Genomic DNA, 144,179 nt, shown 5'->3' on the forward strand with positions numbered 1-144,179 from the left:
CCATTTTTTAAGGAAATGGAAGCCACAGCTTTCACAGTAGATACCATAATTTGCTTAATTGGGGTGGCATAGTTATCCAGGCAATGTGTTCCTCTCATCAAGCCTGCTTTATAAATACAAAATGTGCTTTTGGCTGGAATGATGGCAAGTAAAGTCAAATGACACCAATATCTTATTATACATTGATGCTTGGAAGACTTCATGAATTTCAGAAGGGGCCAGGTGTTTTAGCAAGTTTATAGTACTGCTCTCAAAATAAAAGAAGACAATTTTTAATCTTTCCACATGAGAAATTGTTCCAAGTGGTCTGCTGTACCATTTACTTTACTTTACTTTACTTTTATTTGATTTGTATACCGCCCTACTCCCCTACTCCCAAAGGACTCAGGGCGGTGAACAGCCAACAATAAAATATATACATACAAAATTTAAAAAGCAGAAATAAAATCGAATTAAATAGTTTGGCCCAGACAGATAAGCAACCAGAACACTTTATGATATAAGATAATATTCTTCTACATACCACATGTATAATGCAACCAATTTCCATATTGTACATAAGCAAATATTTACAAGTTACACATAAGGGAATATGCTAATAAATCTCTATTTAAGTTTCTCTAGAAGAAAGAAGAAATACATAAGAATTTAAACCAAAATAGCAAAACAGTTAACCTGAATTGAAGTAATTTCTATTTATTTTATTGAGTCTTCTTAGGTTTTACTCCATTAGATGGAGTAAAAATTGCATTATTGACCCATCATAAAGGTAGATGATGCCATTCCCATTTCCATTCCTTGGATCCTTTAAATATCTACTTCATAAAATAATTTTTATTAAGTATTTTACATTTTAAAACCAAACACACAATAGCAAAAGAAATCAAGAAACAAAAACAAAAAACAAAAACACACGTATACCAGACGTTAAAATACAATACTAACAACAGATATATACAATTTTACAACTTTCTGCATCGACTTTTGTCTTTACTCTTAGCTTTTATCCTCCCGCTCCTTCTCTTTATTTTTAAATATTCATAATTAGCTCTTTTGTTAGCATGGTCATTATTTACATTTATATCCTGTATGTTAATATCTAATTTCACTTCATATTCTTATTTCTTAATTTGATTTCTGTTTTCCAACCATGTATAAAACCTATTCCACATTTTATAATAATCCGAGTCTTCTCTTTCTTTGATCTCCATTGTTAATTTATCCATTTCGGCGCATTCGAGGATTTTCTTTATTATTGTTTCTTCCAATGGTGTATTGGTCGACTTCCACATTTGCACTAGAATAATTCTGGCCGCCATTAGAATATTCAATATAATATAATAGAGACTTTTTTCCATTTTTCTATCAATCATTCCTAGGAGGAACTCTCTGGTTTAAAATCTATCTTTTGGAATGTAATCTCTTCCAACCACCCTTTAATTTTATACCAAAATTTCCTCACCTTAGGGCACATCCGCCACATGTGGTAGTATTTATTTATTTATTTATTGGTTCGATTTATATGCCGCCCTTTTCCGGAGACTCAGGGCGGCTTACAATGCGTTAAGCAATAGCCTTCATACTTTTATATATACCTGCTTAGTAGGGCTTTCGGGACCCCCTAAGCAGTGTTCTTTTTTATACAAAGTCAGCTTATTGCCCCCACAAACTGGGTCCTCATTTTACCTACCTTCAAAAGGATGGAAGGCTGAGTCAACCTTGAGCCTGGTGAGATTTGAACTTGCAATAATTGCAGGCAGCTGGTGTTATCTTAACAGTGCTTTAGTCTGCTGTGCCACCAAGGCTCTTTCTAGTATGTCCCTAGTTTGTGACCACATCTCCAACATTGGGTTAATAAATTGGGGTACATTTTTGCCAGTCTCGCTGGTGCTAAATGCCACCTATAAAACATTTTATAGCTGTTTTCTTTGTATGATAGTGCTATGGTCAATTTGTAACTTTTCTCCCACAATTTTTCCCATTTATCCAATTCTATGTTACTGTCAGCCTCCGCTTACTTGCTCATTGCTTACTTGCTCGGCTGCCATGAAACAGGGGGAGGGGAGAGCTATTGGAATTCTTGGGAGGGGGGAAGTGAGCTGGAGGAGAAATGAAAGTAAAACTTTGCTGCAGCAGTTTTCTTTGAAGCTGGCTGATAACGTCTCCAGGTCAACGTTCGTGGCATAGCAAGAGGATGACATTGCCAGACGTTTGCTCCCACATGACCCCTGGAGAACCTGTGGATTGGATGATTTACGATGGACAGTTGGGGGGGATGCTTTCTATATGCGATTTTCGCACCTTTGCTTCAGACCTTGCTTTTCTTTGACTCCATTCTGTTCTTATCCAGTAAAAGTTACCTTTCTCTATGAAAATGGAGTCGGGGTTTTTCTTTCTTGGATAATGAAAGGAGGCCATCCTGACAGTTACATCCGAATTTCCTAGCCCAATTTATCATCATTTCCTTTACTATTTCTTCTTCCAATTTGTATCCTAATAAATAATTATAGATATTTGTAATCATTTTTCTTCCCGATCCCAATATTAATTTATCTATTTCCAATTGTTTCCTGTTTATGCCAAATTGTTCCTTATCTTTTTTTAAATCTAGTTTTGATTTGTAAATATGGCCACCATTCCAAATTTATTCCTTGTTTTTTCAAATCTTGTATTGATTTTAATTCTCCTTTTGTGTCTAATAAATCTGCGTATCTTACCATTTTATCTAGGTCTGTGGTATTTGGATGTATCATTGCTTCTATTGTAGACAACCAAACTGGGACTTTCATATAATTATTCTTTTTAATCTTTCCCCATACTTTCAGTAGTGCATCCTTACCTTATGATGTTGAAAATAAGTGTGTGATTTATTTTTCCCATCCCATAAAAAGCCATGCCAACCGAATTGAAGGTCATGGCCTTCTATCGTTAATATCTGCTTATTTTTAAGTTGTATCCAATCTTTGAGCCATGTTAGGGATGCCGCTTGATAGTAAAGTTCCCATTCTGGTAAACTGAAACCTCCTTTTTTCCTACTATCTTGTAATAATTTGAATTGCGTGGTTTTTTCCCTGACCGTATGAATTTCGATGTCAATTTATTCAGTTGTTCAAAAAAATTTTTTCCTAATGTTATTGGTACTGTTTGGAATAAGTATAGTAACTCGGGCAATATGTTCATTTTTATTGTTGAAATTCTGCCAATTAATGATATTGGTAATTTAGTCCAGTTATCCAAATTTTTTTTGTATTTGTAATAGGAATGTATCGTAATTGTCCCTCTTTATGGTAGTACACTTTTCTGATAGCCAAATTCCCAAATATTTAATTTTCTTTGTTCTCGAGATTCCCAGTTCCTACTCTAGCTGTTCACTCTGTCTGTCGTTTAAATTCTTACTCAATATTTTAGTTTTGTCTTTATTCATTTTAAATCCTGCTACTGTGCCAAATTGGATTATATCTTGTAGTAAAATAGGTCCAGATTCTAAAGATTCCTCAATAATAAATGCCAGATCATCTGCGAATGCTTGGACCTTATATTCTTGTGACTTAATTTTTAATCCCTTTATTTCCGAATTATCTCTAATTTGGGACATTAATGTCTCCACAGACAGAATGAACAACAGAGAAGACAGTGGGCAGCCCTGTCTTACTCCTTTAGTTATTTCAAAACTTTCTGTTTGTTCCCCATTGATTATTATCTTTGCCCTTTGTATAGTGCCATGATGGCGAATCTGTGGCACACGTGCCACAGGTGGCATGCATAGCCATATCAGTGGGCACGCCAGCTCAGCTTCTGGCGTGCATGTGCGCGCCGGCCAGCTGATTTTTGGGCCTTCTGGGCCCACCAGAAGTAGGGAATCAGGCTGTTTCCTGCCTCCGGAGGGCCTGGGCAGGGGGGGGGAGGCCCATTTTTCTTTCTTACCTGGCTCCAGATCCTCTCTATTTATCTGGGAATGGTGAAAACAGCCTTTCCCACTCCCTGAAACGGTCCATTTCCCAACTCCTGGGAAGTGACTTTTTTGCTGTCCCCAGCCTCCAGAGACTCCTAGAGAGGCTCCTAGAGACTTCTAGAGGGGCTCCTAGAAACTCCTAGAGAGGCTCCGGAGGCTGGGGACAGCAAAAAACATCACTTCCTGTCCCACTGGGAGTTGGGAAATGAGCCATTTCAGGCCTTTGGAGGGCCTCTGAGGGAGTGAGAAAGGCTGTTTTCACCCTTCCCAGATAAATAGAGAGGATCTGGAGCCAGGTAAAAAAGAAAAACGGACTTACCAGGCCATCGCGTGCCAGGAGTGGGGGGAAAGGGGTTGCGCACTCATGCGCATAGCAGGGCGCATAGAATTATTGGTGTGGGCATGCGTGGACACGCCCCTCCCCCACCCCCCCCTCTCCTGGCACGCGATGGCAAAAGGGTTAGCCATCACTGTTATAGTGTATATGTAATTGTGTCTATAATTTTTTTCTCCAAAATTCATTCTTATTAATTGATTTATCATAAAGTCCCAGTTTAAGTTGTCAAAAGCTTTTTGTGCATCCAAGAAAACCACAGCTATCTGTTTTTTGGGGTGAGCTTCGTAATATTCTAATTCATTGATGATAATTCTTATATTGTTTTTTATATATCTGTTGGGTAGGAATCCATTTTGCTCCGAATGTATAATTTCGTTCAATATATTTTTAATTCTATCCGCTATTATGGCCATAAATATTTTATAGTCAGCATTTAACAACGAGACTGGCCGATAATTCTGTATCTTCTGTTGTTCACTATTGTTTTTGGGGATGAGAGTTATTAATGATTTCTCTTGGACTATTCTTTTGTGAGTGTAACTAATTCTTTGTCCCTTTTTACCTCAGCAACCAGCGTTGCTGGGTTGCTGGGGGGTGGGGGTGAAAAGGAATTCCCTCTTTCCCTTCTATATTAATTTTAAAAACCTTCCCCTGACTGAAGGGATCGTGGAGCTTTGCGCCCCCTTCCTTATTTGGTTAATCCCTTACCTCACCTTAAATATATTGTGGTAGCTGGAGGAGTGTTTGCGCTCCCTACATTGTGTCCCTCTAGTCACAGAGCTCCACATTATAGCCTGGAAGCCATTTTGTCTCATTTACTGCCATTGAATTGTAAAGGAGATTTACCATCTCCAGACTGTGTCTTGGCTTGCCTTATTATCTGATTGCCCTTTTCGCAGCGTTTTCACTTACTTAATTGATTTGAAGGCTCTGAGGCAGTTTCGTTCTTGCGGAGCTTCGCGCCCCCTTTTTTTGATTGACAGGTGGCCATTTTGAGTAGGCATTCACCCGAAATTGCTGCGGAGCCTCGCGCTCCCTTTTTGATTGACAGGCAGCCATTTTGAACGAACATCCACTCAAAATCGCTGCGGAGCCTCGCGCCCCCTTATTTGATTGACAGGCGGCCATTTTGGATAGCAATTTACTCGGAATCGCTGCTGAGCCCCTGTTACCAGGGGATTTCAGCGTTAGAGTGTATTTTATTCATATCTGATTATTCGGTTTTGACCATTGGACTTCGTATTGGACTACTCTTCTTCTTACGGTAAGATTTGAACAAAAAATTTTACTTCAACTTCGATTAACAGCAGAGGCACATTGAAACTGGTCAGTTTCAAAGGTTAGTGGAGCTTTCCGCTCCTGGGGGTGATCCAAAGTCACCGGCTTAGCCGGTGAGATCCTAACAATTAAATAATGTTATTTAATTTAATAATAATGGAGCTTTGCGCTTCCATATCGATTCTCCCAACAATAATAGCCATAAACTTTTCCATTTGAGGAGTTGTCTCACTTCTTGCCGCTTGTTGGCAGTTTTAACAAAGCGCAGAGTTTTCCCTGCTATTTTAAACTGCCTCACAGCTGATTGAAGCTAATTAACATTTTCGCTACGAGGCTTGACTCTCTCTGGCTATCTCCATTTATCAGAGCTTTTAGCGGAAGCTACTTTCCCCCTAATAGGCTGTTAAAGCGCTACTGCTGCTTAGCCTAACTGCCTCTCAGCTGATTGAATTTGGTGCTGGCTGTGAAGTGGAGTTTCGCACTCCCAAAGGCTTGCCGCTTGTTGGCGTTTTTTACAAACAGGCTTACTGCTTATTAACTGACTGAGACTAATTGTGTGTAATCTCTTTACTCTGACAGTGCTTTGATTATTTGGCCAAATTAGACTGTTTAGGACAGATCTACCTTCATTTGAGACTGAGCAGTGCTTCAGTTTTTGACAGTTACGCCAGCTTGAGCTCTTAGGTGACTGCTCGGCCGCCATTTTGTTTAAGGGCAAGGGCACTGTTTTTTTTCTATCAAGCCTCCAATCCTTAGTTCTATGCCGGCTATAAGCATATTCTGCCCTTATAAACTAAGACTGTCACATCTGGCTACTGGAAATTGAGTTGGATATATAATTTACATCTATAACACATTTATATTAATTTAAACTACTTTTAAATTTACATTACCCTATTACAGGGCTGATAGAATTTTAGGGGTGTCCTTTCAACCCTATTGATTAATTACAGCCAGACATGCCTAAGGCTCTGGCCAAGTCAAAACATGGCCATAGTGCCGTAGTGCCACAGTGCGTGAGCAGTCAGTGGCTTCTAAGATGGAAGCTTCCAAGCATCCATAAGGGGAAGGAGTAGCAATTAAGCCTCGTTCTGAGGCTCTTCCTAAGCGCAAGGAGAAGCTACTAAGAAAACTATTGTCAAAGACAAAGGCACTGGTTCTGCCCCATTGGCTATAACCGTTGGGTCTCTAGGAGAATGTAGACATGCCTCCTCTCTGACCCTGGATCAGATGTCATTGCAAGATTTCCCACTATTAGTTGAGTCATCTGATTTATGGGGATCTCCTCCTCCTGTTCGGAGTAACAATAATATGGAGTCTAGCGCTCCCACCCTTACGGTGGCACAGTTTGTGGATAGCTAGCTCTGACAGCTTTCAGAGTTAGAGTGTTTTCTTTCATACCTGATTCTTCGGATTTGACCTTGGATGTCGTACTTGGCTATTCTTTTGTTTGCTGGACATTCTGTGAACCTTTTTACCTCAGGAAGCCTCAGATTACAATTTTGAGGTCTCGTTCTGCCATTCCATCCTTTCATCAAACTGGTAAGTTTCTGTTCCACGTTGGTGGAGCTTTCTGCTCCCATGAGTGGCTCAAAATCACCGGCTTTGCCGGTGGAGCCCTGTGTTTTAAACAGTGGCTTCTCTTTGCGGAGTCTTGCACTCCCCATGGTCTTTGGGCAGCCATTTTGTCACTGCCAGCCGCATAACTGTTAGTGGAGTTTTTCGTGCTCCCTGCCTCTCGCCGCTTTTCGGCCTTTCACCCAGGCGCGGCTTTTCTCCAGCAGACTCAATAGAGCCACTTCTCAGCTGTTTGAGACTAGCTGCCGGGTTCTGAGTGGAGTCTTTGCGCTCCCTGACTATCACCGCTTGTCGGTTCTTTTCCTCCAGGCTCTGATTCTTTCCTGCGGAAATGAACAGAGCTCTGCCCGCTGTCACTATTAATCGCTTCTCATCTGATTGACCTTGCCGCCGGCTTCGAAGTGGAGTTTTCGCGCTCCCTGTGGTTTGCCACTTGTGGTCACATCACAAGGGCTTGGTGAACTATAAAATCGCCCTGATTTATTCCTGCTCAGCTCTTTGACTTCTCTTACCGGTCCGCATCTCAGCTGTTTGACACTGCTGATCTGCTCAGTAACGGACCTTGGTGATCCCTGAGTTGGCAGCTTTGGCTGCCATTTTGTTTAGGGGTGAGGCGACACGTTGAGCTTCTCTCAGGCCTCCAGTCTTTCTGGCTGTGCCTGCTACCCTGGCCTAACCTTGCCTTCAGCCCTTTTGGCAAACATTGCTGCACCTTACAGGCTTGGGGTTAATTGCCTTCTCCTTTCTCTGTTGGTGCCTCGCATATTTATCACAGGCTGCATCTAGAATTTGACATTCCCCTGATACAGGCATAAAGATGCCAAGCACGGGCAAGGGGATGGAGTATCCATTAAACCTCAGTCTAAGTTTTCTGCTAGATGCAAGGAAAAGCTTCTACAGAAGCCTGTAGTCAAGGCCAAGGACAGTGGTTCTATATCATCTACAACAGCCAGGGTTTCTCCAGGGAAACGTAGACGTGACCCCTCTCCGACCCCAGATCAGTTCCGAGCCTCTATGGAGGCCAGCCCAGCCTGAGACCATTATTCTACCCCTTTACATCCAGAGGACATTCAATGTATGATTGCAGCAATGGTGCAACGATCCCTGTTGGCTCATCCTTTTTCGACTGCCAGACCGATTACAGTGTATTCAGTCCATTCGGACCATTCGGCTTCGCACAGATGGTGGCGGTCTCCAGCCATTTCTAGGGGCTGCCTTTTCTTTGAACCGCAGTGGCTGGTTGAGTCATCATTAAACATCAACTAGCTTGAGTTACATGCAGTTTATTTAGCCCTTCAAGCCTTTCAACATCTAGTATCCGGATCTACATCTTAGTTCTTACAGATAATGTGACGGCAAAGGCGCACATTAATCGCCAAGGGAGCACCAGGTCCAGAGCCTTTATGCGGGAGGCCAAGAGATTGGGTCTCTGGGCGGAGTGACAGCTGGCTTCTTTGAGGGCAGAACACATATCAGGGGAATCGAATGTACGCGCAGACTGGTTAAGCTGACAACTAATTGATCACGCAGAGTGGCGTCTGAATCCTCATTTGTTCCAGGTCCTGTCATCCCAGTTCGGCACTCCAGTGGTCGATTTGTTCGCATCGCCAATGAACTCCCAACTTCCACGATTTTTCACGAGATTTCCAGCACACCAGGCGGAGGCTGTGGATGCTCTGCACTCCCGTTGGCCCCACGGGTTGCTTTATGCATTCCCCCCGATTCCCCTCATCCCAAGGGTTCTGCAGAAACTCATACAGGAACAAGTGGAGTTGTTCCTTCTAGCTCCACACTGGCTGCGAAGGTCGTGGTTCGCCGACCTTCTGCAGTTGTCGGTGTCTCCCCCCCGGAGACTTCCCTGCCCCGTGGACTGCCTATCTCAAGGGGCGATACTGCACTTGGATCCCCAGTGGTTGCAACTGACCATTTGGAGATTGAGTGGGATGCGCTGCTGCGGGACAATCTCCCTGCCACGGTCATAAAGACCATCCAGGCATCTAGGCACCCATCCACAGACCGTATTTACTCAGCCATTTGGCGGGCATTTTTTACTTGGTGTATCCTACACGGCGTTGCTCCCATCTGGGCCTCGATAGTTCATGTTGTCATGTTTTTGCAGGATGGCCTAGATGAGGGTCTCTCTCCCAATACTCTCCAACGACAGGTGGCGGCTCTCGCTTCGGTCCTAACCTACAGCTCCCTTCCTTCGTTGTCACAGGATCCTTTGATTCGCCGCTTCCTCAGAGGAGCCTCTAATTTATGCCCGCCGGTGTTACATAGGTACCCCACTTGGGACCTTTCTATTGTTTTGACTTCTCTCACAGGTGCACTGTACGAGCCGAAGTCTACCAGCCTGTGGCTTCTGTCTTGCAAAGTGGCCTTCCTAGTGGTGATTATGACAGCTAGGAGGATTTCGGAAATCGCAGCGCTATCGATGAGAAGCGACTTATGTGTCTTCCATGCAGACCGTGTGGTCCTAAGGCTAGATCCTACCTTTGTCCCACCGTTTTTGTTTCACCATTCACAGGAACTTATCCTTCCAGACTTTTGTCCTCACCCAACCACTTTGTCAGACAAGAAGTGGCACACATTGGATGTCCAGAGGGCTCTCCGGATATACCTCAACAGAACAGCAGCGATCCGTCATTCGGAGTCCTTGTTTGTCTCCTTCCTTCCTGTCTCCTTAGGTTCTAAGGTATCCTCTTCTACCATCGGTCGCTGGATTCGCCAGATGATTGCTACAGCCTACGAGCTTCGCTCTTCTCCTGTACCGGCAAGGTTGATGGCGCGCTCGACACGCAGCGTGGCAACATCCGCGGCCTGGGCCACGCAAGCTTCCTTAGTGGACATTTGCAGAGTGGCAACCTGGACTTCTCCTTCCCCTTTTCTAAAGCATTATAAATTGGACAGGTTTGCCTCACAGGAGGCATCTTTTGGACGTAGTGTGTTACAAGGGGTTCTTGCGGGAGGAGAGTCGTTGGCCCAGACTGAGCCCTCCCTTGCCTAACACTGTGAACTTGGGTATGTCCCAAGCATGACTGCTGTCTCCACCCTCAATGGAGAAGGGGCGTTGGTCCTACCTGACACGCTCTTTCTCGTTGGGTGGAGACAGCAGCCATCCCCACCTGTTTTCAGTCTGGGTCTTTGGGGTATTGTTTTTTTCTCTTTCTGGTACTCTTCATGAATGTTTCTGCCACACAATGAGCCTGTTTCCTTCCGTCTTCACCAAAAGCTGGGATCCCTGGCAACAGAGGCGGGACTTGCCAAATTTTACAGGCTCAGTCCTCCAATCTGATCGTATGAGTCACTACCCAAGCATGGCTGCTGTCTCCACCCAACGAGAAGGAGTGTGTCAGGTAGGACCAACGCCCCTTTCAAAATATCTTCAAATCGTTTTTCCATGTCCAATTTAAGCTCTTTGAGGTGGCTACTGAATCTGTTAATATCCTCTGGAGTTACATCATCTTTTATAGATGATAATTCAGGAAACTGATGAAATTCTCTCTTCAATAGATTATAATGAAGTAGTTCAAGTTTGTCAATAAATAATGACACAATACTTTGGCAACCTATAAGAGTTTTATTAGCTCCTTGAAGCTGCAAATTGACATCATTAAATCTCTTGAAAATATCTGCCAAATAAAAGGCATCATTCTTTACTGTTTTTAACTGTTGACACAGATTGGTCTCATTATTACTTTCAAAAAAAATGTATGACACTATCATATAATGCTACAAAACGAGCCAAAGATGTACCCTTTGACAGCCACTGAACTTCTGTGTGCAAAAGTAATGTAATAAAATTTTCATTATTGTCCTGGCAAAGCTGTCAAAACATTCTATCATTTTTTGCATTGGATTTGATTTTGTTTATGGCTCAAATTATTATAGTTAATGATGAATGGAGACTTGTACTTAGATGTTTTCCTACAAGATATTGTCTGTGCACCACACAATGAATACATAAAACATTTGGCACTTCATCCTTCAAATAAGCAACAAATCCACGATAGCAACCTACCATTGTTGGGTGCTCCATCAGTAGCGCATGCAACAATATTATTCAAAGGAATATTATTTTTTGTAAAGTATGATTTCACAATATTAAATATAGATAATCCTCTTGTATCTGTAATGAGATTTATTGCAAATAGCATTTCTTCTCGTAATGTATTGTTTTCATCAAAATAACATACATATGCCATCAATAAAGCATTATTATCTGCAATGGTAGACTCATCCAATTGCATGGAAAATGAAGAGTTTTGGAGAATACTTATAAGTTTTTTTTCAACATTAACTGCCATTTCTTCAATTCATCGCTTTACTGTGCTATCGCTTAGGGGCAACTTTTTTAAAATTTCAGGTATATCCTGATGCATTACTGTTGAGATAAATTCTTTTATAGAGGGTATTATTACAGTTTCTCCAATATTAAAGCTTTTACCACTTTTTGCAATTAATTGTGAAATGTGATAAGTGGCAATTAATCCATCTTCATTCGCAGCATGTTGTTTCTTAAATGATGCAACGATTGTTGAACAATTTTGAAATTTTTTATATATTTCCTGAAAATATTCAATCGGCTTGTCCTTATCATTTGGATGCTTTGTAGAAAGATGTTCTCGGAATCGACTTGGCTTCATTGCCTTACTGGATAATGCTTTATGACACAATAAACACATTGGATGTTGTTTATTTACAACAGATTCTATGAAACCCATCTTCAGATATTCTGGCAAATAGCCACGAGCGTATTTCTTTTTTTGAGACATGGGCTCACAATATTTCACAATATTTTGTTTGAAGCTGTAGGTACATGCTCACTCTTACAAATCTAACTGCGTACTGACCAGTGTGACCACAAACAAAAGAGCCTGCGCCATGTATCATCGTCTGCACATGTCTCTCGCGCATTGTGGATTGGGTTTGCGGGGGGCGCCGGCTACCAGCTCTGCTTGTCTGTTACAGCTAGGTGGTGTGGGGGGAGATACACGAGCTATTCTGGGACGAGGCTTTTTTGTTTGCGGTTGCATTATAGCGCCATTTAGTTTCACTTACGTAACGTGAACTAAATTTATGCACGGGCAATACAAATAGTATATTTTCAGAAATTTAAATTGTCATGGGGAACTTTATGAAAACCTAATGAAAATGTTTTTAAATAATGCTATGAAAATTTTTTTAAAAGTCAATTACATTTTTTTAAAAAAGGAAAATGCTTCAGTATCGAACAAAACCCCTACTACCCACCATGAAAGCTGGAACTCCCACTAGTGGGCGGTAGGGACCAGATTGACTACCACTGCTATAGACAGTGAATCTAACTTTATGATGCAGCAAGATTAGATAATTTTAATTATTTACTTACATGTACACGCAATTAAGAGTTAACTAACTTCACAAGACTCTGAGCAACTCAAACTTTAAAAGCAAGAAAACACTAAAATAGGAAAATAAATTGTTTGCATCTGGAAGAAAACACCCAATAAATAAAGTTTAAAGGATCCTGTTCATAGGGTCATAGTCCCTGGCACATACCACTTCAACTGAATTTGCCCAGATTTGTCCTGTCCTGTCCTGTCCTGTCCTGTCCTATCCTATCCTATCCTAACCTAACCTAACCTATCCTATCCTATCCTATCCTATCCTATCCTATCCTATCCAACCCAGGGGTCGGCATACTTAAGTACTCAAAGAGCCACTTGGACCCATTTCCCACAGAAAAAAAACACACCGGAGCCACAAAACCTGGGTGGGCATGGCCAACTCGATGTCACTCACTCACCCAGTCACATGACCCCCCCCCCCAGCCATGCCTACCCAGCCAGGGGATCCGTGCAGCTACTATCCCACCCCTCCTCAGCCGCAGTCACGCCACGAGGCTCCAACTCAAGGAGGAGAAGACGGAGGAAGAGGGGGGTGGGGGAAGTGTAAACAGCAGCTACCTTGAGCAAGCTGCAGCACTATTACGCAGGGCTCCAAGTGGTTGGAGAAGCGGCAGAAACAGCGGCCAGGGCTGCGCTTTCAGCAGGTAAGCAATGCTGCCTCTGCCGCGAGGAACTTTGGAGAGAGAGGGCGGGGAAGGCTGTGGCCACTCTCGCCAGCTAAGAGACAGGCTGCTCCCACAGCCTGCCCCACCCTCTCTCCAAAGTTCCTCATGGCATAGGCAGCTTTGTTTACCCGCTGAAAGCACAGCCCTGGCTGCTCTTTCTGCCACTTCTCCAATCACTCGGAGCCCTGCGTAATAGCGCTGCAGCTTGCTCAAGGTAGCTGCCATTTACACTTTCCCCGCCCAGGCTGGAAACTCCAGCCTGAAGAGGCAGGAAGCAAAGGCTGCCTTACGTGCAAATGTGGCGTGAAGGTAGGTACAGGGCAGCTTCTCTCCTGCACTCTTCTCCTCCTCCCACTCTTGTGATGCCTGGCCGGCTGTGGCTGAGCCAGGAGCATGTGCATACGTGGGGAGACCCTCCTTAAGCAAGCCGCTGCCCACCCTGCACGCACCTTTCCTGAGCTTCCGTGCTCACTTGAGGAGGGTTTCCCTGCACGTGTGCATGCTCGCAGCTTAGCCACAGCCGGCCAGGGCATCACAAATGTGGAAGATCCACACTCAAGGGGCCAAAGAGCCGCATGTGGCTTGTGAGCCTGGTTTGCCGACCACTGTCCTATCCTATCCTATCCTATCCTATTTTCATTCCACCCCACCCCACCCCACCCTCCTATTCTTGATTTATAAGGCTGCCCAATTCCAACAATATAAATGTGGGTTTGCTGTGCTGTTTGCACAGCATCAAAAAAGAAAAAAAAAACAATAAACCAACATAATATATTATTAGAAAACATGTATAAAATGATGACCAATGCAAAACAGAACAACCAAACACAGTTCTCACTCAGGCAGCCTTCTGGAAAGAGCCAGGCTTTTCTAAAAGAGACTGTTGTATATCAGTCCTAATACTCTGGTGTTCCTGTGACAACTTGGATAGCAGCAAGCCACAGTAGCTGCAGACTCCATTGATTTAAATTCTCGCTAACTTGATCCATTGCTCCAGCTCCCTCCTGCCCCACTTCAGAACAATTCAAGTTTTATTTGTTTGTTTGTTTGTTTGTTTGTTTGTTTGTTTGTTTGTCAAATGTGTATAAGATTGCATGTATGAATATGAACATGGATATGAACGAAGGAAATTAATACAAATAAATGGGGACAGTAGGACAGGGACGGAAGGCACGCTGGTGCGCTTATGCATGCCTCCTTTATGGACCTCTTAGGAATGGGGTGAGGTCCATGGTAGACAATTTAAGGTTGAAGCTGTGAGGGTTTGAGGATGTAACAATAGAGTCAGGTAGAGCAGTCCAGGCATTGACCAATCTGTTGCTGAAGTCGTATTTTCTGCAATTGAGTTTGGAATGGTTTACCTTGAGTTTGTATCGATTGTTTGCCTGTATATTATTTAGGTTGAAGCTGAAGAAGTCATTGACAGGTAAGATGTTGTAGCAGACAATTTTGTGTACTATCCTTAGATCAGACCGCAGGCGGCGCAGTTCCAGATTGTCCAAGCCCAAAATTTCAAGCCTGGTGGCATAAGCCGGATTGAGTCCCTCCTTGTGAAGTGTGGTCGGGGGATTCAGATGGGCCTACTGATTGCGTACCTGGCTCCCTGCCACATAACAGCGGTCCTGCCTGAGCTGCTCGACATTATAGCCGGGGTGGCGGTGGAAACCCCCAGACTTATTGTTATGGGGGATTTTAAACTGCTATCCGCTGGTGAGATGTCGGAGATGGCTCGGGAGTTCATGGCTTCCATGACGGCCATGGACCTGACCCAGGTAGTTCAAGGCCCCACCCACTTGGGGAATCACACTCTGGATTTGATTTTTGTCTCTGATCAGTAGCTGAATGATCTAAGAATAGGGGATATAGACATCAAGCCCTTGTCATGGTCTGATCATTCTCTCCTTCACATGGAATTTCAAGTCACTTCCACCCACCACAGGGAGACGGAACCAACCAAATGGTTCCGTCCCAGGCGCCTGATGGACCCCGAAAGGTTCCTGATGGAGCTTGGGCCATTTCCTGAGACTCTGGCTCACAACTCGTCTGAGGACCTGGTGGTCGCCTGGGACAGGGCGGCTACTGGGGCCTTGGACCACGTTGTGCCTTTGCGGCCTCTGACCCAATGCTGATCTCGTCTAGCTCCTTGGTTTTCCGAGGAGCTGAGAGAGATGAAGCGTCGGAAAAGACACCTGGAGAGCGATTGGAGGACAAGCCGATCTGAATCTGACCGAACACAGGTGAGATCTTATATTAAGACCTACCTAGTGGCGATAAGAGCGGCGAAGTCTAGTTACTTCTCCGCTCTTATTGCATCTGCAGAGAACCGCCCAGCTGCGCTGTTTAGGGTGACCCACTCCCTACTTCAGGTGGGGGTACGGGAAGATCCCTTAAAGGGTCGAGCTGAGGATTTGTACAATTCCTGCATGATAAAGTCGCTCAGATTCGGGAAGGCCTGGACTCCAATTGGGTAGATCCAGGGGAGGAGACGGGGGCAGGTCTTGAGAGCATTATCTGGGAAGAGTTTGACTCTGTGGCTCCTGAGGACGTGGACAGGATTCTGGGCAAGCTTAACGCTGCCACATGTTTATTGGACCCGTGTCCCTCCTGGTTGGTACTGGCCTCCCAGGAGGTTACACGAGGCTGGCTCCAGGGGATTATAAATGCTTCTCTGAGTGAGGGTGTCTTTCCCGCCGCCTTGAAAGAGGCGGTTGTGAAGCCCCTCCTCAAGAAGCCTTCCCTGGACCCGGCTATATTATCAAATTATCGTCCAGTCTCCAATCTTCGCTTTGTTGCGAAGGTTGTTGAGAGTGTGGTGGCCCGACAACTACCCCGATACCTGGATGAAGTTGTCTATCTGGATCCGTTCCAGTCGGGCTTCAGGTCACGATACAGCACGGAAACGGCATTGGTCGCATTGGTGGATGATCTCTGGAGGGCTCGGGACAGAGGTTGCTCCTCTATCCTGGTCCTATTAGATCTCTCAGAGGCTTTTGATACCATCGACCATGGTATCTTACTGCACCAGCTGGAGGGGTTAGGAATAGGGGGCACCGTGCTTCGGTGGTTCTCCTCCTTCCTCTCTGACCGTTCACAGTTTGTGTTGGCAGGGGGGCAGAGGTCGACCTCAAGGCACCTTATTTGTGGGGTGCCGCAAGGGTCAGTCCTCTCACCCCTTCTGTTCAACATTTATGTAAAACCGCTAGGCGAGATCATCCGTGGTTTCGGGGTGAGTGTTCATCAGTATGCTGATGACACACAGCTATACATCTCCACCCCAGACCACCCCAATGATGCCCTTGCTGTGATGTCCCATTGCCTGGAGGCCGTACGGATCTGGATGGGGCGAAACAAGCTCAGACTCAACCCCTCCAAGACCGAGTGGCTGTGGCTTCTGGCGCCCCGGTATAGTCAGCTGGTACCATCACTGACAATAGGGGATGAGATCTTGCTCCCCACAGAGAGGGCCCGCAACTTGGGTGTCCTCCTGGATTCACGGTTATCTTTAGAAGATCATTTGACGGCCGTGGCCAGGGGTGCCTTTTATCAGGTTTGCCTGATCCGCCAGTTGTGTCCCTTTCTGGATCGGGACGCCTTGCGCACGGTCACTCATGCCCTAGTTACCTCCCGTATGGACTACTGTAATGCTCTCTACATGGGGCTCCCCTTGAAAAGCACCCGGAGGCTCCAACTGGTCCAGAACGTAGCCGCGCGGATGATTATGAGTGCAGCTCGTTATGCCCATGTCACTCAAGAACTCATCACTTCCCATCTGGACTACTGCAATGCTCTCTACATGGGGCTCCCCTTGGGGTACACCCAGAGGCTCCAGTTGGTCCAGAATGCAGCCATGTGGGGGATTATGGGAGTGATGGGGTGCTCCCATGTGACACCTCTCCTACGCGAGCTGCACTGGCTCCCGGTGGTCTTCCGGGTGCGATTCAAGGTGTTAGTTATCACCTTTAAAGCGCTCCATGGCTTAGGACCTGGGTACCTCCGAGACCGTCTTTTGCCACCAATAGCCTCCCACCGACCAGTTCGTTCTCACAGGGAGGGACTACTCAGGGTACCGTCAGTCAAATTATGTCAACTGGCGACTCCCAGGGGGAGGGCCTTCTCTGTGGGGGCTCCAACCCTTTGGAATGAACTGCCCCCGGAGATACGGAATATTCCTGATCTCCGTGCTTTCCGCCGTGCCCTCAAGACCCTGGTGTTCCAACAGGCAGGGCTAAACATATGAACATGTGAATGATTTTTTAAATGTTATCTAATTCTGGGTTTTATTTAATTGACCAAACTAAGTAATAATTTTAATTAGCAATTTTATGATGTTTGTGTGTCTATATTTTTCTTGACTGTACACCGCCTTGAGTCCTACGGGAGAAAGGCGGTATAGAAATATAATAAATAAATAAATAAATAAATAAATAAATAAATAAATAAATAAGGGATTCTATTGTGAATAGAGGAGTGGAGTACTCTTCTCGTGAAATACCTCTGGATCCGCTCAATCGTATTAATGTCTGATATAGAGTGTGGATTCCAGGCAGATGAGCTGTATTCAAGAATTGGTCTGGCAAAGGTTTTGTATGCCCTAGTTAGCAATACAATGTTACTGGAGAAGAAGCTTCACAAAATTAGATTAACTTAATGCCTTTTTGGCAATGCTGTTACAGTGAGCTCGGGGGCTTAGATTATTTGAGATGAGTACGCCTAGGTCCTTGACAGAATGAGGGTCGTCTACGAGGTCATTTCCATCCAACTTGTATTTGGTGTTCTGATTTTTATTGCCAATGTGTAGGACAGAGCATTTATTAATTGAGATTTGGAGTTGCCAATGTGTGACACATGGTCAAGGTTGCTTTGTAGGGCAGCAGCATTGTCAGTGGTGTTAAATAATTTTACATCATCAGCAAAGAGGACACAGCTGCTTTTAATAAGATCACATAGGTCGTTGATGTAAAGCAGAAAGAGTGTGGGTCCTAGAATGCTGCCTTGGGGGACACCACTGTTAACTGGTGCCGGATTTGATAGGGCTCTCCCTATTTTGACTACTTGTTGCCTGTTTGACAGGAATGCAGCTATCCATTTGTGCAGGGATCCGGAAATGCCATAAGATCTTAGTTTTAACAGTAGTTTGTCGTGCACCACTGAATGAAAGGCTTTGCAGAAGTCTATGTAAATTGCAACTATTGCTTTACCCTGGTCAAGATGTGTGGTCCAAATGTTTCTGCAGTGTAATCCACAGTGCAGATTACAGGACAAATTTTTCCTGAAGCCAAACTGCTTGTTAGAAAGCAGGTTGTTTGTCTCTAAGTGGAGGGTGATGGATTGGTTTATAATTGATTCCATGACTTTACAGGTGATTCAACACAATAAGATTGGTCTGTAAATTTCTACTAGACTGGGGTCTCCCTTTTTAAAGATAGGTATGACTGTGGATAATGACCATAGGTCGGGAAAGGTCCTGGTTCTGAAAGATACCTCATAGATTGTGCATAGAGGCTCAGCTATGGCAGTGGCAAGCTTTTTGAAGAAGTAGGCACATAATCCATCAGGGTCAAGAGATAGAGATGGCTTTAGGTTATGTAGTGCCATTTCAATGTTATCTACTGTAAAATCAATATGTAGTAAATCGTTACAATTATGGTACAGCAGCAGCCATTGCTGTCAACAAAGACTGAACTGAAGAACGTATTGAGGAGGTTTGCCTTTACAGCTTCATTGTTACAGTCTTCCCCATTAGGCCCTTTTATGGGTGGGATAGTTTTCAAGTCTTTAAGTTTGGCATTGACAAAATTATAGAAGGTCGGGTAGATTTCAAGTGTAACAGCTCTTCCTCCTGTTTGCAATGGTGATTGGTACATTCTGCCTTTATCTGGCAGCATAAGGCTTTATAACTCCTTTATAAAACTTTATAAAACTTGATAGAACTTTATAGTTCCTCCCCACTTCACAATAAATATGCCAGAAGCCATGAATGTATAAGCAGCATGTTAACAGTTCTCACTGATATGCAGACAACTAATATCTTCTACTCAGAGTCACCTCAAGCCTGAAATGGGTGGCATATACATTTAACAAAATAAAACAAATAAAATATTACAGTATGACCCTTGGATCCATAGACAACATATATAATGTGAACTGACAGAAATATATATGCCTATTCTAAAGGGATTGGTTTGAAGGCTTTAAATGTCCTGCAAACTCTATCAGAGTGACTCTTAACATACTTATACTTATAATATATATTAACAAAATATTAGACTGTAATCCTACAGAAATGGCATGATGAACACATTAGAATCCCATTTTTCTCTGGCTGGAGCAAAAGTAACCAGATTCAATCCCTTATACTTGAGGGGGTCCCTCAGTTACCATTAAAGATATTTAAATAATGATCTGCCTACCCTTCTTCATGAAGGCAAAAAAATTGAAACAAATATTTAATGATTATTTATTCATGCTCAGGCTTGTTTTCTTGTGATACCTTCTGGACAGCTGTAAAATAATATAGCATTGTATTGTAATGCCTCATATAAGTGGGCATCAAGATGAAGAAGTGGGGATGGGGGGGAAGAACACTTCCTGAAGCAGAGAAAATTGCAACATTCTGCACAGTCATCCCATTCTACTGCAGTGCACTGTAGGTTGTATACTTCTGGACTAAGCCAACTGGAGCCAGGCACCTCACTTAGCATTGCTAAAAGTATTTTCTTCAGTGCCAGCTACTCCACAGCTGTTGAGCTTTTTGATTTCCATGTTTAATTGCTCAGCTGGTCTCATTTGCAGTTGCTCTTCTTTTCCTGTTCAGCAGGATCAAAAGCCAAGTAGTCATGACAGTTTACAATTCCAGCTGTCAGAGTAAATCAATCAACCCAGGTTGTGGGCCACTTTCTTTATTTTCTGCCTCCCACGTTGATTGGAGCAATCCCCAGGCTTTATTTTTGGTTGCATTAGTCTACTTCAGACACATTATGTGAAGACCCAGCTCTCTGAAAAAGAAAGGTCTGAGAAAGGTCTAAGTCAGAGCTGTCAAACTCGCGGCCTGCAGGCTGAATGCTTCATGTTCTGGCCCTGCCTATACCTGGTTTAGCGAAGGGGGAAAAAGTCCAATACATCACATGATGCCACTGTGACGACACGAGTTTGACACCCGTATTCTAAGAAGACTGGAATGACAAGCAGCACCAAGGTGGATAGGCTCTGTTACAAGATTTGAAAGACCAGAAAAGGAACAAATTGTCACGGGGAAAATCTATCCATGGGATCACTAGAAGTTGAAAAAACTTGATAGCACATAATCAATTAATCAATCAATTTTCATTAAGGCTGAAAGCCTAGTCTGTGTGAGGATTTGCAAGGCCACATTGGCTGAATATATTCCCTTTGGATTTTATATTTTCTTATCAAATATATTATGCAAATGTCTGAATTTGAATTTTTGTTTTGAATTTCATATCAAATCTCTTGATTCATCTGGGACAGAGTGGATTGCAAATAGTCAAAACAACAAACATTTATGAGTCTTGACTGAATTCCACAAAACTGGAGGAAGAAAACATGTGGAATAGGTCTTGCATCCAGTTCAGGTCACCATGATGCAAAAAAGAGGCTCTAGAAAGTATGAGAGAAGAGCGACAAAGTCAATAAAGGGTCTGGAGACTAAATCATATGATGAACAGTTGAGGGAGCTAGGTATGTCTAGAAGGATTAGGGGGGTATGATTCCTGTCTTGAGAGGCTGTCACAGAGAAGAGGGGACTTATTCTCCAAAGCACTAGAAGGCAGGACAAGAAGTAATGGATGGAAGCTTCTTAGAGAGATCCAACCTCTCTAAGGAGAAATTTTCTGACAATGAGAACAATTAATCAACAATTAATCTCCAGCTTGACTCCTGGAGTTCTGGATGCTCCATCACTGGAAATTTTCAAAAATAGACTGGACAATCATTTGACCAGGATGGTTTAAGGTCTACTGTCTTGAGCAGGGGATTGGACTAGATGACTTCTGAGGTCCCTTCGAGCCTTCTGATTCTATGTTCTCAGACTTAGAATATGTGAATGAGCTATAAACAGTTTTACTTTCCTAGTAAAGAATAATTCCTAATTCCTAAAGGAAAAACCTAATAAATCTCCTCCCAAGATGGCAGCAGTGGAGGAAGCAGCAGCAGATCGCAGGGAGAAAAGTTACTAAATTAAATAGGAAAGTAGAAGAAGAGTGGAAAGGGGGGGAGGAGAAGAAAGATAGATAAGGAAGGTAGAAAGGAAAATGGAAAACAAGAAGTTGGTTGGGGGGGGGAGGAGGAAAACACCAGCAAAATAGTGGTGCTACAAATGAATGGCTGCATGCTGAGAGTTGGAGGCAGCCAGACACAGAGAACAATAAATCCAACTCAGGATCGTGTTGTGGCTCCGTTACCGGAGCCTGTGTCATTGTCAGGAGAGGACTCCAAGAGTGAAGGGGAGGAGTTGGCAAGGCCTCCCTCTCCAGGACCCTCCTCTCTGGCAATGCCTTCGGTGTCCACCGAAGGGCAAGAGATAGGGCCAGGGCCAAGCATGTCCATGTAGCCACAGATGGACAGTGATGAGGGTAATGAGTCTTGGCTGGACCCACGCCAGCGTCGCAGAGATAAGCGCGCGCAACAGAAGAAAGGGCGTGCCCGAGATTAGGCTGAGTCACTGGACCACACCCCACAGGATATAAAAGGGAGCGTGGTGGTCAGTCAAATCTTGTGATGAACAAAGCTGAAAGTTTCCACGCCATTCTGCATTGCCAGACTTTTGCTTTAAGACTTTGCTGGAGTACCTCTGGACTTGATTTAATTCCGTAATTATTGAGCTGCTTTCCTTTGATGTATCAGAAGTGGGGAGAAGTTATCTCTCCTCTTTGTAAATAATAAATTCTTGGCAGGCAGCCACTAGGTTGTTGCCAAGTTCCATTATCATAAGGAAAAGGATTTTGCCGGCTGGTTTGGTCTTTAACTCCTGAACGTCTGTTGGTGTGTGTGCGTGGGGTTGGGGACAGAACAGATCCCAGCTAAGCAGCCCAACACTGGAAAAGAGGCAGCTGAGAGCAGCAAACTGGCAGTGGACAAGAAAAGAAGTTGGTGGAGGTAGCAAACCGGTGGGTCACAATATATTTACTAATTACCTAAATCCAGATTCTAGCCAAACAGCCCAGCTCAAAGAGGCAGCCAAGCAGCCTGACCCAGAGCCCAGCAACATAGAGGTAGCCCAACTACCATAGTGCTCCCCCTCCCAGCATCCTTCCTGCCTGGTAGCCCTCCCCAGTGACCTGTTCCAGGTGGAGGATTTGTGGAGGACTTGACCAGCATCCTTCCCCAGTGAGATCAGCCTCCTGCTAGTCTGGCAGCCCTCCCCAGCAACCTGCCTGAGGTGAAGGACAAAGGACCTAGAGGAATCCATCCAACAAAGTGAGCCAATGGCTGTGAGAAATTGATGGTGGCAAAATCAGTGGAGGGGAGAATTTCAGCAACGGGGGGGGGGGCATTGCAGCAGTAAAGACAGGCAGCATAGCAGCAGTTTGTTTGGGTTCTTAGGGAAACTAGTAAAGAAAACAGCTTCACACTTGTGTATTGGCTAAAATCTGCATTCTAGCTAAAGGGAGGGGTCTCTACTGCTTTAATCCTACTTGTCTTGCCTAAGAGTATTCAGGCATTGAATCCATTGCTGACACTTTTGCTTAATAAAAGGTTCCTTGGGAAAATCAAGAGATTTTACTTTCTTAAGTTCGAAGGAGAGGCAGTCCTTTCACACAGGGTCATTCAAAATGGACTCAAATGTCTATACACCAATGCACAGAGTATGAGGAATAAACAGGGTGAATTAGAAATTCAAGTAAATGAGGGCAGATATGATATTGTTGCCATTACGGAAACTTGGTGGGATGAAACCCACAACATACAGCTAGAGGGATTTACATTATTTAAAAGAAATAGACCAAATAAAAGAGGAGGTGGAGCTGCACTATATGTAACTAAATCTCTACAGAAATAGAGCACAACAATGATGAAAATTATCTTGAATGCATTTGGGTCAATATTAAAGGAGGGGAAATGACCTTGCCATAGGTCAATACTATAAACCACCCAACGAAACAGAGGAAATAGATGAACTTTTTGCTAGTCAGATAACTAAGGCATTTAGGAAGCACATCACAATAGTAATTAGGTATTTTAACTACCCTGACATCAACTGGGAGACAAACTCTGCACCAGGTGGAAGATCCAACAGGTTCCTAACAAACCTAGCAGACAACTTTGTTTCCCAAAAAGTAGAGAAGGGAACAAGGGGATTGGCCATATTAATTCTCACTAACAGAGATGAAATGAAAGAAGGTGTTGAAGCTACACCTTGGGGGCATGTGATCATGCAATATTGGAATTATGCAAGCACAAGTAGTAGAACAAAGTCAAACTAGAGTCTTGGATTTTAAGAGAGCTAATTTCAATAAACTTAGAGAGAGCTTGGGAAGGATTCCATGGATGAGAATCCTCAAGGAGAAAACAACTGAAAAAGCTTGGGAATTTTGAAAAGTGAGATTATAAAAACCCATTCTAGCACAACACCAATGAAGAAAAAAAATAACAGCTCTCAAAAGAAACCAGCATAGCTGCATAAAGAACTCTCTGACAAATTGAAAGACAAAAAGGACAAGTATAAAAAGTGGAAAGAGGGGCAAATAACTAAGACAGAATATCAGCAAATAGCCCGAACCTGAAAAGATGAAGTGAGGAAAGCTAAAGCTCACAATGAACAAAGGCTTGTGATAAAAGTAAAAAATAACAAAAAAAGCGACTTCCGGCGGTGATGTCATCATGTCTGGAACGAAGAGAATGGGGCTCCATTCTTGAAGTTCCAATATTTCTGACCAGGAAGCCTTTTTAGGTGCTATTGATCCTGGAGAGATCAATAGAAAAAAGAGGAATCTTCGAGGACCTCGGTGAGAAAAGCAATCTCACTGAAGGTTCAGGAGAAACCTCCTAATTCCGGTCAGAAAAAAAACCAGCCATTTTGGCTGGCCTGAAACGCTGACAACCAAACAGTGGGAAGCAAAAATCAAGTGAAGAGAGCACATCGGAAAGAAAACAAGTGAGAGAACGAGATAATCGAAAGCGGTACAACTATAAAGTGGCAAAAGTGAGTGGAGAGAGTGAGACTCCAAGCAAGCGGCGAAACGACACCCAGCCAAGCGGCTATAAAACAGTGAGAGGAGCGGAAGAGCTAAATTGAGATTGACAGTGATGGTGCAGAAAGAGAAAGTGCAGTGGAAACAGAGAAATTCCAGAGAATAACCAGTAAACGAGTTGTGGATTATAAAATTAAAAATTGACTACATAGAGGAAAATACCCAGTACTAGACTACGAGTGTGAAGAAGGAAGTTGGAGATTAGAAGAAACAGCAAGGAACGAGAGGTCCACACAAATTATGCGCGCAGGCACAGGCTGCCTAAGGAGGTACATATTAGATTCACAAAAAAATCCATAAAGGAAGATGTTTATAGGAAGATGAGAGAAGAGGCAATCTTATATAAGGGAAAGGAAATAATAACTCTCAAGTAAATCCCAAGAAGGATAAGAGATCAAAGGAAAAACTACAACTTGTTAACATCACAGCTAAACAAATATAAAATAATGTTCCGCTGGCTGATACCGGAAGGGATACTGATTTCCTGGCAAGAAAAGAAATATAAGATCGACAGTTTGGAAAAAGCGCAAGACTTTTTTGACCAGCATTTTGTGTTAGAAGAGGAACAGGAAATCAGAGAAGAAACAGAAAATAAGAGCCAGGAGGAACATCGAACAGAAGAAGTAGAAAGAGAGCAAGAGGAAAAAAGAAGATTGGAGACAGAAAGAATGGAAAGAGAAGGAGCGAGGAAAAAAACACAAATAATTACAAGAAACACAAGAAGACTAAGAACAACAAACAGATAGAAAATAAGAATGGAGAGGACTTCCGCTGGCACCGCTGGCGCCGCTGCAGCTCCTTTGTGAGCTGCTACTCCCGGGATCTGTAAAACCGCCAAAACAGCGTAAATCAGCTGTTTTGGCGGCTGGAACTTCCCTCTCGGGCAAAGGGGGGGGTGAGTGCTCAGGTGTATAGGGTAGAGCCCCCAGAACCTCCAGGATTAACCCTGGAGGCGCAGAGGGTGAGGGCTCCCCAAACGCCTGGAAAGCAGCTCCAGACTCCGGATTCTGTCTTTGACGGATTAAGATGTCGCGACCATCCCTGTGAAACAAATGATTTCAAGGATTGATTTTCACGCAGGCAGAACAAAACAGGAGAGCTTCTCGCAAGTATTTTTCTTTCTTTAACTCTGATGAATAATGAGTCCTTTCAGATTCGAGTGAAAGCTTTAAAGCAGCGGTTCTCAACCTGGGGGTCGCGACCCCTTTGGGGGTCGAACGGCCATTTCCCAGGGGTCGCCAAAGCCCTCTCTCGCCCCCCCCACGCCTTCACTCACCCTCACCCTCTGCCTCTGCTGGATCGCCCGGTCGCCGTTCGCTTACCCCGCCCACTCCCAATCTATTGCTGCCTCCGGAGTCCCAGCTGATGGCTAGAGGAAAAAAAAACTGTTTAAATTCTTGCCGCGGGGCTTCAAAGAGCTAGCTGCAAAGAGGTAAATTCCTGGAGCAGATTTTTTCCCCTCTACCTATGCTGAAAAAGCGAAATTGAAAGTAAGCAGGCTGCAACGTGACAAAATGAGGCAGAGAGATTTCTTTTTCTTTTTCCTCACCAAAAAAGGTAAGTGCAAAACTGCAAACAATGGGAAATTTAGGGCAAAAGAGGAGGTTCAAGATTTTAAAACACAAAAGAAAAAAAGCTCTATTTAACTAGGGAATTGTAATAATTGAGATACTATTAATTGGTTAAGTTGTGGTTTGGAGGAATATATGGGGGAAATTATTTGGTTTATTATTATTGGTAAATATAATTAATTGATGTGTAAGAAATTGGATTGCATGGAAATAATTGGAATATTCATGTTCATATTGATTAATATACAAAAAAGATAGTTATATAACTAATTGATTTATATTAAAATGTTGAATTTGTATTAAACAACTGTATTACATAATTAACCAATGTGAGGATGGATATAAAAATAGATGACAATGCAAAGGGGTATAGTATAGAATAGAAGGGAAAAATTGAATTTGATTAAGATTAGAGATGAGGATGAAGGGTAATATTGGTTTTTTAAAAAAATAGATGAGGAATAAATATGGTAAAAAGGAAATATAGAAATTGTAAATTTAATTGAAATGACTAAATACTGTGTTGGAAGAAATATCCTTCTGGGTTCTGCTCCAAGTGGGGAAAAAGACACTGGAAAGATGGAGACTGCTTGGAAAGATATTTAATGGTGGACAGGATCACATGACTTGATGGGGCCCATTGTGTTAGTTTCTGTTGCTATTGTGTTACAAATGTCCTTTGACAAAGGATTGACTTTCTGCCTCTGGCCCATTAACAAAGGGTGGGGGGCAGGAAGGTGGGAGCTGATTTGTCTGTAAAATATGCTTCTCCATTTCTCATCCAGGGAAATATAATATTCTGCCTTTTTAATATTTCCCAAAATATTTCATTCTTCTAGGAAAGGGGTGGGTGCTAACCTCCTACAACTGTTTAAATTTGTGAACCGGCCAAATACTCTGTTCAAAGAAAATACGTTGTATGTTTGTATGTGTGTTTCTAATTATTGCTATTTATTGCTATTTGTTCTCTTTTATTCTTTAAAGTTTAACAATTCATTCTTTATCTTAATATCTTTATATTTGTTTGGGGTTGGCTTTCTTCCCTTTCATCTTTTTTATTGTACAGCAATCTTTCTCCTCAAACCTACCACCTCTGTCTTTTCTTTCTTTCTTACTTTCTCTTCCCCCCTCTTCTTCTTCTCCCTACTTCCTCTTTCTTTCTCCTTCTCCTCCTCTCTTCCTCCCTCTCTTACCCTCATTCCTACTCTAATTTCCCTTCCCTTCCTTCATCCCTCTCTATTGCTGTATCCTTTTATGCATATGGACTACTCAGAGGGCTGAAAAAATTATTTTTGACTGGTCCTCGCACTTTTGACCAGTCCTCGAACTTACGACTGTCCTCACAATTTACGTTTTTGCCCTATCTTGTCACCATGGTGAAGAGAAGCAGTTGTGAAATGAGTGACACGGTTGTTAAGAATTGTACAATGGGCATAAATGATGACCAGTCATAACTGCGAAGACCGGTCAAAAGTGCGAGGACCTGTCAGAAATCACATTTTTCAGTCCTCTGGGTAGTCCTTTTGTGCACAGGGACTACTCAGAGGGCTGAAAAAGTTATTTTTGACTGGTCCTCGCACTTTTGACCAGTCCTCAAACTTAAGACTGTCCTCACATTTTACATTTTTTGCCCTATCTTATCCTATCCATGTTGAAGAGAAGCAGTTGTGAAATGAGTGACATGGTTGTTAAGAATGCTGCACAGGCATAAATGTGAGGATGGTCATAAGTGTGAGGACCAGTCAAAAGTGGCCACCCGGTCACATGACCTCCAAGCCATGCCCACAAAATAAGCCACACACACAGAACCGGTAGTAAAAAAATTTAGAACCCACCCCTGGTTGGGGGTCACCACAACATGAGGAACTGTATTAAAGGGTCGCGGCATTAGGAAGGTTGAGAACCACTGCTTTAAAGAGATCCAAAATGGTGCTGATTTAAAACGGAAGCTTAAGAAGAAAGTGATTGTTAAAGCTTGTTTGCGCTTGTTAAGGTTGTTATAGTTGTCAGTACTTTGAAGCTTTGCTGAATGAAGTTTGCAGCATAAGAAAAGATGGCAGAAGTAAAGATTTTTGAAGAGAATGGAGGTTTCTCAGCAGATAATTCAGTGAGTGTACAAATACTGACAATGGATTTTGTGGATGCATGGCAAAAATCATTTATGGAAAGACTGGATGAGATCTTTGAGAAGTTTATTACTCAAAGTGCTAACAAAGTTGCAATGTTGAAAGAGGAGGAAGAACAAAAAGCGCCTGAGGAACATGGAAAGGATGTTTTTCAAACTATGAATAAACTGATGGGCTTGAAGGAGGTTAATCCGGAGATATGAGATATGAGATATGATATGAGATAAGAGCCTTGGTAGTACAGGGGTTTAAGGCACCCTGTTATTAAGCTAGTTATTAAGACCAGCTGCCTGCAATTACTGCAGGGTTCGAATCTCGCCAAGGCTCAAGGTTGACTCAGCCTTCCATCCTTTCTAAGGTAGGTGAAATGAGGACCCAGTTTGTGGGGGCAATAAGCTGACTTTGTATAAATATACAAAAGGATGAAGGCTATTGCTGAGCACATTGTAAGCCGCCCTGAGTCTTCGGAGAAGGGCGGCATATAAATCAAATTAAAAAAAAAAATATGGAGAGAGATCTATCCAGAGGTTTTGACGCAGATGAGAGGAAAAGTGCTGGGAGAAGCTTGGATTTTCAAGATATCAAGAAGGATTAGAAATGGAACATTACAATTTCTTTACAAAAATGGACTTTTAATCCTATTTAAAGAGGTGTGTTGCTTAAAAGGAGTTGCTTTGCAAGTTGCACAGGATTGGAAGATAAAATTACAGTTGAATACACAAAAGCTTGTAAAAATAAAAGATGGTGGAATAAAGCAGAAGAAGAAGGCTCGGAAAAAAAACAGGGGGAAATGGAAGTCGAAGAATTTTTGCTTAACGCATTGTAAGCCACCCTGAGTCTCCGGAGAAGGGCGGCATATAAATCAAATAATAAAAAAAAATTATTCCTCTTTGTTAGGCAGGATAACATGGTGAATGATTGTATTGGTATTTAAGATTCTTATTAAGGATATGATGTTAAATGACTGGATGTTTCAACTGTTATATAAACATGAACAAGGATATGATCTCTTTGGTTCTGATTGGATGGATTATATCTAAAAATTATTTTAAGTAATGGATTAAATGAGAAATTTCCTTTTGGATGTTAAATTCAAGGCTATAGATTTTTCAATATATTTTCAAGGGTTTTAAAATGTTTGTTTATTGTTGAATTCATTGGGATTAACTACCTTTAAGCAAGAAAAGTTATATTTTGTTTTGAACAAGGAGAGTTAAAGTACAAGTGATAGATAAATCTATAGATAGTTAGTTTGTGGGGTTTTTCATTAAGGTTTGTTAAATGTTTTTACCCTGTACTTGTTCTGGGGAGGGGGGTGGGGGTTGGGATGGGAGGGAGGAAGGGAGGGGGGGAATATATATATATATATATATATATATATATATATATATATATATATATGATTGATTTTTTGTTTAAGATGTATGTTGACTATGAAATAAAAGTTTTTTTTTTTAAAGAAAATAAGAATGGAACGGGAATTAAAAATTACCTCAATCAATATAAATGGACTAAATGCACCAACCAAAAGAAAACACACATTCACTAAACTACAAAAATTGGAGATGGACATTATAAATTTGCAAGAAGTTCACATCAAGAAACAAAATCAAAAACTACTAGAAAATCAAAGACTAGGAACACTATACACTTCATTAGCTGATCAAAAAAAGAGAGGAATTGCAGTATACATCAAGAAATATTTGAAAACAAAGCAAATATATACAGATGAAGACGGAAGGGTTTTGATGATAGAAATACAAACAGAATCAAAAATAATATTATTAATATTGACTTCCGGTTTGTTTGCCTCCGGTGAAAGACGGTCCCTTTTTAAGGACCGCCAGCCCCGCTGCCTGTAGAGCCGCTTCGATTTCGGGAAGCGGCTTGAAAACTCCAAAATCTGCAGGATTTGAGGAGAAGAGCAAGCAAGGTGCAGGTCGAGCCCCTGTGAGCCCCCAGAAAATCGCTACTGGGGAGGAAACAGGCGCGGCTCCCTTTCAACTTGCTGAGACTCCGGACGGCGTGGGACGACTCTGCTTTCCGCAGAGCAAGCCAGCTGCAGCAAACATTTAAATTGAATGAAACCAACCTTAACAATTAGCGGAAATATCAACTTGAACCCTCAAATCTGGAAATCGCAAGTATTATTGCTTTGGTGACTTTTGGACTTAAGTAAAAGTACGATCGAGCGGAAGCGGTTTGAAAAAAAAAATGGCGTCCGGCTGCAGAGTTAACAAGCTGAGAGTGAGAGTGGATTTGTGAAGTTATTTCAATCAGCTACAAAGTTGCTCTGCCTGTAATAAGGAGGAACAGGAGAAGGGGGAAAAATTCCTTTTTAAAATCTGAGTTTGCTTCAGTCTAGTTTCTATCCCCAATTTGATTAAACCTGGGGGATTTTTTCAGAGAACTTTGTGGTGGTGGAAAAGGAAAAAGGTCCTCCTTTTTCAGAAAATCTAATATACGTGGCAGGATGGCTTCTAAGAAGCAGGAAGAAAAGGCAGCGGGGGGGATCCCCCCCACACAAACATGAACAGCAGCTTCCTCCTGCTCAACAGAGTCAGAAAAAAGATTTTGATTTTGAAAGTTTAAAAGAATTTATTACTCAGGCTCTGGATGATAAATTTCAAAAATCTCAACAGGAAATAGATGATAAATTTCAAAAATCTCAACAGGAAATTATGCAGGAAATTAATGAAATTAAAAATATGGTGAAGGAGGATTATGGCAAGGTGACTAAAAAAATATCGAATGTGGTGTCTGGCCTGTCAGAAATTATTATTAAAGTGGATTCTAAATTGGAGGAATTTAAATCAGAAGTCAATGTTAAATTTAAGGATACTGACTATAAAATTTCTGATGTTGATGATAAAATGCAGAGAGTTGAAAATGAAATTACAATGATGCAATTCAGGGCCATGGAATTTGCTATAAGGCTTAGAGGTATTAAAGAGAATGACAGACAAGATTTGAGACAGATTTGTGCTGAGGCTTTGGCTGTGTTATTGAAAATCAATCCTGAAGAGGTTTTTTTTACAAAATAGAAAAAATTTACAGAGTGAATTCCTGGGTGGCCAGACAAAGACAATTGCCTAGAGATGTGGTGATATATTTTACGGACAGAACAATAAGAAATGATATTTTGCAAAAATCTTTTCTTTCTTCTGTGCAAGTGGAAGGAGCTCAAATTGGAATTTATAAAGAACTACCACCTAAAATGTTAAAAGATAGAAAAGACTTTGGTTTCTTAGTGAATGAACTGAAAAAACAACAAATACCATTTCGGTGGGACACTCCAACTGGTATAATTTTGAAGTACAATGGAGAAAGACATCGGTTGAACACTGTTGAGAAGGTGGAATATTTTTATTCTACCGTTCTTAAAGAGAGATCACCATCTCCACGTACATCCACAGTGTTGGAGATTAAGGAGAGCGATAAGAAACAACCTCAGCAAGAGAAGGAAGAACAGACTAAGCAGGTGGAGCCATTGGAAACGCAGGGTGCTACAGGAGGTTTTCTGGAGGAGCACCTGTTAGAATCTTCTCCAATTTTGGACCTGGCTCGGATGGTTGAAGTCAAAGACCAGCGTGTAACTCGTGCAAAATCTAAGCAACTTAAAGAAAAGCAACAACAGGAAAGACAATATAAAAAGGGAGCTAAGACTACTACACAAGAAAGTGAAGCCATGGGGGGAGCAAAACCAAAGACTTCGGAAGATATTCAGCTATTGTGCTCGTCGCTTCAAAAAGATGAAGATGACAATTAAGCTTTTATCTTGGAATGTTAATGGGCTGAATTTACCACAGAAAAGGAAGAAGCTATTTACATATTTGAGACAATTTATTATTATTATTATTATTATTATTATTATTATTATTATTATTATTATTATTATTATTTATTAAATTTTTATACCGCCCCCTCTCCCGAAGGACTCGGGGCAGTGAACAGCCAAAATTAAAAACACACAATACAAATATTAAAATACATTAAAACAAAATTAAATTATCTTAGGCTTCTCCAATTTAAAACCCCGTTACCCATAAAATTCACCAATTAAATTTTTTTTTTTTTTTAACCCAGCCCGGCTTGCTGAAATAAAAAAGTCTTCAGGGCCCGGCGGAAGGTCCGGAGGTCCGGGATTAGTCGTATCCCTGGGGGCAGCTCATTCCAGAGGGCGGGTGCCCCCACAGAGAAGGCTCTTCCCCGGGGGGTCGCCAGCCGACATTGCCTGACAGACGGCACCCTGAGGAGACCCTCTCTGTGGGAGCGTGTTGGCCAGTGGGAGGTTATCGGAGGCAGAAGGTGGTCTCGTAAATAACTGGGTCCTAAGCCATGGAGCGCTTTGAAGATGAGAACCAACACCTTGAAGCGCACTCGGAAGACCACTGGAAGCCAATGCAGCTCGCGCAGGAGAGGTGTCACGTGGGAGCGCCATGCCGCCCCCATAAGTACCCGCGCGGCTGCATTCTGCACCAGTTGGAGCCTCCGAGTGCTCCTCAAGGGGAGCCCCATGTAGAGAGCATTACAGTAGTCAAGGCGGGAAGTAACGAGGGCATGAGTGACCGTGCATAGGGAGTCCCGATCCAGAAAGGGGCGCAACTGGCGTATCAGGCGAACCTGATAGAAAGCCCCCCTGGCCATGGCCGTCAAATGCTCTTCTAAGGACAGCCGTGCGTCCAGGAGGACACCCAAGTTACGCGCCCTCTCCGTGGGGGCCAATGTCTCGCCCCCAATAGTCAGCGATGGCACCAGCTGACTATATCGGGACGCCGGCAGCCACAGCCACTCAGTCTTGGAGGGATTGAGTCGGAGCCTGTTCCTCCCCATCCAGACCCGCACCGCCTCCAGGCACCGGGACATCACTTCAAGGGCATCGTTGGGGTGGTCTGGGGTGGAGATGTACAGCTGGGTGTCATCAGCGTACAGATGGCACTGCACCCCAAAACCACGGATGATCTCGCCCAGCGGCTTCACATAAATGTTGAACAGGAGAGGCGAGAGGACCGACTCTTGTGGCACCCCACAAACCAAGTGCCTTGAGGTCGACCTCTGCCCTCCAGCCAACACAGACTGCGACCTGTCGGAGAGATAGGAGGAGAACCACCGTAAAACAGTGCCTCCCACTCCCAACCCCTTCAACCGGCGCAGCATGATACCATGGTCGATGGTATCAAAAGCCGCTGAGAGGTCTAATAGGACCAGAACAGAGGAGCAACCTCTGTCCCGAGCCCTCCAGAGATCATCAACCAACGCGACCAATGCCGTTTCCGTGCTGTACCCAGGCCTGAAGCCGGACTGGAACGGATCTAGATAGACGGTTTCCTCCAGGTACTGCGGGAGCTGTCGCGCAACCACACTCTCAACAACCTTCGCCAGGAAGCGAAGGTTGGAAACTGGACGATAGTTTGCTAAAACAGCTGGGTCCAGAGAGGGCTTCTTGAGGAGGGGCCTCACCACCGCCTCTTTCAAGGTGGGAGGCAAGAACCCCTCACTCAAGGAAGCATTTATAATCCTCTGGAGCCAGCCTCGTGTAACCTCCCGGGTAGCCAGCACCAACCAGGAGGGACACGGGTCCAATAAACATGTGGTTGCGTTCAACCTCCCCAGCATCCTGTCCACGTCCTCGGGAGTCACAGGGTCAAACTCATCCCAGATAACCGTCTCAAGACAGACCTCGGACAACCCGCCTGTACCTACCCAGTCGGAGTCCAAGCCTTCCCGAATTTGAGCGACTTTATCGTGCAGATAATGCGCAAAATCCTCAGCACGACCTTGCAAGGGGTCTTCCCACGCTCCCAGATGGAGAAGGGAGCGAGTCACCCTAAACAAGGCAGCTGGGCGATTTTCTGCCGATGCGATAAGAGCGGAAAAGTAATTACACTTCGCCGCCTTTATCGCCACTAAGTAGGTCTTGATATAAGACCTCACTAGTGTACGGTCAGATTCGGAGCGACTGGCCCTCCAACTACTCTCTAGGCATCTTTTCCGGCGTTTCATCCCCCTCAGCTCCTCGGAGAACCAAGGAGCTGGGCAGATTCGGCGCCGGGTCAGAGGCCGCAAAGGCACGACCCGATCTAAAGCACCAGCGGCCGCCCTATCCCAGGCGGCCACCAGGTCCTCAGTCGAGTCGCGTGCCAGAGTCTCAGGAAATGGCCCAAGCTCCATTCGGAACCTATCAGGATCCATCAGGCGCCTGGGGCGGAACCACCTAATTGGTTCCGCCTCCCTGCGGTGGGGCATAGCGGTCAGGAAGTCAAGTCTAAGGAGAGAATGGTCTGACCATGACAAGGGTTCAATAACTATATCCCCTGTATCTAAGCCATTCAACCACTGACCAGAGACGAAAACCAAGTCCAGCGTGTTTCCTCCTATGTGAGTGGGGCCCTGAATTAACTGGGTCAGGTCCATGGCCGTCATGGAAGCCATGAACTCCCGAGCCACCTCAGATGCTTCACCGATGGACGGCAGGTTGAAATCCCCCATGACTAAAAGCCTGGGGGTATCAACCACCACCCCGGCTATAACATTGAGGAGCTCGGGCAGGGTCGCTGCCACGCAGCAAGGAGCCAGGTACGTGACCAGCAGGCCCATCTGCCTCCCATGGCCCCACTTCACAAGGAGAGACTCACAACTGGCTATCTGAGGTACAGTGGCCTCCCTAGGATCAAGACCTTCCTTTACAATAACCGCCACCCCCCCCACCCCTACCCTGGGCCCTTGGCTGATGGAATGCGCGGAAACCAGGTGGGCACATTTCTACGAGGGGGACCCCCCCCTCCAGGCCCAACCAGGTCTCAGTAATACCCGCCAGGTCCGCTCCCCCCTCCTGAACCAGCTCACAGATGAGGGGGGCTTTATTAGCCACGGACCTGGCATTGCACAGCATCAGCCTAAGACCCAGGCTCTGAGACTCCGGACAACCCAGGGAACGAGAAGAGCACTGGGGGCCGGAGCATGTCACCGCTTGAAGACAGCGGATACGTGCCCCCACAACATGATATGGCCCCCTGCTCCCACTATACCTGCCCCTCCCACCTACGGTCCTGATGACATCGCCCTCCTCCCTACCAGCACCAACCCCCTCCGATCCCCGCTCCGCACCTCCCCTAGCGCGACCCTGTGCCGGGCCTGGTCCCCTCCCCAACAAATCACCCTCCCTATCCTTTGCCAAACAACCCTCCCCCCTCCCAAAACCCCTTAAAAGATTGGCAAATGACAATTTTAAAAAAACCCTCAACCCCCTCTTCGCCGCATGCCACCTCTCGGGATTCCAAAATCCGTCATCGAGGTAGGCCCTTGATAGAGTGGAGGGCCAATCCTGCGAGAGGGGGGAGACTCGCAGAACAAGAAGGTCAGCTGCCGTATACATCTTGCCGTATACAGAGGATAAGTGCCCATGTCCCAAGGGTCAGATGGAAAATAAGAGGTCCAAAAGGGAGCAAATAAAGTGGGGGCATCCAAAATCCGAGGTCCAAAGTCCACTGTCCCCTCACCACAGTGGGAAGGATCTCTTGCCAAGTCGACACAGTTCAAGGGGGATACAATCCAACCACCCTCTCACGGTGATTGGTCTGATGGTCAGTCCCCTCTACTAGTGAGATGGAAGTAGTGAACCTTTGCAATATCAGTTCAGCAGAGGTTAAAGTCCATAGCCACCCTCTCACAGTGGCTGGTCTAATAGTCCGCAACCACCCTCTCACGGTGGTTGGTCTGATGGTCAGTCCCTTCTGCTGGAGAAATGCAGATGATACCATACCGACACCGCTCGAGGGGCACAAAAAACCAAAACCACCCTCTCACGGTGGCTGGTATGATGGACAGTCCCCTCTGCCGATGGGATGGAAGAAGTGAACCGGCTCCCATAAGCTCCCAATACAATTTACGGTCCCCTCCACAGCAGGGGGAAGGGCTCTGATGAATATGAGCTGGATTTCAGTGCCAGCGAGTCCATAGACGGCAACCAGACCGAGACAGGTATAATGCCAAGGGGAACGATGGAAAGTAAAGGGGGAAATCTCCCAGCCCCCAAAAGTCAATGGAGGCCTCCCAACAACGTGAGGGACTAACCCATCAGCTGGGCAGCCCCCCCCCCCGCTGGTCATAACCTGTCCCGGACGGACGATATTATAGTTTGCCGTAAGTCCGTCAAGCACCACAGCAGGGTTGATGGCTGACGCTCTCCTTCCCACCGCCGCCAGACGGCCGCCATTGCAGCCGCAGCCGCCGCTAACGTCGTTTTCACTGCCGCTGCCAAAGAAAAGACTCTGGCAGCGTCCCCGAGCTCACCAGGGAGTCTGACGGCCCCAAGGCAACTGGGGAGATCCCTGGGCCTGGGGCCATCTCCAGGACCACCGACGACCTCCACAGGCCCGTCGCCGCCGCTGCTCCGACTTCCGAGCTGGCTCCGGCCCAGAAAAACGCCGCCGCCGCCCAGCTGGTGTGCCCGAACGCCGGATCTCGCCGACGCCGTCATCCCCCCCAGCCTCGATCTTCCGGGGAGACAAACCCCTCAACCGACTGGTGGGGAGCTCCCATGACAGGGCGGGGGGTCAAAAATTGCTCAGGGACCCCCGAAACGGACCCGTGGGGCAAAAAGCCCCCATCCTCACGCCGCGGCTCACGCAGACACCGCCATCTTGGACATGCGCAAATTAGATTAGATCTAATTTAATAATGATATAATCTGTTTACAAGAAACTCATATTAGAACTCAAGATCAAAAATACTTGATAAACCCAAAATTAGGAACACATTTTATAGCTTCAACTTTGGAAAAAAAAAGAATGGTGTGGTCATTTATGTAAATAAAAGATTGACAGCTAAAATTATAGAAGCAGATGAAGATGGTAGGTTTATAGCAATTGAATTGCATACAGTAAATGGCCAAATTCTTCTGATTGGAATTTATGATCCTAACCAACAACAGGACCATTTTTATAAAACTTTACACACTAAAATACTGCAATGGGATTATTGATCTATTTTAATTATGGGAGATTGGAATGGAGTAATTGATTCCAAATTAGATAAAAAGAGCCTGGCAAAATCAAGGATTAGATTACCACAGACTTTTTTCAACATGAAAGAAGATTTGGAATTAAAAGATATCTGGAGAATACATAATCCAAAAGAATTGGACTATACTTTTTTTTCTGACAGACATAGATCTTTCTCTAGGATTGATTTTATCTTGTTATCAGACGATCGTTAAGACAAAAAGAACAAAGTACTTGTTAAGACAAAAAGAACAAAGATTTTCCCAAGAACCCTGACCGACCATAGCCCAGTATGGATAGAAATTGAGATGGGAAAGACTGAGAGAAGATCATAGAGATTAAATGAAAACTTGTTTAGATATGAAAAAAATATAATAGAATTTAAAAAGCAGTTGAAATAATTTTTTGAAATAAATTTGAATAAGGGTACCCCAAGTGAAATTGTGTGGGATGCGAGTAAAGCGTATATGAGAGGGGTACTTATTCATATGAATTCTAAACATAAACTGAATCGACAAAAGAAAAGATCTGAATTGGAAGTAGAAATAAAGAATAAAGAACAGTTACTTATTAAAAATCCAACAGATGAAAGAATACGTGGTGCTATAAAACTTTTGAAAGATCAATTTCAAATGCTTATGGCGGAACAAGCTGCAACAAATTTACAATATGCGAAGCATAATACCTTTTGTAATGCCAATAAACCGGGCAGATGGTTGGCCTACACATTAAGGAAGAAGCAGAGTATACGGACTATTGATAGTATTTTTTTTTATTGTAAAAGTTTTACAATTACATTTTCACCCCATTTTCACCCCCCTAACCCACCCCAAACTCCCCAACCCACCCTCCCTAACTCCCCCTAACCCTCCCCTCCCCCCCAGACTTCCATAGAATATACCCCATCATTATCCCCTTTATATTAAAAACCTTAAACCCCCCCAACCCCCATATCATTTTTCATCTTCACATAGTTCAAATATTTCTATCTTAATATAATATAATACTATCAATGAAAAGCTATTTGATACTTCCTAGTTTGATATTTGTTCTGCACATAATCTATCCACTTTTTCCATTCACATTCATAAGTCTCTTGTGAGTGATCTTTTAAGTATGCTGAAATCTTCGCCATCTCAGCGAAACTGGCCATCTTCAAAGTCCATTCTTCTACAGTGGGCAAAGCTTCATTTTTCCAATATTTGCCTATCAACAATCTCGCTGCTGTAATCATATACAAAATCAACTTTGTTTCATCCATTGTAAAACCCTTAGCTATACCCAATAGAAACAATTGTGGAGAAAATTGAATTTTTTTCTTTAAAACATTCTGCATGACCACCAGATTTTTATCCAAAAAGCCTTAACTTTCTTACAGGTCCACTATTGATATTGATAGTATTGATATTGGAGGGAAAGAAATTTTTCAACAAAAATTAATTAAAGAAGCTTTTGTAGATTATTACACCAAATTATATGCTAAAGATGATATGCAGAATGGATTTATAGAAAAATATTTAGAAAAAAAAAGAGTCACCAAAATTACTAACCAACAAAAGGAAAGAATGAATTATCCTATAACAGTTGAGGAGATAATCGCAGCAATTAAACAATTAAAAACAGCTAAAGCTCCTGGAACGGATGGCTTGACTACAGTGTATTACAAAACATGGGAAAAAATTTGGGTTCAGAATGTTAAATTTACACAGTTGCAGAATCTGAGGGAAAATTTTTACAAAATGTTTTATAGATGGCATTTAGATCCTAAGAAATTGTCGTGTATGTACCCTAATGTTCAACCAAAATGTTGGAGATGTGATTGTTTAGATGCTACATATTATCATGTTTGGTGGACTTGTAAGAAAGTGAAGGCTTTTTGGATAAAAATTTGGTGGGTTATGCAGAATGTTTTGAAGAAAAAAATTCAATTTTCTCCACAATTGTTCTTACTGGGTATAGTTAAGGGTTTTACATTGGGTGAAACAAAGTTGATATTGTATATGATAACAGCAGCGAGATTATTGATAGGCAAATACTGGAAAAATGAAGCTTTGCCCACTATCGAGGAATGGACTTTAAAGATGGCCAGTTTCGCAGAGATGGCGAAGATCTCAGCATACCTAAAAGATCGTTCACAAGAGACTTATGAATGGGAATGGAAAAAGTGGACAGATTATGTGCAGAACAAATATCAAACTAGGAAGTATCAAATAGCTTTTCATTGATAATATTATATTAAGATACAAATACTTGAATTTTGTGAAGATGAAAAATTATATGGGGGATGGAGGGGTTCATGTTTTATATAAAGGGTTTTTTTGATGGGAGTATATTCTGTGGAAGTCCAGGGGGGAGGGGAGGGTTAGGGGGGGTTAGGGAGGGTTAGGTTGGGGAGGGCTGGGGGGGGAAATGAGGTGAAAATGTAATTGTAAAACTTTTGCAATAAAAAAAAATATTATTAATATTGATTTATGCACCTAACGGAAACCAAAGCGAATTCTTTTAAAAAATACACAATATAGTCAAAGAATTGGAATACGAGAATATCTGTATTGTAGGAGATTTTAACGTGATTATAGACACTGAAAAAGATTTCCAGAGTAATAAAAAGAACAAAACTAGGAAAAAAACACTTCCAGATGGCACATGAATTACAATTATATGATGTATGGAGAGAGGTGAACAAAGAAAAAAAAACAATATACATTCTATTCTAGCCCACATCAATCGTGGTCTAGAATAGATATGGCTTGGATGACTATAGAATTTAGGAAAGAGATAAAAGACACTGAAATATCACCAAATACCTGGGCGGATCACAGTTCAATAATGGTAGTATGGAAAGGATATCGAAAACAAAGAAGGTGGATGATGAACAAAGAAATAATAAAAGATAAAGATTATTCACAAATGATCGAGAAAGAAATGATTACATTTTTCCAGATAAATACGAAAGAGCAAACCTCACTCCAAAATCTATGGGACACAGCCAAAGCCTATATAAGAGGCCTTACTATCGCTTACATGGCAAAGAAAAACAAAGACAAACAACAGATAAGAGACAACTTATTAATAGAACTCAGAACATATGAATCAGAGTTGCAGAAAGAATCCCACAATAAAATAATTAAAGGAAAGCTAAGTCTCATCAAACATAAAATTAATTTAATTACACAAACAGAAATTGCAAGGAAAATTAAATTAGTAAAACAAAACCATTTTGAACACGCAAATAAAACAGGTCGCTGGTTGGCGTATAAATTAAAAAAGGAAAAGAAGAAGAGAACAATACACCAACTGCAAGATGAGATAGGGGAAACACATTACAGAAACGAAGATAAAAAACGAATAGTAAAAAATTTCTTTCAGAACCTATATAAACAAGAGGAAATTCGGGAAGAAGATATTAAAGGATATTTAGGCAAAACAAATGTTCAAAGTCTGGACAGACCAATTACCATGACCGAGCTAATAGAGGCAAGGAAAAAACAATAAAACGATAAAACCCCAGGACCGGATGGTATACCAACAGAATTTTACAAAACATGCCAATATCCAATGGACGAGATATTACTTCAAGTTTTCAATGATGCACTTTTAGAAGCTACTATTCCCAAATCATGGACTGAAACTGTCATTACACTTATTCCAAAAGAAGAAACAGATCCCATACAAATTAAAAATTACAGGCCAATATCACTGCTAAATGCAGATTATAAAATGTTCATGCTAATTATCACACAGAGACTGAAGAGAATCATTCATGAATATATCCATCCAGATCAAAATGGTTTTATTCCAAGAAGACAAATAAAAAATAATATGAGACTAATCATTGACGTTCTCGAATATTATGAAAAAAACTCGGACAAACAATTGGCCTTAACCTTCTTGGATGTGCAGAAGGCTTTTGATAATCTAAATTGGAAATTTCTTATATTACAATTGGAAAGTATGGAATTCGGCGACAAATTTTTAAATATGATTAGGAAGATTTACTCCTCTCAAACTGCAAAGATTATAATAAATGGGGATATGACAGAACAATTTTAAATATCAAAAGGAGTGAGACAGGGATGTCCTCTATCCCCCTTCCTGTTTATAATATCCTTAGAAATGCTATTAAATGAAATCAGGAAAGATAAAGAAATAAAAGGACTGAGGACCAAAAAAGAGGAGTATAAATTACAAGCCTTCGCGGATGATGTGGTGTTTATCTTGGAACAACCAGCAGTAACAGGAATTAAATTGTTAGCAAAAATAGAGGAATATGGAAGAGTTGCCAGTCTTAAAATCAATAAACAAAAAACAAAAGCATTAACGAAGAATCTGACAAATTTGCAGGAAAAAGAATTAGAAGATAAATTAGGAATACAAATGCAAAGAAAGTAAAATACCTAGGAAACTGGCTCACCAACAAAGTATCATCACTCAGATTTATTTATTTATTTAGTGTATTGCTGGTCACATACAATATTAAAACACTTCATTTTTAGAGGTTAAAACAAAACAATTTTTTAAAAAGCAGTAAGAAAACCTAAGAGGAAAACAGAAATAGCATTTCAGAGTTTAATATTGAGTTTGGAGATCCAGTCAGTAGCTGTCGTTGTTACGCGGAGGAAGTCCCTAAAGTCTCCTGGATACCTTCTGTTAGAGCATTCCCTCACTATATGTTGGATAGTCTGTCGAGGGGGGCCTGCAATCACATTGCGCTGAAGGTGTCTTTCCCCATTTATACAAGGAGTCGGCACACACCCCATGAGTCGTTCTAATTCTATTGTATGTCACCCATGTGTGTTGGGGTAGGTTAAATCCTGGAGGTATACTATTAGGATTAATATGCTCAAAAATATCTTGTGGGGAATAGCTACTCCACGCTTCCATCCACTTTTGTGTGGTGTTCTGATCATCAGCCAGCAGCTTAAGCGCTGTCAAGAGTGGTGGATTTCTTGACTTTAATCGGCATCTTAAGAGATCAGGAATGTAGCCATGAATGGGTAGAGAGGAATTTAACAGGATCTTAGTATACTCCTGAATGAGAGCTTCTTGTCATCATAAGTGCGGGGGAAGTATGTGACTAAGAACTGGTAGCCAGTAACTAGGTGTAGATTTTATGCACCCAGATTTTATCACTCAGAGAAGATAATTATAACAAATTGGCAAAACAGATGAAAAAGGATTTGGAAATATGGAGCAAGTTACAATTGTCATTTCTAGGAAAAATTGCATTTATTAAAATGAACATATTACCCAGAATATTATACCTCTTCCAAGTAATCCCGATATGGCCAGGAAAGACTTTTTTAAAGATTTCAATAAAATGATTGCAAATTATATTTGGCAGGGGAAGAAGGCAAGAATTAAATTAAAATGCCTTCAAGATACACGAGAGAAAGGAGGATTAGGTTTACAGGATTGGGAACGGTATTACAAAGCGGCATCTTTGATTTGGATAAGAGATTGGATAGAGCTTAAACACAAAAGAATATTAACATTAGAGGGCTTCGATTTGCCAAGAGGTTGGCACGCTTTTTTGTGGGAGGGGAGAGATAAACACCACGGATACTTCCAATGACATATTATTAGAGAAGCACTATATAAAACATGGCAAGAGATTAGAAAAATACATTACAATAAAATTCCAGGATGGTTATCGACCATGGAGGCGCAGATCTATCCAAATGACATGGATACGGAGAAAATGAAAACCTATAAAGAACTACTGAATAGCAGGGGAGAGCTAAAATTGAGACAAGAACTGAAAGAATAGGATATAGACATTGGCTGGTGGCCATATTTACAGATAGAATCCAGGTACAAGACAGACCTGGTACAATTTGGATTCCAAAAAGAGCCATATGAATTAGACAAAATTTTACAAGGAACGGATGAGAAATTGATAACCAAAATATATAATTACTTATTAAGATATAAATTAGAAGAAGAAGTGGTCAAAGAAAATATGATAATTTGGGTGAAAAATTTTGGATATAACATTGAATTGGACAAATGGGAAAAATTATGGAATGTGAATTATAAACTAACAATATCTATACCCTACAAAGAGAATTTGTATAAAATGTTTTTTCGGTAGCACCTCCCTCCTGCGTGCCTAGCAAAAATGTTTCCAAATACCTCCCCAACCTGTTGGAAGTGCAAATCACAAAAAGAAACCTACTACCATATGTGGTGGTCATGCCAGAAGGCAAAACAATTCTGGCAGGCAATAAGTACACAAATAGAAGAAATCATAAACCAGAAATTGGAAATGAAGCTGGAAATCTTTTTACTAGGAATAATTACAGGTCATTACAAAAAAGAAATAAAATATCTAATTATCCACATACTAACAGCAGCACCGATATTCTTTGGTCAAAATTGGAAACATGAAGACATACCAACGGAAAATAAAATAATCACCAAAATTATGGAATGTGCAGAAATGGACAGACTCATAAAAGAATTACAGGAAAAAGATGAAACAGACTATTATTTAATATGGCAGAAATGGTATAACTGGTTGGAGAAAAAGAAAGGAATATAAAAATAGGGACACAAAAGAGAGGTCATAATTTATAGACAAAAATTGGGTACCAATTAAGGAACATAATTAATTAAATATGGAGTTTATCATATTGCTTTATATGTAAATATATAGATATATAGATAAGAAATATAAATACAGTCTACCAATGTGACAATTTTGAAAAAGAAGTCATAAGACTTTATCCATATTTATATGTTTTGTATGTTGTATTGTCATATTTATGTTTGTTCGTAATTTTTAACCAATAAATTAAAAAAAAAATAACAAGAAAGCTTCTTCCAACATGTTAAAAACAAGAAAAAAGTCAACGAAACAATTGGTCCATTGCTGGGAGAACGTGGCAAGAAGGTGACAAGCAACAGGGAGAAAGTTTAACTCATTTTTGCATCTGTCTTTACACAAAGGAAAAAACAGTCCAACCTATCAAAAACAGCAGCACAAAAAACAGATTAGGAACACAAGTTAAAATAGGGAAGAAAATGAAGAAAAGAAGGATGTGAGAATGATGTCCTTCTAAAGGAGAAGGGGTGCTGACTGCCTTGTCACATTCCTTACACTACTGCATTTATTTCATCTTTATCCATTTTATTTTTCTCTACTTTTTGGCTTATTCTTCAATGATCACATAGCCTGTGAAATTCTTACTTGTCTCACATGGCAGGGTTATGTGGGAAAACATCAGGTAAACACATCCATATGACTGACAGGGAATGGCAGCAGAAATCACTAAGCAGTTACATTAAGACAGAAAGGTGGAGGCACCATGGTGCAAAAAGCTGTCAGATCCCTAATGTGATACTGCCATTCAAATGGAGGGAGGGGGGAGCATGTATTTTATAACCTTTTGTCAGCCTCTGCCTTTACTGCTTTGGCTGCCATGGTAACGGGGGGAGGGGAAGAGGGGAAGCGTGCTGGAGAGACCGAGAAACGAAAGTGATAGTTAAGCTACTGGGCTGCATCTTTGAAGCTGCTATAGGGTCAACGGTCGTGGCATTCCTGATTGATGATGCTGCCAGACGTGCTCCCACCTGACCTCTGGGAGACCCTTGGATTGGATGATTTATGATGGACAATGGGAGGGAATGCTTTCTATCTGTAATTTTTGTGCTTTTGCCTTAGATCCTGCTTTTCTTTGGTTGCGATCACTTCATTTTCCAGTAAAAGTACCTGCTTCTATAAACAATGGAGTTTGGGTCATTCTTTCTTGGACTTTGAAGGAAGCATACCTGACACTAAGCAGGATCTTATTTCTCCAGCCATCCCGGATAACTACCGAGGGGGCTGAACCCAAAATATGTCTGATCAAGAGAGTGATGGAGATCAGATGGGGGCTTCTGGCTCTACGATAACTTCACTTCGGGCAGAAAAGGAAGCTGTGGAGTGGATGGAAAAAATTCGGCTGAGAGAGGAGCCAGAGGAAGCCAGATGGTCGAGGGGAGTAGGAAGGCTGCCGGACCTGGCGAGGACTCCCCAAGGAATAACCAGCTCCAGACCTCGTAAGGGAGAGGCAGTGTGGCAGTGCCTCATGATTGCTCAGGCTATGCAACTCCTCCACGATGCTGAAGAAAGCCGGAAAAACCGTGAGTCTTATGTATTCCCTGGTGGGAAGGGAGAAGACTACCCCAGAGTGGATCTAGAAGAGACTGCTTGTGGGGGAGAGGAAAAGGAAGCTGGGGAAGGAACATCTCAGGCTTCTGGGACCCAAGCGAGGGATGCAGCAGCCCAGGGACGCCCAGCTTTGCAGGCCCCCAAAAAGCCAAATTTCCCCCCCAACTGAAAAATATGGAGGGGCTTTTCCTAACCCAAGTGTGGAACCACATGCAGGACTGGGGGGAGGACTACCTGTCAGATGTGGCAGAAGTGAGATGCGTCACGAATGCCCTAGAGGGAGTGGCAGCTGAATGGATGGTGGTCCTCCACAATAACAACTCCCCCTTGCTGAGAAACTACAACCTATTCATGGGGGCCCTTAGGAGGTGGTTTGAAGACCACCTAGCTGAGCGGAAGGCGAGACTCCGAATGAAGGGTATCCAGCAGGGCCGGAGATCGGTGGCAGAATACACCCAAGAGTTCTGCAAGCTGGCACCTTTTATGACAGGGTAGTCCGAAGCAGCCCTACTGGAGAGCTTTAAGGATGGGTTGAATGAAGACATCTACAAAGACTGTAGAGCACGGGGGCCCCCCGAAGATTTGTAGAGTTGGTACGTAGTAGCTGAGGACATGGAGATCGATCTGGCCCGAAGCCTACTCCGAGGGGGCTGTACAGGAGACCTGTCATTCTCCTATAACCGCAAAGGAGTGCCCAAGAAGGCGGGGGAAGAGCAGAATTCAAACCCAAGTCAAAGCCCTTCATGTGCTTCAAGTGTGGCAAGGTAGGTCATCGGGCCACTGAGTGTTTCTCCAAGCCAGTGCCAAAATCTACTGGCTCGGGGCCAAAGAAGGCTGACAAACTGCCCGCAAAAGTCCGCAAAACTGCCCTGAAAGGGGAAGTCATTGAGTTCGCTCCCCGAAACCAGGGTGAGTTGGTAACTCTGACCACCGCGGACGACAGCAAGATGGACTCTGACTCCGACTCTGATGATCTGGTGAGTCACACTGAGGGCCCCATGCTCGTTCCCATAGAAATAAGGGTGCTGTCCACAGGGGCACATGCACAGATGCTAGCCCTATTAGACTCTCGGTGCACCAGGTGCATAATCATCCCAAAAGTGGTGGAGAAAATGGGCCTGAGGCTAAAAACATTAAGAAGGCCCATTGTGTTCTGTCAGTTGGACGGATCGATAGCAGGAGGGGGCCCAGCCAGCTTTGTGACCAAACCCATTGAAATGCAATTGGGGGATCATGTAGAGACTCTCAGTTTTATTGTGGCCCCTGGCATGGAACGACCCCTCATACTTGGACTGCCCTGGCTCCGTAGGTGGAACCCGCGTGTTAACTGGAAAACAGGGATTTTGTGTATCCACATCAGAAACCCAAGACTAGAAAGGGAAGACCCCCCCCTTGAGGATGGAGTAGAACACGAAGGGGCGGAGGTTGCAATAGGTCATATTGAAGGGGAGGAGAAGATTCCAAAGGAGTATTGGGATCTCCGAGAAGTTTTTAGTGAAAGGGCCTTGGATGTGCTGCCCCCCCACAAAGCTACGGACTGTACCATTGAAATACTCCCTGGGCTAAAGCTCCCTAAGCCAAAGATCTACCCTATGACCCCTCAAGAACTGGGGGAGTTACGAAAGTTCATTGACAAAAATCTAGAACGGGGTTTTATCCAACCAGCCAGACCAAGGGTGGCGGCACTGGTACTGTTCCGGGAAAAGAAAGATGGCTCTTTTCATCTGGTAGTTGATTATAGGAACCTGAACACCATTTGTGTGGAAAATGTCTACCCCCTGCCGCTCATGAAGGACATGCTAGCCCACCTAGGAAAGGGGAAGATTTTCACCAAACTCGACTTATGAGAGGCATACTACAGAGTGCGAATTAAAGAAGGGGATGAATGGAAAACAGCATTTAACTGCCCACTGGGATGTTTTCAGTTTCGAGTGCTCCCTTTTGGACTACAAGGAGCCCCTACTGTGTTCATGCAATTGATCAACAAAATACTGCATGAGCACCTGTATAAGGAGGTGCTGGTCTATTTGGATGACATTCTTATCTACTCTGAGAACATGGACGACCATGTGAAATTGGTATGGACTGTCCTGAAAAAACTCAGGGCTGCTGAACTGTATGCCAAGCTCTCCAAGTGCGAATTCCACCAAAGCAAAATTGACTATCTTGGATATTGCATATTGCATGAAGGAATAGAGATGGATCCTGGAAAAGTCCGGGCTGTATTGGAATGGGCCGCACCACGCACCCACAAACAACTACAGAGTTTCTTGGGATTTGCTAACTTCTATAGACAGTTCATCCCTTCGTTCGCAAAAATTGTGCTACCAATAACAAATCTCCTGAAAATAAAAGGTGAAGTAAAACCAAAGCCCTCCTGGGCCCTTGAGTGGACTATGGACTGTCAGGCGGCATTCAAAAAGCTAAAATGGTTGTTTGCTTCTGAACCAGTCCTTAAACATCCAGACATGGAAGAGCCTTTTGTAGTACAGGCTGACGCGAGCAACGGGCCAGTAGGAGCAGTACTCCTGCAAAAGAATGCAGAAGGGAAATTACAACCCTGTGCCTATACATCCCGTACATTGTCGGAGACCGAAAAGAGATGGGTCATATGGGAGAAGGAAGCTTTTGCAGTACGCTGGGTATTGTTAACATAGAGACAATTCCTTGAAGGAGCTAAGCATCCTTTTGAAGTTTGGACTGACCATAAAAACCTGGAGGCTTTGAAAATACCGCGTATGCTGTCACCAAAGCAAGTTCACTGGGCTCAGCACTTCAACTGTTTTAATTTCACTCTACGCTACCTTCCTGGTGGAAAGAACTTCATGGCTGATGCACTTTCCAGATTGCCTCAATACAACAGTACCAAGGAGGAAGTGGTTCGCCCGATCATCCCTGAGACCCAACTGGCGGCACCAGTGACTACCAGAAGGCAAGCGAAGGGCGATCCTGTTGAGGGTAAAACTGCCCTCTGCAAAGTAGTGCAACGGACCAGACAACGAATAGATACGATGCTTAGCAAAACACACAGATAGTCACAGACTCTGAACGTTTAAAGAAAAATAAACAGTCTTTACTTGTAGTATAAAAACAAACTTGGCTTCTCAAAACAACTTCTTCAAACAATCACGGTTTAACACAAAACATAGTTTGCTTACAATTCCAGTTCTCTTCAAACACAGACACAGTTCCTTCAAGCAGTTCAACCTTCAATAGCAGGAGCAGGAGTGAGAGCAGAAGCAGAAGTGAGAGCAGAAGTGAACGAACTTCCTGCCTTTCTTTATATGTCTGCTTAGCGCAGCCAATTAGTCATCTTTGTAGCAGTTAAAGTTACAGAACATAGTTTTCTATGTATTATCTACCCAACCATAGGAGAAGCATCCAACATTCTCCCCTTTGGGTAGACTAATATATTTACAATCTTAAACCATACTGTTTACATGTATTTATATGTTTCCTACTTCCCTGTGCTTTTGTGAAATGATCGGCTACATTGTTTTCTGATGCACAATATACAAGTTCTATCATCTTGTTCATTATACATTCTCTTACATTGAGATACCGAAGATCTGTATGTTTTGTTCTAGTCTTTACAGCTATATTTGTCGCCATTTTTATCGCTGCCTGATTATCTTCGTATACTATTATAGGATCTTGTATATCTATTCCTAAATCTAACATCAGCTGCTTAATACTGATCAAATCCGTACATAACAAAGATAAACAAGAAAACTCTGCTTCCATTGTAGACATACTTAAATGCTGCTGTCTTATTGAACGCCACCATATCAAAGATTTTCCCAGAAATACAGCGATTCCTGAGGTTGATTTTCTTGTATTAACATCTGTTGCAAAACTAGCATCTGCATAAGCGGTTACATGCAATTCTTCTGATGGTTGTAGATACAATGCATGATGCATGGTATATTTCAGATATCAGAATATGTTTTGCTCCTTGCCAGTGTCTTTCTGTAGGTTCTGTGTTGAATCTAGCTAATTGATTCACACTATAAGAAATATCGGGTCTAGACCAATTGCTAATGTATGATAAACTGCCAATCAATGATTGGTATATACCTTTATCAAACAATGGATTTTGCACATCAGTGTTGCAATAATCTTGAACCATAGGTGTCTTTGATGGTTTACACAATTCCATTCTGAACTGTTTTAATAGATTATTAATTTTATCAGTTTGGGATAATTTAAATCCTCCCCTAGTTTTTTCGATCCTTACACCTAGGTATTGTTGTATCTCCCCTAGATTTTTAATCCTGACATGAGCTTTTAATTCATCAACAATCCAGTTGGCCTCCTGCTCATTCTTTGTAATCAGAGCTATATCGTCCATAAAAAGAAGTAATAATGATACTATACCATCCCTTTCCATTTTAAATAAACATGGATCTGCTAATCCTGCTTTAAACCCAATATTCTTCAATGTTTTTACAATGCACTGGTTCCATTCATAACCTGACTGTTTTAACCCATACAGACTTTTCTTTAATAACTAACAGTCAGCCTTCTCATTTTTCTCAAATCCTGAGGGTTTCTTTAAATAAATTTCATGCTGTAATGGTGCATGCAGATATGCAGTTTCTACATCTAAATGGGTAACTATATATTTATTTCTAGCTGCCAATACCAACGCTGCTTTTAATGTAATGGCTTTTAGGCTTGGAGCGAATACTTCATCGTAATCATTAGGAGACTGATTAAATCCTTGAGCTACTAACCTAGCTTTATATATTGGTATCCCATCTATCCCAGTCTTTAATTTATACATCCACTTACTACCGAGTATAGTTTTCCCTTTTGGAATTGTTACAGACTCATACACTTTCAAATTCTGCAAAGATTGTAGTTCTTTAGTCATTGCACCTCTCCACACTTTCTGGTCTTCAGGTGGAAATGTGGTCAACTCATTAAATGTAGTAGGGACTTTATTAGTTGATAAACTGTAGTTGCCTGATGGTGGTCTTGTTACTCTACTCGACCTTCTTGGGAGTTCAGGTCTTACAGATTGCCTCTCCACCTTAACCTCTTCCTGTACTACGTCTTTCTCTACCTCTTCACTCTGGCCCTCTGGCATTTCATTGGTAGCTTCAGTCTGCGTTTCAATGATAACCTCATTTTCAGTACCTAATTTATTCCACCCTACATGCTCCATAAACCTGACATTTGCACTGTTAACTACCGTTGCTGTTCCTTTTACCCAAAATCTGTAGGACCTGTGGTTTGAATTATAACCAACAAATATTAATTGTTGTGCCCCTACTCTGGTCCTTACGCCTTAATTGCGCTGGAGTATGTACCCATGCAGGTGATCTAAATGTGTGTATGTAGCTCAAATCTGGCTTCCTTCTATGCCATACGGTATATGGAATTTTGTTAGTGGTTGTATTTATGATGTTGTTTAAGAGTGTATTTGCACACATAATGGCTTCTCCCCATAAATTAGCCGGTAAATCTGCATCAGCTAACATTGATCTCATCATTGCTTGTAGAGTTTGTCCTCTCCTTTCAACATATGAGTTATGCTGTGGCTGATATGGAGCTGAACATTTGTGTTTTATACCAGCATTATCTAACATTGATTTAAACCTTGTGTTGACAAACTCAGTACCATTGTCAGTTACAATGGTAACTATTTTTTTATTTGTTTTTCTCCCCACAAACTTAATCCATTGAACAAAATACCAAAAAGTATCTACCTTAGACTTCAATAGGTAGCAAAAACTATACCTGGAATAATGGTCAACTATACTGAGAACATAGCAAGCACTCCCTAAACTAGCCTTCATTGGCCCTATTAAATCAGCAAATACCACTTCTAGTGGTCTCTTTGTTTTAAACCCGTCAAACCTATTAGCAGGGATTGTTCTACTTTTCTGCTGATTACAAATATTGCAATTTAAATACTGGTTACATGGTTTCAGCTTCAACCCATCAACTAATTTTACAGTTTTCTGTAACATCTTAAAACTGATATGCCCCATACGCCTGTGAAGCAAGTGAACACATTCATCATGTGGTTTGACATTTGAGTATACAACATTTGTAACATGGTTACTAGATAATACATATAAACCATCTTTCAGTTTTCCCATAATCTTGGTTTCACCTTTTTCAAGTAAACAATCATTGGTTCTAAATGTTACTGTATATCCTAGCTTAACCAATACTCTAACCGAAATCAAATTGAAGTTTAGATTTGGAACATATAACATATGCATTTTTTCTTTTACATATGGACATATTGCCATTCCCTCACCACATGCCTTTAGCTTCCACCCATTTGCTAAAGAAACCTTATTATTACTAGGCAACATTTTCACAAAATAGTTTTGTGTTCTGACAATGCATAGCGACACCCCGCTATCAATAACCCACGAATCGTGGTTAACTGGTTTCTTATCAGACATAGCTACATTACATTGTTTTTTATCTTTAACCATGGTTTTTGGTTTCAGCCTTCTGCAAAACTTGGCTATATGACCCTTCTTGCCACAATTAAAACAATGTTTTACAGCATATACATGGTTATTTGCCTTTACATTTATATTAATCAACTCAGGTTCTTCCCTTAGTTGTTTTCTTTCTTCTCTCCTTCTGGCCTCTCCTAGTAGTCGTGAGGTTACATTGGCCAAAGTTAGTTGCTGCTGTGTGAGAACTTCAAATGATGTTACTACATCATCGTAGCTTTCATCTAGCGATGATAACAGTATATAAACCTGTTGTTGCTCAGAAAAAACCACCTCCTTCTGTTGTAGCTCTTGAAAAATGCTTTTTATGCAATTCAGGTGTGTTAACATGTCACCACCCTTAAGGAGTCTTGTGTGAAACAACTTTCGTGTAATGTTAATTTGTGCCCCTACAGTGTCACGAACATAAAGACGTTTCAAATTTCCCCAGCATTTTGCAGCAGACTGTTCACCCTCAATATGGACAAGCTGGGTATCGTCTAGAGACAAACCAATAATACACAATGCACTCTCATTCTTCCTCCGGAACTCGGCTATCTTCCTGGCATCCTCAGCATCGTCAGCATTCCAGGAGGTCACATCTGGTGGATTCTGCACTACATCCCATAGCCCTTCTTTGCGCAACAGGAGACTGCACTTGGTGGACCAGGATTTGTAGTTGGTGCCATCCAGCTGGGTAACCAGCGATAAGTTGGGAGCTTGACCTTGTGCCATCCTCACCAGGATATTAACTACGTATCAGAATGTCTGGAGCAATAATGTGTGTCGCAACTCTCTTATTGCTGTAACTGATACACACACTCTGGTACTGGGCCCATAACCAGTATTGAGGATAAAACTGCCCTCTGCAAAGTAGTGCAATGGACCAGACAGCGAATAGATACAATGCTTAGTAAAACACACAGATAGTCACAGACTCTGAACGTTTAAAGAAAAATAAACAGTCTTTACTTGTAGTATAAAAACAAACTTGGCTTCTCAAAACAACTTCTTCAAACAATCACGGTTTAACACAAAACATAGTTTGCTTACAATTCCAGTTCTCTTCAAACACAGACACAGTTCCTTCAAGCAGTTTAACCTTCAATAGCAGGAGCAGGAGTGAGAGCAGAAGCAGAAGTGAGAGCAGAAGTGAACGAACTTCCTGCCTTCCTTTATATGTCTGCTTAGCGCAGCCAATTAGTCATCTTTGTAGCAGTTAAAGTCACAGAACATAGTTTTCTATATATTATCTACCCAACCGTAGGAGAAGCATCCAACAGATCCAGACTTCTCGGGTGATTTGCGTCAGAAACTACAAGAAGTTCTGAAAACTGACGAGTGGTTTCAAACCGACTCGAATGAATGTACACTTCCTGATGGACTAGCTTGGGTTGGAGCCAAATTGTATATTCCTGCCAGTTTGAGAGTAACAGTATTGCAGCACGTTCATGACGCCAAGGTGGCGAGACACTTTGGATTTGTTAAAACCCTCCATCTCATTAAAAGACAATTCTGGTGGTCCACACTCAAAAAGGACATAGAGGCATATGTAGCTAGCTGCCCAGTGTGTGCCTCAGCTAAGAGACCTCCAGGGAAGCCACTCGGTCTACTTCAGAGTGTGGCGAGGCCAAATGCCCCTTGGAAAGAGATATCCATGGATTTTATTGTACACCTGCCAGATAGTGGGGGGTGCACCGTCATATGGGCAGTAACTGATTTGTTTTCCAAACAAGTGCATTTCATCCCATGTCCTAAGATCCCTTCAGCTAAAACCCTTGCAAAAATGTTTATTCAACATGTTTATAGGTTACATGGTGCTCCAAAACGTATAATCTCTGATAGCGGTGTACAATTTACATCCAACTTTTGGAAGGAGTTTCTGATGTTGATAGGCTCCACCCAGAGGTTAAGCTCTGCCCACCATCCCCAGACAAATGGGGCTTGTGAGAGAACCAATTGCGTGTTAGAACAATATCTGAGATGTTACATAAATTATCAGCAAGATAACTGGGTGGATTTATTGCCATTTGTGGAGGTGGCGTATAATAACTCCATACATAGCAGCACAGGGTTCACTCCGTTCAAGGTGGCTTCTGGCCAAGAATTTGTACCAATCCCAGAGCTACCCCAAAATGACCCACAGAACCCCTCCTTGATTGAGTGGATTGACCAGTTACGAGGGACTTGGGCAGTAACTCGAAAAGCTCTAGATGAAGCGCATCGGGCACATAAAGCCCAAGCCGATAAAAAGAGGTGCCCGGCACATGCTTATAAAGTGGGGGACATGGTTTACCTCTCTACTAAGTATTTACAAACCCCCCAAAAGTCACAAAAGTTGGCCCCAAGTATGTGGGCCCTTTCCCAATTACTTGAATCATTAATCCAGTCACGGTTGAATTGGAATTGCCAAAAAATTTGCGACGAATTCACCCCGTATTTCAGGTCAGCTTGCTGAAACCGGAACATTCATCCCCTTTACGTCCAGACCAAGAGCCTTCTCCTGTCCCCATACTGATTGAAGGGGAACAACATTTTGAGGTTAAGGAGATCTTGGACTCCAGGAAGCATCACGGTAAAGTGCAATATCTGGTGGCCTGGAAACATTTCCCATTGTCTAAAGCGGAATGGGTGAACAAACGTGATGTCCGAGCACCAAAGAAAGTACAGTTGTTTCACACCAAATATCCTGATAAACCTTAATTGATATGTTGTGCTGTTATCTCTTTTCCCCTTTTCTCTTTTAGGACTAACATCTCTTTTGAAGGGGGGGGCGAATGTCAGCCTCCGCCTTTAGTGCTTTGGCTGCCATGGTAACGGGGGGAGGGGAAGAGGGGAAGCGTGCTGGAGAGACCAAGAAACGAAAGTGATAATTAAGCTACTGGGCTGCATCTTTGAAGCTGCTATCGGGTCAACGGTCATGTCATTCCTGATTGATGCTGCTGCTAGATGTGTGCTCCCACCTGACCTCTGGGAGACCCTTGGATTGGATGATTTACAATGGACAGTGGGAGGGAATGCTTTCTATCTGTAATTTTTGTGCTTTTGCCTTAGATCCTGCTTTTCTTTGGTTGTGATCACTTCATTTTCCAGTAAAAGTACCTGCTTCTATAAACAATGGAGTTTGGGTCATTCTTTCTTGGACTTTGAAGGAACCATACCTGACACCTTTTTCCTGGTGCCTAAGCACCCTGCAATATTCTCACCTTTTGGGAATGAAATAAGGAGGGAGGGGCATGTGGATTGTGTCAGTTGATTGAAAATCCTTATCTGGTTCTCAGGACGGCCATTACAATAAACATATTCACACTTGTGGATTGGCTGAAATCCACATTCGAACTGGAGGGATGGATTCTGAACCCTATTTCTAACTGTGCAGTTTGGGAAGGAATTTAGGGTCTGCTTTGCCTATTCTGCTATTACTTCTTCTCAATAAAAAGTTCCTTTTGAAATACCATGTTTCAAGAGTCTATACTTTCTTGGGAAAGGAGGAGAGGCAGATCCTTACAAAAACAGAGGATCTCAGGGAGAAGAAAACTGAGACATCCACCTTTCATCAAACTGGCGCAACCTAGTCAACTACAAAAAGGTAGGAAAGTCATCCATGCTTCTTTTATGTGCTCTTTCCATTGGAAATTTTGAGATTGTTTCAAACTGACAGTGCAGCTCTACAGTTCTACAATACTGGCGATCATTTTAATGATCTTTCACTTTTTATCTAGAGAAGTGCTGACAAGATTTAAAAAGCAAATTCAATCTTGGCCTTTCTCCCCCAATTTAATCAATTTTGCCAAACATCCCCCCAACCAGTGGTGAAATCTAAAATTTGTTACTACCAGTTCTGTGGGCGTGGCTTGATGGGGGGGTAATGTGACTGGGTGGGCATGGCCAATTTTTTTTTACTTTTAAAACTATTTTTTTTGTAAAAAAATGCTTTCAAAAGGCTCTGACGATCCCAGCTGAGTTGCCTGATCGTCAGAGGCTTTTTTTCTTTTAAAAGCCCCTGCCAATCAGGCAACTCAGCTGGGATCGTCAGAGGCTTTTAAAAGCATTTTTTCTACAACTAAGAGGTTGTAGAAAAAATGCTTTTAAAAGCCTCTGACGATCCCAGCTGAGCCGCACGATCATCAGAGGCTTTTTTTTTTTACTTTTAAAAGCATTTTTCCGCCGAAGAGGTTATAGAAAAAATGCTTTTAAATTTTTTTTAAAGGCCTCTGATGACTGCGTGGGCATGCAGCTGGACATGGGGGGGGGCAGGGATTTTTGCTACCGGTTCTCCGAACCACCCACTTCCATCGCTACCGGATCAGGCGATCTGGTCCGAACCAGGAGCATTTCACCCCTGCCCCCAACTCACAATAAAATAGCACTGTTCCAATATTTGAGGTGTTCCTACAAAAATGAGGGGGTCAATCTATTTTCCAAAGCACCAAAAGGCATAAGAAGAAACAATGGATGGAAACTAACCAAAGAGAGAAGCAACCTAAGACTAAGGAGAAATTTCCTAAGGGTGAGACCAATCAACGAATAGCTTGGCACTTCCGGTTTGCCTGCTGCCGACGAAAGACAGTCCCGTTCTTGGACCGCCAGCCCTGCTGCCTGTAGAGCTGCTTCGATTTAAAGAAGCGGCTTGAAAATTCCCAAATCTGGAGGATTTGAGGAAGAGAGTGAGCAAGGAGCAGGTTGAGCCCCTGTGAGCCCCCAGAAAGTCGCTACTGAGGAGGAAACAGGCGCGGCTCCCTTTCAACTTGCTGAGACTCCGGACGGCATGGGATGACTCTGCCCAGCGCAGAGCAAGTCGGCTGCAGCAACCTTTCAATTTAAATGAAATCAATTCCAATAACCATCGGGAGATAATAACTTGAACCTCCAAACCTCGAAACTGCAAGTATTATTATTTCTGTGACTTTTTGACTCAAAGTATAAGCGTGACTGAGCGGAAGCGGCTTGAAAAATGGCGCCCGGCTTCAGCGTTACAAGCTGAAAGTGAAAGTGGATTTCTAATGTTACTTCAACTAGCTACAAAGTTGCGCTGTCTGTAACAAGGAGGAAAAAGAAAAGAGAAAATTTTTTTAAAAAAATAAGCCTGAGGTTGCTTCAATTTAAATTCTGTCTCCAACTTGATTAAACCTGGGGGATTTTTTTAGAGGACTTTGTGGTGGTGGAAAAGGAAAAAGGATCTCCTTTTCCAGTCTATGTGGCAGAATGGCTTCCAAGCCTAAACAGGAAGGAAAGGCAGCGGGGGGGGGATCCCCCACACGTAAACCTGAGCAGCAGCAGCCTCCCAGCCAGCAGAGTCAGAAAAAAGATTTTGATGTTGAATGTTTAAAAGATTTCATTACTCAGGCTCTGGATGATAAATTTCAAAAATCACAACAGGAAATTAAGCGGGAAATTAATGAAATTAAAAAGGTGGTGCAAGAGAAATATGACAAGGTGACTCATAAATTAATGACTGTGGTGTCTGGGCTGTCAGAAGCAATTATCAGAACGGATTCTAAGCTGGAAGAATTTAAATCAGAAATGAATGTTAAAATGAAGGATACTGATTACAAAATTTCTGATGCTGATAATAAAATGCAGAGAGTAGAAAACGAAATTACAATGATGCAGTTCAGGTCCATGGAATTCACCATAAGGCTTAGAGGTATTAAGGAGAATGATCGACAAGACCTGAGACAGATTTGTGCTGATGCTCTGGCTGTGCTGTTAAAAATTAATCCTGAAGAGATTTTTTACAAAATAGACAAAATTTACAGAGTGAATTCGTGGGTGGCCAGACAAAGACAACTGCCTAGAGATGTGGTGATATATTTTACAGATAGAAGAATGAGAAATGATATTCTGCAAAAGTCTTTTCTCTCTGCTGTGCAAGTGGAGGGAGCTCAGATTGGAGTTTATAAAGAATTACCACCCAAGATGTTAAAAGATAGAAAAGATTTTGGATTTTTAGTGAATGAATTGAAAAAAACAACAAATTCCATTTCGGTGGGATGCCCCAACTGGCATAGTTTTGAGGTACAATGGAGAAAGATATCAATTAAACACTGTTGAGAAGGCGGAACAATTTTATTCTACTGCTCTTAAAGAGAGATCACCATCCCCACGTACATCCACCGTGTTGGAGATAAAGGAGAGTGACAAGGAGAAGCAACTTCAGCAAGAGATGGAAGAGCAGCCTTAAGCAGGTGGAACCAGAGGCAGCGGAAATGCAGGGTGCTACAGGAAGTTTTCTGGAGGAGCCCCTGTTAGAATCTTCTCCGATTCTGACTACAAGAGATGTGGCTTTGGACCTAGTCCAGATGGCTGAAGCCAAAGACCAGCGTGTAACTCAAGCAATTTCTAAGCAACATAAAGAAAAGCAACAACAGGAAAGACCTAAGGTACAACAATATAAGAAGGGAGTCAAGAGTACTACACAAGAAAGTGAAGCCATGGGGGGAGCAAAGCCGAAGACTTCTGAAGATATTCGGCAATTCTGCTCGTCGCTTCAAAAAAGTCTACATGACGATAAAGTTTCTATCTTGGAATGTGAATGGATTGAATTCACCACAGAAAAGGAAGAAATTATTCACATATTTGAGACAATTTAATAATGATATAATTTGCCTACAAGAAACTCATGTCAGAACACAAGATCAAAAATACTTAATAAATTCAAAACTAGGAACACACTTCATAGCCTCAAATTTGGAAAAAAAGAATGGTGTGGTTATTTATATAAATAAAAGACTGTCAGCTAAAATTATAGAAGCAGATGAAGGCGGCACGGTCATAGCAATTGAACTGCACGCAGTAAGTGGCCAAATTCTAGTGATTGGAATTTATACTCCTAATCAACAACAGGATCATTTTTACAAAACTTTGCATACCAAAATACTGCAATGGGATTATAGATCTATTTTAATCATGGGAGATTGGAATGGAGTAATTGACTCCAAAATAGATAAAAAGAGTTTGGCGAAATCAAGGATAAGATTACCACAGACTTTTTTTGACATGAAAGAAGATTTGGAATTAAAAGATATTTGGAGAATACATAATCCAAAAGAATTGGACTTTACTTTTTTCTCAGATAGACATAGATCTTTTTCTAGGATTGACTTTATTTTATTATCAGATGCTTTACTTGTCAAGACAAAAAGAACAAAGATTTTTCCAAGAACTCTAACTGACCATAGCCCAGTATGGATAGAAATTGAGATGGGAAAGATTGAGAGAAGATCATGGAGATTAAATGAAAATTTGTTTAGATATGAAAAAAATATAACAGAACTTAAAAAGCAGATGAAAGAATTTTTTGAAATGAATTTGAATAAGGGTACCCCGATTGAAATCGTGTGGGATGCGAGTAAAGCGTATATGAGAGGGGTTCTCATTCATATGAACTCTAAACACAAATTGAATCGACAAAAGAAAAGATCTGAAATGGAAGCAGAAATAAAGAATAAAGAACAGTTACTTATTAAAAATCCAACAGATGAAAGAATACGTGGTGCTATAAAACTTCTGAAAGATCAATTTCAAATGCTTATGGCGGAACAAGCTGCAACAAATTTACAATATGCAAAGCATAATACATTTTGTAATGCCAATAAACCGGGCAGATGGTTGGTCTATACATTAAGGAAGAAGCAGAGTATGCGGACTATTGACAGTATCGATATTGGAGGGAAAGAAATTTCTCAACAAAAATTAATTAAAGAAGTCTTTGTAGATTATTATACCAAATTATACACTAAAGATGATATACAGAATGGACTTATAGAAAAATATTTAGAAAAGAAAAGAGTTACAAAAATTACCAACCAACAAAAGGAAAGAATGAATCATCCTATAACAGTTGAGGAGATAATTGCAGCAATTAAACAATTGAAAACAGCTAAAGCTCCTGGAACGGATGGCTTGACTGCAGTGTATTATAAAATTTTGCAAGCAGAAATGGTGGAACAACTCAGAGACTTATTTTGTAATATACAACAAGGCGGTAAAATACCCCCATCATGGAAAACAGCTTACATTTCTTTGATACCAAAAGAGCAAGTAGGTCCTAAAAAACCGGAGAACTATAGACCAATATCTCTTCTGAATAATGACTAGCCAACAGGTTGATGCCAGTAATTCAAGAGGTGATTCACGATGATCAAGCGGGATTTATAGAGGGCAGATATATGAAGGACAATGTAAGGCAAGTTATAGATTTATTGGAATATCTTGAGAAGAATAAACAGATCCCTGCAGTGCTGGTTTTCTTGGACGCGGAGAAGGCCTTTGATAGAGTGGACTGGAATTTTCTATTAAAGACTTTAAAAAAGATGGACTTTGGGGATCAATTTATACAGGCGGTTTCAGCAATTTACCAAGAGCAAAAGGCACAGATTATTATTAATGGAAGTTTGACAACAGACTTTAATATTGAAAAAGGAACAAGACAAGGTTGTCCGTTATCCCCATTGTTATTTATTTTAACACTAGAAGTCTTGTTGAATACAATACGGGACTCGAATATCTTGAAAGGTATAGTGATAAGGCAAGAGGACTACAGAATAAGGGCATTTGCAGATGATCTGGTTGTTACCCTAACACAGCCGATGGAATCAATAATCCAGATGAAAGACATTATAAAAGACTATGGCACAGTATCAGGATTTAGACTGAACCAGAAAAAAACTAAGATGATAGTTAAAAATATGACACAAGATCGAAAACAGGAACTTGAAAGGAGGGCAGGTTTTGAGATTGTACCAAAGGTTAAATATCTAGGAGTTCAGGTTGCAGAATCAAATATGAAACTGTTTCAAAATAATTATGAGGTGTTGTGGCGAGATGTACAGAAAGATATGGAGACTTGGAAAAAACTGCAGCTGTCTTTACTTGGAAGAATAGCAGCAGTTAAAATGAATATTTTGCCAAGATTTCTTTTTTTGTTTCAAATGATTCCGGTGCTTAAAAGTGATAAACAACTGAAAGAATGGCAAAGTGGAGTGAATAAGTTTGTCTGAAACGAGAAAAAACCGAGAGTAAAATTGAAAATTATGCAAGATGTTCCAGAAAGGGGAGGTCTTAAATTTCCAAACCTACAGTTATATTATGAAGCAGCAGCTTTGACTCAAGCAAGCGATTGGTTTGGAAGGAAAAAGACTGGAATATTGAATATAGAAAGTTTTGATCTTGAATTTGGATGGCATGCTTACTTATTTTATGAAAACAAAGTGGATAAAGTATTTAAAAGCCATATACTTAGAGACTCTTTGATGAGAGTTTGGAAGAAGCACCGACTCAAATGGGATTACAAAATACCGCTATGGCTGGATCTTGGTCATATCATGTGGAATACAAATATAATGTCACTCGGGGGGGGGGGTTTATATAGAGGTTCTTTTTACAGATGCGGGCAGATGGCAACTGAAGACATTAGAGACACTGTTGGACGAAGGGATTAATTTAACTTGGTTACAGTATAATCAACTTCAATTGAGATGGAAAGAGGACCAAAAAATTGGTATTATGTTGCATGAGGAATAACTGGTTAGACATATAAAAGAAAAAGGTCCAATGCATATTAAAAGGCTTTACAATGTTTTGTTAGAAAGGGATTTAGAAACTGAACTGGTTAAAGATTGTATGATTAAGTGGGCACAAAATTTTGCAGAACCAGTGATGTTGGAAACATGGGAAAAAATTTGGGTTCAGAACGTTAAATTTACACAGTCGCAGAATTTGAGGGAAAATTTTTATAAAATGTTTTATAGATGGCATTTAGACCCTAAGAAATTGTCATGCATGTACCCTAAGAGCCTTGATAGTACAGGGGTTTAGTGCACCCTGTTATTAACACAGCTGCCTGCAATTTCTGCTGGTTCGAATCTCTCCAAGGCTCAAGGTTGACTCAGCCTTCCATCCTTTCTAAGGTAGGTGAAATGAGGACCCAGTTTGTGGGGGCAATAAGCTGACTTTGTATAAAATATACAAAAGAATGAAGGCTATTGCTTAACGCATTGTAAGCCGCCCTGAGTCTCCGGAGAAGGGCGGCATATAAATCAAATTAAAAAAAAAAAATGTTCAACCAAAGTGTTGGAGATGTGACTGCTTAGATGCTACATATTATCATATTTGGTGGACTTGTAAGAAAGTGAAGGCTTTTTGGATAAAAATTTGGTGGGTTATGCAGAATGTTTTGAAGAAAAAAATTCAGTTTTCTCCACAATTGTTCTTATTGGGTATAGTTAAGGGTTTTACATTGGGTGAAACAAAGTTGATATTGTATATGATAACTGCAGCGAGATTACTGATAGGTCATTATTGGAAAAATGAAGCTGTGCCCACTATTGAGGAATGGACTTTGAAGATGGCCGGTTTTGCAGAGATGGCGAAGATTTCAGCATATCTAAAAGATCACTCACAAGAGACTTATGAATGGGAGTGGAAAAAGTGTATAGATTATGTGCAGAACAAATATCAAACTAGGAAGTATCAGATAGCTTTTAACTGAAAGTGTTATATAAAGATAGAAATATTTGAATTTTGTGAAGATGAAAAATTATATTGGGGATAGAGGGTTCAAGTTCTATAAAAAGGGGATTTTGATTTGGATTATATTCTATGGAAGTCCGGGGGGGTGGGGTGGGTTAGGGGGGGTTGGGGAGGGTTGGGGGGGGAAATGGGGAGAAAATGTAATTGTAAAACTTTTTCAATAAAAAAAAAACTAATGGAATAGCTTGCCTTCAGCAGTTGTGGGTGCTCCATCACTAAAGGCTTTCAAAAAAGTGAGGGAACTACACCCCAAAAGGACAGTGCCAGTTTCTGCCAGTGCAGAAAACTTAAAACAGCCATTCCCCTTAAAAAAAGAAAAAGTCAAAACCCTAAAGCAAAAGCACCAGTATGAGAGGGAAACTAAGAGCAGCTGCTCAGGCTAATTGAAAGCCTGGGCATCCTGCCAAAAGCCATTAATGGTTGTTACAAAAAATAACAAAGCCTGACCACAAGAGCAGCCTAGGAAACACTTGAGTAGGGCCATAAAGATAAATGGGATTAGGCTTAATCCTGACAGGATTAAGCCCCTTAGGATAGAAAAAACAAAAGACCCAGAACCAGGATTAACGAACTAAAACAGGGCAAATCATCTCAGTTGAAGGTACATCAAAACCCATCAAATTGCAGGAGCTTCAAAGGAAAATTAAATATAAAAAGGCACAGGTTTACAATCCCAATTTGCTAGCTAGTCAGGAATGCTTGAGCTGAGTCACTACATCCTTTTGTCTTCCTGAATTAAAGGATTCAGCTTTCTGGCAGCTTGCTTCAGTGTCAATTTCTTCTCAGCGCTAGTGATTGCATCCCAGCTAGGGAATGAACCAAGGAGATTTCAACCAACAATAGATTGGACAACTATTTGTCTGAAATGATATAGGGTCTCCTGCTCGAGCAGGGAGTTGGACTAGAAGATCTCTGAGGTCCCTTCCAACTCTATTATTCTATGTTTTCTATGTTCTAAATTGGGTGCTTCACAGCAGAAGCAATACAGATGGTTGGACTGCACATGCATTAAATTCAGGGCCTGTATGATCAAGCTCCATCATTGTCCTCTCCTGTATCCTTTCCCCCTAGGAAGAAACAAGAAATAGCCAACACAGCAGCAGCTATAAAAGGTCTTGGGGAACTCCAGCTGATCACAGAATTGTTACTTAATACCCTTTATAATGAAAATGTTTGTAATCTTGTCCTTCCTGAAGGAAAGAGGTTAATCCTATCCCTAGACGAGTAATTGATGGGTTTCCTGGGTGTTTCCCTGCCCTAATCCTGTCAGTTTCAGCATGTGCTGGCTGCATTCCTGCAGGTTGTTTTTTTTTTTGAAATTTATTTTATTTTTATTTTTTTAAAACATACAACATAAAATACATCTTTTTAGAGCAAGGATTTGATCCAGTATAAAATAGATACAATTACTCACATTCCCTCAACCAATTTTGTTCCAAATTTTTCCATTTACATCTTTTAAAAAAAGAAAGAAAAAGAAAAGAAAAAATCTTATTCTAAACATTTATCATTTACTATATCACCCAAAATTCTAAACAATTATTTCCAAACAAACACCATTCCAAATCTTTGTCATTTTAACAACCAATACTTCATATATATTCCTCATTCCTAAGATCCATTACATCAAATCTATATTCTACTTCTCTTAAATGGCAGCTAGTATCCATGATCTTGACAAAGAATATTTTTCTCCTCTCTTAAAGTCATTTCAAAATCAATCAACATTTCCATGTATAATTTTTACTCCCAAAATACGTTATTTCGTTTACTTCAGGCTTGTTCTCTAATACTAATAAGTCTGAATTTAGCTGATTCATAATTTAAGTAGCTATTTCCCAGTGGTATTTTCCACCACTTCTATCTCTATTTGTTTAACTGGTTCACAGTTTGGCTTAACTATTCTCCCGTATTATCTCTTCCACTTCCTTCTAGGTTTATTTTTTGGCTGGTTCACAACTTAATCAGCTGCTTTCCAGCGATGCTTTTCTCCACTTCTAACCTTACTTATTTAGGCTGGTTCACAATATAATTTTAACCACACACCAACATTATCTCCTTCACTCCTCCTAGATCTATTATGAAACTGGTTCACAACTCAAATAGTTGTTTTCCTTTTTTAATTAAAGGGGTATAGTTATCTTCCTTTAGGGATGAGCACCTTATAGTTATCCAGATTCCTAGGTATTTTATTTTTTTGACAACCTGTAATCCCAATGTTTCTTCTATCTCTTTCTTCTGTTCCTCGGTTACATTCTTGGTTAATATTTTGGTTTTAGTTTTATTCAATTTGAAACCTGCCACCTCTCCATATTTGCCCAGTTCCTCTAATATTTTTTGTCCGGATTCTAATGGGTCTTCTAATATTAGGGCCACATCGTCCACAAATGCTTGCATTTTGTAAACTTCTTTCCTAATCTTTAGGCCTTTAATTTCTTCATTATTTCTAATTTTTCATAGTAGGACTTCTAGGGCCAAAATGAATAATAGCAGTGATAGGGGGCATCCTTGCTTTACCCCCTTCCTAATCTGGAATATTCTTGTCCTGTCACCATTTACTAAAATGCTCGCCCTTTGGTTATCATAGATAGTTTCTATCATTTTTTCAAAATTTGTTCCGAATCCCATTATTTTAATTTGCTTGGTCATAAAATTCCAATTCAGATTATCGAATGCCTTTTGGGCATCCAAAAAACTTAGGGCCATCTGCTTTTCCGGGTGCTCTTCGTAATATTCTAGAGTGTTCAACACAATTCTCAAATTGTCCCTAATTTGCCTCCCCGGGAGGAATCCGTTTTGATCTTTGTGTATCCAGGCATTTAGTATTTTTTTGATTCTTTCCACCATTATGCTCATGAATAATTTATAATCAGTGTTTAGAAGGGAAATTGGCCTGTAGTTTTGAATTTGTTTTAGGTTGGCACCTTCTTTTGGTAAAAGTGTGACATGCGCTTCCCTCCACGTGTCTGGGATTTTTGCACCCATCAGGGCCTCATTGAAAATTTCCACTAATTTTGCTTGTAATGTTTCTTCCAATTTTTTATATATTTCCCCTGGGAATCCATTTGGGCCTGGCGATTTATTGTTTTTGATTTTGGAGAGGGCTGTTTTAAGTCTTTCATTGTTATCTTTCCATTAAGCATTTCCCTCTCTTCCTCCGTTATTTGTGGAAGCTCAGGATTTGCCAAATATTGCTCTACTTTTTCTTCTGGGACGACCTCCTCTTCTTTGTAAAGGGCTTCATAATATTCCCTTGCTCTTTCTAATTTGTCTTCTTCTTTATTTAAAAGGTTACCCTTGGCATCTTCTAATACATGAATTTGCCCTTTTTCGTTTTCCTTTTTTAATTTATAGGCCAGCCACCTTCCCGACTTGTTGGCATTCTCAAAGTAATATTGTTTAGTTCTTTTTATTTTTTGTGCGAACTCCTCTTGATCTAAGATATTCAATTTATGCCTCCACATCAGCCAATTTTGTTTTGCTACTTCGTCTCCAGGGTTTTCTTGAAGCTTCCTTTCCGCTTCTCCAAAGTGGTTTAAAAGATCTTCCAGGGATTTCCTTTTTTCTTTATTTTTAAATGCACTGTAAGATATCACAACCCCTCTTAAATAGGCCTTCATTGCGTCCCATACTATTACTTGTGATGTTCCTTGGTTCTCATTTTCTTTGAAAAAGGACTTTACTTCTTCTTTCAGTTTTTCTATACATTCTTTATCACTCAATAATTTCACATTAAACCTCCATCTCTGTTGTTTCTTTCTCTTTATGCTCTTCCAATTTATTTTGAGGGGGTTGTGGTCTGCCCAAGTATTTGGGCTAATATCTGCCATCCTTATTTCTATTCCCAACTTCCTGGTGACCCATGCCATGTCTATTCTTTACCATGACTTTTGTGGGTTGGAATAAAATGTATACTGTCTGTCGTTTGGATGTAGAGTTCGCCATATGTCAATTAAATTTAGTTCATCTGCTAGATCAAAAAAGGCTCTTGGTAAATTTGCCCTTTTATTTTTGTTAGTTTTATTGCTTTTATGGTCTTTATCCGAATCTACAATGCCATTAAAATAGCCTATTATGCAAATTTTGTTATATGCCATTTTTCCTAATTGCTGGTGGAGTTTTTTGAAGTATTCTCCCTGTTTTTTATTTGGAGCATAGATGCCCACTAATAACATTTTGGAATTACCTCTCATAACCGCAATCATGAGAGTTCTGCCCTTTGTGTCATTATATTTTAATTCTGCTTTCAATTCTAGGCATTTACCCTCGTCCTTTTTTATGTGAACCTCCTGTAGGCAAATTATGTCTACATTTTGTTTTACTAGCTTTGTGAGTATTAACTTCCTCTTTTTATAGTCATTTAATCCGTTAACATTTATTGATATTAGTTTTAGATAATTCATTCCTGATTTCCTTGTCCGGTTCCTAGTTCCTGTTTGTTCTTACGGCTCTTACTGGTCTTGTTTTTTTCCCTTTGGCTTTTTCTTCTTCTATCTTCTTCTCTTCTGCGGTTCCTTCCTTGGTATTTCATTTGTGTGAGGTTTCTTCTTCTAGGTTTGTTGCCTCGATTTCCTCTTTACTGCTTTGTTCTTCTTCCGCACCTCTTAGCTGGTCGAGGAAATCTTGTGCTGAGCTCAGACTGTCTATTTTTATTTTTCTCCCCTGCCAGGTGATTAGCATCCCTTCTGGCAGGAGCCATCTAAACAATATATTCCTTTTATTCAGTTGCATGGCTAAAAATCTATAGTCCTTTCTCACCTCCCTCACTCTTCTTGGCACCTGTTTTAATATTATCACCTCTTTTCTTCTATATGTTATTTGTCCCTCTCTCGCCATATTATACAAGATATCTTTCACTTTTTTTCTCGCAAACCTCACGTGGACTTCCCTAGCGAGCCTGTTTCTCCTTGCGTAATTTGTTTGTACCCTGGAGACATCGTCCAACTCTCTGATGATTTCTTGCTTGTCCTGTTGGAGTACTTCAGCAATCAGTTCTGCCATCTTTTCTCCCAAGTCTTCCTCTTTGTCTTCTATAACATTTTGGAAACATAGATAGAATGATGCCCTGTCCATTTCTAATTGGATTAACAAATCCTCTAAATCCCTGTCAACGTCAACGTCCAGAGCGCCCAGAGATGGCAAATAAATTCTTATCTTGGAATGTCAACGGTTTAAATTCTCCACAAAAAAGAAAGAAAATATTTCACTATTTGAAGCAATTTCAGAATGATATTATTTGTTTGCAAGAAACGCATATTAAATCTTCAGATCAAAAGTATTTGATAAATTCGAAATTAGGTACACATTTTGTGGCATCAGCACCAGAGAAGAAAAATGGCCTAGTTATATATGTTAAAAGAGGCTCAGTGGCCAATTTAATTGAGGCTGATACTCAAGGTAGATATATTGCAATTGAATTAACAACACAGAATGGGAAGCTGCTTGTAATTGGAGTATACGCACCTAATCAACAACAAGATAAATTTTATAAACTTTTACATACTAAAATATTACAATGGGATTATAGATCTTTACTTCTAATGGGTGATTGGAATGGGGTAATAAATACCCAGAAAGATAAAAAAAGTCTTTCCAAGATATCCATGCGTGCTAAGTTGCCTAAATCCTTTTTTGATATTTTGGAGGATATGGAGCTCAGAGATATTTGGAGAGAAAGGAACGCATTGGAAAGTGATTTTACTTTTTTTTCAGATAGGCATCAATCTTTTTCTAGGATTGATTTTATATTAACTACAAATGATCTTTTTTCTAGGGTGAAGAATACGAAGATATGTCCAAGAACTTTAACTGATCATAGCCCGGTTTGGGTGGAACTAGAGCAGGAAAGAGGGGAAAGGAGGTCTTGGAGGTTAAATGATAATTTATTTAGATATGAAGATAACTTGTGTGAGCTTAAAAAACAAATGAAAGAATTTTTTGTTAACAATATGAATAAAGGAACCTCGATGGAGATGGTATGGGATGCGAGTAAGGCATATATGAGAGGAACATTAATTTTCTTGAACAATAAATATAGACTAAAACAACAAAACAGACAGAAAGAGATAGAGGAGGAAATTAAAAAGAAAGAACAATTGCTTATAACTAACCCGGGAGATAAAAAGGCAAAAGATATGATTAATATTTTAAGAGAGCAATTTAATATGTTAATGGCTGGGCAAGTAGCAACCAGCATACAATATGCCAGACATAATACATTTTGTAATGCTAATAAACCTGGGAGATGGTTGGCTTACACGATGAGGAAAAAACAAAAATCACGTGTTATAGACAAGATAGAATTTAGAGGTAAAGAGATTTATCAACAGAATTTAATAAAAAAGGCTTTTTTGGAGTTCTATACAAAGTTATATGCTAAAGATGTAATTCAAGATGTTGATATTGATAGATATTTAAAGATGGAGATTCCTGAATTAACGCTGGAACAGAGAGAGAGATTGAATCAGCCAATAACTTCCGAGGAAATTGTTGGGGCAATTAAACAATTAAAAATAGGTAAGGCTCTGGGAACAGATGGACTAACAGCTGTCTATTATAAACATTTACAATCTGAAATGTTAGAACCACTCAAAATTTTATTTAATAAAATACAAGTAGGAGGAGGAGTACCACCTTCCTGGAAAACAGCCTTTGTCTCACTAATTCCAAAGGAGGACCAAAATTCCATTAAACCTGAGAATTTCAGGCCAATTTCACTTTTGAATACTGATTATAAGATTTTTGCTAAGATATTAGCTAATAGATTAATGCCAGTTATGCAACAAATAATTCATAATGATCAATCAGGGTTTATAAAAGGGAGACAAATGAGATATAATGTTAGACAAATTGTAAACTTACTGGAATATTTGGAAAAAAATAATCAAGTCCCTGCAGCGTTTATATTTTTGGATGCAGAGAAGGCATTTGATCGTTTGAACTGGCAATTTTTGTTTAAAATAATAGAGAAAATGCACTTTGGGGAATATTTCACACAATCAATTAGAGCGATATATCAGCAGCAAACAGCACAAATTATAGTTAATGGAGGTTTAACAGAGGCTTTTAAAATTGAGAAAGGAACAAGGCAGGGGTGTCCTCTGTCCCCACTACTTTTTATTTTGACTTTGGAGGTACTATTGAACAAGATACGTGACTCAGAAAAATTGAAGGGTATTGTAATTAGACAACAAGATTATAGATTAAGAGCATTTGCAGATGACTTGGTTATTACCTTATCCCAACCTATAGAGTCGGCTCCATATATATTGGATATAATTGATCAATACGGGAAAGTATCAGGATTTAAAGTTAACTCACATAAGACAAAGATGATAGCTAAAAATATGACTATACTTGAAAGAGATAAACTAGCAAGATTAACAGATTTTGAAATAGTTAAAAAGGTTAAATATCTAGGGGTATACATAGCAGCTTCAAATACAAAATTATACAAAAACAATTATGAGGTTCTTTGGCAGAAGGTACAGAAGGATATGGAAAATTGGAAAAAATTACAGTTGTCCTTATTGGGAAGAATTGCAGCAATTAAAATGAATGTCTTACCTAGATTTTTATTTTTGTTCCAAATGATACCTGTGCTTAAGAAAGATGAAAATCTGAGAGAATGGCAGAAAGGTGTTAATACTTTCATTTGGGCTGGGAAAAAACCCAGAATAAAAATGAAAATTATACAAGATACACGTGAAAGAGGGGGTCTCAAAATGCCTAATTTAAGATTATATTATGAAGCAGCGGTTTTATCACAAATTAGTGATTGGTTTAATTTAACTGAGGGGAGAATTTTGAATTTAGAAGGTTATGATTTGTTATATGGATGGCATGCCTATTTGTTATATGACGAAAAAGTGGATAAAGTATTTAAGGCTCATATATTAAGAAATGCTTTGTTGAGGGTTTGGAAAAAATATCAATGTAAGTTAAATTATAAGATATCTGTATGGGCAAATCCTAGACATGCAATAGAAAATATAAGTATAGAACCAAAACAGGAGGTGATTACCTATAAAGAGCTTCTTATTATGGAAAGGGGGGTAATGTATTTGAAATCTTTAGATACACTGAGAGAAGAAGGTATAATTTATACATGGTTTCAGTACGGTGAACTTCAAGCTAGATGGAAGGAAGATCAAAAAACTGGCTTTGTGCAAAATGAGGAGAATTTGGTAAAACAAATTAGAGATCAAAATCAAATGCATATTAAAAGGTTGTATAATGCTTTATTGGAAATAGATTCTGAGACGGAATTGGTTAAAGACTGTATGATTAAATGGGTACAAAATTTTCAAGAGCCAGTAATGATGGAGACTTGGGAAAAGATTTGGATTAGAAATGTGAAATTTACACAAGCACAAAATTTAAGAGAAAATTTTTATAAAATGTTTTATAGATGGCACTTAGATCCCAAAAAATTATCATGTATGTATCCTAATGTGCAAGCTAAATGTTGGAGATGTGACTGTGATGATGCAACTTATTATCATATATGGTGGACTTGTAGAAAAATCAAAGCATTTTGGATAAAGATTTGGTGGGTGATGCAGAATATTCTTAAAAAGAGACTGAAATTTACTCCACAGTTGTTCTTACTGGGTATAACTACGGACTGTACAGTTGCAGAGACTAAATTGATTTTGAACTTGATAACAGCAGCAAGATTGTTGGTAGCACAACACTGGAAGAAGGACTTTTTGCCTACTATTGATGATTGGATATTGAAAGTAACTAATTTAGCTGAAATGGCTAAAATTTCAGCATATCTGAAGGATCACACACAAGAAAGGTATATACAGGACTGGAGAAGATGGATTGATTATATACAAAATAAGTATCAGACCAAAAAATATCAAATAGCTTATGAATGATCTCTTTTATTTGTATAAGCGCTATATAAGTGATATTAGAAGTATTATGTTTAAGAAATAGGATTTTATATATGGGGGGTTAAGAATTTTTTTTTTAGGGGGTGTTAGTTTAATGATTGGTTATGCAATTTAGTTTATTGTTAAAGGTCAATAGAAATACCTTGTGTTCTGCTCTGGGAAGTCGGGGAGGGGGAGGGGGGGTTGGGAGGGAGGGTCAAAACGTCAACGTCTGATCCACCGTGTCTAGTTTCTTCTCATTTTGTTCAATTCTTTGTTCTGCCTTCTGGATCCTTTGTTCGTTATTAAATATTGAGACTTGAATCTCGTTCAACTTCTGGTCCAGTGCGTGAATATCCGTTTTTAGTTCAGTGTGGTTATTTAACATTTTCTCCTGCATAGCCATCATGGTTTCTTGTATTAACGTCAATGATGATTGCACGGTTTGCAATGATGGTGTTGTTATGGATTTTTCCATTTTGGGTAGCCCTTCCGTTGATTTCTGCATAGCTGGGGAGGTCATAGTTATAGTGGGATTAGAGGGTGTCTTTTTTCCAGTTTTCAAAATCGTTGATGACATGCTTGTCATTTCTTTCAGAATTATTTTTTGATCTCTAATTATTCTCTCAATGTTTCTCCAGATTATCATTCACTGGTTGCCACCTCTTTTATCTGGTATTATCTGTTGTTTTAAAGTATTAATATCTTTCCTAGTTTTCAGATACGGGAAAGGTCTACTGATCCATCAATATCAGTCTAATAATCTATGTTACTTCCAATCAATATCTTAGACAGATAACACTTAAATTACAATATTGGTAATAGTAATTAATTGGTTATAGTTGGTTAATTGGTTTATACTTAATTAATTTAACAGCTGGTAATTGATTAGTTAATAAAAATTGGTTATACTTACGAAAGATTAATTCAAGTCCTCTAAACACAAAAAATATCTTAAATCACTGTACTTCCTAAAAATACAATTGTAATCTATTCCTTAATTTCCTATGTCTTACTTGATTCTTAAAATTGATTTCAAATACAAAATATTATATAGCTATAGATAAGGTAAGTTAATATAAATAGGTACTATAAGTGCGAGTAAATATAATTAAATAATTAAATAGTTAAATATAGTTAAATATAGATCTGATAGAATGTACAAAAATATATATTATATATGGAAAAAGATCAAGAATTGATGAATATAAAAATTTACAGTACTTATTAGAATTAATATTAATATATAAAAAGTCAGAATACTAAAGAAAAGAATATCGGGGACAAAGCAAATATCAAACCCCCTGGTTTCCTTTTTTTTTTCTTCTTAGAAAGTGTAATGTTCTTTATTACTCGGCTTCCAAACTTCTCCAAGCCTTTCTTTTTCCTGAAATTCATTAATCAAAGTCAATGCTCTATGGTAGTTCTCACTGCTAGATTGTCTCTGTGCCAGTCTTTTTAGCTGTTGCTCTGTCAGATCTCTATAATGGCTGCGCTTCCTGTTCTTCGCTACAGTCGGGTAGGGTCAAATCTCCCACTTGCCTCACCCTCCGCTGGTTTAATACTATAGGCAACAAAAAAGAGAGTTTTTCCTGGGTTCTTTATTCTTCTTACTCGCTGTACCCACCAAACCACTTTTTTGCGCAGTTGGTCTCACGTCGTCAATTTTTTCATTCACTGTGCCGGCTTGTCGAGCTCCGTAGTCTTTAAATCTGCTTCTTTGGTTGCAGTCACCGCTCTTTTCCTCTCTGAGCCCTTCTTCAGATATCCAATTTGGTTTAAGTAGGAAAGGCACGTTTCAATTTCAACACTGCAGCCTCTGATTCTCCTTGCTCCTGTCTGGTTGCCGGCTGCTACAGCTTCAGGTCAGCCATTGAATGGCTGACTTATACACGTTGGTTTGACAGAGCTGCCCAGTCTTGCGAGAAGCATTTGCGCTTCACTTTCTCGCTCACCCGACTCTCTCTGTTGTCCGGGGGTTCTCCAGGTCCCGCGCCCCCGAAAGGATCCCCAAAACACGGTGACAAATGGTGCTGAGGAGCAGCGATCACTCACTCAGCACCATGTCGCTGCAACCGGAAGTCTGACATTATCTCCTTCACTCCTCCTAGATCTATTATGAAACTGGTTCACAACTCAAATAGTTGCTTTCCAGCAATGCTTTCCTCCGCTCCAACCCCTATTTTTGACTGGTTCACAACTTTATTTCAGTTGATCTCCAGATATATTTTCCTCCACCACTAACTTTTTATTTTTTGGCTAGTTCACAGTTTTGCTTTAACTGTTACCCAGCATATGCTTTCCTCCACTCCTAACTCTATTTATTGGCTGGTTCACAGCTTTACTTTAACTGTTTTCCAGCACGTGCTTTCCTCCACTCCTAACTCTCTTTTTTTTTATTTTAACTGGTTCCCAGTTTGCTTTAACTGTTCTCCAGTATGATGCTTTCCTCCACTCCTACCTTCATTTGTTTAGCTGGTACATAGCATTTTGTTTTAGTTATTGTCCAGCTTTATGTTTTCCTCCATTCCTACATCTCTTATTCAGTTTTTTAACTTTAAATTAATTCACAATGTATTACCCATATTTATTTTTTGATTCATTCTCCTCCATATCTTTTACTAATTTAAAATAAGAATGTATATCAACAAATATCTTAGCTCCTATTCTCTCATAGGCTTTCTCCCATTCCATGCTTATTTCTTATTTTCTATAAGTAACAACATTTTAAGTCACTTTAAAATCAATTTTCTATAATTATTAAGTCTGTAAATAGTTCTTTTTAATATCCAGCACCTTGAAAAACATTTTCTTCTAAATTATTAGGTCTGTAAATAGAGCTTATTAAGAATTCAAAATTTAAAAAGGCTCTTTTTTTCTAATCAAATTGTTTGTATATTTATAAAATCCATTTCAATAAAAATAATAGTAAAGAGAGAGAGAGAGAGAATAATAACAATATTTATAATAGTTAGAATAAAAAAGGAAAAAGAAGCAAAAATAAAGAAAGGAAAGAGAATAGAAATATGACAAAAGAGATTGAAAAAAGAGCTAGAAAAAGTAGAGAGGGGAAAAAAGACAAAAGAGAAAATAAAAAACTGAAAAGAAAACAAAGAAAGAACAAAGAGAAGAGGGAAAGTATCTCCTAACATTATTCAAACTTTGAACATCCAGACACCATTACATCCATTTAAATTAAACTGTAGTATTTTGTTATCTTGTTACATAATATATTCCATTTTTTTTCTTTCTCCAATCTGTCTAAGTATGTTTCTTTTCCATTTCAATGTCATCAAAGTTATAAATTCTATAAAATTAGTTCTGGATTAGCTATTCCATATATGGTATCATCATGTCCTTCTTTTATTGCTGCGCCCTTTTTCTCTTGTTGCCACACTTATTAGTTCAGTTTTCATCATTCCATTTAGTTTCTTCTTTCTGATCTTCAATAAATCCTCCAATAAACAGATTATATATCCAAAGTCAAGCCTCCTGAGTTTTTTCTCAAAATAATCCACTTTAAGTAACAAGCAACAAAGTTTCTCTTTCAAGTAACAAGCAGTCTGGAATTTACACTTTCCCTTCTCAGCTGGCAACCATTTTGTCCATTCCCGTTTGTCTTTTGTCTTTGCTTTTAAAAGCATATTTATTTCCTCTTTTCCTTCCTCTCTCTCAAACATAATTCATTCTCATTTAGCCACAAAAAAAGAAAAAAACCCCAAATCTATAGTGAAGTCATTTCCAAGAAATCAGTAATTAACACAATCCATCAACAGGTCTTTTCCTTCCAGCATTTCTTGCCCCAATAGTTCTCAGCCGCTGTTAAAGCTGGGGCACACTTTTTGTAATCAAGGATTTACAGGCAGTTCTCGCCTGGGCAGAAGTCCACTTACCCAGCTTTCAAACTGCCTGTTCCGCTCTCCACTTCTCCTCCTGCACATCCTTTTGTTCCGGTTGCTGCGGTCTCGGGGCAACCGCCATGGCTGCTGCATCCACCGCCGCCGGCACAGAGGGCAAGCCTCCGGCCCCGAGGAACCTGCCCGTTCCTCTTGGCCATCCGAGGGGTACCTCTCTAGCCCCCTGTCCCTACAGGACAGGGTAGGTCCACAGACCTGCCGGCGGCAGCTTGACAGATGGGGTTTTTGCGGGGCTCCAAGGAGCCCCACTAATTCCCCACCTGAATCGTGGTGGCGCCAACCGGAAGTCCCATTCCTGCAGTTTTTGTTATCACAACAAAGTAGCCTGTTAAGTGGTTCTGTCTGCCCAGAGCTATTAACTGAAGGGAGAGAGAAGAAAAAAAAACCCTCTCTTCCACTTTATTTTCAGCCGGTTCTCCGAACTGCTCAAGCAGTTAGCTACCAGTTTAGCTGAATCGGTGCAAACCTGCTGAATCCGATCACTGGTTAGACAGCATCACCATCAGATAAATTTGTAACTGGATGACCAACCACACTTAACATGTAGTCCTCAATGGAACTGCATCTACATGGAGGGAAGTATGCAGTGACTCTGCCCCAAAGCCCCAAGGCTCTGTTTTAGGCCCAGTACTCTTCAACAACTTCATCAATGATTTGGATGAGGGGATAGATGGGGAACTCATCAAATTTGCAGATGACACCAAGCTAGTAGGAATAGCCAAAACTCCAGAAATAAGCCTAAAATACAGAAGGATCTTGACAGACTTGAACATTGGGCACTAACTAACAAAATGAAATTCAATGATGAAAAAAGTAAGGTTCTACATTTAGGCAAGAAAAAGCAAAATGCACAGGTATTTGTGGTACCTTGCTCAAGAGTAATAACTGTGAGAGGGATCTTGGAGTCCTAGTGGACAACCATTTAAATATGAGCCAGCAGTGTGCTGCAGCTGCCAAAAAAGCCCACACAGTTCTAGGCCGCATAAACAGAGGGATAGAATCAAGATCATGTGAAGTGTTAATACCACTTTATAATGCCTTGGTAAGGCCACACTTGGAATACTGCATCCAGTTTTGGTTGCCACGATGTAAAAAAGATATTGAGACTCTAGAAAGAGTGCAGAGAAGAGCAACAAAGATGATTAGGGGTCTGGAGGCTAAAACATATGAAGAACTGTTGCAGGAACTAGGTATGTCTAGTTTAATGAAAAGAAGGACTAGCGGTGACATGATGGCAGTATTCCAATATCTCAGGGGCTGCCACAAAGAAGAGGGATTCAAGCTATTCATCAAAGCACCTGAGGGCAGGACAAGAAGCAATGGGTGGAAACTAATCAAGGAGAGAAGCAATTTAGAACTAAGTAGAAAGTTCCTGACAGTTAGAACAATTAATCAGTGGAACAACTTGCCTGCAGAAGTTGTAAATGCTCCAGTACTGGAAGTTTTTAAGAAGAGATTGGATAACCATTTGTCTGAAATGGTATAGGGTTTCCTGGCATGCATTGCACATGCGTGTGCACACAGCATGCATTTTGCATGGACCACGCACGTGCGGGCAGCGAACCGGTGGCAAACCACAGAGGATTTCACCACTGCCTTGGAGGTCTTCTAGTCCAACCCCGTGCATAGACAGGAAACACTACACCACTTCAGACAAATGGTTATCCAACATCTGGGGGTTGGAATAGGGGTTGTGAACCCAATGGGATGGGGTCAGTTGTAGGAGGCTTGGATGTTGTTGATTTGTCTGAGATGAGGGTTGTGGAGGTAGGTGGCTGTAGTTTCCTTTCAAACCTGCAGTAAAACATGTTTAGGTTATCTGCCAGTGGCTGATTTCCTTCAGCCTGGGAAGGAGATTTGCCATAGCGGGTGATATTTTTAAGGGTTTTCCACATGTTTGCTAGTTCATTTGTTGAGAACTGATTCCTTAGCTTTTCAGAGTAGTTTCTTTTTGCTGCTCTGATCTCCCTTGTTAATACATTTCTGGCCTGATTGTACAGTATTTTATCACCTTTTTTGTAGGCTTCATCTTTGGAACGACATAGCTGCTTAAGTTTAGCTGTGAACCAAGGTTTATTGTTACTCTATATTCACAAGTTCCTGGTGGGTACACATAGGTCTTCACAGAAGCTGACATATGATGTTACAGTCTCTGTGAGTTCACCTAAGTCTGCAGAGGTACTTTCAAAAACATTCCAATCAGTACAGTCAAGGCTAGGCCTGTAGCTTTAACTTTGCCTCCTCCATCCAGGTCTTCACTGATTTAATTGTTGGTTTTGTGGTTTTAAGTCTTTGCCTGTAAGCAGGTACAAGGTGAATCATGTAATGATCAGAGTGTCTCACAGCTGATCATGGTGAGGACTGATAAGCATCTTTTAGTGTTGTGTAGCAATGGTCTAAAGTATTCTTGCCTCTAGTGGGACAAGTGACATGCTGAAAGTATTTTGGTAGCTCTTTCCTTAAGTTTGCCTTGTTTAGATCTCCCAAAATAATGGCCAGTGAATCAGGATATTTGACTTCAACCTCCATAATTTGGTCAGCTAGAGTTCATAATGCCTTGTTTCAGGGGTGAAATCTAATTTTTTTTGCTACCGGTTCTGTGGGCATGGCTTAATTAGTGGGCGGGGCTTGGTGGTAAGGTGACTGGGTGGGCGTGGCCAAGTCAATGTCACTTCTTTGCCCTTAACCTACAAAACACAACACAATACAACTGGCTCACCCACAATGTAAAAGCAGCTGTGGCTGCCCCGCAACAAGCAGGAACCTCACACAGCCACAAAAAGCCCAAAAAAACAACTTTCACACTTTACACACACAAAATTCCACATACAGCTTTGTGAGATTTTGTGTATTTGTGTAGTTAGAGTGAAACACTACAGAAACACACTAAATCTCAGAAAGCTGCACAAATATTATTTTATTTTTATTTATTTTTATTTTTATATAAAAGCAGCTAAATTTAAAACTTCCTAAACTTTAAATGGCTAGGTCTAAAAAAAGAACAACTAAAAAAAACCTCAATTAATTATTTTTTTAAAAGCTCCCAAAGGGGAAAAAAACTTACCCAATAGAACAGGGGTCTCCAACCTTGGCAACTTTAAGACTTGTGGACTTCAACTCCCAGAATTCCGCAGCCAGCTTTGCTGGGAGTTGAAGTCCACAAGTCTTAAAGTTGCAGATAGAGCTGCTCACCGATGAGCTTGATTGCAGGCAGAGAGATTCAGTTGCTTTCTGATGCAATGGATTGCAGGTATTACAGCAAGCAAAGCAAGGCAGGCCGTTGCAACCAAAAGCTAAGGTAAGCAAGCTGGAGAGGGGGAGAGAAACTTTTTTTCTTTTAAATGGGTCTGACAATCCAAGCTGAGTTGCCTGATTAGCAGGCAACTCAGCTGGGGTCGTCAGAGCTGGGATCATCAGAGCTGGGATTGTCAGAGCTTGGCTCGTCAGAGCCATTTAAAAGAGAAAAAAGGCTCTGATAATCACACGGCTCAGCTGGGCATGGGGGGCGGGGGCAGGGATTTTTGCTACCGGTTCTCCGAACTGCCCGCCGCCATCACTACCTATTCGCCCAAGCCGGTCTAAACCGGGAGCATTTCACCCGTGCCTTGTTTACACAGATTTGTGGTGAGCAATTAGAAGAAATGAGGAAAATTCACCAGGCAAATAGTATGGTTTGCCATTGATAATTAATGTCTCTAGGTTTTCGGCACAGAATTTATATATTATAGTTATAACCTGAGACCAGTTGTTGTTGATATATAAGCATAAGCCTCCTCCCTTCTTTTTACCAGATGTTTCTGCAATTCTGTCTGATCATTGAATCTGAAACCCTGGGATATCCAGGCTGCTATATTCAATTGATTCATTTAACCAGGTTTCAGAGAAGCATAGGGCTGCTGAATTGTAAAAGTCAGAATTGTATCTGTTTAAAAGGAGTATTTCATCCATCTTATTAGCAAGTGAAGGTACGTTGGTTAGGAAAATTGAAGGCAGAGGAGTTTTATTTCTCCTATTCCTTAATCTGTTTAAAATCCCTGCCCTTTTACCTCTCTTTCTTTTCTTCTTCCGTTTGGTTTTTTTGGTAATCCATGGCTCCGGGAAAATTGCTTCTTCCTCTGTTAGAATCTCCTCCGCATTTGTAAAGGGGAGGGGGGAACAGATCACAGAAAGCTGCTCCTTAAAGAAATGTTGCTTTATTTTTAGCAGATGGTCTCGTGAGTAAAAAATCCGTAGTTAGTCACAGAGAATGATTAAAAATAAAGAAACCATTAGAGAGCATTTCACCGAGGCAGCCTTCGGCAGCGCTATCTTGGATCCCCCAGTTAGTCAGCCAGTTACGAATCCATCTGGTGGAGATGCTGTCTAACGCACATTTTTCTACTTTATCTAGTAGTAGGTTATGGTCTACTTTATCAAATGCCTTACTGAAGTCCAAGTAAATTATATTGACAGCATTCCTCTGGTCCACTAATTTTGTCACTTTGTCAAAGAATGCAATAAGATTAGTCTGGCATGATCTGTTTTTGACAAACCCATGTTGGCTTTTGGTTATTACTTTGTTTGCTTCTAGGTGTTCACTGATTCATTGCTTGATTATATTTTCCAGAATTTTCCCTGGTATTGAGGTCAGGCTGATAGGTCTGTAGTTTCCTGGATCTATTTTTTTTTTTCTTTTTTGAAGATGGGAACTACATCAGCTCTTTTCCAGTCTTCTGGCAGTTCCCCGGTGCTCCAGGATCTTTGAAAGATATAGTCCAGTGGTTCTGAGATCACATCTGCCAGTTCCTTCAGAACCTTGGGGTGTAGTCCATCTGTTCCTAGTGATTTGAACTCGTCCATTTTCTTCCCTATTTTAACTTGTGTTCCTAATCTGTTTTTTGTGCTGCTGTTTTTGATAGGTTGGGCTGTTTTTTCCTTTGTGTAAAGACAGATGCAAAAATGAGTTAAGCTTTCTCCCTGTTGCTTGTCACCTTCTTGCCACATTCTCCCAGCAATGGACCAATTATTCCTTGACTTTTTTTTTTGTTTTTAACATGTTGGAAGAAGCTTTTTTGTTATTTTTTTACTTTTGTTGCAAGCCTTTGTTCAAAAAACAATTTGTTCAAAAAACAATTGCTACCAACCTGCCTTCCACTGAGGACCTGTATGCTGCAAGAGTCAAAAAGAGGGCTGTAAAAATATTTACAGACCCCTCACAACCTGGACATAAACTGTTTCAACTCCTACCCTCAAAACGACATTATAGAGCACTGCACACCAGAACAACTAGACACAAGAACAGTTTTTTCCCGAACACCATCACTCTGCTAAACAAATAATTCCCTCAACACTGTCAAACTATTCACTAAGTCTGCACTACTATTAATCTTCTCATCGTTCCCATCACCCATCTCCTTCCACTTATGACTGTATGACTGTAACTTTGTTGCTTGTATCTTTACCATTTATATTGATATTGATTGTTTCCTGATTGCTTATTTGTACCCTATGATTATCATTAAGTGTTGTACCTTATTATTCTTGATGAATGTATCTTTTCTTTTATGTACACTGAGACCATATGCACCAAGACAAATTCCTTGTGTGTCCAATCACACTTGGCCAATAAAAAAATTCTATTCTATTCTATTCTATTCTATTCTATTCTATTCTATTCTATTCTATTCTATTCTATTCTATTCTATTCTATTCTATTCTATTCTATTCCTTACCTTTCTTCACTTCATCTTTTCAGGATTGGGCTATTTGCTCATATTCTGCCTTAATTAACCCTTAGTTAACTGACTAGCAAAAAGTTCATCTATTTCCTCTGTTTTGTTGGTTGGCCTATAGTATACACCTATGGCAATGTCATCCCCCCCCCCTTTTGTATTGACCCAAATGCATTCAAGACAGTTTTGTGCTCTATTTCTGTAGAGATTTAGTTATTTCTTATATATAGTGCAACTCCACTTCCTCTTTTATTTGGTCTGTTTCTTTTAAATAATTTAAATCCCTCTAGCTGTATGTTCCATTTGTGGGTTTCATCCCACCAAGTTTCCGTAATGGCAACAATATTGTATCTGCCCTCATTTACTTGAATTTCTAATTTACCTTGTTTATTTCTCATACTCTGTGCATCCTCATACTCTGTGCAATGAATAGACATTTGAATCCATTTTGACTGACCGTTGTTTACTGTGTACATAACCTGGGTTGTGCCTGACTTCCTTTACTTTCTTGCAACCTGTTTGATTAGTGCACATGGTATGGCACTCACTATTAAATGCTTGATTTTGCTTGACAGCAAGATTGATAATCTTACCTGCACAAACATCTATGTTACATTGGGTTACTGATAACCCAATTAATTTTAGATTGCTGGGGACAGAAATGTTCTGTATTGCTGGGACACAGAAAAAGCTTTGTGTTTATGATTCACAGCTCTCACCCTGCCGGATCCCATGGTTGTCCATACTGCCCTTCTTCTGCAGGATCACTGTGGTAGAGGGGGCTGATAGTGCAGAAGCTCAACAGAGTAGAATGACTGAATTGTGCGCCTAATTTCTGCTTGGAGATCACAGATTAGAGACTCTAGATAGGTAATCTGTCAATATAGATTAGTAATTTGTTTACAAATAGGACAGTATCCAAATTTGAAAAAAGTACTGCGAAAGACAGCTGCAAAACAAGTATTGCACTGAACTAAGCCAGTCATTCTGAATAAAATAAAATAAAATAAAATAAAGTAAAACAAAACAAAACAAAACAAAACAAAACAAAACAAAACAAAACAAAACAAAACAAAACAAAACAAAACAAAACAAAACAAAACAAAACAAAACAAAACAATCAAATCACAATCTCAAGCTCACTTACCCTGAATCTATTTTTGCTGTTTTGGATTTTTATTTATTTATTTATTTATTTATTTATTTATTTATTTATTTATTTATTTATTTATTTATAATCAAATTTCTATACCGCCCTACTCCCGAAGGACTCAGGGCGGTGAACAGCCAAGATAAAATACAGATAATACAAATATTAAAAATCCCTTAAAATTATTAAATATTTTGGCCGAAACACAGATTAAAACACCCAATTTATAAAGCCACAAATTAAAAAATTTAAAAAATTTAAAAGAGGGGAGTTAGGCCAGGTCAGCTTGCTGAAATAGAAAAGTTTTGAGAGCACGGCGAAACGTGCGCAGGTCCGGGATCTTCCGTATCTCTGGGGGGAGCTCATTCCAGATGGTAGGTGCCCCCACAGAGAAGGCTCTCCCCCTGGGGGCCGCCAGTCGACACTGTTTGGCCGACGGCACCCTGAGGAGCCCCTCTCTATGGGAGCGTACTGGTCAGTGAGAGGCTGTTGGTAGCAGAAGGCGGTCTCGTAAATACCCCGGTCCGATGCCATGGAGCGCTCTAAAGGTGGTAACCAAAACCTTGAAGCGCACCCGGAAGACCACAGGGAGCCAGTGCAGCTCGCGCAGGAGGGGGTCACATGGGAGCGCCACGTCACTCCCATAACCACCCGCGCGGCTGCATTCTGGACCAGCTGGAGCCTCTGGGTGCTCCTCAAGGGGAGCCCCATGTAGAGAGCATTGCAGTAGTCCAAGCGGGAAGTAACGAGAGCATGAGTGACCATGTTTAACGAGTCCCGATCCAGAAAGGGGCGCAACTGGCGAATCAGGCAGACCTGATAAAAAGTCCCCCTGGCCACGGCCGTCATGTGCTCTTCTAAAGACAGCTGTGAGTCCAGGACGACACCCAAGTTGCAAACCCTCTCCGTGGGGGGCAATGACTCGCCCCCAATAGTCAATGATGGCACCAACTGACTATATCGGGATGTCGGAAACCACAGCCACTCGGTCTTGGATGGGTTGAGCCTGAGTCTGTTTCTCCCCATCCAGATCCGCACGGCCTCCAGGCACTGGGACATCACTTCAAGGGCATCATTGGGGTGGTCCGGGGTGGAGATGTACAGCTGAGTATCATCAGCGTACTGGTGGTACTTCACCCCGAAACCACGGATGATCTCACCCAGCGGCTTCACATAAATGTTGAACAGAAGGGGCGAGAGGACCGACCCTTATGGTACCCCACATACAAAGGGCCTCGGGGTCAACCTCTGCCTCCCTGTCAACACAGACTGCAACCGGTCAGAGAGAAAGGAGGAGAACCACCGTAGGACGGTGCCCCCCACCCCTAACTCCTCTAGCCGGTGCAGCATGATACCATGGTCGATGGTATCAAAAGCTGCTGAGAGATCTAATAGGACCAGGACAGAGGAGCAACCCCTGTCCCGAGCCCTCCAGAGATCATCAACCAACACGACCAATGCCGTTTCCATGCTGTACCCAGGCCTGAAGCCCGACTGGAACGGATCCAGATACGACGATTCATCCAGGTACTGGGGGAGCTGTCGCGCTACCACACTCTCAATAACCTTCGCAACGAAGCGAAGGTTGGAGACTGGACGATAATTTGCCAACACTGCCGGGTCCAGGGAAGGCTTCTTGAGGAGGGGCCTCACCACCGTCTCTTTCAAGGCGGCAGGGAAGACACCCTCATTCAAGGAAGCATTTATAATCCCCTGGAGCCAGCCTCGTGTAACCTCCCGAGAGGCCAGCACCAACCAGGAGGGACACGGGTCCAGTAAACATGTGGCTGCGCTCAGTCTGCCCAGTATCCTGTCCACATCTTCGGGCGTCACAGAATCAAACTGTTCCCAGATAATACTCACAAGACCTGCCTCTGTCCTCCCCACTGAATCTACCCAGTCAGAGTCCAGGTGTTCCCGAATCTGAGCGATTTTGTCATACAGATACTGTACAAAATCCTCGGCTCTACCCTCCAAGGGGTCCTCCTGCGCTTCCTGGTGGAGCAGGGAGCGGGTCACCCTAAACAGGGCGGCCGGGCGATTATCTGATGATGCAATAAGAGTGGCAAAATAGTTATACTTCGCCACTTTTATCGCCACCAGGTAGGTCTTAATATGAGACCTTACCAGTGTTCGGTCAGATTCAGAATGGCTGGCCCTCCAACCACTCTCCAGGCGTCTTTTCCAGCGCTTCATCTCCCTCAGCTCCTCGGTGAACCAAGGAGCCAGGCGAGATCGACGCCGGGTCAGAGGCCGCAAAGGCACGACCCGATCCAAAGCTCCAGCGGCCGCCTATCCCAGGCGGCCACCAGCTCCTCAGTCGAGCCGTGTGCCAGAGCATCAGGAAATGGCCCAAGCTCCATCTGGAACCTATCAGGATCCATCAGGCGCCTGGGGCGGTACCACCTCAATGGTTCTGCCTCCCTGCGGCGGGGTGCGGCAGTTCGAAGGTCAAAGCGAAGGAGGGAGTGATTTGACCATGACAAGGGCTCGATCACTATATCCCCTATCTCAAGATCACTCAACCACTGACCAGAGACAAAAACCAGGTCTAGCGTGTTTCCCCCCGTGTGAGTAGGGCCAATTTTTAGTTATATGATGGCGTTCAGGCCACTACCTTTGTCCTCTGCACTTCCTCTCAGTCCTCCCCACTCTATAGATTACTGTACTATATTATTACCCCACTCTATAGATTACTAAGGTCAAGCAGAATACTATAGAGCAAAGCCAGAATCTCTTAAGCTTAAATGAATTGTTTTGGAATGGTCCTTTCAGCTGTGAACTGGCTGATATGCAGCTGCATGCCATTCCCACCTGACTGACCTTGAAGTTGTGAGTCCAGCAGAGGTGGTATTCAGCTGGTTCGGACCAGTTCGAGTGAACTGGTAGCAGAAATTTTGAGTTCGGAGAACTGACAAATACCACCTCTGGCTGGCCCCATCCCCACCTGCCTGGTCACCCAGTCACCGCTCACCCCCACCTGCCTGCTTGTTGCTCATCCAACCTGCCTGCTCATCCCTACCCTCCTCGGAAAGGGCTCCATCATGAAGGGCTTTGTGCTCAGACCAGGCGCTTTCTCTCCAGCCTCCTGCCTCACGTGGGGTGGCGGGAAGAGGAAGTGTGTGGCCAGGAAGGCTGCCTGCAGTTCTTGCAGCCAAAACTGGGATTTCTGCAAACCTGCAAGTATGTATGAGGTTTTCTGCCTTGAGCAGAAGATTGAACTAGAAGACCTCCAAGGTATCTTCTTCTAGCCTATGATTCTAAAGTCTCCAAGACAAGGGAATTTGCTTAAATTGAGTGTGTGTGTGAGAGGGGTGGGGGAGAAGGAGATGTGGCTTCTTGGGGATGCATTTTGGAGAAGTATCAAGAGAAATGCCAAAAGGGCAATCAGTTTGGGACTAAATTCCAAATGAAATTGGGTCTTCAGTGTAAGGAGACATGAAGAATTTTCAACTGCAGGTTTCTAAAAATCTTATTAAAATGATTGTCTAGAGGCAGCTCTTTAACCCATTAGTCCAGAGGGAGCAAAAGAGATAGGGTCCCAATGAGGGTCTTAGCTATTTAGCTCAGGAATAACAGAATAACAGAGTTGAAAGGGACTTTGGAGGTCTTCTAGTCCGACCCCTTGTTTAGGCAGGAAAACAGAATGCCAAAATCTGAGTAGAGGGCCTGGGAAAGATGTCAGAATAACACTTAGAAGGGACCTGGGTGTGGGGGAGGGGGGGAACCCTATACCATTTCAGAGAAATGGCTGCCCAGTCTTTTCTTAAAAGCTTCCAGTGATCAAGCGCCCAGAACTTCTGGAGACAAGTGATTTCAATGGTTAATTGTTCTCACTGTCAGGAAGTTTCTCCTTAGTTTAGGTTGCTTCTCTCTTTGTTCAGTTTCCATCCATTGCTTCTTGCTTTGCCTTTTGCTTCTTTGTAAAATACATTGTCCCCCCCTTCTTTGTGACAGCCCCTTAAAAGCCTGTTGCCTATCACACTCTTGGGCAAAGCATGTGAACCATTTCCTCTTTTCAGTGGTCTATGAAAGTACATCTATATGTATGTAAGTAGATAATAAAGTCAAAAAAGGTGAACAACATTTTTACAGAATAGATACATTGAGGCTGAGTGTGACAAGAAATGGCTGGGAGGGGAAGGGCCAGGCGAGGCACCCCTTGATGTGAGTGACATTGAGTTGGCCACATCCACCCAGTCACATGACCACCCAGCCACGCCCACCAAGCCATGCCCACAGAACCAGTAGTAAAAAAATGTGAATCCCACCACTGGATTCCAGAGTGTATGGTGTGTGATGAGCTTCCTCCTCTGCTTCCCTTCTCCCAGAGTTCATGGTACATTGGCATCAAATGAATTCAAAGCACAGATGTGAGATGGCAGTTCTTACATTCTGCCCCCCTTGGGAAAAGGGCTACACATGGAGAAAAAAGAAAAAGAGAGAGTGGTTAATAAATAGGGTTCTTCAGTGACATTTATCTGGGTATTTACAACAGAATTTACATAATAGCCTTGGGGCTCGCACATGTTGGGCAGCTACCCATTCAATTTCAGAAGGTGAAATTTTTTTCCAGAGAATTAAGTATTGGAGTTTGCCCTTATGGATGTATGAATCAAGGATATCTTTTACTTCAAAGTGTTGTTTGCCTTCAGTGAGAATGGGAGAAGGATGAGTCACTGATGGCCACAATGGTGAGGTTGTTGTAGGTTTCAGGAGGCTGCAGTGGAAAAAGAGGATGGATTCTTCAGGGGGGGAGGGGCACATTGGCAGCTTCAGTTCGACTGTCACTAGATTGATAACCCTGGAAATATATGTATTTCGGCCCTAGCTTTTTCAAAGATTACCTGAGTTGCAAGTATTTGGTGGAAAGGTTCATTTTGTCTCTGATGTTGTAATTTTTATGTGGGGATCTTGTTGGCATATTCTTTTGTAAGTATCACTAGAATCGTCTAGTGCAGTGGTCCTCAAACTATGGCCCCTGGGCCAGGTATGCTGATGCAATGTATCCAGCCTGCAGAGTGATGGGATTCAGTCCTGCCCCTCACACCTCTCCTCGCCCTTCTCCTCCCAGCCACTCCTCGCATGGTGGGATTTTCCTGGCTGACGGGGGCCTGCAGAGGAGGTGCCTTACTGACCACAAGGCTGTACCACCCGCATTGCCCCTCTTCCAGCTGTTGGCCTTATTTTATAACTGTACTTCTGCTCATTTCAACCACACTTCTGTGCACTTCTGCTCACTGCACTGCAGCTGACCGCAAAGTTAAGGCCAAAAGGTGAGGGCCAGCAAGTGAGCAGGAGAGGGCAGGATGGTGGAGGGGTGATGCCAGCAGCTCAGTCACGTGCTCCCAGGCCAGTGGATGGGTGGGGAAGGGCTGGCTGGCAGAAGTGTGATACCAGTGGTGCAACCACATGCTTCTGTGCTGGTGGGGGGGGGCTGGCTGGTGGGGGGGGCAGTGGTGTCAAATCCCAGCTGGGGTTTGCCATACCCGAGGGGGGGTGGACTGCAGCTGTGGCGAGCAGTGGCAGCAAATAATGGTGGCACTTCCAGCTGCCCAGAACAGCTGATTGGCAGTGTGCCAGGAGGCCAAGATTGGCCACTGAACAACTGACCAGCGGCAAGTTGAATAGCAATTCCCAAGCAGCAACAGCAAGCAATGGTGGCATTTCCAGCCGCCTGGAACAACTGATTGGTGGCATGCTGGGAGGCCAAGATCTGGCCTCCGAACAGCTGACTGGCATTGGGCAGAAAGGCGCTTCCTGGTCCAGCCTGCAGTGGTTTGGCAGGGACCCACAGAGCCAATCTCTGATGGGCTGGATGGGTGGAGCATGCAACCATGTGACCACTGGGTCTGTTGACTGAGGCAGGCTGGTTGATTGCCAGATGGTGCTTGAGCAGGTCCAGGCGAAAGGAGGGCATGGACCTCACCAACTGAAAGATGCTGGGAGGCAGAAGCTTTAATCCAAAGAACTCATTGAGTGCCAAGGCTTCACCCTAAATAAACCTTTTCTCTGTTTACTGGTTCCAGAGCAATTGAGCTTCTGTTTTGCCTAGGTCCTGAGCTTGGACTTTTGAGAGGGCTGGCAGGTGGGCAGGGGAGGGCAAAATGGACTGCTAAATTGGCCACACCCACCCAGTCACATGACTACCATGTTTCCCCGAAAATAGGACATGTCCTGAAAATAAGGCTATGTCTGATTTTTGGGGTGGGCCTAAATATATGCCATCCCCCAAAAATAAGTCCCCTCTCACACACACACATGCACACACAGATCCCTCACCCCCTCCCCAACCCTCCCAAAGCATCCACATCCCTGCAAACTCCTTTGCCCCCTGCCCCTTTTGCCGCCCGTGGCACTGACCGTAGACCTCAAGTGCCTGATCCTGCTCCATCTTGGTGGCCCGCCCACTCTCATCCCCATGCCCAGCACCGCATCCACATAGCCCATGCTACCAAGCACCCGCCACAGCAGCCACAGCACAAGCATCACCACCCCACGGCTTCCTTGGCAGGGCGGCCACTGGTGGCAGAGAGGCCTCCGTGCATGGTGGGCAGTTGTGGTGGCCTGGTGCATCCCGCAGCTGGGTGTGGGTCTCGGCGGGGATGGCTGAGGTGCTGCAGGTGTTGCTGCCACTGCAGCCATCACCTGCGGAGGCCCAGTGGCCCCCTGCAGCCAAGCCCAGCTATGGGCAAGTAGCATTGGCCATGGCTGGGCGAGCCAAACTGTGTCAATCAGGGTTGCCCTCAGTGCAGCTGCCCGGTGTCTTGCTGCCGGGTGCCTGGAAAGAGTAAACTGGACCGGCAGGAGGAAGGGAGGGTGGGCAAGGGTCCCGCGAGGCTCCCTTCCCCAGGAAGACTCTGGCCTGATCACTGTCCAGTCAGGTGATCCCCGAGATGGAGGGGCTTCCTGGTCTCGCCGGTGGGCACTCTGGTTGGTTAGTGCTTGGCTGGGAGGACTGCAGGGCGATCGGTGCAGAGAGGAGCAGGGGGGAAGGGGAGGCTTCTGGTGACCGTCAACATAGAGTAGGAAGCACACTCCCAGAGCAGCCTCTGCCCTGGCTGGGGTTTGGAAGCCACAGAGGCAGAGTTTGGGGGAGAGAAAGAAAGACTTCTGCTGCTTCTGCTTTTGGATGCATGCAAGGAAAGCAGAAGAAGCAGCAGAAGTCTTCCTTCCTCTCCCTCAAACTCTGCCTCTGTGACTTCCAAACCCCAGCCAGGGCGGTAGCCACTCTGGGAGTGTGCTTCCCACTCTCTGGTGATGGCTGGAGCTGGACCCTGCAGGGAGAGCTGGCCCAGGCTGTGGCTTCCAATGGATGCTGGTGGTGGGTGCCATCGGCATTGGCTACGAATGCCTGGTGCTCACCAGCTTCACCCACATTGACATGGTGAGGCCTGGGAGGCATGCGAGTGGGGGGTCAGGACAGGCACTTGCATGGCTTGGTGCCTTCAGGACGCTTGCGTTCTACACACACACACCCCGTGGGAGGGGAGGGGCTTGATGGCGGCTTGTTCTAGAACCCTGTTAGTTCTCTCACAAGCTCCATTAGTTTGTGAATGATAGGAACTGGTGAGTCCTTGCTTGGTGCTTAATTTTAAAAATCTTGCCAAAACTGTGGAGTGAATTGAACTTCCCGGTCTGAGATTATGTGCTCTGGCATCATATGTAGGCTATAGATGTGCTGTACAAAGAGCTATGCTAAGGTACGGCTGAAGGAATCTTTGAGGAGGATATGAAGTGAGCCTCTTATGACCCAGGGTTGGTGCGCAAGCAACACATGCTAAGCGGAAGCTTAATAATTGTTATTCGATCACCATCCCCCACAATCCCCCACTATCCAGAAATTCATGGTCAATTCTCCAAGGTCTCTGCTCCTAGGTTACCCTTACAGTCCAAGAGCAAGACTTGAACACATGCACCCACACACGCTTCATGCAACTTCCTGGCAGTGAAAGTCCATAGGAGCAGCCCCATTCCAGAGGAAAGACAGGCTCTCAAATTTGGCAAAGTTCATGACAAATGTCAAAGCAAAGGATCAAATCTCAGTCCACACCAGCAAGAATTCTGGAGCAAAGTTCTTCTCAGAGCCGTGGAGCATGTTGCTGCAAAATACAACACTTGTTCCCAACAAAAAGCCCTCCACACGGCATCTCTTTAAATGCTAATCTCCAAGTGATCCTTGGGAGGAGGGGCAGGGCACCCCCCCCCCCACCTAAGTAGTTGGGTCTCCCTGTGCTGACTCTGCTTCCTCTCCATTCTCCATAAAGGAGCCTTGGTGGCGCAGCAGACTTAAAGTGCTGTTAAGTAGCACTTAGCTGCCAGCTGCCTGCAATTATTGCAGGTTCAAATCTCACCAGGCTTAAGGTTGACTCATCTTTCCATCCTTCTGAGGTAGGTAAAATGAGGATCCGGATTGTGGGGGCAATAAGCTGACTTTGTATAAAAAGAACACCGCTTTTGCAGGGGGGGGGGGCTGAAAGCCCTACTAAGCAGGTATATACAAAAGTATGAAGGCTATTGCTTAATGCATGTAAGCCGCCTTGAGTCTCCGGAGAAGGGCGACATATAAATCGAACCAATAAATAAATAAATAAATAAATAAATAAATAAATAAATAAATAAATAAATAAATAAATAAATAAATAAATAAATAAATAAATAAATAAATAATCAGGTATCGGTGGGGGAAGCATTTGCTTGTCTCCAGAGCTCCACCCATCCTCTGCTCCACTGCCTGTCCTTTCCATCTCCTCCCCCACTTTTCAGTCAGCCTGTACCCTCTCTTCCTCCCTGCCTATTCTTCTGAAGCCGGAGGGACCCAGAACTGCCTTGTCCTCATCCCCAAGTTGTTCTTCATGGGCCATAGGGATTGCACGTTCCCCCTTCATTGGCCCCAGCTCCATTGCCTCCTCCTCCTTGGACCTAGACTCCAATGGGGCCATGACAGTGCCTATTTGGAAAACAGTTCTGTCATGACCCAAATAACAGCGTTCCTTGAATTTTCAGGGAGTTTGACAATAAAATCCATAGAGATTTCCTTCCAAGGAGCTTGGGGTTTTGCCACAGGCTGTAGGAGTCCTGGCGCTTTCCCTGGGCATTGTTTTGCTGCTGCACATACCAAGCAACTAGCCACACATGCCTCAATGTCTTTTTTCAGGGATGGCCACCAAAATTAGCATTTTATCAGATGCAAGGTTTCCACAAATCCAAAGTGCCATGCTTTTGTTGAATCATGACTTTTCCTCAGGACCAGTCAATTGTCTCTTAGGGATGTACCATTTCCCTCCAACCTATGCAGGGCCTCATATAAAGTGAAATCAGTTTTATGGTTGTTAAACCAGTCGTTGTCTTTTAGGGCTTTTCAGTGCTTTGATAATTTCATTGGGCATGGTTTTAGGCTGCTTTGCTTGCGCTCTTGTAATGACTGGGGCTGCTCTTTGCCATGAAGGGATAACTGGCTGAACAAGTTCCAGTTTAATGCTGTTGTAGTATGTTTTTCTTGATAAAACATCCAACAAAAAATTATGCCCCCCTGGGATATAATGTAAAGTGAAATTGAACTAGTTAAAGAACTGTGACCAGAGGACCTGTTTGAGGGATAGTTTCCTAGGGGTTTTAAGGGCCTCCAAGTTTTTATGATCTGTCCAAACCTCAAAGAGGACTTTGCTCTCTTCTATGAAGTGTCTCCAGGTCAGGAGTGCCCATTACACTGTGTAAGCTTCCTTTTCCTATACTGCCCATTGCTGCTCTGCTTCCGTGAGTTTCTTTAAAGTGTACGCACAGGGTTATAAAGCCCCCTGTTCATGTTTTTTGTGGTAATACAGCCCCCATGGCTACATTGCTAGCATCTGTTTGGATGACAAAAGGGGCATTTGGGTCTGGGTGCTCCAGCATTTGTTCAGGGGAGAACAGCCACTTTAATTTCTCAAAAGCAGCTTTGTATCCCCTAGATCATTTTAAGGGTTGGTTGGGTTTAGGCTTTCCCTTTTATTTTTAATAGATTTGTAATGGGTAGGGCTATCTGGGCAAAAGAAGGTATGAATTGATGATAGAAATTTGCAAACCCCAAGAAACTTTGAATCTGCTTCCAGGTCCCAGATGGATCCCAGTCAAGGACAGCTTGCACCTTTTCAGGGTCCATATATGATAACTCAAATACAGGCAGTCCTCGACTTACAACCACAATTGAGCCCAAAATTTATGTTGTTAAGTGAAACATTTAAGTGGATTTTGCCCCATTTTAAAATATTTCTTGGCTCCGTTGTTAAGTGAATCACTGCAATTGATAAGTTAGTAACCCGGTTGTTAAGTGAATCTGGCTTCCCCATTGACTTGCTTGTCAGAAGGTCACAAAAGGGGATCACATAACCTTGGGACACAGCAATGGTCATAAATATGAACCAGTTGCCAAGCATCTGAATTTTAATCACATGATCATGGGGATGCTAGAAAAGTCATAACTGTGAAAAACAGTCATAAGTCACTTTTTTCAGTTCCATTGTAACTTTGAACGGTCACTAAATGAACTGTCATAAGTTGAGGGCTGCCTGTAGTCAATTTTGTCTTTGTGAAATTCGCTTTTAGAAAGCTTAGCATACAGTTGGGCAGCGCAGAGTTTTTTTAGCCCTGCTCGCATCAATTTCATGTGCTCCACTATGATTTCAGTGTAAATCAGAATGTTGCAAAGGAACACCAGGATCCTGTCATGGCCCTATGAGAGCCTGGTTCAGAGGAGGTGGAGAAGTTAGAACCAGGACCATCCAACAGGGATGGCACGTCTCCCTTGGCATGTTTAAAGAGGCCAGGAGCTGAGGACAGTGCTGTCCAGGCTCTTCCGGCATTGGAGGACGTGGTTGAACAGACAGAGAGCTGCCTACCCTCACAGACACAGGGGAGGATTGGCTGCTGACAAGCAGTGGTGCTGATAGGCAGCAGTTCCCCTCTGATGAAGAACAACTGCCTCCCCCACTTGATACATGGCATGGAGAGGGGAGGATAGGCAAGCTCAGAGAAGGACTGCAAAGCTACTTAGGAGAAGGTTACCCCACCCCTCCACACAAGGAACACCTGGAGTGGATTTACTTAGGAGAACCCAAGGGGTGGGGGAGTTAGTCTTTGCCAGGAACAATAATTTGTTTTGGCTTACACTCCCCAGCTATGACTCATGCCTTTTTCCTTTTGCCTTTTCTTGGACCTTTTGCATTTTCTTTTGCCTTGCCTTAGAACTTCCTTTTTCCTTGTACCTTGTCTTTGCGCTGAGTACTTTCTTTTGTCTTGTGGACTCGCTTAGCTGCTTGAACTGGTATTGGGACCCTGGATCTTGCCCTCTGAGCGTGCTCCTATTTTGTGGACTTTCTCTGTTATATGCGGGCTGTTGTTTGGGGCCCTGAGGATAGCATTCAGAAAACCTTACATTGGAGAGCCATTTGTTGGAATATTTACTTAGAGCAATAAAGGACTCTAAAGAAGCCTCCTGTGCCTTGACTACCTGGGTCATAACAGATTGTTTGTATAGGTGTTCATGTAAGACTTCATTTATCAGTTACATGAACACAGCGGGGGCATGCTGGTGTCAGACCTGGAAGCCGTCTTTTCACCTTTGAGCTTTCAGGTCTGCCACAAGTTCTACTGTGAGAAAATGGGAGGGGGGATTGTATGGACTGAAGATGCTACGTAGCCAAAATAACATTCTTTCTAGAAAGTCAAGGCCGTGGGGCCCTGCAGCTGTGCTGAGAAGAATGAGGAGGTATCTTCTGTTTCGGAGGTACCTGATTAGTTCATGTGATGGACATGGGTGAAGGGCAAGGACTTGAACTTCCTTTTGGGTGAGGAAAACCCAGAAGCTTTCAGATTTGGGTTTTCCCAGATGTGCCAATATGACATCTCTAATAAAAATTAGCTTTGAGGAAACTCAAGCCTCTGAGTTTGATTTCGTTGGGGGTGTTACTTGGAACCAAGACATTAACCCGAATCTTCTTTCAAACTAACGCAGCTCCCCCAAGTTTCAGGGTGCTGTCTGGGGTCCTGAGCCCGAAGCATCAACCCAACACTGGGCAGCGCCTGGCCAGCCACCTGTGCAAACCCAGCTGCCGGTCCCGCCAGCCACTCTTCCCCTACAATTTCAGGTGACGTTCGATGGGACTCCTGTTAAATTGAATATTTCCTCAACTGCATCTGGGCCCACATCAACCAATATGGAAATCAATGCCCATCGGATCGGGAATTGATTTCCGCTATCACGGGTGGCATGAACAAAGGAGAGGCGGCAGAATGGATAGCAGAGCTTCACAATGAGGAGGCCCCTGAGCTAGAAGATGCCGATGAATTCATCCAACTGATGCGGGTCAGATTCAACAACGTTGCCCAGCAAGTGGAAGCTGAAACCCAAATTAAAGCACTGAAGCAAGCTGGCAGACCCACAAAAGAATTAATATGGGAGTTTCGTAGGTTGGCTGGAAAATTGCAAGACTGGCCAGAGTGCCTAATGGTGCACACCTTCAAAGTGGCCCTGGACCCAGATCTCAGGCAAGCCTGCGGCATTAGGGGTGTACCAAACCAGATACAGTTGTGGTACAACACTACCATCATTCTGGACCTGGAGCTTCATCCTCACAGGAAACCAGCTGCAGATAAACTGGCCAGGAGACCACTCAAACACCGGACCCAGATGAAGAAGCCCAAGGAGCCCCCTCCCGCACTGTCCAGGACTGTCAAATGCTACCAGTGTGATTTGCATGGGCACCAGGCCTCGGAATGCCTGGCTCTGACTCCCATTCCCCAAAGCAGGTCTCCTGCCCAAGCCAGAGCAAAGAAAACCCTGCAGAAACCACCAGACAAAGGATGGAGATGACTGTGGATGTCCCACTCCTCCCCAATGAAGCAGAGGGAACTCCGGCCAATGAATCTCCTCCAGTCTCTGTGAGGGAGAACAGTAGCAACAACAACCCAATGGTAAGTGGAGCCATCCACCCCTTTGCCTTCAAAGGTGGTTTCTTTCACTCCCTGCGATCTGCTGGCTGCCTCTAATCTGCAGTTTACTAGTGAGCAAGTTTACTGGTGAGCATAGTGCTCACGAAGAAACTGCAGATTACAGGAAGCTGGCAGATCGTTGGCTTACTTGCTCTGCTGCTCACCTGACAGAGAGCAGACTGGCAGCTCCAGGTCATCTCTCAGCCATTTTGTGCAGGGAAAAACCTTGCAAAGTAAAGAAAAACTTCTCCTGAGTGTGAGAAGTTAGTTGCCTCGCACTCCCTGCACGCAATTGCTGAGAGACGACCCGGAGCTGCCACTCTCCAATAAAATGTGTGTCTTGCAGTGGGGCGCAATTTGGGGTGGCAGGTGGGGCAGGTTATGGAGGGAGCTCAGCAAGCTTTGCAGCTGTGTGACTACAAAGGTTACTGTGCTGGCTCCCTTCTCCCTGCTGGCCAGCGCCTCCCGAAGCCGCCGGCGTTGCATGCAGCCACTGATAGGACTGATAGGGGCAGCAGTAGCCCTCTCCTGTCTTTCTCCAGTTGGGTGGGAAAAAAAGGAGGGGGACTTCACCAAACAAAAGAGAATTCTCTCTTTTGGGACTGAAGCCAAAGCTAAAAGAAACTGGTAGGGAGAAAAAGAGGGAGGGTAGGAACAGGGGAAGGGCATTTTTTTCATTGTTTTAACTCTGTAGCAACATCTTTCCCAGCTACTGCTTTCTCTGCTCAGCAGCAGAGCTTTTTTTTTTTTTAAGTTAGTCCCCTTCTTCCAGGGAGAGAGAAGAGCGGAGGCAGGGAGAGAAAAAGAAGGCGGCGCAGGATGGTGGGGGGTAGGAGCGGGGGGTGTCTTAATCCCGGCCGGTTGCTGCTTCCTTGGGTCTCCTCAACTTTTCAGTTCCAGAAAGTGGCTGAAAAATGCCCTCCTCCATGCACCATTTTCCGTCCTTGCCTCCTTCCCATTTTTATTTGGTTTTCCCTCCCACCCTGAAAAGAGTTTCAAGCAAAAGGAAGTGGGGGGGGAGAGAAGGATCTGGGAGTGGGAAGGGATTGGGAAGAATGAGAACAAGGAGGGCTGAGGGAAGGATCAGAGTCCGGAATCCAGAGCATGCCTTTTCCCTTTTCTCTTGCTGCACTTTTATTTCCAAAGCACCCCCCCCCGTCCACTCTCTTTCCCTAAAAACAGAGCTCTTGGTCTGAAGTGGGCAGTGTGTAATGAAAGCAAGATTTAAAGGAAACAAAGTTGAGCTAGTTTGTAAGGAAAACAAGTATTGTCAAGGTTCACTGCAAGCCATACTAGTATTCCAAACCAATGAGTCTTAATGTCTGGTTAAAATGGGTAGTACTTCCATTTAAAGAAGAAAAGCATAGCTCGGACTATTGCTATGATTTTTTTGCTCCTATATTCTGTTGTTTAGGTATAATTTTTGTTAATGTAGAAATTTTACTTACAGCCTATTAAACAACGGAGCTAATTGTCTGCCTGCAATCATGTGTATCTATTAGGAGTAAATCCCACTGAAAGAGAGTAGCCTTACTATCAAGTAAACATGCATAGGCTTTACGTAGTTGAGAGATAGGGTATCATTTAGTATCAGGTATATTATAGAGAGAAATGAGAACTTCTGTAACAACAGATACTTTGTGCCCAGACCAGGGTGTGTGTGTGTGTGTGTGTGAGTGAGTGAGAGAGAGAGAGAGAGAGAGAGAGAGAGACAGACAGACAGACAGACAGACAGACAGACAGACAAACAGAAAGAGAAAGAATAGAGAAAGAGAAAGAGAAAGAGAAAGAGAAAGAGAAAGAGAAAGAGAAAGAGAAAGAGAAAGAGAAAGAGAAAGAGAAAGGAAGGAAGGAAGGAAGGAAGGAAGGAAGAAAGAAAGAAGAAAGAGGGAAGGAGAGAGAGACAGAAGAGAAAGGAAGAGAAAGGAAGGAGAGAGAGAGAGAGAGAGAGAGAGAGAGAGAGAGAGAGAGAGAGAGAGAACTGTGCTATTATTTTTAATTGTTCCATTATTTATCATGTGTTCATATTTTACACTGTCTCTACACCTAGAGTAATTTTACTGCCTTTCTTTTGCCCAGGGCTACCACATATTTTTCAGGGATTTACATGCATTCAATGTCTATAGTCCAGAGCAAAAATATGTGTGTGTTTATTTTGTACATCAGGTTGTATAAGTCCATCTTAATATGCTATTCCTGGTATGTGATGTTTTATATACATACAGAGAAAGAAGCACTCTTGTGATCTTTGACTTTTAGGCTTGCTGTCAAACATCAGCCATAATACTAATGACTGTTTTGAACAATATGCAAATTGTATTACATGAATGGCTATTTTATATGCAAAATTATGACTGAAATATTTCTGCACCTATATTGGTTCTCAATGTCAGGAAGTTTCTCCTTAGTTTTAGGTTGCTTCTTTCTTTGTTCAGTTTCCATCCATTGCTTCTTGTTTTGCCTTCTGGTACTTTGGAAAATACATTGCCCGCACCCCCTTCTTTCTGGCAGCCTCTTAAAAGCCTGTTGCCTATCACACTCTTGGGCAAAGCATGTAAGCCATTTCCTCCTTTCAGTGGTCCATGAAAGTGCAGATTTAGATAATATGTAGATAATAAAGTTGAAAAAAGGTAAACAGCATTTTTACAGAACTATAGATATGTTGAGGCTGGGTGTGATAAGGAATGGCTGGGAGGGGAGGGTCAGCTTTAGAACCCACCCCTGGTCAGCTTCCAATTTAAAGTCATGCCATTCGGACTACAAGGGGCCCCTGCAGTGTTCATGCAACTCATTAACGAAGTGCTACATGAGCACCTGTAACAGGGGGTTTACTTAGATGACATTCTCATATTCAGCGAGACCCTTGATGAACATGTGAAACTCATCTGGCAAGTGCTGAAAAAACTCCTTGCTGCCAAACTTTATGTGAAGCTGTCAAAGTGCGAGTTTCACAAAACCTCCCTAGATTACTTGGGCTACCGAATTTCAAGCAGAGGAGATGGACCCAGGGAAAGTGAAAGCAGTACTTGATTGGCAACTCCAACGGACCAGCAGGCAACTTCAAAGCTTCCTGGGGTTTGCTATCTTCTATAGGCAGTTCATCCTGGCTTTTGCAGAGGTGGCCCTACCTCTAACAGAACTGTTGAAAAAGGGGTCTTCCTCCGACAAAGCAAAAGCTGACCCAACCAATTGATTGGACAATGGAATGCCAAAAAACTTTTGAAAACTTAAAAAGACTGTTTGCCCAAGAACCGATTCTGCAGCACCCAGACCCCGAGCAACAATTCATCATACAAGCTGATGCCAGTGATGTGGCAGTGGCTGCCATACTCCTACAAAGGAACAACGAAGGACAGTTGTTGCCCTGTGCCTATGTGTCCAAAAAGCTCAACAACACAGAGAGGTGATGGGCCATCAGGGAAAAAGAGGCTTAAAGACCCCCAGGAAACTGTCTCCCAAACAAATCCGCTAGGCTTCAGGCACTTCAAATTTGAGCTGAAGTACATACTAGCAGGAAAAAACCTGTTGCATACACCTTATCGAGAAAATATTGAATTGACAGCCACCAGGAGGAAGTAGTCCATGCCATCATTCCCCCCACCTCACAATCAACTGCCCAAATCACCACCAGGAGCCAAGCCAGGTGACCACCCAATCCAAACCGGAATAGATTGACAGCTAAGTTGAAAGCAGCGCTACCAGCGGACCCTTGGCTCACAGACAATAAAGACCTCTTGACCATGAGGGAGGGACTAGCGTGGAAAGAATCCAAATTGTATGTCCCAGCAAGCCTGAGACTCAAAATACTCAAAATAGTGGCCAGCCACTTTGGATTCCTGAAGACCCTACACCTCGCTAGGAGACAATTTTGGTGGCCAAGGATGAAAGCAGAAGTTGAAGACTATGTAAGGAGCTGTGCCACATGTGCAGCAATGAAGTCCGAGACCTGGAAAACTGCCTGGATTCCTTCAGCAAGTGGCAAGCCCCAGCAGACCTTGGGAAGAGATCGCAATGGATTTCATAGTCAAATTCCCAGAAAATGAGGGGAGTACAGTAATTTGGACAATTATTGATCTGTTCTCTAATCAAGCCCATTTCACTGCTTGCTCTGGACTACCGTCCACAAAGAAGTTTGCAAAGCTATTCATCAAACACATCTACCACCTGCATGGAATACCCCATCACATCATCTCCGACTGAGCAGTCCAGTTTACAGCTAAATTCTGGAAATAATTTTTGAGATCTGTTGGATCCACCCAAGCTCAGCTTTTCATCTGAGTATGAACAGAGTGGTAGAATGCATGAATGTGATGGTGGAGCAATACATAAGATGCTATGTGGATTACCAACAAGAGAACTTGGCAGATCTGTTACCATTTGCAGAAGTAAATGCAGTGCACAGCACTGCAGCTTACAACAATGCAGTGCACAGCAGCACTAGACCAACCCTTTTCCAGGTCACCAGCGGCATGGAGTTTGTCCCCATGCCTGAACTGCCCAGAGAGACCCCTTCTTCCATGTCCTTAACAGAATGGATGGAGTCCTTAAAAAAGGGATGGGAAAATACGAAAAAAAAGCATTGTCAGAAGCAGAAGCGTAATGAGTTAGTGTAGCATGTATTGTGTACAGTATACCAGTATCTTGTGTATGAATGTATGAACATGATTTCAGCTACAGTGCTCTGTATTATTATAAAGGACACATTACTGTTCTTTTTTGCAGAAAAATACTATGGTACCTCCTGACGCTACATACCAGTACAAGGATGTCAAAGCAAAAAAGGCAAGCATATAAAATTTCTTTTAAGCTGAAAATTGTAAAATATGCTGTGGAACATGGAAACAGAGCAGCAGAGAAACATTTTGGACAACCTCCAACTGAAAAAATGATAAGAGAATGGAGGGAACATGTGATCTGCTGCAAAAAGTAAAAGATAAAAGCAAGCACAAATTTCGGGGGCTTCCTACAAAGTGCCCACAGTTAGAGGTGGACATGAAAGACTGGATCACATGTCATCAGAATAATGGCTTTGCAGTTTCCACAAAAATGGTGATATATGAAGCCAAATGCATTGCTGTACAGAAAGGCATTCAGGATTTTATTGGATCACCATCATGGTGCTTCAGATTTATGAGGTGCTTGCTATGCGCACCAAAACTAGAATTGTGCAAAAAATGCCAAATGAATATGAATCTATGATTCTGTCTTTTCATACATTTGTGATAGACTCCAGGAAGAAAAACAATTTTGAAATTGGCCAGACTGGGAATATGGATGAAGTCCAGCTAACCTTTGGTGGGCCATCTAATAAGACTGTTGATGTGAAAGGTGCCAAAAGCATAACCATGAAAACCTCAGGACATGAGAAAATACATTACACGGTTGTGTTATCCTGCTGTGCAGATGGCACCAAATTGCCACTGATGTTATTATTCAAAAGGAAAACCTTCCCAAAAGAAGTGATTCCAAGAGGTGTTGTTGTGCATGTCCATGAGAAAGGATGGATGGACTAAAATAGAATGAGAATATGGATTGAAAAAGTGTGGTCCAAACATCCTGGAGGGCTTCTGAAAAAACCTGCTTTATTAGTGCTTGACCAGTTTAGAGCACATATTAGCGAAACCACAAAGAAAAATGTATCTTTTCTTTGAGTACAGCTACTCATCTAGCTGTAATTCCTGGGGGTCTTACCAGTCAGTTGCAACCTCTTGACGTTTCCATCAACAAACCATTCAAAGTCTACATGTGAGAAGAGTGGAACAAATGGATGGCTGCTGGTAATCAAGATCTGACACCTACTGAATGAATGAGGAGGCCCACTATCACTCATATTTGTGAATGGGTGAAAACATCATGGCACTCAGTGAAGGACAAAATTGTTACACAGTCATTCAAAAAATGTGGCATTAGCAATGCCTTAGATGGAACTGAAGATGATATCATTTATGAAGGTAGTGAAGAAAGTGATATTAGTGATTGTGAGCAACTGAGCTTCCTAAATTCTGACACTAGCGATGATGAGTTTTGGGGGTTTCCAGAAAATTAGAAGAGTGCTTGAACCTTAAAATCTCTCCTCATTTGTTAATGACAGTGATGATGGTTCTTAATACCGCTGTTGACTTTACAGGGTTGTAAAATTATTCTGCTATATTTTATTAAATATATTACTATACCATTTGGTTCAGAATATTTTTTCCCTGTTTTCCTCCTCTAAAACTTAGGTGCATCTTATAGTCAGGTGCATCTTATACTCCAAAAAATATGGTAATATTCTGCCTTTTTAATATTTCTCAAAATATTTCATTCTTCTAGGAGAGAGGTGGGTGCTAACTTTCTACACCATCTACATATCCAGTTGACCCCAAGTAGTGCTAGCATCCAAAGCTACCTGCCTCCAGAAGCTTCACACCTCCAAAATAACCATGAGAAACAATTGCAGCTTCTCACCTTGCTACCTGTAATCCTTCTGTCTCTGAGTAGAAAAATGGTAACTCTCCTCAGCCTTTTTATGCATTGCCACCTTAGTATAGAAATCTCCGTGCCATCAGTCTCATGGAGTAAATATACAGACATTCCCACCTTCAACATTGGTCTTCAGCTGATTCACAGCACCTCCAGCATTTGCCTTTGGCTGGGACACTTGTCCCTGTCCTGTAAGAGTTAAGTAGATCTGCCATGTCTCTCATTATTGCTTCACCACTTTCTCCTTGCAATAGACCTACAAACTCCTTAGCTTTCTTTTGATTTCTAGAATATCCAAAGAATCCTTTTCTATTCTTTTTTGCATCTCTTCCCAAACTCTTCTTGAGTTTTAGCTTTTCTGACATAATTCTTATGGTTTCTGGAGAGTCCTATGTGTTCTCCTTAATTTAAGTTCCTTCTACTTCCTGTGCCTGTCTTGTTTTTTTTTCCCCCCCACCATTTTAGGGAGTTCTGTATCCACATGGGGCTCTTTGGATTATTCTCATCAGGAAGGGTTGTATTATTGTGATAAAAAGAAACAAAATATCTCCTTTAAAGGTGCATATAAAAGAGTCACACTAAAACAATGTACTTCTTGGGATAATAAGGCTTTAAATATTTAGAGGGGAAGTATGTTTTCTAAAAGAATGATCTGTCTGAATTTGAAACTTCAAAGACACATTGAGTTTCTTTTTAGTAAAATATAGATATGATTAAAATTATTTTTCTTCTGGTGCAGTTTAAGCTAGTTTCCCAATTTATTTAACTTATGCAAGGAACAAATCTTCACAACAAATGTTTTCTGATCCAACAGAATTTAACTTGCATATAAAATATCACTTCCTCTTAAAGCACAGGTAGAAATTCAATATGCTTTCTTTGGGCAACAGAGTGGAAAGAAAGTTAGATCTATTTTCTCTGAGTGAGGGTTTTTTTTTTTTCTTTCCCTGGAAACTTAATTGGAAGAAATAATTGCTGAATATATTGATTGTAAGATCTGGTAACCTTTGATGACAGCTCAGGATTCAGAACAATACAGCCTTTTAAAATGTACCATGAATAAGTTTAATATTTATTCTCTAGTTTCCTTGTTGAAGAATACTGCTGCATCTTAAAAGAAAAAAAATACACATTTATTCTCTGAATCCTCAAATATTCATATATAAAGAAGTTCTGATAAGAGAAAATTGAATCAAAGAAGATCATTGGTTTTCAACAGTGAGAAGGACCTTAAAGTTTAAAAATGAAACAACTAACATTTCAGAGTAAAAGCTTTATTAAATCATAATGCTCTGCTTGGAAACTGATGATTTTAAATTAATCAGTTTGCTATGTAGGATATAAGATGAAACTTTCAGTACAGGGAATGCATTTTTGCTATGGGAAAATTTTATGTACATCAAAAACAAGTTCTTATGTAATCCAATAAATTATTAGTAATTTATAAACCTTTTCATTTACTTGATTTCATGTGCTCAGTCCCTACCTGTACTCGTACACATACGACTGCATATCTTCTGATCCATCTAATATGATAGTAAAGTTTGCAGATGTTACCGCTGTACTGGGTCTTATCACAGGAGGAGACAAATTAGCATACAGGAAAGAAGTCCAGAAGTTATCCACATGGTGCTCAGTAAACAACTTGCACCTAAACACCAACAAGACAAAGGAGATGGTGCTAGACTTCCGGAAACAGAAAGAGGAATCTGCCCTACTCTATATCAAGGGGGGCCATGTGGAGAGGATCTCTTCTTTCAAATTCCTGGGAGTCCACCTTAGCCAAGATCTCACCTGGAAAAATAACATGCTCCAGGTGGTCAGGAAGGCTCAACAGAGACTCCACTTCCTTAGGGTCTTGCGGAAAAATCAGGTGGAACAATGACTGATGACTTCCTTTTACCGGTCTACAATAAAAAGCGTCCTCACATATTGTGTGACGGTATGGTATGCTGACCTGACAGCCACAGACAGAAAGGTATTACAGAGGGTGATGAGCACAGCACAAAAAATTATGGGCTGCCCCCTGACCTTACTGGATGAAATCGCCAGGACACGCTGCCTTAGCAGAGTGAGGAAAATCCTCAGAGATGATTCACACCCTGGTCAGCACTTCTTTACTCTCCTACCATCAGGCAGGAAATATAGAAGCATAGCCAGCTGAATGAATAGGCTGAAAAATAGGCTTTTATCAGACCCATCAGGGCCATCAGACTTCTGAACGGGAGAGGGGGGCATGGCCGACATCAGGCGATATGGTGTGGATTCTGGGGCTCCAGGAGAACACTGACATCCTAGCCAATTTTGGGGATCCCCAGGGATCATAGCTGTCTTGTGGAGACAGCAAAGAGAGAAGACACTGGCTGGCATGGATAGGGAATGAGCAAGTTCCCTGAAATGCCAGTATTAGTCTTCGACCCATCGGCAAAGGAAGCCAGCCATTAAGGAGCTGTCACAAGTCAGAACAGCCACGATCAGAAAGAGGGAATGTTGGAGTGGTAATTGAACAGAGTATTGTTACCAGGTGAGTAATTGGCCAACTCACAGGTAAAAGGAAAAAAAAGTCTTTAACTGCTTGAAAAAATTGTAGCGGAAGATTGGCGGCTAATTGGCACAGAAGGACTAAAGCGGAGAAAGAAAGAAAAAAGCCGGAACTTTAAAAATCAAACCTAAAGCCCTGGAAAAAATCTTCCGTTCAGATTTAAAACTGGATTTGGGAGGAAAAAAATAAGACAAGGAAAAGAAGATAGAAAAACATTTTAAACAGTAGAAGAATTTAATGTGGAAAAGAGGAAGTGAATGCTTTTGTGTATTACAAGATGGCTACTTTGTTATGCAAAGGATTGTGAATCGGAGAAAGACAGCTGCTGGCGGAGAGTGTGAGAAAGAGGTCTGAAAGAATTCATACAGCTCTACCAAGATAAGAGAACAAAGGACAAAGACTGAAATGGTGCTGGCTCAAGTAAAGATCTGAATTGGACATTATTTAAAGGGAGGGGGGAGAACACTATATGGACTTAGAAATTTGTAATATATGTAAAGGAAAAGAATAAATTTAAAAATTTCAGCCTTTTAAATTGAAAATATGGAGAATGGGAAGAAGGAATATGAGACATTGAGGGAGATGTTTCAAAAAATAAGAGAAGCATTTAAGGGAAACAAAGAAGCAGAGGATTGGTTAGAATGCAAAAAAAAAGAGAAAGAGAACAGAAGAATGAGAAACAAAAGAAATAAAGAGATAATATTGGAGAAGAAATAATTGAAAATAAAGATAAAGATTATTACACTGGGTTTAGCAGTGACAGAATAAGAATGGATAAGAGAAAATGCATCTCAAATAAGAAAAGAAGAGAAATAAATGGGGAAAGATTGAGAAAGAAAATGAATAGAGTTAAAATTAAAGAAAAGAGGCTGAAGGGGAGATACAAGAAAAGGAAAAAGAGGAAGCTAAGGGAATGGGAACTATGAAATGGAGTTGTGGAGAGATTAAAGGAAAATGGTTAAGAGTCAGTGAAAATGTTAATTTGTTAATAAAGAGAATGATGTTAGTAGTAGAAATTATATGTAAAAATGTTGTTAAATGAAACAGACCAGTAGGTGCAATGTGAAAGAAAGAATGATTTTGGAGAAAGCATTAAATGGCGAGAAATAAGTAACATAAGCATTAATTGAAATTATGGTGGAAAACTGAAATTGAATGTAAAATTGAATGAAATTGAAATGTTAAAAAATGATTTAAGTGCAAGAAGTAAAGAAGAAAAACATATTGTTAAAAGTAAAGGATTGGAAGATCGTTTGGGTAAAAATTTAAAGGGAAAAATAGAATAAAATGAAATATATTGTTTATAATTAAAAAGATAAGAGAAATTTTGTGAAATATACTTGATAAATGAAAGATCAGGGTTGCCTGAACTCCATAGTGGAAAATATTAAATCGAAGATGAATACAGCAATAGAGAGAGATGAAGGAGGAGAAGAGAGGTGCAAGGGAAGAGGAAGGAGAGAGAGGGAAGGAAGAGTAGGGAGGAAGGAAGGGAAGGGAAATTAGAGTAGGAGAGAGGGGAAGATGGGAGGAAGAGAGGAGGAGAAGGAGAAGGGGAGGGGAAGTAGATAAGAGAAGAAGAGGAGCGGAAGAGAAAGTAGGAAAGAAAGAAAAGAGGGAGATGGTAGATTGGAGGAGAAAGATTGCTGTACAATAAAAAAGATGAAATGGAAGAAAGACAACCCTGAACAAACACAAATATATTAAGATAAAGAATGAATTATTAAAGAATAAAAGAGAATAAATATGAATAAGCAGGAAAATTTGAGGACGAATGAAGATGTTGTTTATATAAGTAAGCAAAGAAATATTGAGATATGATTAAAAAAGGGAAAAAAATTGTGGCAAAAATTATAATTGAGTAAAATGTATTTGAATTTGATAAATTGTATAAGATAAGATATGGCCAATACTCTGTTCAAAAAAGATGTGGGTGAATGTGGGGGGGGGGACACCAATAAAACTTGATTTAAAAAAAAAGACTTCTGAACGCAACATAAATCTATAATTAGGTTTAATATGATAGACTTGCAGGGCCAGCGCAACATGCAACCAGTTCATACCAGTATAATATAATATAGTGTTATATACATATATGTATATGGGAATTTGTCCTAGTTATTACTTATTTGGGTTTAGAGATTTCCTTTTCTATTATTTTGAGTTATTGAAATGTATTCAATAGTGGGATTCATCCAGTTCGGGCTGGTTCAGGTGAACCAATAGTAAAAATTCTGGCTGGCCCACTCCGCCCTGCCCTGCCCCGCCCCGCCCCACCCCACCACTACTTATTCGCCTTGCATGCCTTGGCTGGTGCCTTAGATGGTCTTTGGCTCCCTTGCCTCGAACATGTGGCCATGCGGCCCAGCCTACTTGCCTGCCTTTGCCATGGCCTATGGCACAGCGGCCTCCTGCTTGTCTGATTTAGCCTGCTCCCAACCGATCCAGCAGCAGAACAGGTAAGCTGGGTGGAGATAAGTGAGAAGAGATGAGAGAGAGAAAGAGAGAGAGGGAAAAATATGAGAGAGAGAGATGAGAAACAGAGAGTGAGAAAGAGAGAGAGAGAGAGAGATAGGGAGAAAGAAAGAAAGAGAGGAGAGAAAAATGAGAGAAAAAGAAAGAGGAGATGAGAGGAGATGAGAGAGGCAGAAAGAGAGAGAGATGAAAAACAGAGAGAGGGAGAAAGAAAGAGAAAGAGATGAGAGAGAGATGAGACAGGGAGTGTCAGGGTGGCAATTAATCCCATTCCGCTTTGGGTAATTGCACCTAATTGGAGACGGATTGTGGCTTTTCCTTGTAGTATACTTTTAAAGAAAATAAAACCTGAGATACATTCTAATAAAGCACATTTTATTATAAAGAAGTAAAAACAGGCTTACTAGTTATTAATTACATCTTGGCAGCGTTCCTGCCTTACCTCTTGGCAGGCGAATAAAGAAAGTTAGAAGAAAGTGAAAGAATGTAGACATGCGCAGTAGCTTAGTGATAAGAGTCAGACAGTTTACCGAAAGTCTTAGAATGGGAGACCAGCTGACAAATACAAAAAACACAGTGACAGGGAGAAAGAAAGAGAAAGAGATGAGAGAGAGATGAGAGAGGGAGAAAGAGATGAGAGAGAGAAAAAGAGAGAGAGATACATATTTAACAGAAAATAGAAAAATGGTTCTTTGAGTGTTTAAGGTTGTAGACCCCTGGGTTAGGCAAACACCATGGTTGTTAAGTGAACCCTGTGGTTGTTAAACATGTCCATTTTCCCCAATGGGCATTTTTAACCGGAAACCAAAAAGAATTGTTGAAAACTGGTAAAAACATAGAAAACCTCACTCATATGACTGTGTGGAATGTTGTAATTGGTCATAAGTGTGTGTGTGTGTGTGTGTGTGTGTGTGTGTGTGAAAACTCCAAAAACAGGTCAAGTAGCTCTGGGGAGGTCAGTCATAAATTAGAACACTTGCTAAGCAACCAGCCATTAAGTGAGGACCACTTGCATTTGGTTTCCCTTAAAGGTTCAAAGCTGTTTGGAATCTGGTTCACTTTTACTCTTTGGGGGATTGCAAAAGGTCCAGATGGGGGGAATCCTCATAGGGGGAACTAGGATTGTGACGACTGTTTTTTGGAAAGTCACTGTCTCACATGTACAGTTAGTCCTCAACTTACAACCACAATTGAGTCAAAACTGAAACATTTTTTATTATTTTTTTGTAGTAGCCTTAGGATGAAAAGTCAACAGAATTTGACAGATTTTTTTGAGTAAGAAACCAAGATCGGAACCAGTTGTATCAGAATTGGCCTTGGATGATACAAAACCGTCACAAGCAAAATCACTCCAACCAGTGATGGGTTCCAACCGGCTTTACTACCGGTTCTCTTCGTGCATGTGCTTCACTCGCATGCGTGCCAAACTTGCGTTCTGCGCAAGCGCGTTAGGAATCTGCCCACCTATCAGCTGGGCTAAAAAAGAAGGGGGCGGGCAGGAGGGCCCAGCTCCTGGACAAAGAGAACCAGTTCGGTGACATCATATCGTCACTGCTATTGGTTCAGCCGAACCGGGCCAAACCGGGAGGAACCCACCACTGACTCCAACTTGGAGAAAGCAGCACATCAATTGAAATAGATAGTTCCAAAATTGAAAATAGTCTTCCTGAATGCTGGACAGTGCTACAATACAACAATTTTAAAGAAAAATATGATGGACTGGTAGTTTCTAACAAAAAGTTAGGTTGCAAGTATTGTGCAAAATATGACTTTGCAAAAGAGAAAGGTGTTCATGTGTCCAAAGAATGGAAATATTTCCAGATTGAGGCAGCAGGGAAAAATAAAGAAGTACAACAAGCATCTAGCATCTAAATAAAGAAGTACAACAAGCATCAGATCCTAGCTACGCATGCGCGAGATGGCGGTTCCCCGAAGTGCCGGCTGAGATCGGGATGAAAGAGTTGTGACAGGAAACCGGGGGAAGGCCGTTTTTCCACTCATCGGCCCCCTGCCCGATATGCTGAGCCTTTGACAGTTCAAATGAGCCGTCTCCGACAGAAGACAGCTCTCGGATGACCCAGGGACAGCGATGAGAGGATTGCATCAGCTGGGCGCCGCTGGGAGGGCGGTGTCGGCCCCTGCAATCGCGCTGAGGCCGTTGGAGTTTTACCGGCCGGATCGGCGCTATTAAACTCTGCAGACACTCGGCGATTTTACATCTAATCGGGGTAGGCTACAGGAGCTATGGCTGCTGTAAGATCGTTAGCCCCCACCGATGAATCCGCTGAGATTAAGGCAGCGGGTACTGTGGCAGCCTTGTTGATGGCGGTGAATGTCACACTGGAGATGAGAGGCCGGGAAGATCCGGGCTGTAACTGCCCAGCGAGGACAGGCTATGACTGCGGGGCGGGTGGTCCTGAAGAAGATCTGGGGGGCGGGGAGTTGGCCGGAGGGGAAGTGATAATTATCCATCTTGCTCTTCTCTGGGGTCTCTCCCTCCCCCATTTTTTGTCGCCCCCCCCCCCCGGACTGTTGCCTGCCTGGTTCAGCCTGTTTGTTTTACTCATCTTCAGTTGTCTGTTGGGACTTTTGTCATCTCCCCTATTTGAACTGCTATCTGACTCCTGGCTCCTCTCACACCGTAAAGTGTTACATCTTATCTTTTCACCCCTATTACTGCCTTATTGGTCTCGTTATATTGGACAGAGTTATGGAGTTACAGACTGATGAACTATGAATCCTGGTGGACTGCTGCTGCATCATGTTCCTAGGAACTGCTCTATGACTCCGCCAGTGGATGTTCCCCACCTAGTCACCGTGAGAGGGTGGCTGCGGCTGGTTCCGCGGGACTCATTCATTGCAGCCTTGGATTCTCCACCGCTGTGAGAGAGCGGTGGTTATGCTGGCCTGGGTTGACTCCTATTTTATCATCATTATCCCTCTTGTTTATCATCTCGGTTTCCTGTTGCTATTTTCCATCCACTTCTCATATTTATTATGCCCCCCTCTCGCAGACATGGCCTTCAAATTTATCGCAGGCCTACCTCAAGGACGGGTTTTGGAACCCCGAGTGGTGGCATGCTTCTAAGCGTGGTTTGAGGGGTTTTTTAATTAATGTTTTTAATCAAATTTTAAGGGGACCCGGGAGGCGGGTGGTAAGGGTTGAGCCGGGGGCGGCTCCTACGGTTCAGCAATTGGGCCCGTCGGATGGTTGTGGGGAGAGGGAGGGAGGAGGAGGGAACAAAGAGGCTCAGCGGAGAGAGGGTCTTCCAATCCTTGTGACAGTTGGGAGACGCAGAGGTCAGGAGGGGGGGGGCTAGGAGGGCGCCACCGCCTCGTTCAAGCGGTGGCGCCCTCCTGCCCCCTCAGCTCATCCTGCTCCCCCGACGGCGACAGAGTGCGGAGCCCTGGACTCTGACTGGTGTACTTAAATGCCAGGTCCGTGGTGAACAAGACACTTCTCGTCCGAGATCTTATAGACGAGGAGGACGCGGACCTGGCTTGTATCACTGAGACCTGGCTGGGGCCGGAGGGCGGTGTCCCTCTCATGGATTTGTGTCCCCCAGGTTTCCGGATACTACACCAGCCACAACTCCAGGGGAGGGGCAGAGGAGTGGCGGTAGTTATTAAGGAAAGTCTTAGGCCTAGGGAGGTCACTGTTCCTCAGGTTGGTGGGTGTGAATCCCTCCTTTTGAAATGGGACCCTGGAGTTCAGTCTGGGCTGCTGATCACGTACCTCTCCCCCAGCTGCGTGGCCTCAGCCCTACCCGCACTACTAGATGTCTTAGCCGAATTGACGGTGGAACTCCCCAACCTTTTGGTTGTGGGAGATTTCAATCTGCCATCAGCCGGTGAGTCATCTGAGTTGGTGCGGGAGTTCATGACCTCCATGACGGCCATGGACCTGACTCAGATTGTACAGGGCCCAACTCATATTGGAGGACACACACTCAACCTTATTTTTCTCTCTGGACAGTGGATAAATGATCGTGGGGAGGGGACTCTATCTATTGACCCTCTGTCATGGACCGATCATTCCCTCCTTAGACTCGACTTTTCCTCTGCCATCCCCCGTCGCAGGGGTGCGGAACCAGTAAGATGGTTCCGCCCCAGGCGCCTGATGGAACCCGAAAGTTTCCTGATGGAGCTTGGGTCATTTCCCGCCTCCTTAGCCCACGATTCATCTGAGACCCTTGTCGCGGCCTGGGAACAGGCCGCGGTGGGGGCCCTGGATCGAATCGCGCCTTTGCAGCCTCTGATCTGACGCAGATCCCGGGCGGCTCCTTGGTTTACCACGGAGCTCAGGGAAATGAAGCGTCGGAAAAGACGCCTGGAGGGTGGTTGGAGATCCTCCCGATCCGAGTCTGATCGAACACAACTAAGAACCCATATTAGGTCTTATCTTGTGGTGATGGAAGTAGCGAAACGTAACTATTTCGCCACTCTCATTGCATCTGCAGAAAATCGCCCAGCAGCCCTGTTTAGAGTGACCCGCTCCCTCCTTAATCAGGGAGCGAGGGAGGACCCCTTACAGGGCCGTGCTGAGGACTTTGCACAGTTTCTGCAAGATAAAATCACTCAGATTCGGACCGGGTTGGACTCCGACTGGACAGAGTCCATTGAGGTGACAGGGCCTAGTCTCAGTGGAGACATTTGGGTTGAGTTTGAGCCTGTTTCATTGGATGACGTGGACAGGATTATGGGTAGGCTGGGGTCTTCCACATGTTTACTGGACCCTTGTCCCTCCTGGCTTGTTTTGGCAGCCAGGGAGGTGACTGGAGACTGGATCTAGGCTATTGTCAACGCTTCACTAAAGGAAAGGGTCTTTCCCGCTGCGCTTAAAGAGGCGGTGGTTCGACCCCTCCTTAAGAAGCCTAACCTGGATCCTGACGTACTTAACAACTACCATCCAGTCTCCAACCTTCGCTTTTTAGCGAAGGTTGTTGAGTCCGTGGTGGCACAGCAATTCCCTCAATTCCTGGAGGAAACTGACTACCTGGATCCTTACCAATCTGGTTTCAGGCATGGCCACAGCACGGAAACGGCATTGGTCGCCCTAGTAAATGATCTCTGGCGGGCCAGGGATGGGGGTTGCTCCTCCATCGTGGTCCTTCTTGACCTCTCAGCGGTGTTCAATACCATCGACCATGGTATCCTGCTGCAGCGGCTCAGGGGGATAGGGTTAGGAGGCACTGTTTTACAGTGGTTCTCCTCCTATCTCTCGGGCCGTCTGCAGTCTGTTTGGGCGGGGGGTCAGGGATCCTCCCAGAGGCCTCTCACTTGTGGGGTGCCTCAGGGCTCGGTTCTCTCTCCTCTGCTCTTTAATATCTATATGAAACCGCTGGGTGAGATCATCCGTGGTTTTGGGGTGAGGTATCATCAATATGCTGATGATACCCAGCTTTACATCTCCACCCCTGACCACCCTAGGGATGCCCTTTGCGTGATGTCCTACAGCGGTGCAGGTTTGGATGGGGAGGAACAGGCTTAGACTCAACCCTTCCAAGACTGAGTGGCTGTGGATGCCGGCATCCCGGGATCTGGAGGTTCCATCCTTAATGATCGGAGGTGAAACCCTTGCTCCCTCCAATAAGGTCCGCAACTTGGGTGTCCTCCTGGATTCTCGGCTGTCTTTAGATGATCATCTGACGGCCGTAACCAGGGGGGCCTTCGCACAGGTCCGTCTTGTGCGCCAGTTGCGCCCGTTCCTAGACCGGGATGCCCTCGCCACGGTCACTCACGCCCTTGTTACCTCTAGGTTGGACTACTGTAACACCCTCTACATGGGGCTGCCCTTGGGATGTGTCCGGAGGTTTCAGCTAGTCCAAAATGCAGCCGCATGGGTAGTTACGGGGGCGTCTAGATACTCCCGTGTAACACCTCTCCTGCGTGAGCTGCACTGGCTACCGGTGGCACTCCGGATACGTTTCAAGGTGCTGGTGCTCACCTATAAAGCCCTTCATGGCTTAGGCCCGGGGTACTTGCAGGACCATCTCCAGCCGTTCTCCCATTGTCCTGTGCGCTCTCACAGAGTCGGCCTCCTCAGGGTGCCGTCGGCCAAACAATGTCAGCTGACGACCCCCAGGGGGAGGGCGTTCTCTGTGGGAGCCCCGACCCTCTGGAATGGATTGCCCACTGAGCTCAGGACAGCCCCCAACCTTCTTTCCTTCCGTCGCGAGCTGAAGACGTGGCTCTTCCGCCAATTAAATTGATCTGTTTGGGGGTACACTGGTATAATTTTAAATTGTTTTTTAATTGGGTTACTGATTTTAATTTGGTATTGTATTGTGATTTGTATTGAAGTCGTCATTTTGTAAGCCGCCTTGAGTCCCTAAGGAGAAAGGCGGCATATAAATCGCAATAAATAAATAAATAAATAAATAAATAAATAAATAAATAAATAAATAAATAAATAAATCTCTAAGAAAAAAAATGAAAGAACATTTTTCATCCAAAGCTCATACCATTTGCAGAGAGAACTTAAAACAAGGGGAGCAGGATGCTATAACAAAAGAAGTAGATAAGATAACTGAAAAATATTTATCTACTACTTGTAGAGTATTTAATACAGTTTACAGTCTGGCACAAAGATGTAAACCATTTTCAGACATAGAAGATGAGATAGAATTGCAAATTAAAAATGGATTAGATATGGGAATATGGGAACATTCATATAAAACTGCAGTGAAAATAATAGATTTCATTGCAAAAGAAATTTAAAAAGAAATATTTACTAAAATTATTGAAAAGAATCTGAAAATATGTTTGATTATTGACAAACGATATCTTGCAAACCAGTTGTGATGGTTTTCTTAAAAGTTGAGGATTTAGTTACCTCACCAACAATTTTTGTTGAGCTAGTTGAATTAGAAAAACAAGATGCAGAGACAATATTTTCTTCAGTTATGGAAAGTTTAAATAATGTTGGGTTTACTAAGAAGTACCTAGAAAAAAATTTAATAGGATTTTGCTCCAATGGTACCAGTGTTATGCTTGGGAGAAAATCTGGAGTGAGCACTAAAATAGCAAAACAGTTTCCAAACATAATAATATGGCACTGCTTAAACCATCGCCTCCAACTTGTTTTAGATGATTCAATAAAAGAAATAAAGCAAGCAAATCATTTTAAAATATTTATTGATAAGATATATACTATTTTTCATCAATCCAATAAGAACTAAATGAATTTACCAAAATATCTGAACAACTTGGAATTGAAATTATAAAGATTGGTAGAGTTTTGGGACCAGCCCCTGTCCCGCCTCCAGCCGCAATCCAGCAACCAGCAGCAGCTCTGCCCCAGGTTCCAGCTCAGTTTGAAGTATTTTTTAAAAAAGTTTTTCAGTTTTATTTCTTATACACATAACATAAAATGTACATTTTCTTATACATAATTAATCATACATATACATGTTTTCCTTAAAGAAAGCATTAAAATAAGGCATTTTAATTTACATTAGGAGTTGCTGTTCTACTCTTTCTTCCCTCATTTTGCAACAACCCTTCTTCTTCTTCTCTTTTTTCCCTTCCCTCCCTCCCTCCTCTCCTCTCCTACTTTCTCCTTCCTCCTCTCCTACCTCATCCTACTTCCCCTTCCTTTCCCCCACTCCTCTCTTCTTTTCCTCCTTCTCACCTTCTCTCCTACGCCTGTCCCCTACCCTTCTTTCCTCTCCTTTTCCCTTTCTTCCATTCCTCTCCCTCCCTCTACTCTTCCTACCCTCCTCTCTCTTTTCTATCTTCTTTGCTGTAGAATATTCTTCTTGTTTGGTAACCAAGCAATTCCTGTATTCTAATAGTATATACTTTCTTTCAATTTCTTTTCAGATTTATTCTATCTATCAGTATTATCATCATAATTGTACATTTATTCTTATTATCTTCTTTCTTTTCCCCCCTCCCATCCCCCTTTTTCATTTACTCTGCTGTCATCTGGGTTTCTATTTCTTTTTTATCCTCTCCCTCATTTAACTTTCTATTATCTAAATCATTTATCTATCCTCTTATCTTCATATTTCTTTTCTAACCATATATAAAATCTTCCCCATGTCTTGAAATACACTGATTCCTCTTTATCTCTTATTCTTAAAGTTAATCTATTCATTTCCGCACAGTCTAAAATCTTTTTTATTACTTCACCTTCTGACGGAATTTTTTCTGTCTTTCAATTTTGTGCAAATACAATTCTTGCTGCTGTTATTATATGTATAGTTAAATACATATAATATATCTCTCTGGGAGAATACCCAATTTAAAAACTCTGATTTTAATTCTGTAGATTTATGTAATATTTCTTCCAACCATTTCTGTATTCTAGACGAATAATTTTTTGCTTCTAAACATGACCACCACATATATTAGTATGATCCTGGCAAATGCAAACATTCCCAACATTTGGCTGATTTATCCTTAAACATCTTTGCTAATCTTTCTGGTGGCATATGCCACCTATAACACATTTTATATAGATTTTCTTTATATGCAGTTGCCATTGTCAATTTATAATTCCTTTCCCATAGTTGTTGCCATTTCTCTAATTCTATTGCATATCCAAAAATTTTCATCTTCCAATCTAATTTGCAACAAACAATTATATAATCTTTTAATCATTTTTTCATCCTTTGCAATCATTATCTGATCCAACTCTGATTCCCCCAAATTAAAACCATATTGTTTCAAGTCTTTATAATATCTTGATTGTATCTGCAGCCGTGTATACCACTCAATCTCCATCCCTTTTTTTTCTAAGCCTTGTTTCTGTTTTAATTCTCCCTTCTTTGTTAAAATGTCTATATATCTTACAATCTTGTCCACGTTAATCGTATTTGGGTGTGTCAATGCTTCTATTGTTGAAAGCCACATTGGTACTTCCATATAATGTTTTTCTTTTACTCTTTCCCATACTACCAACAAACCATTCCTTACACAATGTCTTTGGAAATATCCATGGATCCGATTTTTTCCATACCATAAGAAAGCATGCCATCCTAGTTGTAAGTCATGTCCTTCCAAAGTCAATAGTCTTGTAAATTTTTCCATTTTTCCAAATCTGTTTCAATTTGATTTCTTAGTTTATAATAGTTATCTTCCTTCACTGTAATACATCTTTTTTTTTATTAAAGAATTTTACAAAAAAATTTTTTTTACAAATATTTCCCCATCCCCCCCTCCCTCCCTTCCCCCCCCCCCCACACACACACCCGAACTTCCCAGAACAAAATACGGGGTATGAAAATTAACAATCATATACTAAACTAAGCTAACTATCTATGGATTCCTATCCCCCGCTTCACACTTTAACTCCCCTTTTACTTAACTAAATATGAATACTCTTAATTTTTCTATTCATTCATAAGCTATTTGATACTTTTTAGTCTGATATTTGTTTTGAATATAATCAATCCATCTTCTCCATTCCGATATATATCTTTCTTGTGAGTGATCTTTCAAATAAGCTGAAATTTTCGCCATTTCTGCTAAATTCGCTACTTTTAATGTCCATTCTTCAATAGTAGGCAGATCTTCCTTCTTCCAATATTGCGCCACCAAAAGTCTAGCTGCAGTTATTAAATTTAAGATCAATTTAGTCTCTATAACCAAACAATCTGTGATTATACCCAACAAAAACAACTGTGGAGTAAACTTTATCTTCTTTTTAAGAATATTTTGGATAATCCACCATATTTTAATCCAAAATGCTTTAACTTTTTTACAAGTCCACCATATATGATAATAAGTGGCATCATCACAATCACAACTCCAACACTTAGATTGCAAATTCGGATACATACAAGCTAACTTTTTAGGATCTAAATGCCATCTATAAAACATTTTATAAAAATTTTCTCTTAAATTTTGTGCTTGCATAAATTTCACATTTCTAACCCATATTTTTTCCCAAGTTTCCATCATTATTGGTTCCTGAATATTTTGTGCCCATTTTATCATACAATCCTTAACTAATTCTGTTTCTGAATCTATTTCTATCAATATATTATATAATCTTTTTATACTTTTTGCCATAACAATTCATAATTATTTTTATATAATTTTACATTTGAAGCTATAATATATACCCCTAAATATTTAACCTTTTTTACTATTTCAAATCCTGTTAATCTTTCTAGATCTTCTTTTTGCTTTACTGTCATATTTTTAGTTATTATCTTTGTTTTTTGTTTGTTTATTTTAAATCCAGACGTTTGTCCATATTGGCTAATTATATCCATTAAACCTGTAACTGATTGTACTGGTTGAGTTAAAGTAACAACCAAGTCATCTGCAAATGCTCTTAGTCTATAATCATGATGTCTAATTTTAATTCCCTTTATTTTATTTGACCCTCGTATTTTATTTATAAAAGTTCCAGAGTTAAAATAAACAATAATGGTGATAAAGGGCATCCCTGTCTTGTTCCTTTTTCAATTTTAAAAGTTTCTGTTAAACCACCATTAATTATTATTTGTGCTGTTTGTCTCTGATATATTGCCCTAATAGATTGTATAAAGTACTCTCCAAACTGCATCTTTTCTATTATTTTCAATAAAAATTGCCAATTCAATCGATCAAATGCCTTCTCCGCATCCAAAAAAATAAGCCCTGCAGGGACTTGGTTGTTTCTTTCCAAATATTCCAATAAATTTACAATTTGTCTTACATTACATTTCATTTGTCTCCCACTTATAAATCCAGATTGATCATTATGAATCATTTGTTGCATAACTATCATTAACCTATTTGCTAATATTTTAGCAAAAATCTTATAATCAGTATTTAAAAGCGATATTGGCCTATAATTTTTAGGTTGACTACGATCTTGGTCCTCCTTTGGGAATCAATGAAATAAAAGCTGTTCTCCAGGATGGGGGTACATCTCCTCCAGCTTGAATCTTGTTAAATAATTCCTTAAGCGGTTCCACCATTTCTAACTGCAAATTTTTATAATAAACAGCTGTCAGTCCATCTGTGCCTGGAGCTTTACCCCCTTTTAACTGTTTAATTGCTAAAATAATTTCCTCCGAAGTTATTGGTTGGTTCAGTCCTTCTCTTTGCTCTGGTGTAACTACAGGAAGATTCTCCTCCTGTAAATATCTATCTATATCTTTACCCAGCCCCACATTGCCAGGGCCAATCCACCAGTGAGGCAACTGCCATCCCAGTTTATAGCAACATTTGATGGTAAGCCTGCCAAACTGGCTTACTTCCTCAGCCGAATCTGGGCTCATATAGATCACTATGGAGAGCAATATGAAACAGATCGAGACTTAGTATCTGCGATTTCTGATGGGATGAATGAAGGGGATGCTGCCAATTGAATAGCCCAGCTGCACAATGAGGGAGCTGCTGAACTTAATTATGCCGATGGTTTTGTTGAGCTGCTCCGGGCCAGATTTGAGGACCCAGACCGAGTCAATGAAAATGAGTCATCACATTAAAGGTGATGAAGCAAGATAATTGACCCATAAAAGACTTTGTATGGGATGTTAGACATGTCGCAGGGAATTTGGGGCATTTGCCGGACTGAATACTCCGACACTATTTTAAAGACGCCATTGATCAGGAAGTCAGAACAGCCTGCGTAGTCCGAGGGGTGCCTGAGTGACTGCAAGACTGGTATATCATGTCCATAGCTCTGGCCAGAGAAATTCACCCCCACCGCAAAGCCCCAGCTGAGAAGCCGCCTTGGAGGATGTCCTCTGTCAAAGCCTGCTGAAGTCCCTCCCACTCAACCTGCAGGAGTGATTAAATGCTACCGTTGTGGACAAGGGGGTCATCAAGCTTCCGAGTCTGGCCCCTGTGCCAGTTCTAGAACAACATCTGGCCATGGCTGCCCGAGGCAAAAGGGCTCCACGAAAACCCCCAGATACCAGTCAATTTGCCCACCAAGCCATAGAGGTTCCCCTCCCCATCGAAGAGAGCGAGGATCCTCTGGCCAGGATCCTTCTGATGAGGCTAGTGGAGAAGACGACCCAATGGTGAGTTCAGTCATCTCCCCTTTTTCAATTAAAGTGAAATTGGTGGTGCCTGAGACTGGGGAGCAAGGAGAAGTACCAGCAGTAATAGATACTGGCTGTACCAGATGTTTAATTGGGTTTCCAATTGTTGAACAATTAGGGATCAAAACAAGAACCTTAAAGCACCCAATTAAGTTTGAACAGGTGGATGGGATGTTAATTGGAGGAGTCCCAGCCACCCAACTTACTGAACTGGTTAGATTGGAATTTGGGAGTCATCATGAATTTATATGATTTATAATAGCACCAAAGATGTCAGAATCAGTCACATTAGGCCTTGCTTGGCTTGACAAATGGGCCCTCACCATTAAATGGGAAGATGGGTACTGGAAAATCATAATTGGTGTCGGGCCACTGCCTCCTGTCCATCCTCCCAAGTGCTGCCAACCCATAGGGGCCTGCCACCAGAAACAACAGCTGCCATTTCAGACATGCCTCCAGGTGAACCCCAGATTCCTAAGGACTATATAGATTTAGCCGAAGCGTTTAGTGAGGAGGAGTGTAACATCCTCCCTCCTTATTGGGCCATGGATTGTGCCATTGAATTAGAACCTGGGGCCAAGTTACCAAAACCCAGAATGTACTCCATGACACCTGCTGAAATGACTGAGTTGAGGAAGTACATTGACACCAACTTCGCCTGAGGGTTCATCGAGCCAGTGAAATCTAGAGTGGCTGCCCCCGTGTTGTTTAAAGAGAAGAAAGATGGGGGGCTGAGATTATGCGTTGACTTTAGGGGCATGAACTGCATTTGCATACAAAATACCTACCCCTAATGAAGGACTTGCTGAAACATTTGTCAAAAGGCAAGATTTTCACCAAGATAGGTCTAAGGGAAGCCTATTACAGGGTTCGCATAAAGAACAGAGACTAATGGGAAATGGCTTTTAACTGCTGGGTAGTTTCCAATTCCAGGTCATGCCTTTTGGACTTCAAGGGGCCCCCACAGTCTTCATGCAATTGATCAATGAAGTGCTAAATGAACACCTGTATAAGGGGGTCCTGGTTTACCTGAATGACATTTTTATATTCAGCGAAAATATAGAAGAGTATGTCAAACTAGTCAGACAAGTGCTGAAAAAACTCTTATTTATTTATTTATTGGTTCGATTTATATGCCGCCCTTCTCTGGAGACTCAGGGTGGCTTACAATGTGTTAAGCAATAGTCTTCATACTTTTGTATATACCTGCTTAGTAGGGCTTTCAGCCCTCCCTAAGCAGTGTTCTTTTTTATACAAAGTCAGCTTATTGCCCCCACAATCCGGGTCCTCATTTTACCTACCTCGAAAGGATGGAAGGCTGAGTCAACCTTGAGCCTGGTGAGATTTGAACTTACAGTAATTGCAGGCAGCTGGTGCTACTTAACAGCACTTTAGTCCACTGTGCCACCAAGGCTCTTAGCAACAAAGAGAAAGCCAAATCTTTCTTGCTTCAAGAAGTGTTTTTGAAGACAGACTAGTGTTGCTTAATAGTGAGATGGCAGCATATAAATTTAATTTAAAAAACCCTAGCCAACCCCTCACTTGGACAATGGACTGTCAGAAATCCTTTGAACATTTAATACACCTATTCGTGGTGGAGCTGATCCTCCAGCACCCTGACCCAAATAAACCCATTATAGTCCAAGCCGACACTAGTGACGTGGCGGGAGTGAATGTTCAACTGCAAAGGAACGCTCAAAACAAATTAATGCCTTGTGCTTATGTGTCAAAAAAGTTAATGGACACTGAACGCAGGTGAGCGGTATGGGAGAAAGAGGCTTTTGTGCTGTGATGGACTCTCTTATCTTGGAGACACTTCCTAGAAGGGGTAAAGGACCCTTTCAAAGTGTGGATTGACCATAAAAACCTCAAGGTGCTGAAGACACCTCAGAAGCTTTACCCCAAACATGTTCACCTGGCTCAGTATTTTAAATGCTTTAATTTCAACCTAAAATACATTCTGGGGGGGGGGGACCTGTTGACTGATACTTTGTCCAGAAAACCCCATTGAGAGTCGGTGAGAAGAGGTAGTACATGCCATGATCTCTGAAACCCAACAAGCAGCCCAAGCACACACTAGGACACAAATGCAGCATGGTTCCAACCTCCCTGAAGACAAGTTGTCAGCAGAGCTAAAAGCAGCGCTCTCAAATGATACGTGGTTTAAGGAAAACCAGACAGACTTAACTTTGAGGGAGGGATTGGCTTGGAAAGGGAGTAAGATTTATGTGTCCAGCTACATGAGACTATTGGTGCTAATGCTTCACTAGGGGGCCACTTTGGATTTTTAAAAACCCTCTATTTGGCTAGAGAACAATTCTGGTGGCCAAAGATGAAAACTGATGTAGAGGACTATGTAAAAAGCTGCGCAATCTGTGCCACCATGAAATCCAGACCAGGGAAACCCCCTAGGTTTCTACAACCCATGGCCGAACCCACAAAACCCTGGGAAGAGATTGCAATGGACTTTATTGTTGAACTCCCAGACAGCGGGGAAAATACGGTGATTTGGACTGTTACTGATTTATTCTCCAAGCAAGCACACTTTACTGCCTGCAACGGATTACCTTCTGCCAAAAAGCTGGCAAAACCTTTCATGAAGCACATCTACAGGTTTCATAGCATCCCGTAGTGAATAATATCAGATCCAATTTACTGCTAAATTCTGGAAGGAGTTCCTGAGGTCCATTGGGTCATCCCAGGAATTTAGCTCAGCTTTCCATCTGGCTACCAACAGATCCGCGGAACGCTCCAATGCCATGGTGGAACAATACATCAGATGTTATGTAAACTATCAACAAGAGAACTGGGCAGAATTGTTACCATTCGCAGAGGTGGTGTTCTGTTCCAAGTGTTAGCTTGTTCTTCACAGACAGATAAACTCCACGCGAAATGAGAAATTCATGCAGATTGCGTTTATTCTTCAGGCATTCTTAATCAACCCCCCGTATTTTTCGGAGTATAAGACACTCCAGAGTATAAGATGTGCCTTAGTTTTCGGGAAGGAAAATAAGAAAAAAAAAATCTGCCTCTGCCTACCATCGTCCATCAGTATTCATCTGGCTAGCATCCTGTCAGTATGTGAGAGAGTTGAGGGCTGTTTGGAAACTGAAACAGTATTTGCTGCATGAGCAACAAGGAAGGAGACAGCAAGCAAAAAAATAGTAAGAGTGTCAGACTGCGGTGCTATCTCAAAATTAAATGAATTTCCAAACTGCCAATCTTTAAGGAAATCTTTCTTTAATTGAGCTCAGCCACCGGATCATGACTCCGTGCGGACAAGACTGAACTTTTGCCTCCCAATCCCTCCTTTTCCAATCCCCAAATCTCTGCTTCTCATTGGCTGTCTTCCAAGTCATTCTTCAGACTTCTTTTCCTTGTCATTTCCCAGGAATGTGCCCCCTCCCCTCATTTCCACGACAACCGTGCTTCAAAGGGATTTAGCAGGCAAAAGTCTCAGAGTTTATCTTTCGCTCTCCTCTGCTCCCTCTATGCCAGCGTTGCAACGCTGACATCCGGCCCCTCTCCCTTCACTCTCCCAGCGGGGCCTGCATGAAATAAATAACAAGTTTAGTACCTCACCCCCTCCGAGGGGTTACCCCACCCCCTCCTGGCTTGTTCGGGTGATCTGCATGGAATTTAGCTATGAGGCGGTCAGCTTGGATGTTTGTGCTCTTCACCCAGGAAGCTTCTGACAAGGGGTAGCCCTTCCACTTAATTAAGTATTGGAGGCACCCTCTGTGCCACCTCGAATCGAGAACCTGCTGTACTTCATAGTGGGTCTGGCCTCCAACAATTAAGGGCCCTGGGGGATCACGTGGCACCGGCCTTAAAGTTGACCCTACTAGAGGCTTCAGGAGGCTGCTGTGAAAAACGGGGTATATCCTCCCTAGTAACCGGGGCAACTGTAATTGTACTGTAACCAGGTTGATTACTTTTACTATTGGAAATGGCCCTATGAATTTCGGCCCCAGTTTTCTGGTCGGGAATCTGAGTCTCAAGTACTTGGTGGAGAGGTAGACCTTTTCCCCCACTTGGAACGGTCTCTGGGGGTCTTGGTGCTTATCTGCTTGTTTCTTATAAGACCGTGCTGCCTTGTCTAACACCCTCTTGACATTCTCCCAGGTTTCTCTTAGCATTGCCATCCATTCGGTCAAGGTAACTGAGGAAGGAGGCTCCCTCGGGTACTCTGGCATGGGGATGAAATCGATGCCACTCACTATCTTAAATGGGGTTAGTCCTGTACTACTGTGGACAGCATTGTTATATGTGACCTCAGCAAACAATAAGAGGTCTGCCCAGTTCAATTGTTGGTAGTCAACGTAGCACCTCAGGTACTGCTCTATCATGGCATTCAATCTCTCTGCCCCCCCATTGGTGCTTGGGTGAAACACTGAGCTGAGGCCTTGGGATGATCCTATGGATCGAAGGAATTCCCTCCAGAACTTCACTGTAAACTGGACCCCTTGATCAGAGATGATTCTTCTGGGTACTCCGTGCAGGCGGTAGATGTGTTTTATGAATAGTTTGGCCAATTGGTGGGCTGAGGGTAGTCCGTTGCAGGGTATGAAATGCGCCTGTTTGGAGAACAGGTCTATTACAGTCCAGATCACTGTGCTTCTGCTGCTCCTCGGCAGTTCGACTATGAAGTCCATAGCAATCTCCTCCCGTGGCCTTGACAGTTCAGCTACTGGCTGCAGTAGCCCCGGGGGCCTTCCTTGTCGGGTTTTCATCGTGGCACAGATGGTACAACTTTTTACATAGCTGTCCACGTCTTTTCTCATGTGGGGCCACCAAAATTGTCTCCGAGCTAAGTGTAGAGTCTTTAGGAAACCGAAATGTCCCACTGGTTTGACGTCGTGACTTCTCTTGAGGATTAAGGTGCGCAAGGTGGCTGGGACATAAAGTTTCGTCCCTCTCCATGCTAGGCCATCTCTCTTTGTCAAGAGATGTTGATTGTCTCCGCACCAGGGGTCCGCCAATGTTTCTGCCTTGAGCCTCATCATTAGGTCGCTCGCGGGCTGGCCCTGCTGGTCTCGATGCTGCCGTCTGGTGGTTACTTGGCCCACTCCTTGGGCAGAAGGGATGACGGGATTCACTATCTGCTCACGTTCACTGTTGTATTGAGGCATTCGGGAGAGGGCATCAGCCAGAAAGTTCTTCCCTCCTGGGATGTGCTTCATCTTGAAGTTGAAACGATTGAAGTATTGGGCCCACCGGACTTGCCTGGGCGATAACTTCCGTGGGGTCTTGAGGGACTGTAGGTTTTTGTGGTCAGTGCAGACCTCCAACAGTGTCTGGCCTCCTTCTAGCAGGTGTCGCCAGGTTAATAGCGCCCATCTCACCGCGAACGCTTCCTTCTCCCATGCCGCCCATCGTCTTTCTATGTCGGTGAGTTTGCGGGATGTGTAGGCACAAGGTTGCAGGTCCCCCTGGCTGTTCTTTTGGAGTAGGACTGCCCCTACTGCTACATCGCTGGCATCTGCTTGGATGACAAAGGGTTGTTTGGGGTCAGGATGCTTCAAGACCAGTTCTTTTGCAAACATTTGTTTTAGTGTCTCGAACGCCTGTTGGCAGGCCAAGTCCCATTGTAGAGGCTGTCCCGGGCGGGGTTTCATTATCAGACTTCCTGCCTTTAGGAGGTCCGTCAGAGGTTTGGCAATTCTTGCAAAGGAGGGGATGAATTGCCTGTAGAAGTTCGCGAACCCCAGGAAGCTTTGTAGTTGCCTGCGGGTGCGTGGGGGTCGCCAGTCTAGGACTGATTGTACTTTAGCCGGGTCCATCTCTATCCCATCGTTTGACACTCGGTAACCTAGATAGTCCAGACGCGATCGGTGGAACTCGCATTTTGACAGTTTGACATAGAGATTCGCTTTCAGCAGTTTTTCCAGCACTTTGCGTACGAGGGGTATGTGTTCGTCCATGGTCTCCGTGTAAATGAGAATGTAATCTAGGTAGATGAGGACCCCTTTGTACAGGTGGTCATGCAGAACTTCGTTTATCAATTGCATGAACACGGATGGGGCTCCCTGTAGCCCAAATGGCATCACCTTAAATTGGTAACTTCCCAGGGGGCAGTTGAACGGTGTCTTCCACTCGTCTCCTTCCCTGATGCGCACTCGGTAGTAAGATTCGCGGAGGTCTAGCTTGGTGAAAATCTTCCCCTTGGCCAGGTGGGCTAGCATGTCCTTCATGAGGGGGAGGGGGTATAGGTTGTGTATGCAGACTGCATTGATGTCCCAAAAGTCAACTACCAGACGCATAGAGCCATCTTTCTTCTCTTTGAAGAGGACCGGTGCCGCGACCCGCGGTTTGACTGGCTCGATGAAACCCCTTCGTAGGTTTTTGTCTATGTAGTTCCACATTTCTTGCATTTCATGGGGTGTCATGGCATACAATTTTGGTTTAGGAAGTTTCGCCCCAGGGATGATTTCGATGGCACAGTCAGAATCGCGATGGGGAGGTAGGACGTCGCACTCGGTCTCACTGAATACCTGTGCTAGGTCTTGGTAGTCTTTTGGGATCTGCTCTGTGTCATGGGTGCTGTTGGATGTGGGCCCCAGCTGCTTTGCGGTGCTCTTCAGGAGGGGCCCTTGTGTCGGTGCCATTTTCTTTTGTTCAGCCGGGAGACATTGGGGTCTGAGTGTGGGGGTGTTTGTTCTGGTTAGAACGGCAGAGGTTGGGGCCCTTTGGCTATCCTCAATCTGCAGGTCCCCTCTTGCCACCAGATAATTGGACCCCACTTGTCTAGCCAGGAAAGTCCCAGTATGACTGGTTCGGCCATCTTGGGGGCTATTATGAACTGTATCATCTCCCAGTGATCTCATAGTTCTAGCTTCACTGGTTCGGTCAGGTGTGTGGCGCACGTTCCGCCTACTAGGGTCCCATCAACTTGCTCAAAATGAATTGGGTGGTTGAGCTTCTTAGCTCGGATTCCCAACTTTAGGACTGTGGGTATATTAATCAGGCACCTAGTGCAGCCTGAGTCTATCAGGGCTTGGAAAGTCTCTTGGGTACCTGTCTTTGGGGCTGTTAGGCGTATGGGGAAAAGGAAAGGGTGGATGGGTCCACTCACCATTGGGTCATCTTCACCCTCGTCCTCGCTGTCATACGAGTCGGGGAATTGGTCTCCATCATCCGGGACTCCCTTTGTCTCGGTCAGGTGGGCGAAGACCTCTGTGCCAGGGAGGAGACTTCGTGGCGCATCAGCGGCTCGCTTGGGGCCCTGTTCTCATCGTGCCTTTGGCTGAGGGTTTGGCCTCAGGCCCGGGGTTCCACAGGCTGCTGCTAGATGGCCCATTCCTTCACATCTGTAGCATCTCATTGGGTTCTGCGGAACGAACGGCCTTTGGATAGGCCGTGGTGCCATGGTTCCTCGTCTGGTTTATGGCCTCGGGTCCAATTGATATCTCTCCCTGGCCTCTGGTTGCTCTAGCATGTCGTTGGCGCGCAGTCCCCTTTCAACTTGCATCGCCACGTGGAACCATTCAGAGAGTCGGTTCGGGATGTCTCGATAAGCGGTCATTTGAGCGATGCGCTTATCTAGGCTGGTTCTGAAGAAATACACTAGCAGTTGCTCAGGTAGGGGAGGCAAGGTGCCCACGACTCTTCGGAATTCACGAATGTGTTCCTTGATGGGCTTCCCTCTCTGGACTAGACTTCTGAGTTCGTCTTCCACATATGGGCCCTCCCCTACTTCCTCGTACCTCGCCCGCAATAGTTGCAAGAAATCATCTGCGTCTTGCAGTTTGGGGGCTCTATTCTTGTGGAGGACTGATGACCAGGTCTTTGCTTCTCCCTCCAGCCCTTCTGAAATGGCATTGACCAGGGCTCTGGGGAATGGGTAAAGGTGCCCATAGCTCTCAATATAGACCTCAGCTGTGTCAAGGAACTGCGCCACCTGGTCTGGATCCCCATCAAATTTCCCTCTGAACCGGGGTGGTTCTGCCCTCGGTGGCCAGTCCTCCCATGGCCGAGCTCTGTGTGCCTGTCTGGGGTATCGTTGGGCTTCTTCCTCATCTCTCATTCGGGGGCGGGGGGGGTGATGCCTTGCGTAGGCTGGTATGTTTGCTGGTTAGAGGAGGAACCCATGGATGCAAACTGGGACTTTCCTTCCTTCTGGTGTGGGAGGGGGAAGGGCTGGGCCCCCTTCTATGGTGGCTTGGTTCAACAGGGTCAGCTGGCCTCCTTCTATCTTTGGGCCTGCAGGATGACCATCTTCCAGGCTGACAGCACGTTCAAAATTTTGCTTTAACTCCTCCATGGGGCTTTTGAGTGGCAGGGTTGAAATTTCTTTCTGTCTGGCCTTCTGCCAATCCCACAACCAATCAGCCCTTCCCAGTTCACTCAGGGGCTTCCCCTTATCTTTAGCGTCTGGAAAGGGGAATTCAGCTTCTGCAGATTTTGGCAAAGTCCACCAAGGTTCGTCATTTTTTCTTCTCTTGGGCTGGAGCATGATCATCTGTCCTTGGTAATCCTGTGGCAATGAGGGGGGAAGAGGGGGTTGCAGCTTTGCTGGGGGAGGGGGTGGCCCCGTTGCATTCAAGCTGGCTGAAGTAGGGAGGGGTGGCTGGTTCACAGCCGTTTGAAGCAGACTTTCAGTAGAGAGCTGGCTTGCTGCCATGGCTCCAGACCTCTCCCTCCAATTCGTCCAAACATCTGGTAAGGAGCTGGAGGGCTGGAGGTTTGCCAGTTTGGCTTGGAAAGTTGAGTCTTGTCCGTCTGTCAGACTGCGGTGCTATCTCAAAATTAAATGAATTTCCAAACTGCCAATCTTTAAGGAAATCTTTCTTTAATTGAGCTCAGCCACCGGATCATGACTCCGCATGGACAAGACTGACCTTTTGCTTCCCAGTCCCTCCCTTTCCAATCCCCAAATCTCTGCTTCTCATTGGCTGTCTTCCAAGTCATTCTTCAGACTTCTTTTCCTTGTCATTTCCCAGGAATGTGCCCCCTCCCCTCATTTCCACGACAACCATGCTTCAAAGGGATTTAGCAGGCAAAAGTCTCAGAGTTTATCTTTCGCTCTCCTCTGCTCCCTCTATGCCAGCGTTGCAACGCTGACAAAGAGAACACCTGTCTGATCTTGATGAATACAAATCACCAGGACCTGATAGATTACATACCAGAGTTCTAAAGGAGCCGGCAGATGTCATCTCAGAACCATTGCACCACATCTTTCAAAAATCCTGGAACACCAGGGAACTACCAGAGGACTGGTAGTTCTTCAAAAAAGGAAGGAAAAAAAAAAAAACAGACCCAAGAAACTACAGACCAGTCAGCCTAACATCAATACCCAGGAAGATACTGGAAAAGATAAAAAAAAATAGATCTGCCAACACATAGAAACGAATAAAGTTTCTATGTCGGTCATCACGGGTTTGTTAAAAACAGATCATGCCAAATTAATCTTATGTCATTCTTCAACATAGTGACTAAATAAGTAGACCAGCGAAATACTGTCCACATAATATACTTAGACTTTAGCAAGTCGTTCAACAAAGTAGACCACAACCTACTTCTTTGTAAGCTAGAAAAAAGTGGGATAGATAGCTTCACCACCAGATGGATTCACAACTGGCTGACAAACCATACTCAATGAGTAGTCCTTAATGGATCTAAGTCTACATGGAGAGAAGTAAGCAGTGGGGTGCCACAAAGTTCCGTCTTAGACCCAGTACTCTTCAATATCTTCATAAATGACTTAGATGAGGGAATAGAAGGGGAACTCACCAAATTTGCAGATGATACTAAGCTGGCAGGAATAGCTAACACTCTAGAAGATAGGCTCAAGATCCAGATGGATCTTGACAGACTTGAACACTGATCCCTATCTAACAAAACAAAATGTAGAGAAAAGTAAAGTCTTACACTTAGGCAAGAAAAACCAAAAGCACACATATAAACTGGGGGAAACCAGGCTTAATAGCAGTGACTGTGAGAGGGATCTTGGAGTCTTAGTGGACAATCAGCTAAATATGAGCCAGCAGTGTGCAGCAGCAGCTAAAAAGCCAACGCAATCCTAAATTGCATTAACAGAGGGATACAATCAAGATCAGGTAAGGTACTAATACCACTCTATAAAGCCCTAGTAAGACCACACCTAGAGTACTGCATCTAGTTTTGGTCACCACACTATAAAAAAGATCTTGAGACTCTAGAAAAAGTGCAGAGGAGAGCAACCAGGATGATTAGGGGACTGGAGACTAACACATATGAAGAACAGTTACAGGAACTGGGCATGGCTAGTCTAGTGAAGAGAAGGACCAGGGGACACATGATAGCAGTGTTCCAATATTTGAGCGGCTGCCACAAAGAGGAGGGGGTCAAGCTGTTTTCCAAAGCATCTGAAGGCCAGACAAGGAATAATGGATGGAAACTGACCAAGGACAAATTCAACCTAGAAATGATGAGGAACTTTCTGACAGCGAGAACAATCAACCAATGAAACAGCTTGCCTTTGGAGGTTGTGAGAGTTTCATCACTTGAGACTTTCAAGAAAAGATTGGGCTGTCATTTGTCAAAAATGGCATAGGGTCTCGGACTTCTGGTTTGCGAGCCTCAGCGACGGTGGTGTTTCTTTAAAGACCGCCAGCCCCGCCGCCTGTAGAGCCGCCCCGCGATCGAGGAGCGGCTCGAAAACTCCAAAATCTTGAAGATTGAAGGAGAAGAGACAGCAGGGTACAGGTTGAGCCCCTGTAACCCCCCAGGGAATTGTTTCTGGGGAGGAAACAGGCGTGGCTCCCTTCCAACCTGCTGAAACTCCGGGCAGCGTGGGACGTTTCTGCTAATTAGCAGAACAAGCCGGCAGCAGCAAACTCTTAAAGCGAAAGGAACTAACCTTAACAAACAGCGGAAATATCAACTTGAATCCAGAAACTTGAAAATTGCAAGTATTAGTGCTTTGTTGACTTTTTAATTCAAAAGAGAAAGCGAGTGAGTGAAAGTGATTTGAAAAAATATGGCGCCCAGCATTTGAGTTAACGAGCTAGTGAAAGTGGATTTGTGAAGCCTTCCTGCTTTGCTACAAAGTTATAAAGCTGCTACAAAGTTGCTCTATCTAAAGAAAAAATTTCTTTTTCTAAAATTTGACTTTGTTTTACTTCAGTTTCATTTGATTAAATCTGGGGGACTTTTTTAGAAGTTTCTGTGGAAGAGGGAAAGGAAAAGGAATTTCCCTCTTCAGAAAAACTAGCCTACGTGGCAGGATGGCTTCAAAGAAGCAGGAAGGGAAGGCAACAGGGGGGGGGATCCCCCACACACAAACATGAAACGCAGCTTCCCCCTGCTCAACAGTTACAGACTTAGAAAAAAGAATTTGATGTGGGAGATTTAAAAGAATTTATTTCTAAAACTTTGGATGATAAATTTCAAAAATCTCAACAGGAGATAGATGACAAACTTCAAAAATCACATCAGGGGATAGATGATAAACTTCAAAAATCACACCAGGAATTTATGCAGGAAATTAATGAAGTTAAAGATATGGTGAAACAGAATCAAAACAAGGTGACCAAAAAAATATCAGAAGTGGCATCTGGCCTGGCAGAATTTATTGGGAAAGTTGACTTTAAAGTTGAAGAACTTAAATCAGAAGTTAATGTTAAGATGAAAGACAATGATTATAAAATTGCTGATGTTGACAATAAAATGCAGAGAGTTGAAGACGAGATTGTTATGATACAATTCAGGGCAATGGAGTTCGCTATACGGCTTCGGGGAATTCGAGAGGAGGAAAGACAGGATTTGAGACAAGTCTGTTCTGAGGCCTTGGCTAAGATTCTACAAGTTAATCCTGATGTGGTTTTTCATAAAATAGACAAAATTTACAGAGTGAACTCTTGGGTGGCCAGACAAAGACAATTACCTAGAGATGTGGTCATATATTTTACAGATAGAGAAATAAGAAATGATATCCTGCAAAAATCCTTTTACACTTCTGTACAAGTCGGGGGCTCACAAATTGGAATTTATAAAGAATTGCCTCCTAAAATGTTGAAAGCTAGAAAAGAATTTGGCTTTCTTGTTAAGGAATTGCAAAATTTACAGATACCCTTCCGGTGGGACGCACCAGCTGGAGTAATTTTTAGATACAAGGGAGAAAGATGCCGTTTGAATACCGTGGAGAAGGCACAACACTTTTATACTACTATTCTTAAGGAAAGAACACCATCTCCACGTACATCTACAGTTCTGGAGATTAAAGAGAGGGAAGAGAAGCAACCTCAACGAGAATTGCAAGAACAGTCCAAGCAGGAATTAGAAGAAGTGCAAGGTGCAGAAGGAGGTTTTCTGGATGAGCCCTTGCTGGAATCTTCTCCAATTTTGGACTCGGTTCGGATGATTGAAGTTAAGGATCAACGTATAACTAGAGCTCAATCTAAGTTACTTAAACAAAAGCAACAACAACAACAGGAAAGACAAGACAAGGAGGTAGTTAAGAGTACTGCACAAGAGATTGGAGCTATGGGAGGAGCGAGATCGAAGCTTTCGGATGACCTTCAAGTATTTTGCTCTGTGCTCCAGAAAGAGGCTGATGGCCTTTAAGTGTTTATCTTGGAATGTTAATGGGTTGAATTCAGCACAGAAAAGGAAGAAATTATTTACATATTTGAAACAATTTAATAATGATATAATTTGTTTACAAGAAACGCACATCACAACTCAAGATCAAAAATATTTGATAAACTCCAAACTAGGAACACATTTTATATCTTCAACCTCGCAAAAAAAGAACGGTGTGGTTATTTATGTAAATAAAAAGTTAACAGCTAAAGTTATAGAAGCAGATGAAGATGGTAGGTTTGTAGCAATTGAATTGCTTACAGCAAATGGCCAAATTCTTCTGATTGGAATTTATGCTCCCAATCAACAACAGGACCATTTTTATAAGATGTTACATACTAAAATACTGCAATGGGATTACAGATCTATTTTAATTATGGGAGACTGGAATGGAGTAATTGATTCTAAATTAGATAAAAAGAGTTTGGCAAAGTCTAGAATCAGACTACCACAGACTTTTTTTGACATGAAAGAAGATATGGAACTAAAAGATGTTTGGAGAATACATAATCCAAAAGAACTGGACTATACTTTCTTTTCTGATAGACACAGATCCTTCTCTAGGATTGACTTTATCTTGCTGTCAGATGATTTACTTGTCAAGACAAAAAGAACAAAGATTTTTCCAAGAATTTTGACTGACCATAGCCCAGTATGGATAGAAATTGAGATGGATAAGGTTGAGAGACGTTCTTGGAGATTAAATGAGAACTTGTTTAGATATGAAAAAAATACAATAGAACTTAAAAAGCACTTGAAAGAATTTTTTGAAATAAATTCGAATAAAGGTACCCCAATTGAAATTGTTTGGGATGCAAGTAAAGCTTATATGAGAGGGGTACTTATCCACATGAATTCTAAACATAGACTGTTTCGACAAAAGAAAAGATCTGAATTGGAAATAGAAATAAAGAATAAAGAACAGTTACTTATTAAAAATCCAACAGATGAAAGAATAAGTAGTGCTATAAAACTTTTGAAAGACCAATTTCAAATGCTTATGGCGGAACAAGTTGCAACAAATTTACAATATGCGAAGCATAATACATTTTGTAATGCTAATAAACCGGGCAGATGGTTGGCTTACACATTGAGGAAAAAACAAAGTATACGGACTATAGATAGTATTGATATTGGAGGGAAAGAAATTTTTCAACAAAAATTAATTAAAGAAGCTTTTGTGGACTATTATACCAAACTATATGCTAAAGAGGAGGTGCAGAATGGACTTATAGAAAAATACTTAAATGATAAAAGAGTTACAAAAATTACTGATCAACAAAAGGAAAGAATGAATTATCCTATAACAGAGGAGGAGATAATAGTAGCAATTAAACAGTTAAAAACAGCCAAAGCTCCTGGTACGGATGGTTTGACCGCAGTGTATTATAAAACTTTGCAAGCTGAAATGGTGGAACAACTTAGAGATTTATTTTGCAATATTCAACAAGGGGGTAAAATACCCCCATCATGGACAACAGCTTACATATCTTTGATACCAAAAGAACAAGTCGGTCCTAAAAAACCAGAGAATTATAGACCAATATCTCTTTTGAATACAGATTATAAAATCTATGCGAAAGTATTAGCCAACAGGTTGATGCCAGTAATCCAAAAGGTGATTCATGAGGATCAAGCGGGATTCATCGAGGGCAGACACATGAAGGACAATGTAAGGCAAGTAATAGATTTATTGGAATATCTTGAGAAGAATAAACAGATTCCTGCAGTGCTGGTCTTTTTGGACGCAGAGAAGGCCTTTGATAGAGTGGATTGGAATTTTCTACTAAAGACTTTAAAAAAGATGGACTTTGGGGATCAATTTATACAGGCGATTTCAGCAATTTATCAAGAGCAAAAGGCACAGATTATTATTAATGGAAGTTTGACAACAGAGTTTAAAATTGAAAAAGGAACAAGACAGGGATGTCCGTTGTCCCCACTTTTATTTATTTTAACACTAGAAGTCTTGTTAAATACAATAAGGGACTCTAATATCTTGAAAGGTATAAAGATTAGGCAAGAGGATTACAGAATAAAGGCATTTGCAGATGATCTGGTTGTTACCCTATCACAACCAATGGAATCAATAATCCTGATGAAGGACATTTTACAAGACTATGGTAAAGTTTCAGGTTTTAGACTGAATCCAAAAAAGACTAGTTAAAAATATGACACAAGATCGTAAACATGAGCTTGAAAGGAGGGCAGGTTTTGAGACTGTACCTAAGGTAAAATATCTAGGAGTTCAGGTTGCAGAATCAAACATGAAATTGTTTCAAAATAACTATGAGGTGTTGTGGCGAGAGGTGCAGAAAGACATGGAGACTTGGAAAAAACTGCAGCTGTCTTTACTTGGAAGAATAGCAGCAGTTAAGATGAACATTTTGCCAAGATTTCTTTTTTTGTTTCAAATGATTCCGGTGCTTAAAAGTGATAAACAATTGAAAGTTTGGCAATCTGGAGTGAATAAGTTTGTCTGGAACGAGAAGAAGCCGAGAGTGAAATTGAAAATTATGCAAGATGTTCCAGAAAGAGGAGGTCTTAAACTTCCAAACCTACAGCTATATTATGATGCAGCAGCTTTAACTTTAACAAGTGATTGGTTTGGAAGGAAAAAGACTGGAATATTGAATGCAGAAAGTTTTGATCTTGAATTTGGATGGCATGCTTACTTATTTTACGACGACAAAGTAGATAAAGTATTTAAAAGTCATATACTTAGAGATTCTTTGATGAGAGTTTGGAAGAAGCACCGACTCAAATGGGATTATAAAATACCGCTATGGCTGGATCTTGGTCATACTTTGTGGAATACAAATATAATGTCACTCGGGGGGTTTTTATATAAAGAGGTTCTTTTTACAGATGCGGGCAGATGGCAGCTGAAGACATTGCAGACACTGTTGGATGAAGGGATTAATTTAACTTGGTTACAATATAATCAATTACAATTGAGATGGAAAGAGGACCAAAAAAATGGTATTATGTTGCATGAGGAAGAATTGGTTAGACATATAAAAGAGAAAGGTCCAATGCATATCAAAAGGCTTTATAATGTTTTGCTAGAAAGAGATTCAGAAACTGAATTAGTTAAAGACTGTATGATTAAGTGGGCACAGAATTTTGAAGAGCCAGTGATGCTGGAAACATGGGAAAAAATTTGGGTTCAGAATGTTAAATTTACACAGTCGCAGAACCTGAGGGAAAATTTTTACAAAATGTTTTATAGATGGCATTTAGATCCCAAAAAGTTGTCATGTATGTACCCTAATGTTCAGCCAAAATGTTGGAGATGTGAATGTTTGGATGCTACGTATTATCATGTTTGGTGGACCTGCAGGAAAGTTAAGGCTTTTTGGATAAAAATTTGGTGGGTCATGGAGAATGTTTTGAAGAAAAAAATTCAATTTTCTCCACAACTGTTTTTATTGGGTATAGTTAAGAGTTTTACATCGGGTGAAACAAAATTGATATTGTATATGATAACAGCAGCAAGATTGTTGATAGGTAAATATTGGAGGAATGAAGCTTTGCCCACTATTGAGGAATGGACTTTGAAGATGACCAGTTTTGCAGAGATGGCGAAGATTTCAGCATATTTAAAAGATTGTTCACAAGAGACTTATGAGTGGGAATGGAAAAGGTGGATAGAATATGTTCAGAACAAATATCAAACTAGAAAGTATCAAATAGCTTTTACTTGAAAATAATGTACTAGAAATTTTTTAATGTAATGAGATAAAGAGAAAAATTATACAGAGGAGGGAGGGGCTCAAGTTTATATATAAGTGTTATATTAGGGTTCTTCATGATTATGAGTATATTATAGGGAAGTCTGGGGGGAGGGGAGGGTTAGGGAGGGTTAGGGAGGTTGGGAAGTATGGGGGGGAGGTGGGGGGGGAAAAGGGGTGAAAATGTAATTGTAAAACTTTTGCAATAAAAAAAAATGGCATAGGGTCTCCTGCTTGAGCGGGGGGTTGGACTAGATGACCTATAAGGTCCCTTCCAACTGTGTTAATCTGTTAAGGAGCCTGGGTGTGGCTTAGCTCACTAAAGCTGCATGCTGTGCTGATCTCTGAAACTAAAACTGAAACTGAAACTCCTCTCCTTTGCTTGTGTTTAGCTTGTATTTACTACCATGCTGGAAAACCTGGTTTTGGTATTGTATATTTACTTCATGTGTTATATTATATATAAAGAGAAGTCATTGAATCCTGCTGAATCAGATACTTGTGTGTGCTTTCTGGGTGTGATTGCTGCTGCAAAATCTGACATGTCCTTGCAGCAAATAGCCAACAGCCAGGTCAGCTTCAGTACATTATTGCAGCCTGACTCAGCACTAGCAGCTGATTGGCGGGTGGATCGGCCTCCCAGAATACCCCCAATCATCTGTTCCAGCTGCAGGGATTGCCACAGACCATCGCCTCTTCCATGCCTCTTGTTTTGGCTACATTCAGTGTGGAAGATGCACCCAAATTTCCACCCTCTTTTGGGTGGGGGAAGTGTGTCTTATACTCCAAAAAAATATGGTAAATAGCTTTTATTCATATTGTAAACTTGCATAGTTTTTAATTCATATTGTCAAACTCTTGTGTAGTTTTGTATAAATAGCTTTTATTCATATTGTAAAACTCTTGTATGGTTTTTAATTCATATTGTCAAACTCTTGTAACAAAATCTAGTTTTGTGTACCTCTTATTTAAGTATTAAATGCATAAAATAAACTACCTTTTTTATACTTAAAACAGTAATTAGGGCAAAGAAATGTCGAGTTCGCAATGCCCATCTAGTCACATGCCCTCCTAGCCATGCCCACCTAGCCACACCCACAGAACCGGTAGTAAAAAAATTAACCCCACCACTGGATGTATTCTAGGTTTCAGGGGGGCTTCCCTAAGGAAGATGACTTCACTATGAACCACTCCATGAAGTGGTTACTTGACACCAGCTCCGGACCAGCCTTGCAGCCCTGTAGCTGCCACAAGTCTAAGACCAAATCTGCATCAAGTCTTCAAATCAAAGAACATGCTCCAATCAAAGTGCCACCAAAAGACTTCAGGTGCTTTGGGAAAATTGATGTCCCTTTCTGCACACAACCCAAATGCTGATAAGACACAAAGAGGGACCATTAAAAAATTCATTAAAATGTATGATAAAAAAGCACTAAAACTTTAGTTACAATATATAAATGGAGCAATTGGAAAATATGTATTTAAAAGACTGAAATTTACATTACATTTTAGTCTTAAAGAAAAATTTTATAAAATGATGTACCACTGGTATGTGTCACCAGATAAATTGTCTAGAATGGAAAAAGATATCTCAAATTTAGGTTGGAAAAGTGAATAACCTGAAGGGAGATTTTATCATGTTTGGTGGATGTGTAAAAAAATCAGAACATTTTGGATACAAATAGATACACTAATTCAGAAGATTTTAAAGAGTAAAATACAATTGAAACCAGAGGGTTTCTTGTGGGGATTAATGGACAGAAAGCTGGAAAAAAAGTCATGGAACTTAATTTTTATATATATAAAAACTTTGGCAAGATTATTATATACTCAGATGATAAAATTTGCAGAGATGATTAAGATGACATCCTGATCAGAGAAAACACAATATCTACATTTACTGCTGACTGGGAAACCCTTATAGACTTTTTGCATGAAACAGGGGAGAAAAAATTATGACTTGTGTTTTCGATGATTAGAAAAAAATGGATAATAGAAAAAGGAGGACTTTTCTTTTTGTAACCATAGAGCAAGGGTGAAATGCTACCGGTTCAGGCCAATTTGCCCGAACCGGTAGTAAAAAATGCTACTGGTTTGCCAAACCGGTAGTAAAAAACTGTAAAAAAAAGTTCTGATGATCGTGCATCGCTCAGCTGATTTTCGGAACTTTTTTTTTATTTTTTAAGCATTTTTTTACTACCTATTCACCTGAACCAGTAGTTAAAAAATGCTTTTAAAAAATAAAAGAGAGGGTAAGAAAGAAATGCACCAGAAACACTCATAAACCACTTTTGGAAAATAACTTAAAATGTGTTCTAGATGGGAAAACAGCAGTGTGGCTATTGATCTGAAAGCCGCTTTCTGAAATCCTACTATCACTTACAAGAGAACAATGCCATTATCAGGCAAAACTGGAAAAGTGAGAGACTTGCTCCGATTTCTATCCTTTGCATAACTCTCCCTCTGGTCTTTTCCTGCCATTGGTTACAAGCCTGCAACTTCCTCCTTTCTGCTGCAATTGATTTGCTCCTGGTGATTCCCCCCACCTAAGGTTAGAAAAGGGGGTGGATTGGAAGACACGTTTTTTTCCGATCTGAGACTTACAGTAGAAGCCTGAAAGCCCCAAACTTCTGTTGTTGCTCTTTCTTTGAGAAACACCATAATGAAGCTGCTTCTCAGCAGCCTCCTGCAGCTCTGGCCTTGAGGATCTGTTTCAGTGAATGTTACCCTCCATTTAGCCACTTCTGCAGGACTCGATCATCTCCAGTTAGCTTTCCTTGTTGAGCGAGAATTTTTCCCCAAATGTCCTGTTTGCTCCAGTTCTCTTATACGCTCTTCCCAAACTCCCTTCCAGATATGTGGTGCAAGCTTTGGAGAAAATCTTTCGAGGCAGAAGAAAACATCTTGTTGCGATATTTTCAGGATCAGACTCAATAAATGAATTAAGAGTTAGATATTCAAATAAAGCACTGTTTATTTACAGAAGGCATTCTATATTCACTGAATAATCACAGATAGAAGCGCTGAGAGAATGCATACAACTCCTTATATATACATAGGGTGGAGCTAGATATGGGAGTGGTTAAATATGAATATATTAAGTAGTGAAGAATAAGTTAACCCCTGATACCCCGGTCATGTACTATTTACATAATGAAGAATAAGGCATTTACTTATGACAAATCCCCCTCTAAATGCCGATTCGATATACAACAACAATTACATTCAGATTCAGAACAATATAAAACTTGTAACTTAGAAGTCAAGTATTTGTGCTGTTTAGAAGGCAAAGGCTTTGTTAATATGTCAGCTATTTGCTCTGATGTTTCGCAATGAACTGCTTTAATAAATCCATCCTGAGATAACTGTCTCACATGTTTGAATTTTATATCTATATGTCTGGACCTTTGTCCAATAGCATCAGATCTAGATATTTCAATAGCAGCCTTGTTATCTTCGTGCATGATAAATGGTAATGAAGGTTTCTTCCAAGTGTTTGACAATAAGTCATTAAACCATACGAGGTTATTTGAGGCTTTAGACAGACAAACATATTCTGCCTCAGTCATTGAGGTGGCTACTAAATCTTGTTTACCAGTGTACCAGTAAACTGGACAATCGTTAAGGAAAAATATATAGCCAGATGTGCTTTTTCTACATGTGGTATCGCCAGCCCAATCCGCATCGGCATAACACGTGAGGATGGGCTCTTTGACATTATTAGGTTCCAATAATAAACAGAAGTCTAAACTATTCTTTAAATATCTTAATATTCTCTTGACAGCTTCCCAATGATATAATAATGGTTTGCTGACGTGCCTAGACAACAAGTTGAGAGGCAAAGCAATATCAGGTCTAGTCCAATTGGAAATATATAGGAGGGAACCGATGACTGATCTGTAAAGTGTATTATCTTTAAATTCGGGGGATGACTCATCTGTGTTCCTCAAAAAATCAGTTTGCATGGGAGTGTCACAGGGCTTAGCATTATTTAAGTTACATTTGTTCAGAAGTTCTATAATCTTATCTCTTTGAGAAAGTTTGAACCCCCTTTTTGTTTTACTGATTTGAACTCCAAGATACTTATTTACCTTCCCTAATGATTTCAGAGAAATGTTCATTTAGTTTTGTTACAAATGTCTCTCTCCTCTCTTTATGTTTACCTATATACAAAATATCATCCACATAAATTAACACAAATTCTAAAGAATCACCCTCTTTTTTGACAAAGAAACAGTTATCAGCAGTAATAGCATTGAAATTCATAGTTTTGAGTACTTTGACTAAACATTCATACCATCGTTTGCCAGATTGTTTCAATCCGTATAAACTTTTGTTTAGCAACCACGTTTCATTTTTGTTTGTGTATTGACTATGAGGTGCTCTTACATATATCTCTTTATCTAATTTTGCATGTAAATATGCAGTCTGTATGTCGTATTGGAATACATCAAGGTTAAGTGCTGATGCTATAACTAGAGCTGTTTTAACACTCTCAGTTCTTACTGTGGGAGAGTATGTGTCTGTGTAATCCTCGGGATATTTTTGAGCATAACCTTGTGCAACTAGTCTAGCTTTGTATAAGGTGTTGCCTCCCTCTAAGTTTTTGATTTTATATATCCACCTGGTGCCAATAATAGTTTTATCTTTAGGTGCAGGTGTAGGTGTGAATACATTTAATTCTCGTAAACTATCCATCTCCTTAGTCATGGCTGATTCCCACTTTTTCTTTTCTTCGGGGGGAAGTTTTAACACTTCCTCGTATGTGTTTGGTGTTGATGTTTCTCCATCCATATACATTACATAATCTTTGTATTTGTTTGGCACCTGATTTCTGTTACTTCTGATCGTTCTTTCTGGTTTACTATCATTGTCATGTAAATACCTTGCTTCCTTTTTTGTTAATGAATCTGTCTTTATTTTGTGTTGACTGTTTGTCCATGTTTTGATTTTGTTTTTATGTGAGTTGTGATTGTATTCTTCTCTAGTCATTATATCTTGATGTTTAGTGTCTGGATTAGTGTTTGGGAATATTTCATTAAGATGTATTTTAGACCAGTTGGCCTGTTCATGGAATACTGCCGTTCTAGAAACTATAAATTTGTTATTATTATCGATAAATCTGTACCCTTTTGTGCCTGTTTCGTATCCCATGAACCTAAGTCTTCTGGATACGTTCTCACCTTTACGCCTCAATTGCTTAGGTATGTGTACGTCTGCAGTGACTCCAAATATGTGCATGTGTGCTATTTTGGGTTTCCTACTATACATTACTTCATATGGTGTCTTGTTTACAATGCTGGACCAAGTTCTATTTTGTGTATAATTGGAATATTGTAAAGCTTCTGACCAGAATTGTTTACCTAAGCCAGCATCTTCTAGTGTGCATCTAATCATGGTTTGTAATGTTGAGTTCTTTCTCTCTACCACTCCATTTTGGAATGCAGAGAAAGGACTAGATGTGTAATGTAACATCCCTTTGTCTTTTAACCATTGGGAGAATTCCTTTGACATGAATTCACATCCTCTATCTGTCATAATTTGTTTTATTCTAATATTATGTTGCGTTTCTACACGTTTGTAAAATTCTTTAAATTTCTGAAAAGTTTCATCTTTGTGCTTTAATGTATAGACAAACCCATAACGACTATAGTCATCCACAATGGTTAGAAAATAACGTTTTCTATATGTGATTGATGGTGTTAATGGACCAACTAGATCCATGTGTACCAAGTCAAAAATTTGGTTAGTTGATCTTGTTGACTTTCTGGGTTTGGGACTAGTTTTGAGTTTTGTGGATTTACATACTGAGCATTCCAAATAGTTTTTACAATTTTTTATTTTAACACCTTCAGCATGTTCAGTCATCTTTTGTACTACAGGAAAACTGGCATGTCCTAATTTCCTATGTAAGACATGAGCACACTCATCATGAATTGGTTTACCAATTTTAGGTTTTTTGTCATTGGATGTGTCTTCGTGATTATGAATTATCTCATGTTCCTCATTATCACTATTACTATTGTCTCCATTATCTATGTCATTGTTATCTTCCATGTTGGAATCAATGTTGTGTAACCATCTCTCTTTTGTCATTAAATAAGGTAGACCTCCTTTGATAACCACAGTACCTATGTTTATTCTGTTTTTCTCTAATGTTGCTCTTCCTTTTGAGAACACAATATTTATGTCAGAATCTCTGCTTAGTTTTATTGCACTAAGTATGTTATGAGGTATTTCAGGTATTAACAATATCCCCTCTATTTTTCCTAGACCAGGTAAGATTATATTCCCTCTACCTATGACTTGGACCTTTTCTTGATTAGCTACTTTAATTACAAATTTATCTTCTACAAATGAAGATAATATATTTTTATTATTTGTAGTGTGATTAGTTGCCCCAGAATCGATAAGCCAATCATTGTCCTCTGGCTGTTGTATGTTAGTGTTGTTATGTTTGTTTAACCCATTCAGTGAACCAGATCTTCTATCCTTTGAATTATCCCTGCCCCCTCTATGTCCTCTATAGTTGGGTGGACTTCTATATCTATGTCTATCAATGGATGACTGTCTGTTGTGGTACCTATTTCTATGGTCTGATTTTTGTCTTTCCCTAAGGAATTTAGGACAATCTCTCCTATTATGTTCCTTGGATCCACAGTTGTGGCATCCAATTGGTTCATGATATCTTTCTTGAAATGCTACCTTCTTATATTGTTTATGTTCCATGTGGTTGTTACAACGACTCCTCCTTGAATTATCTTCAGCTATTAGCTTATTAGATAGATTTTCTATGGATAAATATCCTAAATTGATTGTGTCTAAATGTGATATATAGTTATCCCACGATGGGTCTAGTGAGTTAATGATAACACTCTTCATTGTTTGATCTGAAATTATCTCCCCCCTTAAATGCAGTTCTGCTCTGATTTTGTTTAAAGATATTAAATGTTCACTTATGGTAACCCCTGGCTTTATCCTAGCTGAGAAGAAATCTTTAGACATTCTTGTTGTAGTGGCTACACTTTCACTGTGAAACAATTTAAACATGCATTGAATAATTTCTGAGACAGTCAGATTTTGCTTAATACTGTGGTACATGGCAGGAGATATACTGGAAATTAATAAGAAAAATGCTCTATGGTGTAGGCAGTCCAATTTTAGAGTCCAAGGTCTTTTTGGGGGGTTAGTAATAAAAAATAATAAGTTTTCTTTTAGAAAGACAACCTGGAGCTGCTGACACCACTCTTGCAAATTAATGCCATCTATTCTCAGTTTTGGGAAGTCATTGGGCAAATTCCCAATATTGTTGGATCCATTACTTACAACTGGGGGTAGTCCGTGATCTTGTAAATGTTGATAGTTGCAGAATGGCGTGGGTATGCTTGCAACGAGTCTGAATGGCTCTCTCCATTCCTCATGTCCTCCGAAGCTGTCTGCGTAGTCTTGCACATGCACGTTGTTCATTTCGCTCCTGAAGCCATCGTGAGAGGTTCTCGCTGCTGCAGCTCCCCCGCATTGCTCTTCCTCCGAGGAATCGGTCTCCGGCTCGATCTTGGGAGTCCTGGTGGTAGCAGGCGCTCGCTTTCTTTTGTTGAGAACGCTGGTCCCTGGGATCGTCTGTGGTGTGGGGTGGTATCTGCAGGGCTCTCTGGGTTCAGGCGTCGGTGCTCTCGTCGTTTGGATAGAAGTGGGTAGATTCTGAGATGTTTGCTTGCTTGCTTGTCTTTTCTTTATTTTTTGACTGCTGTCTTTCGTTGATTCTTTTGTGATTTTCAATTTTGGTCCAAATGCTGCAAAGAGCGTTTTCATTGCTGATTTTACTCGCATTTCTATTGAAGCTTCTTCGATTTCTGTGTCTGATTCTTCTGAGGTGTAAATTTTCTCCCTTTCATTTCTTGCATCGAGTAAGGCTTTTCGCGCCAGATATTTTGAATCCTGCTTTCTGATTGGCTCTGCTTCGCTCATCTTAGGGGTCTGTTGAAACCAAGATGGCTGCCATTCGAAATTTTGCGCGGGACTGTTAGTTTTCTTTTTCGCTGTATTTTTATCTGCAGGCAGATTGCTCACCGTTTTTGAATCTTTAGGTTCATCTGTAACGATGTGTTTCTCTCTCGCTGCTCCGTTGTTTTTTAATATGTCTTGGAGGTTCGCGATGAGATTTTCATCGTTCTTTTGGCTTTTTAAGAGTTTTAGTATCTCTGACCTGAGTTCGTTGTTTTCTATTTCGTTTTCTTCTTGGTCATCAGTTTCATCCATTATTTCTTCGTTGTCTGTAGTGCAGTCTTCAGATTCTCTCGATATTGCAGTCATGGATTCATCGATCATTTCTTGATCTGCTTCCATTTCTTTACTGTATGCCCTGGTGTTGGGCCTTTCTCTTTTGTTTCTGGAGTTTTCTCTCTCAGACATATTTAAAGTTTTATTGAGTCAATTCAACCATCCTCTGCTACCAGATTGTTGCGATATTTTCAGGATCAGACTCAATAAATGAATTAAGAGTTAGATATTCAAATAAAGCACTGTTTATTTACAGAAGGCATTCTATATTCACTGAATAATCACAGATAGAAGCGCTGAGAGAATGCATACAACTCCTTATATATACATAGGGTGGAGCTAGATATGGGAGTGGTTAAATATGAATATATTAAGTAGTGAAGAATAAGTTAACCCCTGATACCCCGGTCATGTACTATTTACATAATGAAGAATAAGGCATTTACTTATGACACATCTCTTTTGCAACTTGGATTCTTTTTCCAAGGCAGGGTTTCTCAACCTGGGAACTGGGGAACAGGGACTGGGGAACTCTGGGAGTTGGACTCCATATATCTTAAAGTAGCTGAGGTTGAGAAACCCAGTATTAAAGGGTCCAAATATGCCTGTAAAGCAGGGGTGAGAACCAGCAAATGCCATCTCTTGCTGGCCCCAGAGTGGGGTGGGAATGGGGATTTTGCAATATCCTTCCTCCAAGAGTGAGTAGGGAATGGAGTTTTTGCAGTATCCTTCCTCTGCCATGCCCACCAAGCCACGCCCACAGAACCGGTAGTAAAAAAAATTAGATTTCACCACTGCCATAGAGTAAAAGATAATTTTGTAACTTTGTAAACATATTTGTATTTGCTGCAAAGGAAATCTTGTTTTGAAGACAAGTGTCTTTTTGCCCACATCATTCTTTTCCACAGGATATTTCCTAATGCCTCAACTGATTCTCATCAGTTTTTTTTCCTTTCTAGGCCTCACATTCCCCTCTGGATATGCTCCAGTTGGTCAATATCCTTCAAACACAATACTCCAAATTGATTGCAATTGCTAGGTGTGGTCTGACCAACCCAGAATAGAGACTTCTCTTGATTTTAGTAATTCTGTAGATGCAGTTGATAATTGTGCTGATGCCTTTATTTGGGATTTGTCTTTGTTTTTTGGATAAATGTTCAGCTTGTGATCCATCAAATCCCAAATGGTCTCCAACATCCTATAATCATGCCTTTCACTTTTTCAACTATTTAAGCCTAG

The sequence above is a fragment of the Pituophis catenifer genome, unplaced genomic scaffold, assembly GCF_029215685.1.
Source record: "Pituophis catenifer annectens isolate HBS135680 unplaced genomic scaffold, rPitCat1.0.hap2 SCAF_8, whole genome shotgun sequence".
Taxonomy (NCBI): domain Eukaryota; kingdom Metazoa; phylum Chordata; class Lepidosauria; order Squamata; family Colubridae; genus Pituophis; species Pituophis catenifer.